Here is a 144,179-nt window from a genome sequence, read left to right as displayed (position 1 = left end):
TTTGGACTGAACAGGGCTGCAGCATCTATTTTTAAACTTTGATGACTCGAGAGTTTTAATGCAACCCCTTCTTCCAAATCTTCAGACTGTCTGGGGGCTTGTTCAAACTTGATGTTTTTACTGTGTAAGTATCTCTGTCCTTAAGTCAGCATCTAAACAATGAGCCAGTGCTGCCAGACACATTGGCAAAAGCCATCTGCTAGATCCACTGTGATAGTATTTGCCCATTGGTCATTATTAAATATTTGTAGACCTATCCTATATTATTGTGCATCCTCTAGTATTAGTCAGGAAGTCACAGAAGTATTAGTCAGGAAGTCACAGAACTAAACCCACAGAAAGATTTTGGAAATTTTAAGTGTCAAATGTGCATTTGTTCCATCTAAAAATGAAAAAGTGTTGTTTTTTTTCCACCTGTGGATGCCTTAAATCTATCCAACTACAATACTTTTACTTCACAGTACTGGGATTTTCATCGCCCATCTGCCTTTCAATGCCATCAGCACTAACATTCAGATGAAACCATTTGTTACTAAAAGCAGTAAGACCCACCCTATCCCTACCATGTTCTGATCATTTTCCTTCTTGGCTACTAAAACTATTGAGGGATGTGCCACGGCTCATTGGCAGATCACCTGCTGTGTACACAGAAGGTCCCAGATTCAATCTCTGGCATCTCTTGTTAAAATGAGCAGGTAGTGGGTAACATTTACGGTCTCTACCTGAGAGGCTGGGAGCTGTTGCCAGTCAGAGAAGACAATATTGACCTTGATGGACCTTGTTCTGACTCAGTATATAACAGCTTTATGCAATCACCTCCTCTGGTCTTCTGCTGCCTTCCATTGTCACACCTTTGCCCCTTCATCTCCATCCTGCACTCCAAAGCCTGTTTTGTCACTCTGGGCATATAATGTCCCTCCTTAAATCCCTATACAACATTCCTGACTATTGCCAAAAGGAGGGTGGGTAGGGTTGCCAGGTCCCTCTACTCAACCGGCGGGAGATTTTGGGGGCAAAGCCTGAAGAGGGCGGGGTTTGGGGAGGGGAGGGACTTCAATGCCATAGAGTTCAATTGCCAAAGCGGCCATTTTTCTCCAGGTGATCTGATCTCTGGAGATCAGCTGAATTAGCAGGAGATCTCCTGATACTACTTGGCCGTTGGCAACCCTAAGCGCGGGGAAAGAATCACATTGGGAAAAGGTCTGCAAATAGAAACTTTTCTGGTTTCAGTGCTGAGACACAATAGGGTCCAGGGGTCCGTGCTAGGAATATCCATAATGGTTCCCCTTTAACTCCTAATTACAAGATGACACTGTGCCAGAAATGGCTAAAACTGGTATTGGTAGGCAGGAAGGCCTGTAACCTTTGTGGATTTTATTTGTAAAACTGGGAAGTTATTGTGGACCCACGGGCAAGCGGCTCCAAGGGAAGGAGAAGTAACGTTAAGTAAACACACATACACATGCTCTTTGGGGTAAATGGCCACAGTTTTTATTAATCACAACAGAATGGAGAATTGGCGGAAAAAACATGGGGGCGGATCCAAGATATCGAGTCACCACCCTGTAACTCGATACACGTATCGAAAGCATCGATAAACAGCCCAACCACCAGTGGGCACAGCACCGGAGTAGCACTTATGAGGCCCCACCAGGACGGGCATCTCTGTGTGGAGCCAGTGCCACATGGGATTGGAGCACCCACTGCAGGCCCCTTAGCTGGGCATCGTTGTTGTACTCCATCCCAAGACCCCTTATGGGGGTCCCCATATACGGGAAGGAAAAGCACATCTTCCCTTCTTGGATCAGACCCCATGGAAAAACCCGCCCAAACAAACTGTGACAAAGAAAGCAAACAACATAACCAGAACACAGGGAGGGTGGGCGGGTAACCTCGCTGTCCCGCTGCAAAGAGGACGGCAGCTGGGCTGCGCCGGCTTAAGTAGGCACAGGGAGGGGTGACGTCAGGACACCCCACCCGCCTTGGGAAGGGAGGGGGAGAAACCGTGAGGCAAGCATGGCCTCGCGAGACGGCAGCAGCCCAACCTGAGGGACCATCTCCCCTTCCCCTGTATCCTGCCGTTAAGTCCACAAGGGTGGGACCTGTTTATTCAGGTCCCCCTTTTTTCTCGTGCAGAATGCTACGCAAATCAACACAAGTCAATAACAAACACCAACACACCCAAACAGGCAGGTTCTCTTTTAACTACAATGAGGACATGGTTAGCACACCCATTGTGCAGTCCTATGCAGAATTACTCCAGTCTAAGCTAATTGATTTCAAGAGGTGTAGAACAGAGTAGCTGTGTTGTTAACTTTAATGCAGGGGTGGGGAACATCAGGCCCGGGGGCCATTTAAGGCCCGCAAAGTCATTTGGTCTGGCCCTTCATGGGTCCTGGCAGATCTCTAGCTCAGAAGGATCTAAGACTGGTGATCCTCCCCCTCCCATGGACAGGAATAGCCTCTATTCAAGACAGGTGTGAGTTTGTTTTGCTGAGAAAAGGAACCTTTCCCCCCCCTTCCAGAAGAGTTGTTAGCTATGAAGCTGCTAGGACCGCCCAAGAAACTGGGTTAACCCTTTCCCACCAGGGCCATGGAGAAACGTATTCCCTCTGTACTACAAGAGGGCTGGGGGCGGAAGTGATGACAGTGGAGGGGTTAAAGGGGGCAGGGCCAGAATGCACGGGGAGGGGGGTGAGTTCTTAGCCAGTGTGTCCTCATTTCATCCCTGCAGGCGGAGGTAGCAGGAGCCGGCTGTAGAATCCGGTCCCAACCGTGTGGAGCAGGAGCAACTCTGGCATGTGGCTGGACGGCTATGCCCGGCTGGTGCAACACATCATCCTGTGCCACCAGGTGGGCGAGTGCGCCACCGATTGGATGCCTGCCTGCTTGCCCGTGTGCAGGGGGGGCAACTGGGGTAGCTGCCTGCTTGGGGCTTGGTCAGCTAATTTTTAAGTTGATAATTTTGTATGGCCCGCGAATGATGTTATAAATATTCAAATGGCCCTTGGTGGAAAAAAGGTTCCCCACCCCTACTTTAATGTATGGTAGCTATTTGTTTTGATTTGGATCCAATGCCTAACTACCATATGTTTTTCATATGGAACAGGGATACCTGCCTTCCCTTTTTGGTTGCCCCTGGAAAAGCTGCTTCCAAGGGTCCGGGGACCTCCAATATAATCAGCGGCACAAATGGCACTTGCCTTCTGCTCCCACAAATGCAGCTGTGGATCTAAGCTGTAATTTCCACTGCTAAGATAAAAGGAGCAACAGATTAGTCATTGACTTCGTCACTCTCTGTGACCAAAGCACTACAAGCTTCCTCCTAGAAAGCAGTCTTGTAAACCTGGAAGTGGTAAGAAATAGTGCTCTAAAATTAATTTTAAGAAATCAGATTGAAATATAGCCAGTCAATACAGTTCAGCGCCTTATAATTAAAAGAATAGCACAATAAAAATCAGCCATTTTTGCTAATGTACTGGTTGATGATTTACAAGCAAGCACGGAAGAAATGGAATCACTTAAAGTGTCAAAGGTGGTATTATATAAAATGCATTCACTCCAACAGTCTCTGTTTACCAAGGATGGTACCCATTTTCTTGTATCTGGCCCTGGGAAAACTGATGTGCCAATTTTGGCTTTGGGAATGGTTTAAGGAACTCTCTTAAAAACTGTGTTTGTATGTATATACACACTCTGGCATTATTATTCTTGCCTCTTGAACACAGTTTCCATATGTTGAACCTCTGGATGGGTTGAGAAAATATCTACATTCCTCCCATCCATCCAAGGCACTCAGAGCAGCATACATGGTGCTCCATTTCCCATTTTAACTTCAAAGCAACCGTGTGAAGTAAATTTGGCCGCGCACGCCCAGCCTCATTCACCTGTACTTTAGTGTGAAAGCATGTATGTACACAGTAAGGAATGGATGAGGGCAACAAACAAAAAGACTGAGGTGCTGCTGATCAGGGACTGTGGAGTCAGCCTGTACTGGAGGGGGTTGCACTCTCCCTGAAGGAGCAGATTCATAGGTTGGGGGTGCTACTGGATCCTGGCCTATGGCTGGAAGCTCCAGGCTCCCTGTGGTGCATAGTCCCTTTTAACAATTCCAGCTGGTTCACTAGCTACAGTCATTCCTCAAGTGCAATCTGGCCACAGTGAGCCATGCCCTTATTACATGCAAGTTGAATTACAGTAATGTGCTCTACACAGGGCTGACTTTAAAAACGGTTCCAAAACTTGGATCGCTCCAAAAAGCAGTCAGGCTATCGCCAGGGGTTAGTTACAGGGATTGTATCACACCTGTGCTAAAAGATCTGCACTGGCTACCCATCTGTTTCCAGGCACCGTTAAAAGGGTTGGCTCTTACGGCTTGGGGCCAGGGTAGCTGCAGGATTGTCTCCTCCCATACTATCCAGCTGTCGTGGTGCAGGCAAGGAGCGAGGGCTGGAAGCGTAGTCTGGGAACAGTCCAAGATCATTCACAGTTCAGGCAAAGTCCAAGATCTCAATACCGGCAAGGGAAGCCCGAGGCATTAGTCACAGCCAGTCCAAGAAGTCAGGATACCAGGAATCCAAAGGATAGCAGGGAAACAAGACCGGTACACAAGGAGGTTGGTGACAAGTTGCTTGCACAACAGCCAAGCCTAACTGATGGCTTAAATCCCTTCTCCTGCTGCTGTAGCAGAGCCAGCTGAGGCTGATGAGGCTGAGTTCACAGGTGGTGCGTCAGCCCTGCTCTTCCTCATCACTGCTACTGAGGAGGTTCCTCTGTAAAGCCTTCAGTCTAGTACTCTGCCGTCTCTGCTGCACTGCCAGATGGACCTGTCTTCTTCTCTGCTCCAGTGGCCTTGGCGAGGCCTCTGGAGACACTGCATGTTGCAAGGGGTCAGGTCCAACTGGAGTCCTTGAGCTGGCAGGCGGCAGGCATGGTGAGTCATCTCCTGACTTTGGCTGCTCCTCTATTCTGGCAGGCTGTAGGCCCTGTGGTTGTTCCTGTGGGACTTCTGCCTGAGGATGTCCCTCTGTTCTGGCTTCTGTTTCCACTTCGTCAGAGGAGGTCTCTGCAGGCTGACTCATGACACCAGCCTACCAGTTAGGATCTGCCCCTCAAGCCCTGCTCTTTGTGCCCTGCTTTCCGAGGTGAAGGGGGTGGTGAATAGAGAAAGGCCATTTTCTTTGGTGGCATCTTTGGAAAGCCCTCCCCTTTGAGGCTCGACTGGTGCCCCCTTTATTTTTCTTTTAGGTGCCCGGTCAAAACACATCTTTTTACCCAAGCTTTTTATTAGGGATTTTATTCAGCTTTTAAATGGACTGCTACTGTTTTATGGATTGTTTCAATGCTGCTCCTATCAAATGGCTTATTTTTATGGCTTGTTTTTGATATCACGGTGATTTGAATTGTAAGCCACCTCAAGCAGGACTCTGAAAATGTGGCACAGAAATACCCTAAATAAATAAGTAAACAAACATTGCACAAACTATTGCACATGATGCAGGCTGATAGGAATAATTTTTGAACCATTAAATATCAATACATTACAGCATTTTTTCCTAATTTTCCTTTAACTAAAAGGGCAAAGATTTTCTGTGTTGTTAAATCATATGTCCAGACCAAGGGTGTGGTTAGATCAATTCTTTTCCAGCTGTTTAAACACAAGACTGTTCACTGCTTGTCTCCACCCAATGGCTACCAAGCCAATAATGAATACTTCTGAAGTAGGGAAGTGCATAGACATTTTTCCCACCTTATTTTATTCACTCAACATTAAGAATATTAATATTGTTTTAGCATGCCTTTGGAGGCATTACTATGTTCAAGTAATGGGTTTCAACACCATCCCTCTTGAAACTTTTTAATCTCTTAACCAAATGCAATGAACTTTTCAGGGACTGTACCATCTCCCACCTAAGGGACCATCACACCCAACGTTTGGACAGCTCAAAGAAAGGCTTCCCATTCTAGTGCATTAAAATTCTCACTTGAAGATCTGGTTGGGAGAAAATGCTTCAAAACAGCAAAGTATTCAGCGAAGCGGGTAAAGCAGTCCAGAATGGGAAACAAAAGCTTCATAAACACACACACATACACCATGTCTTATCTTTGCTCCCATGCTTTCAGCATGTTTCTTTCAGCCCTGTGTAGATAATTTTAAATCAGCTTGGCTTGGAGACAAATATTGAAGTCACCAGAGTACAGCAAGAGATGGGGGAATGGTTTAACCCTTCTAGCCCACGAGCCGTTTTTGTTTAAAACTGACCCAATACCTGTGGCTTCTTTACACATGAAGTGGGTGGGTCTGGCTTCTTTCCCTACCAGGTCTAACAGCAGTTGCGGAGGGGAGGGTTTAATGTGGGAAGCCATCTTCTCATCAGAAATAATATGCTGGCCCATTTGAATGACAATTTGCAATCAAGAGAAGGGGTCACTTGGAGAGGACACTGAGGGGGGTTCAGAATATATGTAATCAGATGTACAACAATCCTCACAATGTGTTTGAGGAAACTGAATTCACCCTATGGTCCCCACTCATTTTCTTCTGAGCTAAGAACGCCATATACTTGTACTGATCATTTGTCTGCAATGTAAACTAGCAGTACTCCAAGCTTGTCTACACAGCTGGCAGCAGCGTTCACCATTATGTAGGTAGGCAACCATGCTCAAAATTTATCAGATTGCTGAGGCTGATGGATATAGAAGTTTCCTGGTCCTTCTGATTCAATCTGAGGGCTCTTGAAATCTACAGTTCTCATTAACCCCAGCAGGAAATCATCCAGGGGAAGAGTTATTTATTTACTGCATTTATACTCCACTTTTCTCCCCAGTGGGGACCCAAAAGCAGCTTACATTGTCTCCATTTAATCCTCATAACAACCCTATGAGATAGGACAGGCTGAGAGTGTGTGACTGGCCCAAGATCATCCAGCAGAATAGAGAATCAAACCTGGGCCTCTGAGATTCTAGTCAGTCACTCTAACCACTACTCATGCTGGCTGTTACATAAGCCCCAACTGAAACTGTCCGGTGTTTGAAAAGGCATCCCCTGCTACAGATTACTCCCTTGCCCATGGGAATACTATGGTTGGAGGGAGGGGCTGACAGAGACTGAAGTCATGTGTATGTGTGTGCACACATTTTCTGACTGGAAATTTTCAAGTGTTGGGACAAACATTTTTGAGCATTTGACAGGAGTGGTCATTTAAATGTGAACAGTTTGGAGTCAAGCACAGGATGGTTCTGTCATCATTAGATGTAACCCACATTTCTCTACCCTTAATTCATATTTCTTCCCCACCTACCCCTCCCAGTATAGAGTGAATGCATCTAAAAAGCTCACGATCCAGGATTTTTATTTAAAGCATGTATATGTGATTTTTCCACAGCTCAATACCACTTGCATAAAAACAACATACAGTTGGAAATTCAAACGAAACACAAGATCCTTGTCAGTCTTCTCAAGCAAAGGGGCTTTTGACCTCTTAAACAAGCAAGAAAGAAAACACAGCTCCATGTTTCCTAAGACATGTATTGAGGGCCATTGCAGTAAAACACCTGTTCCTACTGTCAATTGCAGCCTTGTTCTGATACAGCGATGTTAAATCCTATGTCTAGTATTCAGGGCAAACATTCATGTTCAGAAGAGTCAGTGACACAGTACACTGGAAAAAAGTCAGGTGCATAACTCATGCAATTGCAACTTTCTTCGCTGACAGTTCTTCAGACTGACAGTCTTATGAGTGATTGATCTGGATGTTCCTCTCCAATCATACTAGAATTTGCAGGCATCCATCGAAGTTAGGGAGAACAGATTGAGAGAACAGACGAAAGTATTTCTTCACATAGCATGGTGTAATGGTTAGAGTGCTGGTAGTCACTCAGGGGCGCAGGAGCAACATGTGGCTCTTTGGCCTGCCACTTGTGGCTCTTTTGAGTCAACTGTTCCCCAATGTGGAACCTTCCCCATGTTTTAGAAAAGAGGGCATGTGCCCAGCGGTGCTTGGGTTTGGCAGGTGGTTTCCACCTTGAAACAGTCACGGCCAAAGGAACACAGAAGTTGTCAGCCTCCCTGAGGTGGAGGCCTCATATCATATCTCTCTCTGTCTCTGTCTCTCTGTCTCTCTCTGTCTCTCTGTCTCTCTCGGACTAACCTACCTCACATGGTTGTAGTTGCTAAGAGGATAAAATGGAGGAGGGAAGAACAATGTAAGCTGCTTTAGGTCCCTACTGGGGAGATAAGTGAGGTATATATATATATATATATATATATATATATATATATATATATATATATATATATAGGTTTGAAAAGATTATTAGACATATTCATATGGGATAGGTCCATCAATGGCTATTAGCCAAGATGTATAAAGAGAACCTCCACATCCCAAGGAAGTAAACCTCTGAACACCAGTACAAGGAGGCAACATAAGGGGGTGGCCTTGGTCTCTGTTTGTTCTTGTTGGCTCTCCAAGGGAACTAGTTATATACTGTATGAAACGCTAAACTAGATGGAACACTGATCCAATCAAACAGGCACCCCTGATATTCTTATATATCTTAGAGTGGCCTAACTTGAGTGGGTTTGACTATCCATGCTTCCGGAGGAAACAGGAAGGACAGATTTGTGCTTCCTGTTCCTTGAGCTTAATTTAAAAAAAATGAGGGTTCAGATATCGTTATCTATAGGAAGATGAGGCTGCCCATAAGGCCCTATGGCAAGATGCCAAGAAAGAGGACCACCCAGAAGTAGCATTTTGAGAGGCACTTTGATCTACAGAGGGAAGAAGGTAAGAAAGCCACACTCTACTGGCAGAAATCCTTTCACCCATGGAAACACTGCACTGGATCCAAGCAAGAAAGAGCATCTTTCTCTCTCTGGCACTCGCCCAAAGTGAGAAAAATGATGTTTCATCCACAGAAGATTCCAAGGTCTAGCTGGGCATTTTATCATTGGCATCCATCTAATCTCTAACCCTATTCTTTTATAAACTTTGTCCATCAAAAAATAGCATTGTTTCCAGTCAGAGTTATTTAAAGTTATTCTTCTGCTGCAATATAGTTAGTTATAATAAAGGAAAGCGAGTCTGAATGGGTAGCAGAGCAATTGAAAGGGCACTGTATGAATGCTAGGACAATGTCTGATTATCTGCATTTCTGTGGCACCACCAGTTGAAGCAGCTCTGTCTATCAATAGAGAATGCATATCACATTACAAATGTACATTTTGTGAATCCAGCCATTCCAATTTTGAAAAACTTCCTAAAGTTTTCCATTCAAAAAGTTTAACAATAATTAAACTTTAAAGAATTAAAAGTTTGATATTCTGCCTAAGAATGTACCTTGAATAACTGGTAGAATTAATACAACAACTCTATTATCTGAACTTTTCAAAAACCCAAACATAATTATTGTTTCCAAGAACTGAGGTCTGAAATAAAAGACATTCTAGCAAGTCCGTCTGATGTTTTTGAGCAGTAACGTTTAAAGTTATTATTATCTCTTTAAAATGCAAAGGGTTTTGAAGTCTAACAGCCATTCCTGAGGGGGAGGCGAAACCTCTTAGGAGGCGGCCTGACCCCGTCGCCGGCGTAAATGCGTGTAATCACGAGATTACACGCACTTATGCCGGCAGGGAGGGTGGCTCCGCCGGCGCCCAAGTGCCGCGGAGCTGCGCCTCTCCCCTCCACTGGCTCGGCCTCTCCGTGGCACCGGCAATGGTGTAGAGAGGCAGCGCTGGTGCAGGGAGGCGGGCCGGGGGAGGAGCCGCCGGTTAGGCAGCTTCCTACTCCCTTTCGACCACTTGCGCTGGTGGCCGGAACGGCGTTGCTGTGCCTGCTATTTTGCAGGCGCAGCCTCGCTGTTTTCAATGGGGCAAAAAGCCCCAGTCAAACAAACAAAAAAACCCGTGGAATGGCTTTTTTTTGTTTAACGGCGTGAGCGATTTGGCTTAGGAAGAGGCGCTGCTGCACCTCTTCCCCGCCGATTCCGCACACCGTATTTTCAGGAATGGGCTGTTAGAAAGGTAAACTCTGCAGATTACATTGACTTCTCTGTGTATGGACATTTGTCTGTGGACTTAAACTCTAGGTCATTCCCAGCCTCTCTCTCATTTCAGTCATCTGTATTTTGCCTTTTCTTGCTTCATGCATGGGTTTCTTGGCTGTCAGACTTTATTCCTTTATCTGCATGTCACTCTTTGGACCACCTGATCATCTTCTCCCAGAAACCTGTACTTTGTCAGCGACCTTTTAAACAACCCTCAATATCACTTCTTTGCAAGCTCTCTTTTGCAACAGCTACACCCACTACCAGTCAACTGTGCTAATTCCAGACATTCCAGATGCCAGAAATGATTGTCCCTTACATTGTTTCCTCTTGGCCCATCTGCTAAAATCAAATTTGCTGGCTAAGGGGCTAAACAAATGGTTACTCAAATTCTTCCTGATCCCAGCCCTTGAAAAGAAAGAAAGGAAGCCCAGTAGGACTGGGGTCACTAAACACAACAGCACGCTGAACTCAGACCACTTGCTTCTTTCAGAAGGGATATGTTTTATGAACAACTTCACCCATCTCTTATTATATACAATTAAGGTGATGAAGAGTGTTTCTGTAAAACTACTCTGGAGCTATTTGAATGCCTTAAACATTCAAGAACAAACAAAGGTTTGGAGGTAGAGGCTATGAGAATTCTAGAAACAACCATACTACTTTTACTAGATATGTGAAAAAAACTGTCCTCACCGCTTGGCAGGATGATATATTTAAGATAAAGTTACTCCAATAGAAGGTTTTTTTCATTTTTAAGTATTTTAGATCAATTTCCCTCCAAATATGTTGCCTGCCTACCTTGGGTAATTTTTTAATTTCCTAAATAACATTTTGGGGGAATGTTTCTGTATGTGTGTCTGAGAGAGAGAGAGAAAGAGAAAGAGAGAGACATCCTCTATATCCCCCCTCAAAATACCCAGACCCAACCCAAACATTATATAAGACAAGTTGTTTGCTGTTAGCATTAACAAGCTAATAAATGGGCTATCAATATGCACCGCACATTTTTTTTAAAAAATGGAATATATATATATTCCACATCTCATATTTACACCCCACTCTTCCACCAAGGAGTTCCAGGCAAGGTATCTGATATCCTCATGACAAAAATAGTAAGGTTGATAGTGACTGGCCCAAAGTTACTCTTACACATCCCCTTGGTAAAGAGGCTGCCAAATATATAGCCCCACACGATCCTCATGCTGTCTCTGGGCTCTGGAATGTCATCCCTTTAGTCCTCCCCCTATGGACATGAGACACAGCCCTTTTTCATTTGGCACTCAAACTGCTCATAAGGGAATATTGTTCTGCTTATGATCTGCCTAATGCTCATGGTCGCCATTTTGTGTGAATAAGGTAATGTGTATTTTCCCGCTTTAGTACACATGACTGTAAACCCAGGTTTTTTGATAGGTGTACATATACTAAAGCTGGAAATACTGTAATTCACCACATAATGGTCACAGATTTTATGCCAATTTTTTTTTTGCAAAAAACTGTAGTGCGACCATTATGTGAAGCTTGTAAAAAATCATTGATTACTAAACTGTCCCAGCTCGTGTCGCTCCCCTTGCACCCCCCAGGGCAGGGGATGGCAAACTCATTAGTCAAAAGAGCCAAATATCAACAGTACAACGATTGAGATTTCTTTTGAGAACCAAATTTCTTAAACTTAAACTATATAGGTAGGTACACTGTTTATTAACTTAATAAACTTTAATTAAAGTTTTAAGTCTTAATTAAACTATAGGTACACTGAATAAAACTTGATATCATACTTAATAGTGATCTTATTTATTGATAAAAATTAAATTGTAAGTCCCTGCCATTTCCCCCTCCCCGTCTGGAGTCCTTGTCTGGAGGCCTGGTCTACCGCCATAAAAGCCTATTGGTAGACCTGGCCTCCGGCTGAGTCCCATTGGGAGGCCAGGTCTATCCATTGGCTTTCTTGGCAGTAGACCTGGCCTCCAGAGACCCATAGAAGCCAATTGGTAGACCTGGCCTCTGAAGGGGGACTTTTCCCCCTCCTCGGAGTCCAGGTCTACCGCCAAGAAAGCCCATGGGTAGACATGGCCTCCCAATGGGACTCAGCCAGAGGCCAGGTCTACCAAAGGAAGCCCACCCAGCCCAACAGCTGATAGGCGGGAAGGGGGCAGGAGCCTCCGAGCCGCCCGCCCAGCAACCGCGTGGCTAGAGGGGAGGGGAGGCTTTAGCCTCCCAACCATTGATGGCAAGGGAAAGGGGGACCTGCCATTCTCCACGGCAGGGGGTGGAGAGACAGCTCGCCTGCTCTCTCTCTCTCTCTCTCTCTCTCTCTCTCTCTCTCTCTCTCTCTCTCTCTCTCTCTCTCTCTCTCTCAGGCAGCCCGGCTCCGCAGCCCGGCTGCCGGTGCAAGCAGGCACTAGAGCAGGGGCTCCGAACCAAGTTCGGAGAGCCACACTCAACGGGCCAAAGAGCTGCATGCGGCTCGGGAGCCGCAGTTTGCAGACCCCTGCCCCAGGGCATGCCTCTCGGGAGCCCCAATGATCCACATCCTTCTCCAGCACTCTGCTGCCCAGCTGCCCTGTGCCCGGCGGCAAAGGCACGGTAAGACCTCGTGCTTCAGCGTTTGCAGCGTGGGCGGGGCTGGAGCAGCTGCGGACAATGGGGGCTCCAGGGAGAGTCCCGGGTTGCTGTGATGATTATGCGATGAAAGGTCAAAAACCAAATTTTGGAGTGAAAAAACAGGGTGCGACAATTATGCAGTGGTGTGCTGGCTAGCTGCCAACTCCTGGGTATCAGCTCACAGAGTCTCTGAATTACAGCTATAAGCAGCGGGGAGAGTTTAAAGCAGTGTCAGAAATCTGGTCTGTTCGTCAAAGCCACAAATCAGAGTCCAGTACTTGCCAAATCAGCGTCACACTTCGTTGTCCAGATGGTCGGTCCAAGGTCAAGGGTCACGGAGAGCACTGCATTGCTTCCTCGTCTCTGGGCTGTTCAGCTTCGGCTTTTCTGGCATATTGATACCACGTCAGTCCTCCTCCTGCAAGGACTCGCTGTTCTGCTGCTGTTCCAGCACACGCCGGTAGGCTTCCAGCCGGGCACTATGTCATTTAGCCACCAGTGCCTTTCTGTGCTGTTGCCTCCACCTGTCAGCCTTTGATGCTGCCTCAGTAGCTTGAGGGCTCACAGCTGGGCCACTGGGTCCAGGCTCTGAGCAGGACAGGGGTGGTTCTGCCATGACTTCTGACTGCAAGTCCTGTGCCTGCTCTGGAGAGCCACCAGCTTCAGGGCTGTCATTCTCCTCGCAAGGCTGTCCCGAGTCAGGCCCCACTTCAGGCTGCAAGGTCAGAGGCAGCTCCAGTGGGTCTGAATTCTCCCGGTAGAGTTCCTCCTCTGAAGAGGACCCATTCTCCAGGGACTGCCCCATGGCAGGTGGCGACAATTATGTGGTGAATTACAGTATGTGTGTTGCCCTGTTCACACAAAATAGCGACCATGAGCATTAGGAGGATCACAAGTAGAACAATATTCTCTTATGTGCAGTTTGGGTGGCAAAACTATAATAATTGAAAATGAGAGCGAGAGAGAGACAGAGAGAGAGACAGACAGAGAGAAATGGCCCAATAAATCCTACTGTATACACAGAGAAACACCACCATAAAGTGCAATCAGCAGTCATACATACATTAGTAATTCTTATAATATCCTTACAAAAGTCAGTAACTTTATCACTATAATTGCAGGAGGGGTATGAAAGAAAAGTGATTTGCCTAATGCCACCAAGTACATTTGTAGCTAAGGTGAGGTATCCAGCATCTTAGCTTTCATACTGGCAGGGAGGCTAAGGGAGGGGCTGTGGCTCAGTGGTAGAGCACCTGCTTGGCATGCAGAAGGTTCCAGGTTCAATCCTCTGCATCTCCAGTTTAAAGAATCTGGCAGTAGGTGATGGGAAAGACATCTGCCTAAGACCCTGGAGAACCATTGCCAGTCTGAGAAACAATACTGACCTTGATTGATCGATGGTCTGATTCTGTGTAAGGCAGCTTCATTTGTTCATGTGTTCACACTAATTTGTATACAATGAAGTCCCCAAGCAAGGAGTGTATCTTGAGTGATACCTTTCAATATGGAATTATTCTTATATTTATCAATGCAATGTTTTCTTGGATGTTTTAAACAGTTTTTAATATCATTTGTAAGCCGCTTTGAGCACTACGAGGCACAAATGATGACCTAGAAAAATGCAAAAATAAACAGTCACAGATACTTATCAAATGTGATTGCCTTTGAGGTTCTCATGTGCCACATTCTATTTGATACACAGACACTCTGCATACCATCTGCTGATGTTTATTTTCTTCCCCCAGCCTGTAAAAAGCCTTTGTTTAAGGCAAAATTCAAGTGACAGAATCAGAACAAAAGGGAAAAGGGCAGCAGAAGCCACATCTGAATAAATTCCAAATATGACTTCTAAAGGCAGACAATATAAAAGCTATAATCTTAGTTTAACCCCCATACTCCTTAAATACTGTAATTACTCGACATCTGCTGTTAACTCTGCTTTGCTATTGGATAACCTTAATTACCCTGTAATATTTCCTGACACTCCCCAAAATATGCCCCATAGATAATAATTCATTCACACTTCGGCCCGTTATTAGCTACTAATTCAAACAACGGAGACAAAGACAACGAACAGATGACCCTGAGCGATTACCCACTTGGTAAATGGGATTTATTCTGCGCCTTTCTAAAAGCACTACTGCTTTTCCTGGCTGCACAAAGGACACTCTGACATTAGTTAACAAGGAAGACAGACCAAAGAGACAATCGCAGGAGGATTGTTCTCCCTGTAACACTCATCTTGAATTACACTACTAAATATGTCATTTCCTTTTTTCTCTGTTTCTATGGTTACTAAAGCAAACAAACAATGTTTCCCCACCACCATTATTAACTGGGGGGAATACACCAAGGTGAAGAGTCTGGGGCCAAGTAATTTATCCTTAGCTATAGTGAAGTTGTGTGAGTTGGCTTCCATGGAAACGTGTCTTAGGCCCTGACTATTCTGGAGCATCCATGCTTCTACATGGACCTTAAGAGGGGAGGAGCTCCAAGCCACAATCTTTATCTGCTCTCCAGTACTTTGAAGCTGATGCACAAATGGTTGGAGTACAATGCTGATTTTCTTGTGGAAGAGAATATTGAGGAGAAGGAACATGGCCGGCTCCAAAAACATTACCACGGCCAGACAATCTTCCAAAATATGTAAAGTGGAGAGTCTTTCTTATATTGCCATAGAATTACTTCTGCCAGTTCAGACTTCCCATAGCACTTCTTCCTAGAAGACCCAAGATACATTTTACCTGGGGCAGTTTTGCATAAAGCAGGGAAAGTGGTATACCTTGATTTTGTTAGATCTCAGAAGCTAAGCAGGATCAGTACTTGGAAGGGAGACCATCAAGTAAGACTGAAGAGAAAGGCAATGGCAAATCACATCTGCTTCTCAGTCGCCTTGAAAGCCCCTTGCTGAGGTTGCCATAAGGCAGCTGCAAGTTGACGGGACTCATGTACATTTTAGGCATACAATGAGAAATAACAGTTACTATCAGTCCTTTGGTACAATATTAATCAAGTATTTTGTAAAATAAGCAGTATATAATACTGTTTAAATGGTCAACTAAAATATCATAAAATAATGACAAGGCTTTAAAGTTGTCCAGAACTTTGTATCAGGCTGGTTGACCAGGAAAACAGAGACAACAAAGAAAGAAAATTAGTTTAAGGATATAGTGCAGAGTTTTAAAATGGAACACAGGATGTCCTGCAGATTTGATGGATTGGTGGTAGCAGACAACAAAGTTGTTTCAATATGCAGCATTGCAATTGCTAGCTACCAGGCCCAAAACTGCATTTGAGAAGTAACAACATTGCTATTTGGAGGATAAAATTCACAATCTAATGTCAGTTTCTTTAGACTGGCCTTTCTTAATCCTATATCCCCCTATATCCCCCATGAGGATCAATAAACCCAGTGAATGGGGCCAGGTTCAGATGGGGGGGTATTCTTCTGCTTGTTTCCATAAATGGAAGAGAGTTAAATTCCCCCGAAATAGATTACTTACTGTGAGACAGGTAGGGTTCAGGAGGAGGAGGAGCCACTCCCACCATATGAGCCGGTCAGGTGAATGGGGAAGTGCTTCATGTGGACTGACTGGTTGGTGAGTGAGCGAGGGGAAGGCTGGAAACCTCTCCCCCCCCCAATAAATCTCTAAAGTCCCCTGTTTAGCATTAACATAGACAATGCCCTTTCCTCCATTTATGCAAAAGCAATGCAACACTACTCAAGCCACATATTGTAATACATTATATTTTTCTTAAGTGATTAATACAAAAATGGAAACACAGTTCATACAACAAACAGGCTTTTTTAGCATGCTGAAAGGCGCAGGGGGTAATATGATTTTAGGCTTCACTACAGTTTTGCATTAGTAATTCTCCTGTTACTGAATATTCAACATGTTTTGACCAAACTGTTAAGCGTACATGATGAACATTGAGTTCATTTTGTGAAGTATGTATTGAGAAAGTGAAAGTACAAATCTGTTTATTAATTAGAATCCAGACAGAGCAGCTACACATAAAAGGCACATTCGCCCTTTTCTGACATGAATTGTTAGAACTCCTACTGTAATAAGGCTTTCCTCATATCCTCAAACTTAAATGCCTGCTTTTTCAGTTTCTGTCCTCAGGAACCTAGCTTGGCAAAGTCTTAAAACAGAGCAGCCCAAGTATCTTTCCCTTATTTATGGGACCAAGAGCTGTAGGTTAGACCCCACAGAACATTTCCACTGAACAAGAGCTCTTGTGCAAACAGAGGTCATCACAAGTCACCTTGTGCTAAATCAACTTAACTATACCATCTTGTGTTTCTGCTTGTGCTACACATAGTGAACAGTATACTTCACACACACCAATAATGACCTTCTTTGATCAAACCTTAGTGCACCTCCTAATTGTACTGTAATGTCTACATCAAATAGCCTTTTGAATTGATGTAAGCTGGTTTGGGTCCCCATTGGGGAGAAAAGCAGGGTATAAATGAATTAAATAAATACTAATTAGAAATGAAAAAATCAGCACTTAATGTTATGGTAACTCTTGTCCAATGTCTTCCACTGGCATTACGCAGAACTTCTCTTCTGTTACTGTCTGGAAGGGTTCCAAATGATGCTGTGCCCAGCGCAGAATGAAAACATACCTCCATTCCTCCTTCTGTACTTAAGTTCATGTTCACTCTTGAAAACCTTTGTATATAGGCTGTAGGTGGGCAGTGCTGATACTACCAGACTCACAGGCAGCCCAGAGAATGGTTTAAGGGCATCTGACACAGTGCTGCTGAAGCCCAGCAGGTATTACTACCAGTACTAAAGTGTCTGAACGCAACCACCATATATAAATTGCTTTGTGCTAAATGGAGAAAATGACAAGAAGTGTGATGAGCAATAATGCTGCAATGTTACATTTTTCTGCAGTTTTAAAATCCAGCTCTCGTTTATTTTTTGGTACACATTATACAAAATTCTGGAGGGAAATTCCACTGAAATTAATGAGACTTCCTCTTAAGTTAACAACCTTAAGTCGGGGATATTAAGAATACTGGCTTGCTGGATCTTTAATTCTGTTCATAGAACTGCATGCAGAATCCAAGCAGTTACTACTTCTAACTTTAGTAATAGACAGACACTCTCAGGAGACCCAGAGAAAAAGGCGCCCAAGGACTTATGATAAACCAGAATCTAGTGGTGAGACTTGCAAGATTTTATTACAGCATAACCTTTTGTGGACCAGAGCTCACTTTGTCAGATGTAATGCAGTAGGTTGGTAAAAAGTGATCAACCCAAGATCACCCAGTGAGCATCATGGCTAAGTGGGGATTTGAACCTGTGTCTCTCCTTTACCCCGATATTCTCACAACTACACCATGCTCTTATATTTTACATTTAGAAATGCAAACAGAAAGATGTCAAATGCAGCATAATGCAATACCTGGGCTCCTGAATACTATGAGTTATTAATAAGAATTCCTAATGGCCTTCAGATTCAGGTGTCAAATGGTTCTCAAAGCTTCCACTAGAAAGGAAAACTCTCAGAGAAGACACCCAGCAGCCCAACATCCAGAAAGCGCTGAAGAAAAAGGTTTAGGTTTGCTCACACTCCCAAGTTACTCTCTGACTCTTTTATGTGAGACATACTTGATGCTAGCAAGAAAGGGCTTTTTTGGCAGCCAGTCAGTAGTGCTCAACTGTCTCACAAATGGATTGGATCTGACCTCTGTCTAAGCCATTTGAGTCTGGACTGTGTGATGTGGCTTGTCAGATCAAACTAGGTTAGCGTTTGAGGAAGCGTATAGAGAGAAGGGAAATGAAGAGGAGGTTAATCTAGCAGGAAGCATGGAAGCAGCAAGCAAAGAAGACTATCTTCTTCTGAGAAATAGTGATAGAAGGGGAGACAGCAGGTCTGTGGGGGGATCTCTTCCTTTCCCCCTTTCTGTGGAGTAGCTTGAATAAAGGAGACTAGAAATAAAGGTGTAGGGCTTGCTAGAGAGTACACGGGACAAGAAACATAGACTGGCACTGACAAATATAACGTCTCATGCAAGGAATTACTACTTAATGTATTACACAAATAAGATTCCAAAATAACTATCAAAGTCTCGCATAATTCTCACTCTCTCTTTTTATTTTAGCAATATCCTTGGGAAGATCGGTTGTGTTTTGTTTCCCCCCCCCCAAAAAAAAAAATTCTGGTTAGAATCAGAGATTGTGAAGTAATTCCTTGACCAAGGTCTTGCACAGCACTATGCTAAGCAGAGTTACACCCTTCTAAAACCAATGAAGTCAATGGGCTTGGAAGGGTTCAGTTCTGCTCAGGATAGCACTTCCAGTGTGAATGGGCTTCCTTTGTGCTGTGACTGAAATTCTCAAATTGCGTTAACATGCTACACAAGAGTTATATGCTAGCATGTAGTGAGAAATGAAATTAAAAACTTAAAGGACCCACCCATTTCTGTATAATTTAGCAGCCAATCAGGCTGCACTGGAAGTAAATAATTCTCCTCTTTCTATGCTCCAGGTGTACTTTGATAGTTCAGTTGGTCACTCCCACTGCAGAAAAACAGCCCTTTGTGTCTCCACATGACTTAGAAGGCATGCCAACACCTAGGGCACCAAAGCTAATTCAGAAACCTAGTGGCTGCATTAAGAAGCCATGATAAGTTGCAATCAGGCATGAACACAAATTATTACTCTGTGCATTTCCTTTTCTTCTCCCAACTCCCTGCTCCTCCAACATGCAGAGCTTGATACAAATCTTCCTGGCCTGAACAATCTCTCATTCACCATAATATCAGCATGCAGGCCTCTTGGTGAACTTTTGTTTACAACACACACACTGGGAATCCCAGTGTGTGTGGTATAACAAATTGCAATTCACCACACAGCCTGCCTTCAGACATCAAAGCAAACCGAGTACGGGGAACAAGCCTCCATTTTGGTTTTTTCTCTCTTTCCACCCTCCATTTTAATGCTGAGACCAGCTCTTCTCTTCTTGTCACATTAGGCCAAAAACTGGTTTTCAGCCCATTCCCACAACAAAAGGCAGACACTTTAGCCAATCGTGCTAATTGGAGCAGAATAAGGCTGTCTCAAGGAGAGAGTTCCCTTGCCCGGTCTCTGGCCATTAGATCATTCATATGCCATCTCAGTGTTTAATCAGCAACCTTTAGCCACAAAAGAAGCCTGCTTCATTCATCTCTGTCAAAGAAAGAATGTCCCTCACACCACCATTCCCCTCTGAAAGTTTCTTGCTTTGATCTAATTTGGGCTATTTGAAAAGGCCCACTAGAGCCACCATGCCACCAATCAGCTCAAGACTGTTAAACACGCACCACTCTCCATCTGGATACATAGGGTTGCCAGTTGCCCTTTGCCACCGGCAGGAGCTTTGGTGGAGGGCGGGGTGGGGTGGGGCGATTCACAAGCATGCAGTGTACTCATGCAATAATGTCTCTTCCGGGTTAAACCCGGAAGCCATGGAGATGCTCTAGCACATCCCTCAAAATATGCTCCCCGTCACTTCAGGGTTTACCCTGGAAGGGGCATTATTTTGCCATGCTGGCCAGCTGCCCCTGCCAGCCAGCTGAGAGGTGGAGGCAGGCCTGTTAATTAACAAGCATCTGGCAATCTTATGGATACGCCATCCCCTAATTTTTTCATTGGACCACTTCTTCCCCTCTGTCCAGTCATGTTGCATATTGGAAGTCTCACCTTGCTCCCCTCCCCGCTTGTCAAGCCTGAAAAAAAAAACCAGTTGTTTTTTTTTTAGGTTCTGCAGTGTTCTGCATATAACTGGAGTCACAATCTGACCCTAAGTGTGCACACTGATTGGCTCATGTTCATGTAGTTTGTGAGGCACCCATACAGGACACCCCTCACATGTCCTTGCTTCTCTTCCTTTGGTTTACGTTTGGATTATTAACTGCCTAGGCACCATCACCACCTGTGATGATCAGATATTAAAGCTAGCTCTTTCCCTTTTTACCTCTTATCTGTCCTATCTCTTCCCCTTTGAGTGGTGTAACTTTTTCAATTTTGGATGTCTGGGATGACTGACTCTTTCTGTGGGCTTCTAATATTGGGTATTATAATTGAATGGCATTGTTTGGGCTTCTTAAATTCGCTGATGTCCATGTCCAGTGGTGTCCAGGTCCAGTCATTAACTCAATAAACTTTAATTTCTATTGTCACTCTATCCAGATTCTCAATCTTGCTTTTAAGGTTGAGGAAGCACAAAGATTCCTTATAACCATTTGTAAGGAGCACTACCTAGTTTAGTCTGCTACTAAGCCAGTTTTAGAAACTAAGGTTGTTTATGCATGGGTTCTTTCACTCACGTTCGCCCTCGGTCTGTCTCAGTTGTTCCTTGGAATTATGCATGTGTTTTCTGTCCATTAGAGATGACCTCACTGCAAGCCCTCGCAATGTCTGGGTCTTCCCATTCCTTTGTGTCCCCAACCCACTTGAAGTGTCCCCAACCCACTTGCTATATTTCCCCTTTTTAGTGTAAATTAATTGGTGGTTGCCAGAAGTAGCAGCAGTTAGAAGTGAAGAGTTCTTCATCCTAATTGTTTGATCCAAATCAGCCGAATATCATGTAGTAAGAGTGATGATACCCCATCACACTAATGCAGCCAATCAGATATGTCTAAGTGATGACATCATGAAGCTTATTCAGAGGGAAGGAAATAATTTCTGACTTCACTCATGCAACCAATCAGATATGTCTAAATGATGATGTCATGAAGCTTATTCAGAGGGAAGGAAATAATTCCAGACCTCACTATGGATGTATAGGCATGCAGCCGGTCAGACTTGGCTATATAGTAACATCAAGAAGCCATTTCAGAACAAGGCCAAGGCTTTCTAACCAAGCAAAGCATTTTGGCCCTGTTTACAGGCCTCTCCCATGGGGGGAGGTTCTGTTCTCAAGCAACATTTGTGTGAAGAACATCCCCCACATCCCAGTTCATGAATAACCGATAGCATATGTTTTCTTTTCTTTTTTTAATTAATGTTTTTGGGTACAGAAATAAAAAAGGGAAGGGGAAAAAGGGGAAGGGTTGAGTTTCTGTGTCCAAGTTTTGTCAATACCCTAAAGACATAGCTCAGAAATCAGTTTAGCTTAAAATATACCCTATATTTTTTTTCTTTTTTTGTAGTAAAATATATAATATTTCATCTTTGTAATCATTTCATAAGCACATACTGATAATATCACTAATAATCATAGAATCATAGAGTTGGAAGGGACCACCAGGGTCATTAAGTCCACTCCCCTGCACAATGCAGGAAATTTACAACTACCTTCCCCCCACACCCCCAGTGACCAGAAGATGGCTAAGATGCCCTCCCTCTCATCATCTGCCTAAGGTCACAGAATCAGCATTGCTGACAGATGGCCATCTAACCTCTTCTTAAAAACCTCCAGGGAAGCTTACCACCTCCCGAGGAAGCCTGTTCCACTGAGGAACAGCTGTAACTGTTAGAAAATTCTTCCTAATGTCTAGACAGAAACTCTTTTGATTTAATTTCAGCCCATTGGTTCTGGTCCAACCTTCTTGGGCAACAGAAAACAACTCAGCACCATCCTGTATATGACAGCCCCTCAAGTACTTGAAGATGGTTATCATATCCCCTCTCAGTCTTCTCTTCAGACTAAACATACCCAGCTCCTTCAAGCTTTCCTCATAGGACTTGGTCACCAGACCCCTCACCATCTTTGTTGCCCTCCTCTGGACTCGTTCCAGCTTGTCTACATCTTTCTTAAATTGTGGTGCCCAAAATTGAACACAATACTCTAGGTGAGGTCTAACCAGAGCAGAGTAAAGCGATACCATCACTTCGTGTGATCTGGACACTATACTTCTGTTGATGCAGCCCAAGACTGCATTTGCCTTTTTAGCTACCGCATCACACTGCTGACTCATGTTCAGTGTTTGGTCTACTAAGACCCCAAGATCCTTTTCACACATACTACTGCTCAGACAATTCTCCCCCATCCTATAATTATGCATTTGACTTTTCCTGCCTAAATGCAGAACCTTACATTTGTCTTTGTTGAAATGCATTTTATTAGTTCCAGCCCAATTCTCCAGCCTGTCAAGATCATCCTGTATCTTGGCTCTGTCTTCTACTGTATTTGCTACCCCTCCCAGTTTAGTATCATCTACAAATTTAATAAGCATCCCCTCTATTCCTTCATCCAAATCATTTATAAAGATGTTGAACAACATAGGGCCCAGCACAGATCCCTGAGGAACTCCACTAATCACTTATCTCCAAGTGGATGAGGAACCATTAACTAGCACTCTTTGGGTACGATCTGTCAACCAGTTGCAGATCCACCTAACAATAATAGGATCACATTTAATAAACCACATTTTCCCAATTTGTCAACTAGAATACTATGTATTTTTTTTTTAAAATAGAATACTATGTGGAACCTTATCAAAAGCCTTACTGAAATCTAGATAAACTATGTCTACAGCATTCCCCTGATCCAGCAAGGTAGTAACTTTTTCAAAAAAGAGATAAGATTAGTCTGACATGACTTATTCTTGAGAAACCCATGCTGGCTCTGCCTGAGGCTGCTCTTCTCTTTCATAGCCTTCAGTTTCAAGGTCTTCCTCATCTGAGGAAGCCCCAGCAGGCTGACCTATAACAATTCTCTTTAGTAGGTTCCATGTCTTCATAAGGTGTTCTCTGATGTTAGTATCGAATATCTTTGACTCTGTACTCTTTAGCCCTTCTTTGTTCCATAATAAGAAATGGAAACCTCGGTCCAGACCAGCTTTTTCGAGCCTGACTTTCCTGTCTTCAGGATGTAGTATCCAATCCACCAAGGCAACTAAGGTGGCAGCTTGATGATAAAGCAATGCAAGACCACCTCTCTTTCTTTCATCTTGTAGAACTGTAAATTGTATTCTGGGTTTCTTCCCATTATATACGAATTTATTTGTTCTAAGTTGCCACTTTTTGATGATACCAGGTTTTAGATGTACTGATAGTGTCAGGAAAATAAAGTTTAATTTGGGCAATACATTCATCTTGATGACAGCAATCTGACCTAACAACAATAGCTGCAGTCTGTCCCATCTTTCCAAGTCTTTTTCTATTTTATTCCACAATACTTTATAGTTCAACTCGTATACCATTTCACCTTCCATTGGGATTTGGATCCGGAGGTATTTCACACTTGTTTTTGCCAAAGAACATTGTAGTATATCAGTCAGTTCTTGTTTATTTTCTTTTGAAACATTGTATAAGATCATCTTGGTTTTCTGTTTGTTGAGTTTATATTGGGAAAATAACTAAATTGATCGATTTGAAGTTTAACCGCTTGAATTGAATTTATCGTACCTTGGGAAATCAATGCCACATCATCAGCATAACTTCTGATCTTATATTCTTGATCTTCAAATTTTAGTCCTTTAATATTAGAATCCAACCTTATCTTATTTGCCAAGACTTCCATGGCTAAATTAAACAACAAGGGTGATAGAGGACATCCTTGTCTTGTCCCCTTTTCAATTTGGAATGTGTCTAAAAGAGCTCCATTCAGTAGACGTCTGGCTGATTGAGCTGAATATATTGTTTTGATAGCAGCTAAAAATTGTTGTCCAGGTCCCAAATGTGATAGTACTTGAGTTAGAAAATTCCAGAAGACATTGTCAAAAGCCTTCTCCATGTCCAGAAATAGCGCACATTTCTGCTTTGTAGACCTTATATAGTTATTATTATTATTATTATTTATTTACAGCTTTTGCCAGAACATAAAATACAACTACAATCTTAAAAGGAATTTTAAAAGGGTAGGTTTCAAATCGAAAGTATCTCCATAGCGTAACATAAATATATTAAAATGCTAAAATAGTTGCAATAAATACATTATACTAAAATTTACCTAAAAGTTAATTGTGACCAATATTAACATTACCATTAGTGGTCTCTCTCAAACGGACCTTAATAGCCACTGAGCAAAATTTAGCAACTTAGGAAAGATTAAAGGTGTCCCCTTCCCACAGCAGTAATTTCATTTCCTCTTCTTCTGACTCAAACTCCCTTATGTTCACCAGTGGATGAATCAACTTTTGTCTAATGTCCTTATAATAATTACATCTAAGAATAACACGGCTAGAGTCTTCAATTTCTCTGGCCCCACAAGGACATTCCCACTGAGCTCTTGGGAGTTTTCTAAATTTTCCCTCCAAAGCTGCTGTGGGAAGTAAGGAACCTCTACCGAGGGTTAGAGCTTGCCTTTGTTTGTTTACTTCTATAGTATGAATATACTGAGCAGGAGCCAGCTGGTATCTTACCTTGGAGGGAGCAAGGTAAGTTGGGGAGCACCTTAAGATCCGTTTGTCTTTCAGTATCGTATAATCTTTGCCTCACTATCAACTTTGCTTGTTTTTTTATTGAGTGTTATATAGTTAACAACTCCCAGAATCACTCTAACATTGTCCTTCAACTGCCTTTTGGGTATAAAACCTATTTGATCTGGATGAAGTGATCTACTGTACAGGGAAATGGATAGATGTTACGACCCAACAAGCATACAGATGCACATGAGCATTGGAACTACCCCTCGAACCCTAATGCCTAACCCATGTCCTATTGTACCCCAGGGCAAGGCTTTTGATAGGAAGTAAGCATAACCACCACTATTTGCCATGTGTAACTAGTTGCCTATGTCATAGGGTGAGGGGCTGTGATGGACAAGGGGTTAATCTACAGTAAGCTCACAGAAACCAAGAGTGAGAGGAGCCCAAAAGCTGACAATCTGAACTCTGAGGGAGAGAAAGGATTTGAAGCTTGGTAGCCAGCCTGAGAGAAGGCTGAGAGAAGAGTCTAAGATTTGTAACCAGCCTGAGAGGAGGCTGAGATAGATTCTGAGCATGGTAGAGAGACTGAGAAGAAGCGTGACTGTGAACCTAAGGGTTCTGTAAAACCTAAGATAGTAGAACACACAACCCGTGGAGTGACAGGAGTGAGTATTGGGTGAAATAGGGCCCATTTTCAGGTCACAAAGGGGAATTAGTCTCTGGGGCACAGCTGTTCCGGTTGCACGGGAAAAGATGAATCTACCGAGCAGCAAATTTGAGTGAAAACCCCCTATGCAGAAATATCATGTTTCCCAAGAAAATCACAGAAATTCAACAACAAAGACGGGTCACGAAACAGCAGAACGCTCCCGCCCTATAGGATGGGGTGGGGGGTCATGAAACCGCGAAAAAAAGCTGCCAGGATAGGAGAAGGAGTGTAGCATGAGAATATGCTGTGTTGCGGTGGCGAAATAGTGATATATCGATAAAGGGAAACACATAATAATAAAAATAGTGAGTTGTTTAACAGCACAATACATTGCACCAAGCATTCACGCCACACTCAGCACAAGTATCTAGAAAATGGTTTCCTTCCACGGTGGGTTCGGAAAGGTGGTGGGGTCGGGAAGATTGGGTAGGGCGGTACAAAGGTGGCAGGAAAACCTGAGTGGGCAGAGGAGAGGTGGGGACACGATAATTCGCAGCTGTTATTATTCACGCAACCTAGCGTAGCTTCTTCGCAGTGATTAAGCCTCGTCCTGGAGAGAACGTTTTTTTCTCTTTTGAGAGCCTTTACTAGTTAGTAGAATTGGTTTTTTTCTTGTTATGAATGGAGAGTGTTCCCTTTATCTTCTTGAAAATAAACCTTGTTTTACAAAACTAATGAGAGGAGCTGCGCGTGTTCTGAGTGCGACTTTCCCGGGGAAGAACCAAAGGCCGGTGAGATAAGGTTTTGGCAAAGAAAAGCTCTTAAAAATATTGTCGAAGGCTTTCACGGTCAGAGTTCATTGGTTCTTGTAGGTTATCCGGGCTGTGTAACCGTGGTCTTGGAATTTTCTTTCCTGACGTTTCGCCAGCAACTGTGGCAGGCATCTTCAGAGTAGTAACACTGAAGGACAGTGTCTCTCAGTGTCAAGGGTGTAGGAAGAGTAATATATAGTCAGAAAGGGTTGGGTTTGAGCTGAGTATTGTCCTGCAAAAGTATTGTCCTGTAAGTATCAAGATAATGTGCTAATGAGGGTATGGTATGTTAATATGGAACCATTGTATCCTGAAGTGATCTGTTAATGTGTGTAATCCAAAGCTAATCTGTATGGCTATTGTTGAATGTTGTCTTTGTCTGGAGGTTTTTCAGGGCAGGAAGCCAAGCCTTATTCATTCTTAAACTCTCCTCTTTTCTGTTAAAGTTGTGCTGATGTTTATGAATTTCAATGGCTTCTCTGTGCAATCTGACAAAATAGTTGGTAGAATTGTCCAGTCTTTCAGTGTCTTGGAATAAGACCCTGTGTCCTGTTTGTGTCAGTCCATGTTCAGCCACTGCTGATTTCTCAGGTTGGCCAAGTCTGCAGTATCTTTCATGTTCTTTTATCCTTGTTTGTATGCTGCGTTTTGTGGTCCCGATGTAAACTTCTCCACAGCTGCAAGGTATACGATATACTCCTGCAGAGGTGAGGGGGTCTCTTTTGTCTTTTGCTGATCGTAGCATTTGTTGTATTTTCTTGGTGGGTTTAAACACTGTTTGTAGGTTATGTTTTTTCAAAAGTTTCTCCATCCTATCAGTGACTCCTTTAATAAATGGCAAGAATACCTTTCCTATGGGAGACTGTTTTTCTTGAGTTTTCTGATTTTTGTTTGGTTTAATGGCCCTTCTGATTTCATTCTTGGAGTAGCCGTTTGCTAGCAGTGCGTGATTTAGATGATTAGTTTCTTCCTTGAGAAACTGTGGTTCACAGATCCGTCTTGCACGGTCCATTAATGTTTTGATTATTCCTCTTTTCTGTCGGGGGTGGTGGTTGGAGTTTTTGTGTAAGTAGCGATCTGTGTGAGTTGGTTTCCGGTAGACCTTGTGACCTAACTGAAGGTTTGATTTACGGATGACAAGGGTATCAAGAAATGGGAGTTTACCCTCAATTTCCTTTTCCATGGTAAACTGAATGTTTGGATGGATATTATTAAGATGGTTTAGAAAGTCCATTAATTTTTCTTCACCATGGCTCCAAATGGTAAATGTATCATCTACGAACCTGAACCAGACTGTAGGTTTGTAAGGTGCTGATTCTAATGCTGTCTTTTCAAAATATTCCATGTAAAAGTTTGCTATTACTGGACTGAGTGGACTTCCCATAGCTACTCCATCAATTTGTTCATAAAATTCTTGATCCCATAGGAAATAACTTGTTGTCAAACAATGGTGAAATAAGGCTGTTATATCTTCTGGAAAAATCTGGTTAATCAATGAGATTGTGTCTTTTACTGGAACCTTGGTAAAGAGGGATACAACATCAAAACTGATTAATATATCCTTTGGATTGAGTCTTAACGGACTGATTTTGTTGATGAAGTGAGTTGAATCTTTGATGTAAGAAGTGGTTTTTCCAATGTGGTCCTGTAGGAGGGTGGTCAAATATTTAGCTAATTCATATGTTGGGGAACCAATGGCACTCACGATGGGTCGGAGTGGAACAGAATCCTTATGAATTTTAGGTAGTCCATATAATCGTGGTGGTTGTGCTTCAGTCTTGCATAGTTTTCTGTGTGTGTCGGGATGAAGAGTGGAATTCTTGATCAGAATGCTAGTTTTCCTGGTAATTTTGCAAGTTGGATCTCGTTTTAGTTTTTTGTATGTGGCAGGGTCCAGAAGTTCCTCAATCTTCTTTTTGTATTCTTCTGTTTTCATGATCACTGTGGCATTGCCTTTGTCAGCTGGTAGAATAATGATTTCTGGATCTGCATTGAGGGTCTTGATGGCGTTTCTCTCCTTGCGTGTTATATTGCTAGAAGGGGGCTTTGCTTTTCGTAGAATTCTTGCTGTCTCTCCTCTTATTTCCTCAGCATCTTCTTCAGGTAGATTACGAATGGCAGATTCTACATTTGCAATGATGTCTTCCACTGGAATTTGGGTGGGAGTGACTGCAAAGTTTCCTCCCTTAGCTAAGATGGAAGTTTCTTCAGGTGAGAGTTGTCGGTCTGTCAGATTGAAGATAATCCGTTTGTTGTCAAGTTTTGGACTGTTCTGTCTTCTTTCCTGTAATTTGTTAAACTTTTGCTTCTGTCTGGAAGTATGGCTGGTTAACCCCTGTTCCATTTTTCTGTAGGTGAGATTATCAATCTTGTCCCAATCATGGCTTCTCATTTTGTGGCTAGTATTGATATGTAAGGAAAACAACTCCTTGTCTGTGGCAGCAAGTTCTCTGCGGGTAGTGTGAATTCTCTCTCGTAAGAGAGCCCGTTCTAGATGGTCATAAATGCGGTTAGCTCGTGAAGTTTTAAAGATTCTTTTACTTGTGAGAAAAGATGGAATGGTTCCAGTGTCTCTGCATCGCAGTAGAAAAGTTAAAGAACAAAGTAGATGTGCTTTCTTGTTCCGAAGTGTTTCCAATCTCCGGGTCTGTTGAAATATTTCCTCCCCGTAGAGGCGTTCAAAATATTGTCGAAGGCTTTCACGGTCAGAGTTCATTGGTTCTTGTAGGTTATCCGGGCTGTGTAACCGTGGTCTTGGAATTTTCTTTCCTGACGTTTCGCCAGCAACTGTGGCAGGCATCTTCAGAGTAGTAACACTGAAGGACAGTGTCTCTCAGTGTCAAGGGTGTAGGAAGAGTAATATATAGTCAGAAAGGGTTGGGTTTGAGCTGAGTATTGTCCTGCAAAAGTATTGTCCTGTAAGTATCAAGATAATGTGCTAATGAGGGTATGGTATGTTAATATGGAACCATTGTATCCTGAAGTGATCTGTTAATGTGTGTAATCCAAAGCTAATCTGTATGGCTATTGTTGAATGTTGTCTTTGTCTGGAGGTTTTTCAGGGCAGGAAGCCAAGCCTTATTCATTCTTAAACTCTCCTCTTTTCTGTTAAAGTTGTGCTGATGTTTATGAATTTCAATGGCTTCTCTGTGCAATCTGACAAAATAGTTGGTAGAATTGTCCAGTCTTTCAGTGTCTTGGAATAAGACCCTGTGTCCTGTTTGTGTCAGTCCATGTTCAGCCACTGCTGATTTCTCAGGTTGGCCAAGTCTGCAGTATCTTTCATGTTCTTTTATCCTTGTTTGTATGCTGCGTTTTGTGGTCCCGATGTAAACTTCTCCACAGCTGCAAGGTATACGATATACTCCTGCAGAGGTGAGGGGGTCTCTTTTGTCTTTTGCTGATCGTAGCATTTGTTGTATTTTCTTGGTGGGTTTAAACACTGTTTGTAGGTTATGTTTTTTCAAAAGTTTCTCCATCCTATCAGTGACTCCTTTAATAAATGGCAAGAATACCTTTCCTATGGGAGACTGTTTTTCTTGAGTTTTCTGATTTTTGTTTGGTTTAATGGCCCTTCTGATTTCATTCTTGGAGTAGCCGTTTGCTAGCAGTGCGTGATTTAGATGATTAGTTTCTTCCTTGAGAAACTGTGGTTCACAGATCCGTCTTGCACGGTCCATTAATGTTTTGATTATTCCTCTTTTCTGTCGGGGGTGGTGGTTGGAGTTTTTGTGTAAGTAGCGATCTGTGTGAGTTGGTTTCCGGTAGACCTTGTGACCTAACTGAAGGTTTGATTTACGGATGACAAGGGTATCAAGAAATGGGAGTTTACCCTCAATTTCCTTTTCCATGGTAAACTGAATGTTTGGATGGATATTATTAAGATGGTTTAGAAAGTCCATTAATTTTTCTTCACCATGGCTCCAAATGGTAAATGTATCATCTACGAACCTGAACCAGACTGTAGGTTTGTAAGGTGCTGATTCTAATGCTGTCTTTTCAAAATATTCCATGTAAAAGTTTGCTATTACTGGACTGAGTGGACTTCCCATAGCTACTCCATCAATTTGTTCATAAAATTCTTGATCCCATAGGAAATAACTTGTTGTCAAACAATGGTGAAATAAGGCTGTTATATCTTCTGGAAAAATCTGGTTAATCAATGAGATTGTGTCTTTTACTGGAACCTTGGTAAAGAGGGATACAACATCAAAACTGATTAATATATCCTTTGGATTGAGTCTTAACGGACTGATTTTGTTGATGAAGTGAGTTGAATCTTTGATGTAAGAAGTGGTTTTTCCAATGTGGTCCTGTAGGAGGGTGGTCAAATATTTAGCTAATTCATATGTTGGGGAACCAATGGCACTCACGATGGGTCGGAGTGGAACAGAATCCTTATGAATTTTAGGTAGTCCATATAATCGTGGTGGTTGTGCTTCAGTCTTGCATAGTTTTCTGTGTGTGTCGGGATGAAGAGTGGAATTCTTGATCAGAATGCTAGTTTTCCTGGTAATTTTGCAAGTTGGATCTCGTTTTAGTTTTTTGTATGTGGCAGGGTCCAGAAGTTCCTCAATCTTCTTTTTGTATTCTTCTGTTTTCATGATCACTGTGGCATTGCCTTTGTCAGCTGGTAGAATAATGATTTCTGGATCTGCATTGAGGGTCTTGATGGCGTTTCTCTCCTTGCGTGTTATATTGCTAGAAGGGGGCTTTGCTTTTCGTAGAATTCTTGCTGTCTCTCCTCTTATTTCCTCAGCATCTTCTTCAGGTAGATTACGAATGGCAGATTCTACATTTGCAATGATGTCTTCCACTGGAATTTGGGTGGGAGTGACTGCAAAGTTTCCTCCCTTAGCTAAGATGGAAGTTTCTTCAGGTGAGAGTTGTCGGTCTGTCAGATTGAAGATAATCCGTTTGTTGTCAAGTTTTGGACTGTTCTGTCTTCTTTCCTGTAATTTGTTAAACTTTTGCTTCTGTCTGGAAGTATGGCTGGTTAACCCCTGTTCCATTTTTCTGTAGGTGAGATTATCAATCTTGTCCCAATCATGGCTTCTCATTTTGTGGCTAGTATTGATATGTAAGGAAAACAACTCCTTGTCTGTGGCAGCAAGTTCTCTGCGGGTAGTGTGAATTCTCTCTCGTAAGAGAGCCCGTTCTAGATGGTCATAAATGCGGTTAGCTCGTGAAGTTTTAAAGATTCTTTTACTTGTGAGAAAAGATGGAATGGTTCCAGTGTCTCTGCATCGCAGTAGAAAAGTTAAAGAACAAAGTAGATGTGCTTTCTTGTTCCGAAGTGTTTCCAATCTCCGGGTCTGTTGAAATATTTCCTCCCCGTAGAGGCGTTCAAAATATTGTCGAAGGCTTTCACGGTCAGAGTTCATTGGTTCTTGTAGGTTATCCGGGCTGTGTAACCGTGGTCTTGGAATTTTCTTTCCTGACGTTTCGCCAGCAACTGTGGCAGGCATCTTCAGAGTAGTAACACTGAAGGACAGTGTCTCTCAGTGTCAAGGGTGTAGGAAGAGTAATATATAGTCAGAAAGGGTTGGGTTTGAGCTGAGTATTGTCCTGCAAAAGTATTGTCCTGTAAGTATCAAGATAATGTGCTAATGAGGGTATGGTATGTTAATATGGAACCATTGTATCCTGAAGTGATCTGTTAATGTGTGTAATCCAAAGCTAATCTGTATGGCTATTGTTGAATGTTGTCTTTGTCTGGAGGTTTTTCAGGGCAGGAAGCCAAGCCTTATTCATTCTTAAACTCTCCTCTTTTCTGTTAAAGTTGTGCTGATGTTTATGAATTTCAATGGCTTCTCTGTGCAATCTGACAAAATAGTTGGTAGAATTGTCCAGTCTTTCAGTGTCTTGGAATAAGACCCTGTGTCCTGTTTGTGTCAGTCCATGTTCAGCCACTGCTGATTTCTCAGGTTGGCCAAGTCTGCAGTATCTTTCATGTTCTTTTATCCTTGTTTGTATGCTGCGTTTTGTGGTCCCGATGTAAACTTCTCCACAGCTGCAAGGTATACGATATACTCCTGCAGAGGTGAGGGGGTCTCTTTTGTCTTTTGCTGATCGTAGCATTTGTTGTATTTTCTTGGTGGGTTTAAACACTGTTTGTAGGTTATGTTTTTTCAAAAGTTTCTCCATCCTATCAGTGACTCCTTTAATAAATGGCAAGAATACCTTTCCTATGGGAGACTGTTTTTCTTGAGTTTTCTGATTTTTGTTTGGTTTAATGGCCCTTCTGATTTCATTCTTGGAGTAGCCGTTTGCTAGCAGTGCGTGATTTAGATGATTAGTTTCTTCCTTGAGAAACTGTGGTTCACAGATCCGTCTTGCACGGTCCATTAATGTTTTGATTATTCCTCTTTTCTGTCGGGGGTGGTGGTTGGAGTTTTTGTGTAAGTAGCGATCTGTGTGAGTTGGTTTCCGGTAGACCTTGTGACCTAACTGAAGGTTTGATTTACGGATGACAAGGGTATCAAGAAATGGGAGTTTACCCTCAATTTCCTTTTCCATGGTAAACTGAATGTTTGGATGGATATTATTAAGATGGTTTAGAAAGTCCATTAATTTTTTAATCAGTTTTGATGTTGTATCCCTCTTTACCAAGGTTCCAGTAAAAGACACAATCTCATTGATTAACCAGATTTTTCCAGAAGATATAACAGCCTTATTTCACCATTGTTTGACAACAAGTTATTTCCTATGGGATCAAGAATTTTATGAACAAATTGATGGAGTAGCTATGGGAAGTCCACTCAGTCCAGTAATAGCAAACTTTTACATGGAATATTTTGAAAAGACAGCATTAGAATCAGCACCTTACAAACCTACAGTCTGGTTCAGGTTCGTAGATGATACATTTACCATTTGGAGCCATGGTGAAGAAAAATTAATGGACTTTCTAAACCATCTTAATAATATCCATCCAAACATTCAGTTTACCATGGAAAAGGAAATTGAGGGTAAACTCCCATTTCTTGATACCCTTGTCATCCGTAAATCAAACCTTCAGTTAGGTCACAAGGTCTACCGGAAACCAACTCACACAGATCGCTACTTACACAAAAACTCCAACCACCACCCCCGACAGAAAAGAGGAATAATCAAAACATTAATGGACCGTGCAAGACGGATCTGTGAACCACAGTTTCTCAAGGAAGAAACTAATCATCTAAATCACGCACTGCTAGCAAACGGCTACTCCAAGAATGAAATCAGAAGGGCCATTAAACCAAACAAAAATCAGAAAACTCAAGAAAAACAGTCTCCCATAGGAAAGGTATTCTTGCCATTTATTAAAGGAGTCACTGATAGGATGGAGAAACTTTTGAAAAAACATAACCTACAAACAGTGTTTAAACCCACCAAGAAAATACAACAAATGCTACGATCAGCAAAAGACAAAAGAGACCCCCTCACCTCTGCAGGAGTATATCGTATACCTTGCAGCTGTGGAGAAGTTTACATCGGGACCACAAAACGCAGCATACAAACAAGGATAAAAGAACATGAAAGATACTGCAGACTTGGCCAACCTGAGAAATCAGCAGTGGCTGAACATGGACTGACACAAACAGGACACAGGGTCTTATTCCAAGACACTGAAAGACTGGACAATTCTACCAACTATTTTGTCAGATTGCACAGAGAAGCCATTGAAATTCATAAACATCAGCACAACTTTAACAGAAAAGAGGAGAGTTTAAGAATGAATAAGGCTTGGCTTCCTGCCCTGAAAAACCTCCAGACAAAGACAACATTCAACAATAGCCATACAGATTAGCTTTGGATTACACACATTAACAGATCACTTCAGGATACAATGGTTCCATATTAACATACCATACCCTCATTAGCACATTATCTTGATACTTACAGGACAATACTTTTGCAGGACAATACTCAGCTCAAACCCAACCCTTTCTGACTATATATTACTCTTCCTACACCCTTGACACTGAGAGACACTGTCCTTCAGTGTTACTACTCTGAAGATGCCTGCCACAGTTGCTGGCGAAACGTCAGGAAAGAAAATTCCAAGACCACGGTTACACAGCCCGGATAACCTACAAGAACCAATGAACTCTGACCGTGAAAGCCTTCGACAATATTTTGAACGCCTCTACGGGGAGGAAATATTTCAACAGACCCGGAGATTGGAAACACTTCGGAACAAGAAAGCACATCTACTTTGTTCTTTAACTTTTCTACTGCGATGCAGAGACACTGGAACCATTCCATCTTTTCTCACAAGTAAAAGAATCTTTAAAACTTCACGAGCTAACCGCATTTATGACCATCTAGAACGGGCTCTCTTACGAGAGAGAATTCACACTACCCGCAGAGAACTTGCTGCCACAGACAAGGAGTTGTTTTCCTTACATATCAATACTAGCCACAAAATGAGAAGCCATGATTGGGACAAGATTGATAATCTCACCTACAGAAAAATGGAACAGGGGTTAACCAGCCATACTTCCAGACAGAAGCAAAAGTTTAACAAATTACAGGAAAGAAGACAGAACAGTCCAAAACTTGACAACAAACGGATTATCTTCAATCTGACAGACCGACAACTCTCACCTGAAGAAACTTCCATCTTAGCTAAGGGAGGAAACTTTGCAGTCACTCCCACCCAAATTCCAGTGGAAGACATCATTGCAAATGTAGAATCTGCCATTCGTAATCTACCTGAAGAAGATGCTGAGGAAATAAGAGGAGAGACAGCAAGAATTCTACGAAAAGCAAAGCCCCCTTCTAGCAATATAACACGCAAGGAGAGAAACGCCATCAAGACCCTCAATGCAGATCCAGAAATCATTATTCTACCAGCTGACAAAGGCAATGCCACAGTGATCATGAAAACAGAAGAATACAAAAAGAAGATTGAGGAACTTCTGGACCCTGCCACATACAAAAAACTAAAACGAGATCCAACTTGCAAAATTACCAGGAAAACTAGCATTCTGATCAAGAATTCCACTCTTCATCCCGACACACACAGAAAACTATGCAAGACTGAAGCACAACCACCACGATTATATGGACTACCTAAAATTCATAAGGATTCTGTTCCACTCCGACCCATCGTGAGTGCCATTGGTTCCCCAACATATGAATTAGCTAAATATTTGACCACCCTCCTACAGGACCACATTGGAAAAACCACTTCTTACATCAAAGATTCAACTCACTTCATCAACAAAATCAGTCCGTTAAGACTCAATCCAAAGGATATATTAATCAGTTTTGATGTTGTATCCCTCTTTACCAAGGTTCCAGTAAAAGACACAATCTCATTGATTAACCAGATTTTTCCAGAAGATATAACAGCCTTATTTCACCATTGTTTGACAACAAGTTATTTCCTATGGGATCAAGAATTTTATGAACAAATTGATGGAGTAGCTATGGGAAGTCCACTCAGTCCAGTAATAGCAAACTTTTACATGGAATATTTTGAAAAGACAGCATTAGAATCAGCACCTTACAAACCTACAGTCTGGTTCAGGTTCGTAGATGATACATTTACCATTTGGAGCCATGGTGAAGAAAAATTAATGGACTTTCTAAACCATCTTAATAATATCCATCCAAACATTCAGTTTACCATGGAAAAGGAAATTGAGGGTAAACTCCCATTTCTTGATACCCTTGTCATCCGTAAATCAAACCTTCAGTTAGGTCACAAGGTCTACCGGAAACCAACTCACACAGATCGCTACTTACACAAAAACTCCAACCACCACCCCCGACAGAAAAGAGGAATAATCAAAACATTAATGGACCGTGCAAGACGGATCTGTGAACCACAGTTTCTCAAGGAAGAAACTAATCATCTAAATCACGCACTGCTAGCAAACGGCTACTCCAAGAATGAAATCAGAAGGGCCATTAAACCAAACAAAAATCAGAAAACTCAAGAAAAACAGTCTCCCATAGGAAAGGTATTCTTGCCATTTATTAAAGGAGTCACTGATAGGATGGAGAAACTTTTGAAAAAACATAACCTACAAACAGTGTTTAAACCCACCAAGAAAATACAACAAATGCTACGATCAGCAAAAGACAAAAGAGACCCCCTCACCTCTGCAGGAGTATATCGTATACCTTGCAGCTGTGGAGAAGTTTACATCGGGACCACAAAACGCAGCATACAAACAAGGATAAAAGAACATGAAAGATACTGCAGACTTGGCCAACCTGAGAAATCAGCAGTGGCTGAACATGGACTGACACAAACAGGACACAGGGTCTTATTCCAAGACACTGAAAGACTGGACAATTCTACCAACTATTTTGTCAGATTGCACAGAGAAGCCATTGAAATTCATAAACATCAGCACAACTTTAACAGAAAAGAGGAGAGTTTAAGAATGAATAAGGCTTGGCTTCCTGCCCTGAAAAACCTCCAGACAAAGACAACATTCAACAATAGCCATACAGATTAGCTTTGGATTACACACATTAACAGATCACTTCAGGATACAATGGTTCCATATTAACATACCATACCCTCATTAGCACATTATCTTGATACTTACAGGACAATACTTTTGCAGGACAATACTCAGCTCAAACCCAACCCTTTCTGACTATATATTACTCTTCCTACACCCTTGACACTGAGAGACACTGTCCTTCAGTGTTACTACTCTGAAGATGCCTGCCACAGTTGCTGGCGAAACGTCAGGAAAGAAAATTCCAAGACCACGGTTACACAGCCCGGATAACCTACAAGAACCAATGAACTCTGACCGTGAAAGCCTTCGACAATATTTTGAACGCCTCTACGGGGAGGAAATATTTCAACAGACCCGGAGATTGGAAACACTTCGGAACAAGAAAGCACATCTACTTTGTTCTTTAACTTTTCTACTGCGATGCAGAGACACTGGAACCATTCCATCTTTTCTCACAAGTAAAAGAATCTTTAAAACTTCACGAGCTAACCGCATTTATGACCATCTAGAACGGGCTCTCTTACGAGAGAGAATTCACACTACCCGCAGAGAACTTGCTGCCACAGACAAGGAGTTGTTTTCCTTACATATCAATACTAGCCACAAAATGAGAAGCCATGATTGGGACAAGATTGATAATCTCACCTACAGAAAAATGGAACAGGGGTTAACCAGCCATACTTCCAGACAGAAGCAAAAGTTTAACAAATTACAGGAAAGAAGACAGAACAGTCCAAAACTTGACAACAAACGGATTATCTTCAATCTGACAGACCGACAACTCTCACCTGAAGAAACTTCCATCTTAGCTAAGGGAGGAAACTTTGCAGTCACTCCCACCCAAATTCCAGTGGAAGACATCATTGCAAATGTAGAATCTGCCATTCGTAATCTACCTGAAGAAGATGCTGAGGAAATAAGAGGAGAGACAGCAAGAATTCTACGAAAAGCAAAGCCCCCTTCTAGCAATATAACACGCAAGGAGAGAAACGCCATCAAGACCCTCAATGCAGATCCAGAAATCATTATTCTACCAGCTGACAAAGGCAATGCCACAGTGATCATGAAAACAGAAGAATACAAAAAGAAGATTGAGGAACTTCTGGACCCTGCCACATACAAAAAACTAAAACGAGATCCAACTTGCAAAATTACCAGGAAAACTAGCATTCTGATCAAGAATTCCACTCTTCATCCCGACACACACAGAAAACTATGCAAGACTGAAGCACAACCACCACGATTATATGGACTACCTAAAATTCATAAGGATTCTGTTCCACTCCGACCCATCGTGAGTGCCATTGGTTCCCCAACATATGAATTAGCTAAATATTTGACCACCCTCCTACAGGACCACATTGGAAAAACCACTTCTTACATCAAAGATTCAACTCACTTCATCAACAAAATCAGTCCGTTAAGACTCAATCCAAAGGATATATTAATCAGTTTTGATGTTGTATCCCTCTTTACCAAGGTTCCAGTAAAAGACACAATCTCATTGATTAACCAGATTTTTCCAGAAGATATAACAGCCTTATTTCACCATTGTTTGACAACAAGTTATTTCCTATGGGATCAAGAATTTTATGAACAAATTGATGGAGTAGCTATGGGAAGTCCACTCAGTCCAGTAATAGCAAACTTTTACATGGAATATTTTGAAAAGACAGCATTAGAATCAGCACCTTACAAACCTACAGTCTGGTTCAGGTTCGTAGATGATACATTTACCATTTGGAGCCATGGTGAAGAAAAATTAATGGACTTTCTAAACCATCTTAATAATATCCATCCAAACATTCAGTTTACCATGGAAAAGGAAATTGAGGGTAAACTCCCATTTCTTGATACCCTTGTCATCCGTAAATCAAACCTTCAGTTAGGTCACAAGGTCTACCGGAAACCAACTCACACAGATCGCTACTTACACAAAAACTCCAACCACCACCCCCGACAGAAAAGAGGAATAATCAAAACATTAATGGACCGTGCAAGACGGATCTGTGAACCACAGTTTCTCAAGGAAGAAACTAATCATCTAAATCACGCACTGCTAGCAAACGGCTACTCCAAGAATGAAATCAGAAGGGCCATTAAACCAAACAAAAATCAGAAAACTCAAGAAAAACAGTCTCCCATAGGAAAGGTATTCTTGCCATTTATTAAAGGAGTCACTGATAGGATGGAGAAACTTTTGAAAAAACATAACCTACAAACAGTGTTTAAACCCACCAAGAAAATACAACAAATGCTACGATCAGCAAAAGACAAAAGAGACCCCCTCACCTCTGCAGGAGTATATCGTATACCTTGCAGCTGTGGAGAAGTTTACATCGGGACCACAAAACGCAGCATACAAACAAGGATAAAAGAACATGAAAGATACTGCAGACTTGGCCAACCTGAGAAATCAGCAGTGGCTGAACATGGACTGACACAAACAGGACACAGGGTCTTATTCCAAGACACTGAAAGACTGGACAATTCTACCAACTATTTTGTCAGATTGCACAGAGAAGCCATTGAAATTCATAAACATCAGCACAACTTTAACAGAAAAGAGGAGAGTTTAAGAATGAATAAGGCTTGGCTTCCTGCCCTGAAAAACCTCCAGACAAAGACAACATTCAACAATAGCCATACAGATTAGCTTTGGATTACACACATTAACAGATCACTTCAGGATACAATGGTTCCATATTAACATACCATACCCTCATTAGCACATTATCTTGATACTTACAGGACAATACTTTTGCAGGACAATACTCAGCTCAAACCCAACCCTTTCTGACTATATATTACTCTTCCTACACCCTTGACACTGAGAGACACTGTCCTTCAGTGTTACTACTCTGAAGATGCCTGCCACAGTTGCTGGCGAAACGTCAGGAAAGAAAATTCCAAGACCACGGTTACACAGCCCGGATAACCTACAAGAACCAATGAACTCTGACCGTGAAAGCCTTCGACAATATTTTGAACGCCTCTACGGGGAGGAAATATTTCAACAGACCCGGAGATTGGAAACACTTCGGAACAAGAAAGCACATCTACTTTGTTCTTTAACTTTTCTACTGCGATGCAGAGACACTGGAACCATTCCATCTTTTCTCACAAGTAAAAGAATCTTTAAAACTTCACGAGCTAACCGCATTTATGACCATCTAGAACGGGCTCTCTTACGAGAGAGAATTCACACTACCCGCAGAGAACTTGCTGCCACAGACAAGGAGTTGTTTTCCTTACATATCAATACTAGCCACAAAATGAGAAGCCATGATTGGGACAAGATTGATAATCTCACCTACAGAAAAATGGAACAGGGGTTAACCAGCCATACTTCCAGACAGAAGCAAAAGTTTAACAAATTACAGGAAAGAAGACAGAACAGTCCAAAACTTGACAACAAACGGATTATCTTCAATCTGACAGACCGACAACTCTCACCTGAAGAAACTTCCATCTTAGCTAAGGGAGGAAACTTTGCAGTCACTCCCACCCAAATTCCAGTGGAAGACATCATTGCAAATGTAGAATCTGCCATTCGTAATCTACCTGAAGAAGATGCTGAGGAAATAAGAGGAGAGACAGCAAGAATTCTACGAAAAGCAAAGCCCCCTTCTAGCAATATAACACGCAAGGAGAGAAACGCCATCAAGACCCTCAATGCAGATCCAGAAATCATTATTCTACCAGCTGACAAAGGCAATGCCACAGTGATCATGAAAACAGAAGAATACAAAAAGAAGATTGAGGAACTTCTGGACCCTGCCACATACAAAAAACTAAAACGAGATCCAACTTGCAAAATTACCAGGAAAACTAGCATTCTGATCAAGAATTCCACTCTTCATCCCGACACACACAGAAAACTATGCAAGACTGAAGCACAACCACCACGATTATATGGACTACCTAAAATTCATAAGGATTCTGTTCCACTCCGACCCATCGTGAGTGCCATTGGTTCCCCAACATATGAATTAGCTAAATATTTGACCACCCTCCTACAGGACCACATTGGAAAAACCACTTCTTACATCAAAGATTCAACTCACTTCATCAACAAAATCAGTCCGTTAAGACTCAATCCAAAGGATATATTAATCAGTTTTGATGTTGTATCCCTCTTTACCAAGGTTCCAGTAAAAGACACAATCTCATTGATTAACCAGATTTTTCCAGAAGATATAACAGCCTTATTTCACCATTGTTTGACAACAAGTTATTTCCTATGGGATCAAGAATTTTATGAACAAATTGATGGAGTAGCTATGGGAAGTCCACTCAGTCCAGTAATAGCAAACTTTTACATGGAATATTTTGAAAAGACAGCATTAGAATCAGCACCTTACAAACCTACAGTCTGGTTCAGGTTCGTAGATGATACATTTACCATTTGGAGCCATGGTGAAGAAAAATTAATGGACTTTCTAAACCATCTTAATAATATCCATCCAAACATTCAGTTTACCATGGAAAAGGAAATTGAGGGTAAACTCCCATTTCTTGATACCCTTGTCATCCGTAAATCAAACCTTCAGTTAGGTCACAAGGTCTACCGGAAACCAACTCACACAGATCGCTACTTACACAAAAACTCCAACCACCACCCCCGACAGAAAAGAGGAATAATCAAAACATTAATGGACCGTGCAAGACGGATCTGTGAACCACAGTTTCTCAAGGAAGAAACTAATCATCTAAATCACGCACTGCTAGCAAACGGCTACTCCAAGAATGAAATCAGAAGGGCCATTAAACCAAACAAAAATCAGAAAACTCAAGAAAAACAGTCTCCCATAGGAAAGGTATTCTTGCCATTTATTAAAGGAGTCACTGATAGGATGGAGAAACTTTTGAAAAAACATAACCTACAAACAGTGTTTAAACCCACCAAGAAAATACAACAAATGCTACGATCAGCAAAAGACAAAAGAGACCCCCTCACCTCTGCAGGAGTATATCGTATACCTTGCAGCTGTGGAGAAGTTTACATCGGGACCACAAAACGCAGCATACAAACAAGGATAAAAGAACATGAAAGATACTGCAGACTTGGCCAACCTGAGAAATCAGCAGTGGCTGAACATGGACTGACACAAACAGGACACAGGGTCTTATTCCAAGACACTGAAAGACTGGACAATTCTACCAACTATTTTGTCAGATTGCACAGAGAAGCCATTGAAATTCATAAACATCAGCACAACTTTAACAGAAAAGAGGAGAGTTTAAGAATGAATAAGGCTTGGCTTCCTGCCCTGAAAAACCTCCAGACAAAGACAACATTCAACAATAGCCATACAGATTAGCTTTGGATTACACACATTAACAGATCACTTCAGGATACAATGGTTCCATATTAACATACCATACCCTCATTAGCACATTATCTTGATACTTACAGGACAATACTTTTGCAGGACAATACTCAGCTCAAACCCAACCCTTTCTGACTATATATTACTCTTCCTACACCCTTGACACTGAGAGACACTGTCCTTCAGTGTTACTACTCTGAAGATGCCTGCCACAGTTGCTGGCGAAACGTCAGGAAAGAAAATTCCAAGACCACGGTTACACAGCCCGGATAACCTACAAGAACCAAAAAAGCTCTTAACCTTATCGTCAAACGAACCATACCTTGCCTAGGGGGAGTCTGAAAGGGCCGTCATCAGCATTTCAAACCTGGACAAGAGGTTGCCGGTTCACACAAAGTGCTTTCCCAAAATGCGTGGTTTGTGCGCACTAGCTGCGCAGTGCCGTCTGATTCATCGATTCCCTGTGCAAAACTTAAAAAAAGCTGTGGGGCACTTCAGCCTGGAACACGCAGCAAATTACCATGCATAAATGGCCTTTGAGTTTTCCCTCCAATTCTGCCTTTTCCTTAAAATCCATCTTGTGAGTTCTGTTCAATAAACTTCCCTGTTCTGTTTGTTAAAGTTAAGAAGCTTCTTGTGTCAAATTTCTCTCTTGAGGTAAATACAGGTGTGGGACTAGAGGAGGAGAAAAATAATCTCACAATACACTCAGGCTAATGCTTTCCCTCAGCATATTCAGTCAGGCTGAGAGAGTGAGATATTAAAGAGGGTAGAAAGAGGGGTGCGTCATAGGGGCTTTCATGGAAATTGCCATAGCTACCACTCACTGTACATTCAATAATGGTGTACATGCTCCCTTTCTCAACCTGGCAACATTGGCACACATTTAGCTGGTCAAGTTATAGTTCAATTTTCAAGCATTATGATGGTTTCTCCCTCCATATGAAATAAAAGGAACCATTAATTCTTGGGGTTTTTTTAAACCCCTTCAGCTAGATACAAATTTTCTGAAATCCCTTTAATCTCCACTATTCATCTTTCTTGTGAGCTCTCAGAAATGTACATCTGTCTTAGAACAGTTTTAAATATAACATCTGTTAGATTACTGTTTCTTTAGGGCAGTTTTCATGGCATCCAAGAGTGGGCCAGTTTGTGCTGTAGCAAGATCTGTGAAGGTGAAAAATCTGATCAGTAGATTACTCCCTTTTTTGGCAGATAGACCACTGTTTTGCATTCTAAAGTCTCGAGCAGGTTTATTCTCCATACAATGTACAATACAAAGGGATCCAAGGGCAGAAAGCCTTATGAAGAATGCCACACATTCATCATTTTCTCATACGATTTTCTTACTCAGGGAATTCTAAAAGCTAAGTAAGTACAAGTGGCCACTAGATGATGACCTCCTAATATCAGTACAAAAAAGAGACTTCTGGCAGAAATTACCGATTTTTCTACCCCCAACCCCCAGCACTATTTCCAGAGTTACCCACTGAAACTCAATCATATCCAGCATCTAGGCCCAGGGGCAAAAGGTCTGCTGATTAAGCTCTGAATCTGGCCCCTGGCCATTCCAACAGATGGGCACAAAGAGGAAGTAGCCAAAAGATCATATATGTGCATTAAGTGTGAAAAATTAGGGCACAATTCCCAGCCTGTATTGCCATATGGCTTTATACCCTCAATTGCCATTGCCTGCAATTAAAGAGGCTCTACAGGACTGAAGTATTTTTGGACACAATTAGTGGATTTTAAATATGCCCAAATTAAATCATACAAAGTAGTAATAAGGTAAGTAACGGGAAACAGAATTAGGTAGGTACAGATGAGAAGAGAAAGCCATTATTAATCGCTACCCAGTTCTCTCCTCAGCTCTCCACTGGAATGTCTTGTTATTTAACTATTTTATGGATCCCAGGACCAGGATGTGGCTGGAAAGCAACTTCGACACAGCAACACTGCTAAAGCTAACAAGGTCTGGGACCAGTGAGTGGCTGGATGTGAGACCTTCTAGGAAACCCACCTTGAGATTCATGAAGGAAGAAAGGTAGGGTATAAATGTGGCCTGATGTGGACATCTGGTACAGTAAGCCAGGTTTGAGCTTAAACAAGCAAATTTTGTGTGACACTTGAATGTGGCCATTGTATAACAGCAGGGTTGCAGGGTGGGGAAAGCAGCAAAGGAAATGTAAGCCCAGAAAAGGATATAGGGCAGTGAAATCCAAAAATTGTCTACAGGTAGTCAAACTAGCACATTCAACTGTCTTTGGACAACAGAATAACTCAAGTGTAAGAGAAAGACTACAGAGAAATATGCAATTAAGCAGCAAACGATAAAAAGATGGCAGGTTCCCACTGCAATATCCTTTGTGCTCCCCCCAGGGAAGTGATGCCCTAACAGAAACAGAAAAAGATTCACCACTACAAATGGGTCATCATCACTCATTTCTCCCATTGATTACAATAGGAGTTATGCATAGTTCACTGTCATTGGATTGTGGCCTACGTTACAATGTGCTCTCAAGATACAGTGCACAATGTTGTGTGCAAAAGCCATGCAGAATAGACGTTCATACCCCATCTTGTGAACCTGGGATTTGCAATTCTTTTCAAGTGAGTTAGGGATCTCCAACATTTTCAGAGGCAAGGGTGGGTGAATACCAGATTAGGTCATCTTCTGCAGGGTTGCTCAGGCACTGGCATTCTCTCCCCATAGAGATTTACCTGGCACCAAATTTACAGTCTTTTAGGTGCTGGGCAAAACCTTTTATTTTCGTGATTTTTAAAGAATCTGCCTTGCAGATATAGCTGACATGTTTTTAGGCCACAAATGTGTGTGGTTGTTTTAAATCAATATCTTTTAAAAAGTAAATTGCTTTTAGGGTGCTTGAGGATGCTTTTAATCTGACGTTGTTTTAATTGATGTTATCTTTTATCCTGTGTTTGCTTCAGTTTTTATATATTTTAAAATGTTTTATTGCATCTGATATTTATTTTTTGGTGGTGGACAGTGCTGTCAAGCCATAGTCGACTTATGACGACCCCATAGGGTTTTCAAGGCAAGAGACAGAGGTGGTTTGTCATAAGAGCATAAGGAAAGCCATGCTGGATCAGACCAAGGCCCATCAAGTCCAGTAGTCTGTTCACACAGTGGCCAACCAGGTGCCTCTAGGAAGCCCACAAACAAGATGACTTCAGCAGCATCCTGCCTGTGTTCCACAGCACCTAATATAATAGGCATGTTCCTTTGATACTGGAGAGGATAGATTTGTATTATGACTAGTATTCATTTTGACTAGTAGCCATGGATAGCCCTACCCTCCATGAACATGTCCAATCACCTCTTAAAGCCTTCCAAGTTGGCAGCCATCACCACATCCTGGGGCAGGGAGTTCCACAATTTACTATGCATTGTGTGGAGAAATACTTCCTTTTATCTGTCATTGTCATTGCCTGTCTCTGCATTGCAACCCTGGGCTTCCTTGGTGGTCTCCCATCCAAATACTAACATCCAAATACTACTAACTGAGTAGCTTCCGAGATATGATGAGATCGGACTTGCCTGGGCCATTTAGGTGAGGGCATTTTTTAAAAAAATAATATTTATTCAATACAATGAAAAGAAATATATAATAAAAAGAATATACACAATAGGTACAAGGCCTAACTACCTTAACCAAATTATGAAGTCTGTTTTTCACACTTTGCTTTAAGTTTCATTGTGTTTGGTATTTGATGTTTAACATGCAAGCCCACTCATGGATGGAGAGATGGAGTAAAATATTTTTAATAATTTTCAGTGCCATTTCCAAACTATAATTCCCAGGATCCTTTGGTGAAAGCCACCGCAGTTAACCATATCAATTTAGAAGGTCAACCCAATATCTAGATTTGCAACATCCTACATACCTGGCAGAAATTATGTAAAAATGCTTATAGAACTGTTTCAAAAGAGACTCCACATTCTTAGAAAAAAGGAAAAGAGACAGATTCCTAAAGAGAAAAGAGACAGAGAAATTGGGTGAATAGGAATTAAAAGATTTCCCCCCCTTAGAAATCTTGTGCTTGCCTTTTAAAAACCAGTTTCCTCCTTCTTTGCTCTCATTGTCCTTGTCCTCAGTAGCCCGAACTGCTGTTCAGCCCTACTAGTGGCAGCAATGAAACGATTTTGTCAATGACACTGCAACACTGTCAATGCAATCCTAAGAAGAGTTACAGCCTTTTAAACCCATTGACTTAATGGATTTAGAAGGATGTAACTTTGCTCAGGGTTGCATTGTGCGTCTAATGGGATGACATCATAGCTACTTGTGGACAAAATCACGTGGCTTGCCACAGCCAATGGGATTCACTTCTGAGAAAGTGATGCTAAGGAGAGTAATGGTGAAGAAGAAGGAAAAACATGACACAGAGCGAAAGCAGTTGCGAGGAGAATAAGCAAGTAACAAAAGAACTTTGGAACTAAGAATGTTCAGCAAGGTTAATATTATTTTCTGGAAATTTGTTTGGCTTTGTCAACTGTATTACTTTTCAAGCAAACCTAGATATTGAGGAATAGTCAGCTAAGTTCTAACGTATCTTTGGAATATATGGGAAGCAACAGAGAGAAGGGTTCTGTGATGTACAGTGTAGAGTTCAGGCACTGTGCTTCCAGTTTCCTTTAGAGAAATTGCTGCTACTGTTTCTTTGGCGATGTCATCAAAATCAAAGAGTTGTACCCCTGGGTATACACATTTTGCTGGACTACAGTTCTAACAATCTGATCAGCACCCAACTGTTAGCAAACAGTTTGCAGCCAACCATGTTGCAAAAGCACTCAGAAGATGAGGCCAAATACCTTCTCACTGATGATAATGTTTTAATCAATTCTACGCGCCGCCTGGTTTGCTTTTTCTTCCAACCAAGACACAGTTTTGTTGTTGTTGCCTTAGTATTCTGAAAGCCTATTTTGAAAAGATGAGATGCTTCTTGTCTTTGAACACCATGTGCTGAAAGAGAGTTTTGATTTCTGCCTGCAATCTCTCACATGGAAAATATCTTTTTTAAAGAAACAACTAATTTTTTATGAATCTAACTCTAAGTGTTAGTCTGTATTTGCAACTTTGTCTCTTTTCTTACAGCTTTCATCTCTCTTGTGCTCAGAGATGAAGGAAAATATAATTGCCTCTTTCTTCAGGAATGAGATACAATCTTCAAATGTTCCCTCTTAAAGATGGATTTAATGAATGGATACTTGTTTTAATTCCTCTTACATTTCATTGAACTATGCTGCATTGTTAAACAATAATTTTTTAAAACCCCTACGGTAAAACAAGCAAGCCAGAAAAGGGGTTCATGGCTGTCTGTGTTCATTACGATTAATTTAGCCATTATTGTAGTAAAGGTCTATTTCGGTTTTTGTAACATCAATGTTTTATGGAGTTTTCAGTGTTCAAAGAGATGTAACATGAAACTCTGCAACCTGAAATAAACTGTAGGTTACAAAGATCAAGAGACAAGCTAGTAGCAGAGCTCCTCTGCTTGTTTAATTCAAGATATTTTTGCGTTTGTTGTATGTGAATCCTTGCGGGTGCATGTATTTATGCTCCCTCATTGTTATTTTACTATGCCAATAAAGGTGTCTGAATCTGAATCTGATATTTTTGAAAGCAGCATGGTGTCGTGGCTAAGGTTTTGGTTAAAATCCCCACTCGTGCCATGGAAGCTTGCTGGGTGACCTTGGGCCAGTCAAACACACTCAGCCCTGACCTTGGATAATATTTGGATGGGAGACCTCCAAGGAATATTAAGGTCATGATACAGAGGCAGGCAATGGCAAACCACCTCCGAATGTCTCTTGCCTTGAAAACCCTTAAAGGTTGCCATAAGTCAGGTATGACTTGAGAGCAAAAAATTTTTTTTTAATATTTTTACTTTGTACTCTTACTATAAGTTCCCAAGATGGCTTGAGAAAAAGTAATTTAAAAAAGAAAAGAAAAATGAAAACTCAGAAGAAATAAAAAGTCTTCAAAATCACTCATACTGCCCCAAAAATCTCCAGGTATTTCCCAACTCGGAGCTGGCAACCCTACTAACTTGTTGTTGTGACTATAAGATGGGGAACAAAAGAACCATCCCACAATCCTTGGAAGAAAGGAGAGTAAAAAATGTTATAATAAATTGCTGCATGTACAGAGGTTCACACATTTCATAAAAACAGCTAAGCTTCTACATTGGTTTTTCCTGGTGGGCTACGGTGAAAGAAGAAATCAGTCAAATCCTCCCCTACAGAGGCCTCTAAGTCTAGCCCCCACTCTCCCTCCCCTTCAGACTCTGTGGTAAGTTTGAGAGAGAGGCAGAGGAAATATAAACAAGAAAAGGTATCCAAAGGGGAGAAAGTGTAAAACCAGTGTGTAGTTTTCTATTGCAGAGTATATGGATTGTACAAACCATGATGCAGACACGTGCCATCACTACACTGATAACCACATGCAGGTTTTACCTTCTTTTTGCATTCAAAACTGCTTTCTGTTTTTATATGAACCTAAGTGACTTGGTTCTTCTGTTTGCATTACGTAGGAAGGCAAAAAGTTTATCATTTTGAAAATGTGTCGTCCAGGTTCCGTTGGAAATTACAAGGATCTATTTCAAACAGCCTCTGATGGCTGTCATTTTTAATTAAACGAATCTCCAAAACATTCTTAAAAGAGAGCCTCAGAAGCTTAAGTGCAGACTTGGCAACACACACACATAGATCCTGTGATTAATTGTATGGTATGAGTGGATGGTATCTGAAGCGGCACTGCAGAGATGAGAGACCCTAAGCCACAGCTTACAATTGGAAGTGTGTGATCTTAACCTTTTAAGTCTTGATTAAAGGGGGGAAATTAATTGCATAAATTGCATGTTTTCAGCTTGCTTTTGTTATCCCAAGCCCTGAAAAATTCTTAGTGCAGCTGAGAAGATTTACGACTAAGAGGTCCTCTATGTACGTTGGTGAGCAGAAGTAATTCAGCCTGCCAAGTTTGACAGCAATGGCTAGAGAGAGGTTTCCCTGTGGTACCTTTACAGCCACCACCCAAATGCACTCTAAGCAAAAACAAAGAAGTTAAAATAAATCCTTCTATCTAAAAATAAACCTAAAAATAAAACAGTATCTAAACACAAGTATAAATGTTTAACTTTATTCTTTTTTTAAAATCATACTATGTCAGGAAGAGCACAAAAAGTAGGATCTGATAGCTTGGAATCAGCAAAAGATCCACAGGCAGAAGAAAGTTTGTACAACTGATGTAGTGACAAATATTAGTCATGGTGTCCATCCACCCCCCATTGAACAGGCTAGGTGTACATTTTAATGCACAATCTTGTACAAGGCCATCAGTGGGTTAAACTAGACATGATGGCATTCTTGGGTCCAACCTGGGGATGCCACCACCATTTTAAAGCTACCGGCAATTTAGAAATGCCACCAGGGCCAATCCTGATTGGACCCACAAGGGTATCCAGCTCTCGGTTGAGAAATACCTGGAGATTTTGGGGGTGGAGTGTGAGGAAGGTGGGATTTGGAGAGGGTAGGGATTTTAATGCCACAGAGTCCAATCACCAAAGCAGACATTTTCTCCAGGGGAACTGATCTCTGTCTCCAGGAGATCAGTTGTATTAGCAGGAGATCTCCAGCCATCGTCTGGAGGTTGGCAAACCTAGGACCCACAATGCAGCAGGATGAGGCACCCATTCCCCACCCATGCCTTTTAAATGTTAAAACCCAGTATATATAAATAAATAACTGGTTTGCTCATTCTTTATTTAAAAATTGGCTGTGGAGCAGTGCACTGCAACCATAAGTCTGGTGGGGCAAAGTGGACTCCCATCAGGCTATATGTATGCATGAAATGCTGTTGATTGCGCTGTACTGTCCATGGAAAGTAACCCATTGGACAGGGTTGAACTGCTTACAAACAGCAGAGCTACCCAACAAAAAAGAACAGTTCCCTGCTTGTGACCAGTGAACAAATCAAGAGCCCAAGTAGCTCTGTTCTGAGCATATCTATTTCCATGTTATCAGCCATCACTGATGGCAAAAGGTGGTAATGGTTCTTCAGGATACCAGTCTTCATGGTAAGTAATGTGTAGTCCAGCCATTAGTGCATCTTGCAAAACAGTTTTCCTGATACGAGGTTTATTTCAAAGGGGTGTGTCTACAGATTTTCTCAGCTATATTGTGGCAGTCAGAAAAATGTTTAAAAACTCTTTTGGAACTTTTAATACATTATAACACCCACAAAATGGTCACTTACTCAATTACTAATTGACAGAAACTAGTAATCGAAACCAAAGTAAATGTTGGGAAAAGGCTGGAAAATATACTTGTATATACTGTTCCATTGTAGTAAGGTAAAAATAAATTCACCTACATAAATTAGGCCATGGAAAATGAAATTTGTTTTCTAAAAACTGATGACCTAAATGGTAAATTTTGACAGCAGCCAAGAAACAACATAACAAGAAAAGGCTTTGCAGAATATTGATTTAATGCATCGCTTAAGCAACAGAATATCTCAAACTAGCATTATACATGCTCTATTTCCTTGTAACTTGGGCAGTTTATCCATTCACTTCTTTCAAAGGAACACACACACATTTCTACATGAATTACTTCTATTTTGAGCATAACTCTTTTCCACCACAGATTCAAAATGAAGTTTCTGCACAACTCATCCTTTAAAATACACATGCAAATCCAAACATTCTAGATCATAATTCTACATTTAAAAATTGCCGGCATTAATGGCATTAAAATTTGGACTAATATACAACTAGACTGAACATTACCACGAACAGCATTACTGAAAGTAAATTGCTACCTTACAAAGTTGTAGAAGCTGGTATGGAATGTTAATCACATATTAACATAACCCATCATCATCACAAATATAACACTTTAAATCCTAGTGAACTCTGATTTTCTATGCTCAGGCCTTGGAACCCTCTTGAAGGACCAAATGGAATGGTGTAGGCTTTCCTCTGGCAGGCAATATAATGCTTATAGATTGCTAGGAGTGCCTTCTTTCAATTACATCTAATTTGCAAGCTGGCTATTTGTTTAGTCTCCGCTGACCTAGTTATGCTGATCCATGCAACCATGACCTCCAGATTAGACTACTGAAACATGTCCTATGCATGGCTGCCTTTAAAGGTATCTCAGAAGCTTCAGTTGATACAAAATTCCACAAAGAGGCTCCTGCCTCAAGCCAGCCTCTTCAAACGCACAACTCCAGGGCTGCATCTACTGTTCCAGTTACTTACGTTCTTTCCAGCCCAATTCAAAGTGCTGGTTATTACCTTTAAAGCCCTCCTGTCTATCAAACCACATTTCCCCGTGTACACGCCCAGGACAGTTACATTCTTCAGACATCCTTCTCCATACGGCGCCCACTCTCTGTATAGCAAGATTTAGGCCACAGACTTTGTCTGTGGTTGGTTCAGTCCTTGGGAATTGTCTCCCAGAGTGGGTGCAGAGTAGGTGCACTACTATGTTCAAGAAGGAATGGAAGACAATTTTAGTAATCTGTTGGAGGGTAAACTGTTTTAACAGATTTGGCTGTGTTCTCTTAAATTCTGTGCTTTAATCTGTAACCTGAGAGTTTTTAATCTTGTGAATTGCCTGTTATACTTTGTGTTCATGCAACTCGGTGTTGCATCATTACCTGCTTTGAGTCTGAGGAGATAAGGCAGGATAGAAATGTTTGAAATAAACATATAAATAAATGTTAGAGGCAGGCACACGTGCTTGGCTGGTGAACAGGACAGTGCCTTTTGCTTGCTAGATTTCATTTTATGGCATCTGAGATACAGAACACATGTCTAGATTTGGTGTGAGCCATTTGATATGTCACTGTTTGATGCAAGTTTGATCCCTCACTGGGCCTCTGATGGTTGTAAAATACCATCGAACATATATGAACACAAGTAGCTGCGTTATACTGAACCAGACCATTGGTCCATCAGTGTCAATATTGTCTACTCAGACTGGCAGTGGTTCTCCAGGGTCTCAGGTGGAGGCTTTTTGTATCACCTACTACCTGATCCTTTTAATTGAAGATTGCAGGGACTGAAACTGGGACCTTCTGTGATAGTAATTAGTGATAGTAAAGAAAACCTGACTGTATCTGAAATCATTTAATATTCGGTGATTGAGAAAGTATTTGCTTTCAGGTAGGTCCAGCTCATGAATTGATGGATTTCAGGCATGCCACATTTTTTTTTCATGGATTGGTCTGGTTTTGTTATGATCAAATGCTCTGCCTAAGCTCCTGGCCAACAATGGCCTGGAGAAAGTCCGGCCTCTTTTGTCTCACCTCTTCTATTCCAGTGCTAGCATGCAGTGGATTTCCTAAATTAAACAGATGATGAGGCGTAGACTTTGGGACAAGCTAAGAAATGCAAGACAACTTGGATACCACACAGAGTCTTCCCTCCTTCTAACTTACTCCCTCCCAAAATGGGACACCAGCACAGACTGGTGAAAGGGAAAGAAAGGGCAAAGCTACCTTTCTCAGTTGTCTTGTCCATTCTAGACAACAGTTTGCTTGGAAACCAAAACGCAAATTAAGAAATGGATGGTTATGTATACTATTCAGAACAGCACATTTACTATTTCTCCTCCATCACTTTTGTCCCACTAGCTTCAGTGTAAGAGAGGTAGAGAACTGACATATATGACTGACATATATGACTAACAAAGTGCTTAATTATCATTATGATGACTAGGGCATGTGAGGAGGGTTTTTTAAATTGCATGGATCTATGAGTGAAAAACTCTGAGTACCACAGACAAACTGCCCTGCCTTGAGGATCCCTAGCAGTAAGGGCCAGGCCATCCAGAGTCAGTGGACAATAGGATTTGCCCTCACTGCCCCCAAAACCTCAATTCTGCTCACAGACAACATTATATAGGAAAAAGTAAAATGGTAGAATTGGGGACACAAATGGGATGGAGGTAAATATACTCCTCTCCTAGTGACCCCAGCCATTAGGAATCATCTTGCTCCTATCTGCAGAACCTCATATTGAATTATAGCTGTTGGTCACTGCAGAATGTGACCAGAACCATGGGAACTGGCATATATTCCAATAATTTCTTTCCACAGAGGTAGCTTTGACCTGTGGTTAGGGTTGCCTGCTCTGGGTTGGGAAATACCTGGAGATTTTGGGGATGGAGTCTGAGAAGGGCAGGGTTTGAGGAGGGGAGGGACTTCAATGGTATATAATGCCATAGAGTCCATCTTCCAAAGTGGCCATTTTCTTCAGGTGAACTGATGTGTGTCGCCTAGAGATCAGTTGTAATAGCAGGAGATCTCCAGCCACCACAGGGAGGTTGACAACCCTACCTGTGGTGCCTTCATCAAGCCTGCTCTCCACCTGTGGTATGCAGCGGCATGAGAGCATGAAGAGTGTATAAAGGTATCTACACTTGACTCTGGAGTACCACCTGGTTCCTTCAGGCTTTATTCAAACTCTGCAGTGCTATGATTCTGTAACGTGTCAAGGACAGTCACATAAGGCAGAAATTAATCTACCATCTTATAAAATGAAGTATACTGAACAAGCAATTCTGAAAGCTTCTGAATTCCAAGATGCATTCACTAGACAGCTCTCTTAAATTATTAAACCTGTTGAATTTACATTTTTATAAGCTTTCAAAAGAATGCATTTATGTGGCTATGTATTGGGTTTGGTTTCTCACAATGAAAGCAAACGATGTGGGCAGAAATATATTTAAGGTATTAATATCCTCCCCCCTCCATTTAAAGCATAAAATAATTTCTCTGTAAACTAAGCTCTGGGGTGTTGAAGAAATGTGCAGGGCAGATGGGATTCAGATGGAAGTTTTAATGAACACCCTCTTGATTTGAGACCACCCAAAAAGTGGAACAAGAGCTGAAGGGGGGGCAACTACCTAAACTTATTAGCAAAACTAAGTTCTGAGAGATTAAAACTTGCAACTTTGAACATGAAAAGGTCTAAAATACAGTGACATCAATTACGTTATACTGAAATATGATATTATGAAGAAAAGAAGGCTGATCTACAGCACTGTAAAGTTTAAAGTAGCCTTTTAAAATAAGCAACGTCTGGCAATGCTGAAATGTCAAACAGAAACTGTGAAAACTTCAATTATCAAAGTAATTTGTAGTGACTTCTCTTGCTGTTCCCCACCAAGGAAAAGGGAGCCAGAGCATTTCTGTTCTTGAATGTCTGAGACTGGACATCCATCTAATAATTAGGAATGCATGCACCACTCTTGTCATTCAAGTTCGCTGGGCTTAACAAAATTATTTTAGATGTTTGCGAGATTTTTCTAGGCCAGGGCTGTATGAGACCTCTGAGGATTACAAGCACTCCCCTTTATGTCAGCTCAGGTAATGTACTCACCTCCTTATCGCCTTTTATTTAGAAAGCAAAGACGACATAAGGATAAGGCAGGCTCATTCTCCTGTAGGTAGGCTGGTGGGGTGTAAATTTTGTAAAATAACTACTACAACAACAACAATGGTGATACTACTAATAACAATGTTCAATTGAAGAATCTTTCAGGAAGTCCGTTGGCTCCATCAGCTAGGCCCAATCTGGTCACTGAGGTCTTGGAGGGAAAACATCAACTCAATTTGGAGAGTTTACAGAGCAGAGCGGACTGCTTGCTGGTGCTCCACTAGCCAACCTGAAAGCCGATTTCCCCCTCCATAGCCTTGTCTGTCTCTTATTTAGCCGAGAGGGCCGTGGGGGCACACCCCATCTAGCCACTGACTTCACCATGTCACTTCCAGCCTGTGCTTCCTTTTCATCAATCTTATATTGCTGTGGGGCCAATGGCTGGCCCTGTCAGAAGAAGTCCCTCACATCGTCCTTGAAAATCCTGATTCTGAATATGGAGGTTACCTTCAACCACCATGGCTAGTACCCATTGATAGACCTATCCTCCATGAATCTGTCCACTCCCCTTTGCAGAGCAAGCAATAGTATATTTTCTAATCTAGGTGCTTCCATTCACCACTCAATATTTACTTCTTCTGTTACATGCAGTAACAGTAAATAGAATGAAACAATACAACTGGCTTTTTTTCTTTTTAAAAAGTGAATACATTAAGGATGATTTTTATGAAGAGATAAGTTACAAAGCACTTTCTTTTAAAAATATACATTCATCTCAAGAACAAACTTATGGAAAGTACAAATTCATCTCTTCAGATTAAATCCTAGCCTATTTCAAAATAAACCATATTACTTTTGTATATAAATACGTCTTGGTGAATCCCTGTTACTTTGGGAAGGGAAAATCTCCTCCACAATGTTAGCTGGCATAGTAACTCACACCACATTGCTATTTTCAAATCCACAACAGCAAATGTGTCCTATTGTGTAATATTGCTGCATTCTGAAGGTCAGGGAAGAGGCAATTCGGGCTGGGATGGCTTGGGCCCTGGAAGAGCCAATGCTGTTTATAAGCTTCATACGGGAAAACAACAAATTCAGGATTCCCTCATTAACACATAAACAGAGATATGGGTCTTACTGTATCTTTGAGGGCTCCAAGGCACCTGCTTGGAATTAAGAAGCTCTGAGTTGAATACATTTTCCAACCAAATTTGAAGGAACAACGAAAATATGCAAGGGGACAATATCATGACTTGGGAAACAGTCTGCAGAAAGACCACACACACACACACACACACACACACACACACACATACACAAAGATGTCATGTGACCAAGAAGAACTACAAAGAATTAAAGTGTCTTTGAAACCAGGACTGGTTCAGAAATTGAAGCCAAACTGAAATGAAAGATTTAGTTTTTCTTTTTCTTTTCTTTTTCTTTTTTTCTTTTAAATATTTTTTATTTTTACATAAACAAAGAAAATAAAAGAAATCAATTTAAGATACAGAATAAAAAAAGTACAAAAAGTTGAATTATATTAATTCAATCAAATAAAAATAAATCCATATATAGTACCTATAGTACCCACCCCCCACCAATAGTGTACCCCCCCTATATCCACCCACCACCGTGTAGAACGTCCGGAGAAGTGTCTTAGCATGTTAATATTACAACAGTTTACCATACTACTAAACGTTTACCATACTACTAAACGTTTTTTATATATATCTATATCTATAGCCCGTTCACAAAATTAATAAGATTTGTCTTTGCCAGTTTATCCCAATATGCAAAGGCCTTTGACCAAGACATTTTAAATTCTTCTTTTTTTAATCAATGTTCTGGGATTTTGTAGGCCAGAGAGACATTAGAAAACACCATTTCTTCTGCCCTTTTAAAAATAGTAATAAACATAACTTAAAAGTCTGCAATAGGGTTGCTCTGTGGCATTGCCGATGACTAACTAAAGCTGAAATAGGATATGAGCAGTGCAGGAAAGCTTTAAAATAGCCAGTCTCAAGACTTATTTCCTATGACTGAACTTCCTCTTTGCAGGCTGCCACACTAACAGACTTTGCTGGGGAAAATGACCAGAACAGTAGGAGTTCCATACGGTATCAATGCTTACTGGAAAAGGAGAGAGGGATTTTCCCCCTAAAGGGGAAAAATGAAATATATATATATATATATATATATATATATATATATATATATATATATATATATATATATATATATATATATATATATATATTGTACTTAAAAAAGATACTTGGCATGCAAAGCACAAGCTCTGCCATGGATCTACAATTCCTCTGATTAGAACAGATATCCTGTTAGCGTCCCCCAGTGGTGCTTCACCAGGCTCTGGTGATTTTTTTGTATTCCTCCTCCTTTCCCCCAGTGGTCCTGACCAGATGTCAAACCTCCAGGGACAAAACCCAAGGGAAATCATCTATCAAAATGGGAGGTAGAACCTGAAATACTAACTGAACCAACATTTGGCCTGAAAATTGTCTTTGGCTCAGGCTGATGACGCAGCTGTGGAGCACTAAAAGTCCTGAGCCAACAAATGTATGAAACAAGTCAATTGAGAAAGCAGATGTAACTATTTCAGATGCAGACTCAGAAAGAGAAAAGCAAGGCAGAACAAATGAAACGGTCAGATATGCCAGTCAGACTTCTCATAAGGTTTTGGGTACAGATGCCTATGACTATAACTAATAAGCATATTGATAAAGAAGTACTTTAAAAACAGAGAATATTATTATTTAAAATGATGGAATATGTAATAATAGCAGGAACCAAAGTATACTGTGAACAGGTGTACATAGATGCCTCTGTATGCCTTTGGTGTCTATGTGCCCACAAACCTAGTTAATCATCCAATCAATTCTTGCAAGGACATCAGAAATAGATGCTGCTAACTGTATTTGGTATCGCTTTACTCTGCTCTGGTTAGACCTCACCTAGAGGACTGTGTTCAGTTTTGGGCACCACAATTTAAGAAAGATGTAGACAAGCTGGAAGGAGTCCAGAGGAGGGCAACAAAGATGGTGAGGGGTCTGGAGACCAAATCATATGAGGAAAGGTTGAAGGAGCTGGGTATGTTTAGCTTGAAGAGGAGAAGACTGAGATATGATAACCATCTTCAAGTACTTGAAGGGCTGTCACATAGAGGATGGTGCCGAGTTGTTTTCTGTTTCCCCAGAAGGTCGGACCAGAAACAACGGGTTGAAATTAAATTAAAAGAGTTTCCGTCTAGACATTAGGAAGAATTTTCTAACAGTTAGAGCGGTTCCTCAGTGGAACAGGCTTCCTCGGGAGGTGGTAAGCTCTCCTTCCCTGGAGGTTTTTAAGAAGAGGTTAGATGGCCATCTGTCAGCAATGCTGATTCTATAACCTTAAGCAGATGATGAGAGGGAACGCATCTTGGTCATCTTCTGGGCATGTAGTGGGGGGTCACTGGAGGTGTGGGGGGAGGGTAGTTGTAAATTTCCTGCATTTTGCAGGGGGTTGGACTAGATGACCCTAGTGGTCCCTTCCAACTCTGTGATTCTATGTACTGATACAAAAAGCAGGCAATATGTCCAGTGTTCGTCATTTATAGGATGTATCCAGCTGCAAAAAGCGTACAAAGTGCAAGCTACTCCTAGCTTGACAAGTAGGATACTTCAGTTACTCAGCCATCACTCCAGGAGATGCATGCATTTTTCCCAGTAAATGAGAAGATTTAGTCAAGTCTGTCACTTGTTACTTATGACCAAAGCATTGCCTGGCATGCTGCTCAAGGTGAATTTGAGCAAAGACCATCAAGGTGATCACCTTGATGGTCTTTGCTCAAACTCACCTTGTGTGTAAGCTGGAAAGGTGAATCATGGCAAGTGTACTTGGTGGTCATGTTTGGCTCAGACCTCTCAGCATGTTATTAACCTAGCACACTGTATACAAATTATGATTATTATTTATTATGATGATTATTCCTCTTAATGACAGGTGTTGTCCATGCATGGTTGGGGTACCTGAACACTTAATTCATATGTTACTGCACTGTAAATTTTACTTGAGGCCAAGGAATATTTATGTCAGACCTTTGTTGTCGAGCTCTCAGAGTTTCTCAGACCAGTAGGTGGTGGTGTATCTTTTATCAGACAGAAATTCTCAACAAGGAGCCAGATACCTGCTAGCTGTATCAAGGTATCTCTGACCTTGTGACCATAAATATTATGCCAATAAAGGTTATCTGATCTGATCCGTATCAAGGATATGCAAACTGCTTGTACGTGCTCCTAGATAATTTTACTAACAATGTTATTTTAATGCTTCTATAGACTATTTGGTTTTTTTAAAAAATCTTGTTTTATAACTATGGTGTGGTAAATGCCTAATAAAGGTGGTGGTGATGATGATGATGATGATTGATGATGATGATTTATGTCCTGAGATTCTTGGGAGAAAGGCAGATTCCAAAAGCGCTTTTCCCCTTCAAAGACATGTTTAAAACATAAACATAAGAATTACTGAAGCTTATTCAGTCAGACAATTCTTCCTACACAAATATATGGTCAGTGTTTATTCATATTTTTATGTACAATGAACCAAGCCCCCCAGCTGGGAACACTATATAGAATTCTGATGAGGTAGCAGCCTTAATCTTCCATGTTTCCCCTCCTGAGAGTCTGGCCACTTTGATCTGAATTATAGGGCTGCTTTAATTATTACAACCATATAGAGATCACCAAAAAATGTTTCCCCTTGGCAGCAACAGTGATGCCATTGGTGATGCCTAGCACCCTTGCTGGATATTCCTGTTTATTTGGCCATGTGCAGAAGACATATGCCAAATCCATAGCAGAAGAGATTCAGAGGAAAAGGCATATGTGCAGAACGATTTTCCCAAGCCAATTTAAATGCCTGTGGATCAACTGCCAAGAAAATCAGGAGTAAGTTGTGCATAGCCCAAAGTTTAACCCCCCATAAAACAGTCTGGGTTAGTCATTCCCTTGTCTGAATAAAGGGGACATTTGAATTGCTGCTGCTCCTCACCGCAGATTCCTCTCACCTGTTACATCCAGCATTGACATTTCTCTTTACACCAGCCTTGGAAGGAAGTGCCTATCATTAATGTAGTGCAACAGTATGTCATGTTATTTACAGTGCAATCCTATACAGAATTACTCCACTCTAAGTCCATTAAAGCAATGGTCTTCGGCTGGACTAACTCTGCATAAGATTGCTAAACAAACAAAGCTTCATACTCCACCTCTCCCTGTGCCTGAGGTGGCTTATAATCATAACTAAGAAGTGCTCAGCAAAGAAAACTGTTAAGAAGCCACAACCAGAATTCAAGCCCACCTAATAACAGTTCTTCTCATTGTCATCTGGCAAATGTTTTCTGGAAGAGACAGACTTTGAGCCTTACCGCACTCAGCCTTCTAGGGGATTTTTTAAAGTTGGACAATGTTATATAATAAACCATTTCCGATGTGTTCCCTACTGCACTCTTCTACTCCAGCACGGCTGGCTGGGATTGGGGGTGGGGGTGGCGGGAGGGCTTCTCGCCAGACTCCCGGGTCCTGCCGCCACGCCAAGAAGCGCCCCGGGTCATTACACGGGGCACATGAGAAAAGTGGGAGTAGACCCCATTATTAGTGACGTCACTTAAACAGAGAAAACCAATACACCGCTTGTAAAGGGTTTTTGGATACCACACCCAATAAACGGTTGGAAGACGTCTTCACAGCTGAAGGGGCCAAAGTAAGTGCGAACACCATTTTTTAAAACACTTTCAAACTCTTACTAAATCGGTGGGAAAACATTGAAAGTGTGAACAAATTGGTTTACAATTTCCAAACTCTTAATACATCGCTGGAAATACAAAGTGCGGTAAGCCTCTTTGTTGCCTTTCCTAAAAGCCATTGGAGAGGTCCTCTTGCGAAGCCAATCCGGAGGCAAGTGAGCTGAGCTCAGGCAAGGCAAGGGCTCTGTAAATACCTGGCCAGTGGACCCCAATCCAGTGGACCCCATTCTGCCAGCTGGGCCCCAATCCTACAGAGCCCAGGCACCACTGGCCTGTTAGAATCCAGGGGACGGGCCAGGAGGGCGAGCGACTGGGCAGGAAAGTTCCCACTGAGGAAGACGGCATGGCCTTGACGATTCTCCCCAGCTGCCGTTTCACAGCAGCCCTCGCCTGGCCCGGCCGAGCCCAAGTGGTCTCTGCAAGGCCCAGTATCAGCAGGGCAAGCCTCGCCTCGCTTGGTGTCCTCTCCAGCCAGCCACCCCGAGTGCAAGCCGGCAACCTGAGGGCTTGCAGGCAAGCTGCGAGATCGGGCTTCTCATTGACAGTGGGTAAATGCTTTCTGAAAGAGAGAGACTGTATTGCCTTTCCTAAAAGCCATTGGTGAGGTGCTCTGGCAGACCCACCCTGAGACCCCCCCCCATCAGAAAAGTCCTGCTTTTCAGAGTCTGATTTAGGTTCTGCTGTTCCTCTGAGCAATCTTTGCTCATAAATTCTAGAATCTGATGTTGCTCTATACCCCCCAAGACACACAGTTGGACAGACCAAGTTCTTTGTCATGTGACAATGAAGTGTAATTGTTTGAATACTGTTTGTTCAAGAGGTGAAAACGGCAAATCCTTCTTTAAAGAGGATTCTCATAAATATATAATATTTGTGAAATCATATGATCCAAATTATTTTCTAGCCCCTGCAATGTTAACGTTTACACTGGAGATGTAGAATGAGATCATACTTTTGAAAAAGAAACGAAAGTATTGACTACTCTCCAGAGTGAAGTTTCTTTTATTACCACTTCTTTCCACTTTAATTGAACGAAAGAGAAACCAAAAGAAATACGAAGACCACCAGCAATGACTAAAAGGGGGAAGGGAGGCACTTGGAACATGTAACTCTGCTACCTCAGTGCTCTGGTGCCCAGATGTGGAAGACCCATTAGAACAGGATATGCCAACAGGAAGGAGATAAAAGGTTTTCCTGCTACTGACCCAGGTTTACTCCATACCATTAAACACCCGCAATAACATCTAGCATAACTTGTCATGATGCCATAGCAAGTTGTCTAGGCTGAGGGAAACATAACAGATCTGGCAGCTTTAGAACAGACTGTGGCACAGATTTGGCTTTCAGGGATTTTAGGCTGCTTGCCTGATGTCTCTGCAGTTCTCTCATCAGCAGTCCAAGGGGTACATGTTGCAGTAGATCTGCCCCTAAGTTCTATGGCTCCTAGTCTGCACACCTCAGTACCTGACAAATTTAAGTAATATCTAGAGGATTCATCTAAGGGTAATCATCCATTAGCATCTCTTAGCAGTAACAGATTTGGGCGGGGGGGGGGGGTTATGCACATTTCTAAGTTGGCCAGTATTTAACTTGCAAAGAATCCTGAGGCAAACTTGAAGCTTCTTCTCAGGCAGTGAAGTTAAAAGAGTTTCAGTAAGATCAGCAACATTTCTTAAGGGTGTGCGAGAGAGGAGAGTCATGCACCTCTGTTAGTTAGCTACCATCTTTCACATTAGTATCAAGCACCATAAAATAAATTTCAAATTTCAGTTAGGTAAGTTTTAAGCACCTAGTGAAATTATTAAGTCCAGACTTGGGAATGAAGGTGCAGCAACCATCTTATCAGATATTCCATTCAAGGTATACAGTGCATGTTTACTCAGAAGCCTCACTGAGCACAAGGGGGTTTACTCCAAAGTAAGATTTCACCCTAGATGCACAAAAAGAGTACTATCCTCAATGTGCTTCAGAATGGGGCATGAGATAGAAGATCTTCTGCTACTTCCCTTTAATTAATTGACTGAAATGTGTTTATCCCACTTTTCCATCCTTGATCTCCACAGATGTGGAAAGTGTTGCAACAATTAGGAGCTGGTAAGATTTTCTTTTTTAAGGCAGCAGACAGCAGGAGAAGAGAGCCAGGGTGGTGTAGTGGTTAAAAGTGGTGGGACTCGACTCTGGAAAACCAGGTTTGATTCTCCACTCCTCCACATGAAGCCTGCTGGGTGACCTTGGGCCCACTGAGGCAGGCAATGTCAAACCACCTCTGAACATCTCTTGCCTTGAAAATCCTAAGAGGTCACCATAAGTCAGCTGTGACTTAACAGCGCGTGCGCACACACACACACAGCAGTAGAAATCTGCTTCCTCGCCCAGTTTTTTTAAAGAAACAGTAGCAATTGGCCATTGGGATTTTTTCACCTTTGTGATCCTATGCAGTTCCACAACCAATTAATAAAAGGCACAATTCATCAACTCATATTTCCTTCCCACCTTTCACTAAAACAAGTCATTCTACCAACTTCAGTATCTGTTCAGCTATCCTTCTTGCCATCACCATCTTTTTAATTGGTTAACATAGAAATGATTCATTCCCTGCCCCCAAATGCTCATCTTATCAAAATTATTAACAGTAGCAATTTCCTTCCTTTTCTCCGACTACATTTTTCAATCAGGTTGCAAATGAGAAGGGTCCTTTTTTGTGTGTGAGTGATGCAATTCACAGGCCCATCTTTCAAGTTTTTCCTTTCCCACCCACACCAATGGTTCAGGGAGACATATGGCGAGTTGATAGGGCTGCTCTAAGCTGTTTTTTCTGGCAAACTGAAGAAAAACAGTGGGAAGGCCAGGTTCATCTTCCATATGGAACTGTGAGCATGTCACTGAAGTTCCATGTAATGCAACCACCACAAATAGTGCACAGGAGAGAGGGAACTCTCCAGAGGCATGGGGGAGGAGATGCAAGTTTAAGGTTGGAAGCATGGTTTTCTAACTGCAAACTGAGAGATACGCACAGAGCAGCTTAAACTAAACATCATCTTAACATTAAGGATTCCTAGTGATTTTACAGACGTTTATTATTACTCCGTATGAAGTACAAAATTCTCCTGCTTATAATGTTCAACAGAAATGTGCATTGAATACCACTTTCCTGAAGACTTCTTCTCCATCTTGAAATGTTAACAAAACATTGGAGCATACATAGTCATCAAATCCACCCTTAGCCTGGCTTTGCTGGGGTAGGACAGGCTATAAGAATGATGTAATAATAATAATACCCTGACTTCCACCCCCCTAATGTGGCAAATAGATACATTGCCACATTATTATATGCAGATGATACTGTCATTCTTTCTACCTCTAAGGTAAGGTTAAAAAAGAGTACTTCGGGCACTCTCAGCTTATTGCAAGGAGGAGTATTTAACAACCTCTCAAAAACTAAAATTGCTGTTTTCTCAAAAAAAAAAAAAAAACAACCTCTAAGCATAGATGGCAGATTGATGGCCACAAGATAGAACAAGTCAAAATGTTTAAATACTTAGGAGTAGTGTTTCAATCATCTGGCACATTGTCGGCTCAGATATCGCATATATCTGAGGCAGCCCAAAGATCAGCCGCAGCAATTTTAAGATTCTTTTTTAGATTGAAAGTATTTAAGGGAAAGTCATCCCACAACTAATGTACGGTTCCCAGATATGTTTATATAAAGATCATCACAAACTTGAAGTAATGCAGTCCAAATTTCTTAGATCTTTATTTGGAGTACCTCATTGTGTTTCAAATCCCCTGCTCAGGATAGAAGCAGGTTTGGTACCTGTAGAAACACACGTTGGGTCCCAAGCCATAAGCCTCTGGCTTAAGCGAAACCTAGTGCCATCTGGACTAACTTCGTTAATATTTATTGATAATTTTTCCTCAAGGTGGATAAGAGCAATAGAGGCCCAGCTTCATCGCCTTGGATATAGCAGCGAAGCTCTATTACAGCTAGGTTACCAAAGCACCAAATCATTAATCAAGCAAAGGCTATGGGACACCGCTGTTCAAGTTGACAGATCACGGGCTCCCCTCTTACCAGCAGGGAAAGACTGTAATAAAAATTTTGCTCCTCCAAACTACCTTTATTCATTGGCAATCCCTAAGCTGAGAAGAGCTTTCACCTTAGCCCAATTTAATGCACTCCTATCTGCCCTTGTTGAAGGGAGATACACACGTATTCCATATGCCCAGCGATTCTGTCCCTGCCAGTCAGGCAAGATAGAAACTATTGAACCGGTCTTACTGGATTGTTGCTTTTATCAGGAGATTAGATCTAGGTTTATCAGCCCAATATTGGACAAATATCCAGGTGGACTAAATTCCTTTTATACTGACCTCCTCCTTGCAGACTGTTCCAATGAAACCACCCTTAAGGTGGCAAAATTTTGTGCACTGGCATGCTCAATAAGACAGAAGAAGGTAGCTTAAATTTTAAACACTTTTATTAATTATAGTTAATGTATAGAAATTTAGGTGTTTTAAATGTACTTTTTGCTAATGCTGTATATTAATAAATTATGTGCAGGTGTGTATTATGAGATGTCCTTGCCCATAAATTGGAGTAGAGTACAATAGTTATATATTTAGACTAGGGATTTATCACCTTGGATCAGAGATGTGCTATATTATTGTTATGGTGATATCCAATAATTTTAATATGGCTGGAACTAGGTCAACTGTTGCTGGTCTTTGACCGTAAATAAACTTAATTTTAACAACAACAACAACAACAACAGTCCCTGTAGCATATAATTTCTAGGATACCCCAATATAACTACCACATGCCCTGGAGTTACTGGCACGTTGCCCTTACAGCCTTTCATGTACCACAGAGGAATGGCCTCCTGAATGAAATTCTAGAGAAAAGGGTGGCAAGGGCTCAGCAGTGGAAAGCTTTGGACAGCTCAGAGAGGAATTCAGGGAAAGGCACTGGGCTCCCACTGATATTGGTGGAAATATAACAAAATTTAATAAGGGGCTTGGTAAAACTATTGTTTTTTACTCCTTTTGTAAAATAATACTCATTCCAAATCAAGTTGAGGAAAATTTGCCCATTACCAATAATTTCTCCTTTCGTTTTCCAGAATGGCATATTTTAGTTATGACTCTGGATTCTATGTTCAGTGAAGGCTCAATAGTTGTGCCATTCTTAGCACGTTGTCGTGTAAGAACTGTGGGCTGATCTGTAGTTTCCTGGGTCTGTTTCAAAAATCTGCATGGTGGGAAAGGGGACACCAGGATTGGTGATGATCTGATTCCAGTGCCCCCTTTCCTACCACATACATGTGTGATGTTGATGTTACAGCTGGAAACACAATTCATCTGATTCTGTCCCTTCAGAGATGGCTTACACAAATATTGGCTTCTGTATGAAATTCCCACATTATATTAGGCATAGGATAGAGGAGAGTGTCTGCCAACTCATCCACCACTGAAACTGTACCAGGTATGGCATGTGGAACCAGAGCCTAGAACCAATAATTTTTGAAATGGTAATATGTGATGATGACACATGATCACTTCACAGACAGAGCGCATGTTGTATGGTAACACTTTCCATGAATTTGTTCCTCCAGCACATGGCATGTTTCCATATTGTGCAATCAATGGTTGGTGGAATGCAGGCCCCATGGGGTAGTGTGTCTGATCTATATGTCATGCCTGTGCATACAAAAGGGTTTATATTTGTATTTATTTAGAAACTTTATATGCCACCCTGCCAGAGACCTGCTTGATATAGTTGGTTCTTTAAGTAAAAGCAAAATAAAATTGTAAAAATCATCACCATAAAAATAACAGTATTAAAACAAGCCATACGAAGGAAAAACAAAGCCAAGAGCCTTACTGGGGCAGAAAATCAACATTAAGCATTGCAAAAATGATAACTGGCTGCAGCCATATAGGAACTCTGGAACATGCTAGGGAATGTAGTCCTGCATGCTCCATAGGCCGAAGGGTTCCACTGGGGGCAGGGCAGCAACTGGTCAATATGAATATTTCTCCTGACCTCGAAACTCCTGACCTCGAAACTCTGAATTTACTTAAATGTTTTATTTGATCCCTCCCTCTAGTTCTGGGCCTTCAAAACAACGCTGAGATGAACATCAGCAAAACAGTCAACCACCCAACCATTGTATCTCCACTTTAGAGCCCAGCTCTAAAGTTCTGGGAATGGGAGAAAAAAGGAGTGTTGTGTTTTTTGTGTTCAAGGTGGAAGCACAGAACTAGAGAAGAGGCTCAGGAATGAGAATGGAGGATGAGTCCTGAGGAGAGTGGGGCAGGAAGTAGGCTGGGTAAGTGATCATGGAGGTTCATTCTGTTGTTGAATGATGAATTCTCTCCTCCCCTTAATATTAGACTCGCAACACTCTGAAAACACAACACGCTGAAAATATTTTAAATTAATGAAAACTACATTCACCTTCCAATCATCAAGTCTTTATTGTATTAGCAAAAAAAAAAAAAAAAAAGCCATAGCAATAATACAGAATAAGGTGGAAATTCTGCCCAAACACCTTCCAATGAAAAACTAGGTTAGCAAACATTAAGGTATTGACTTGGATCCACCAGAAATTTCTTATGGCAGAGATTTCCATCAGCAGAGCATGCCTTACTTACCCCTCCTCTCCTGCTGCAGCCCAACTTGATAAAGGAAATGTTGATCCTGAAGGACAGGAGCCCCAAGGAACAGCATTAGGGAGGACTCAGCCCTCTATGACAGGAGAGGGGAATCAGTGATTCCCTTCTTCTATCCATGAAAATACTTTTCTGTATCCCACTCATAGGCTATTAGATTAACCACTGGGGGAGCATTCAGTAAAGGCAGGAGGCTCCTCAAATGCCTAAAGGGAGATCTGTACCCTTGACAATTTCAGGCTTCTGACATTACCTCTTGTTAAATTCAAGTCATCCCATTCTTTGGTTCTAAGGTGGGGCACAGTTTAATGCTAAAGAACGCAACTGATGATGATGTGGAGCTAGACTCGGCTGCCAGAGGTGAACCAGATTCTGCTTGTTTGAAAAATATATTGAAAAATACAAGCAACAACCGAACTGCCCTGTGAAGTTGGTTCTTGTGGTTATCCCGGCCGTGTAACCGTGGTCTTGGTATTTTCTTTCCTGACGTTTCGCCAGCAGCTGTGGCAGGCATCTTCAGAGGAGTAACACTGAAGGACAGTGGCCTGCCACAGCTGCTGGCGAAACGTCAGGAAAGAAAATACCAAGACCACGGTTACACGGCCGGGATAACCCACAAGAACCAATGAACTCTGACCGTGAAAGCCTTCGACAATATTTTGCCCTGTGAAGGCTCAGATATATACTAAATCAAGTAGAAAGTATTATGGAGGTGACAAGACATCATTCTGCCAAAGACTCAGAATACTATTACTGAAGATGAGGAACCTTTTGGTCAGGTACTGCAGAGCTAAAAGGAGAGATCCTGAAGAAAGCCAAAAGAAATAGGACATGAACAAATGGTGCCTTGTGCCCAAGCCTATGATATCTGTCCAATGTTACTTTAACCAGTACATAACACCTACCTGGGTGTCACATGCAAGCTGGCAACTGCTGGTAATCAATCAGAAATCACATTATACATCCACTAGTAACTGAGGCATACTTCCAACAAACTCCTTGACACAAACAGGCATTCTAACAGGGGAAATGGATGAAAAATTCCAGGTAAAATGCAGGAACTGTTGACTCTGACTTGTGCTTTATTGCCCAGAGCTTTCAAGAGTGTTAGATGTCCATGGGAAACAGGTTCGTAGGAGGCTGATGGTTGCTCCCTCTGAACCTGCACAGAGGCACGCCAAGCTAAGCAATTAGGTACAGAGGCATCAGATCACAGGCTAAGAATGTAACAGCCCCACTACATGGCTCTTGTGCAATTATACCTGGAAAACGACGTTCTGCCAAAGCACTGACAAGAGTAAAGATGATAAAGTCTATAAATAGTTTAAGAGGTAAACTATAGTTTAAGAGAGGCCAAGACCTGACTTCCTTTCAAGACTTGGGAACTCCTCAAAAAGGTGGCCGTATATAAATAATTTAAAAAAAGTTTTCAAGCTGCTGACACAATAGCATATATCCCAACAAACTCAACAAAATTAATAGAAACTATAGTTCATCGTATTAGAAACATCAAACACAGGTCAAAACCAGCATCACTACTATGCTGGATTTTCTCAAGTGCAAAAGAATATTGGGGGAAAGTCTATCTTAATAGTATGTAGATATGCCATTAAGCAACACTAATCGCTTTTCTGTTAACCAATGTAAGAATTCAGGCTGAAGTTCTAATAGTTGAGACAGTTGTAATGCCAGCATTTGGTATGCAAAATATATGAAGCAAAGCTAAATTCTAAGAATGACAGTTTTGAATGCTATGGAGATGTGACAGTAATGAAGATAAAAAGCAAATTATTTCTTTTGTAAAAAAACAAACAAATAAAAACCAACTAGGTTTGCCTAAGAGTTACATTTGTATACGAAGCCGGAAACTGTTTCCCATTTATTTGGAACGGAATCATAATTTTGTGACAAACAAAAACGCAGCTATTTTAAAGATGTTTGACGAGTAATTTATGAAACTGTATGCCTTTTGTACAACAGGCTATCTAATCGACAAAAGATTTTCCCAGAGGAAAAAAAAAGCTGGATTCCTAAGATAAAATTATCCTCCTTGCAATATGGTGTTGATCAGAAAACCCCAAATCCTTAAGTGAACCCTGAACAGAAGGCTAGAATCTGTCTTTCTCCTTTGTTAATTTCCAAAGTCAGTTGGAAACATTCCCTAAATGCAAAGTACAGGGCAGAAAGCACACAAAGAGTGTAATTGGGTTTATCTATCTACGGGTATAGATTTCCTTTCCCCACACTCTATACGTACACACACAAACATATCTATAGATGTGTATATGCATGTGCTCATGGTGGGGGGGGGGGAGGCCAGCTCAGCTTTCAATCTCCACCCACCCGTGGCAGTCACAGGATGACTTCATGCTCAGAGCCCCTCGCTCTACCGATCCCGCCACGGTAAAAAAAAAACCCTCCATTCATTCTCCCGCACAGGGTCTCCCTAGGAGGAAGCAGGCTCTCTCCCTCCGCTTCAACTCTGATCTCATGGAGAAAAAGGCAAGGATGCCCAAGTTATGCTTCCCCGGCCAATGGAGGAGCCCGCTGAGCCTCACATGACTATGTCCCCCCCCCCACACACCCCCGTCTTTCACATGGGCAGTGTTTGAGTTCTTCAATCCAGAGCTGCAGCTGGAACAGCCTGCGACGGGGATGTCTGTGCGCAAGCGGCTGGCTGCCCAGGGACTTCGCGGAGGCTTTGCTCTCATTTCTCCAGGCGTCCCCCCCAAAAGCAATCATTGGAAAACCCCACTGGAATTCTGCATCTTTGGTATTCTCATGCCAGACGCGACCCAGCTGGAAAGGAGGACGACGCGACTTGCTCGGAAACAGCCGCAGGAGGCGAGTGAGTACTTTGGCTTTATTATTCGTCGCTGGGAAAGGCCGTTTTGCCTTCTCCGGGCGTCCAATGTTTCGGACCCTGGAAGGTTTTGCCTTGGAGTTGCCACTCTATAGACGCGCCTTTCCCCCGTCCCAATTCTCAACACTCTGCATGGGGGCTTATTGTTGAGTTTTGAGAATATGGATGGGGGGAAAGTGCATCTCAAGAGTGGCAACTCCAAGGCAAAACCTGCCATGAATAAATGGCCCCCGGGGGGATGCCCCTTCCCCCTTCCCCCCTCCTCCTGGGCAGGTTGGACATTCTTTCGGACGCCGCTCAAGCCTTGCCAGAATATTTCCTGTGCATTTCAATAAAACACCCAACTAAAAACCCAAGAGTTATCCCTTGGGGCGATGTCTGCAAAGCCACGCTGGCTGCTTTTTTTTTTTTTTAAATCATAGGCAGTGTCCTGCTTTGTTCATAAAGAAAAATGTGGGGGGGGGGAGAGAGAGACTCTCGGCATGCGTGTCATTTGTTTTTTTATATTTGTGTTCTGTGTCTGGTCAGGTCTGATCTTTAGCCTGGAAAGGGGGTGGGGGATAAAGACAAACTTTGCCAACTCAGCTGGTTAAGGGCATGCCACGCTTTACAGACATCTGACAGTCATTATAATTAGCTGTTGGGGGGCACTTTGGGGTAAGCACCGCACAGATCCAGAACAATGTGCTGAAGCAGGAGTCCGTTTCCCACTCCCTTTAGTATTCTTGTGACAAGGCATGGAGAATTTTATATAGATATTTCTTGGGCGTTACTGAATAAGCGCTTGAATAATATTTAAGCCTGGGATAATTCGACCTGGGGAGAGTGGTTATTTTCAACATCTGGGGATCCTGCCTTTGATTTTGAATTTGCTCAAATTCCCAGCGGCTTAAAGGGAGGGGTGTGGAACTCTTCATAGCATAAGATCAGAAGAAGAGAAGGGCAGGAATAATAAGACATTCATAAGGAGCCTTGCAGACTATTTCCATACCCAATCATGAGAGAGCTAAGTTGCTTTGCTGCGTAAGATTTATGAGTTCGCAAGCAGAAGCAACAGACAAAGCACAGGGTGAAGCACAGGGTGGGTCCCCCCCCCCTTCCTTCACCCCTTCTTGCCTAGAAAAGAAAATGAATGCAGGAGTCTTGAAACACAGTAACACACTTTGATTTACAGCTTATGTTCTCATAAAGAATCCTCACCAGGCATTAGAGTAGAAAAATGCAACCCTTTATGAGAAAGTTGCATTCTGAAACTCGCTTCACGGGGGAGCGGTTTGGGAGTGGAGGGAGGGAGGGTGAGGACAATAGAAACCTGATTCAGACTCAGCTAAGGAAGGGTCTGTAAGAAAGTGCAAGCCGAAGAACTGCTTCGCGCTTTTCCCTTAAAAAAGGAAGAAAGAAACTTGAACAAATATGATTTTTAATAAAAGAAAATGTGCGAGAGACTCCCAGACGGTCCTAATTACAGCTTGAAATAAATCTTTGTGGGCAGAGCTTCATGTGCTGTGGTTGTCGGGAACTGAACCCGAGGAATGCGTTTTTCAAAAGGTGGATTCGACATAAATTACCCCATAATCTTTTTTTTAAAAGGCAATAGTCTATTTTTCCTCTTCTTTGTCTGCTGTTCTGTTATCTACACCTCCCCCAACCACCGCCCACTGTGAGTTGAGACACCTGAAGGCCAGACATAATGATCAACAGAGCGCTTACTCCAGCCTGTCTGGAATCCAGCCAGGTCCCCCCCTCCATCCCTCCCCGCTTCTCCAATCAAGGAGCCTGCACGCAAGGCACGGCAAGCTGATTCTCCAACTGCATGCAGATGAAGGGTGGAAGCCTTCAGTATACTGTGGCAAGCCCCCGCCAAACAATATCCCCTTTCTCTGGCTAGGTTGCGAACTGTTTTAGCACGTGCATTTCTCCCTGATACATGAGCAAGGAGTTCTACTACCTGCATTTGCAGGCATGCACGCATTCATGACCTCTTCCTCGGAACATTTTTCTTGGCAAATAACTTGAAGATTTCATCTGCTGCTGCCTTTCCATACCCTGTGTCAGATTGATGACAATGTCCACCGAGAACATGCACCACACAGAAAGGCACTGTGCGCACACAAGTTTTGCACACAGGCATATACTGTTGCATAAAGGCTATATGCAGAGTAGAACAGAGGTGTTGGTGCACAGATTGGGGCAAACGCCACTTAGTGATACGCCAACATTTTTGTAAAGTTGGACTTCTAGGCAGAATGTTTCTTTCTTCTACCCACTGAGTTGCACACATTATTTTGATGTTGGTGGGCTTAAGGTAGACAACTACAGGAACAGAGTCTTTAGAATAACATCTTGCTGAAACCAAAATTCAAAGCAAATTTGGGAGGGTGAGCGATCTATAGCAGCGTTTCGCAGCTTGTGGCTCCTAACCCAAAAGTGGGTCACAAAGGCTGTGAAAGGAGGTTGCAGTTTTATTGATTTGTGCATGCTCTGTTGTTGTTTTAGTGGGTCACCATACCAAGTACATTTGGACTTGTGGGTCACCATATCAATAAAGGCAGGGAACCAATAGGCATTTGAATGGAAGTTAACAAACTTTTGATAAGAGTAGCAAAATTTCAGCAGCTTTTGCATGTCCCAAACATGCCAAATTTCCTGGCAAGTTAAAAAGAATTTTTGTGCGATTAGTATAATTTCTCATGGGTAATTCACACCTCTCTTGCTCTCTACATATCCTATACATCTACCAGTGCACAGTAGCTACTAGAGTTGTACAAAAATAGCCCTCTAAACATGATTCTCATAGCCCTCTAAACGTGAGTATCAGAATGTGTTTACAACAGTTATGGAGACAAAAACAAATGCTATGAAGAACGGCAGAAAATTATCCCAGCATTTTAAAATTGCAGAATGGTTATAATTATACCGTACTTGGTATTTTAAGTTGACATTGCTAATTAATGTTGCTTTTCCATTTAATGTTTCTCAATAGTGGGTTCAAACAGCATGCTTTTTAAAATTTGTTGTCTTCAGGTATTTAGATGGGAGTAAAAGTGAAATAGCATTCTCCAAAAATTGTTTCGGAAGATTTGTCTCCACATATATGGCAAAGGGCCATCTATTAGCATGTTTTTCAATATGGTGTGTGGTCTCTTTGATTGGTGTTAGAATGTTGTCCATCAGTATTGCAGTGTATAATGGGCACATGTCTGAAAATGCTCACTGTGCCAATGGAAGAGAAATCTCTTCACTCCCCCATGATATGAATGAAGTTTTCCTTGAAGCTAGTAGCATTAGTGAAAGTGATCAGTACACAAGCTTACATGGCTGTTCTAAAATATGCACACATGTTCCAGGAGCCCCCGCTGTTTTCATAATCGCTGTCATTGGTCCAGCTTAATTACTTCTTAACCTGCTTTAATTGCTTTTTATTCAAGCAAATAGGGAATTGCTAGCAACCACAGAAGTATTTATCCCTTACAATTACCAACTGGATGCATGGTTTCTCGCAGATGTGAATATGCATCTTTGAAACTGAATGACTTCACAATCACACATGGCTTAAAATTCTACCTTTAAAGGATGTTTATCAAAGTGTAAATTGCCTACCAACACCCCATAGAAGACTCCCATAAGACAAAATAACTGTGACCTAAGCAGTCTTGAAAATATGCCACCCATGATGGACACCAAAATACAAAACTGAAAGTGTCTAATCACTAGATTATAAGGAAGACATGCATCAGCTAGCTCTTGTATGAGCTAGCAGGGAGAGTGGCATGCAAAAGCTGCCTTGCACATGTGCAGTGCAACTAGTGTAGGCATGCGTTCACATCTGGCTGCCCATGTACAGTTGCACCACAGTGTCTATCCAAGCCCTACAGAATTAACTGGATGCTGCATTTGATGCAGATGAGGATAAGCATCCTTAACTAAAGCCAGCATTTGTTGCATGTGACTGGTTGAATACAGCCAGAACATATAATATGCAGACCTAGGACTCTCTTTTGCTAAGGGCTCTGATGGAGCAAGGCTCATTTTACCATAGCAAGCCCTAGCAGAAATGAACTGAAGGATTCAGCCCAATGGTTTTATTTTGAATAAAGTAATCCTGAAGTTTGCAATCCTAAGCATACTTACTTGGGAGAAAGTGCTGCTTCTTAATAAACAGGCATAACATTGGTCTTTTAATTCAGGAATACAAGAATATTAAGAATTTTTGAGGGCATGTGGAACATAGACCTATTCCTGAATCACTTTAGAAAAGATCATGCAACCCTACTTTATTTTGCACTCACCTTAAGTGGTAGGCACAACCAGTTCCTTCTGTTCTGTATCATCTTCTGAAAAAAATAGAGACATCTAATTAATAGCTTATTCTGGTGGTGGTGGTGAAAAGTGTCATCAATTAAATATCCTTATTTAATTTTTCACCCCAAAAGTGGTAAATATATCAGAGTCACTCAGAATTGCTCGTAAATTTATGGGACAACATTCTACAGCGGTTCATCTTCTGAAATTCTGCATCATCTGGTACTGAAATCCGACTCCTTGAAATGCTAGTATGATAAAAGCAAACTTTATAGCCCTCATTATTTCATAAATAAGTTTTATAAAGTACTTCCATCACCCGCAAAAGGATCCAGAATTCAGTATATAACATTTATACGGTGCTGTGTATCTGTGTGCATACAGTTACCCGCAATCACATTTCCCCTACATACTAGTATCCCTTACTATCTTCCTTTTAGACCAAGCAAGCTCATCTGTTGTCTGGACATGTGTTTACAGCAGCCATGCCATAAAAGTGGAAATGTACTTTTGAAAGTATCTGGGGACATGTAATGCAGCTGCATGCATCTTCCTTCTGTATGTCTCCATCATGTTTATTAAACATGCAATTCTTCTTTATACATTAAAATGTTGGCTGCTGCATACACCCATGTGTGTGTGGAACCCAAAGTCTGAATGCACCCTTAGTCATATTTCTCCTTCTCCAGTTATTCTCAGTGGAAATTGGGGGGCAACATTAGGAAGTCACCACTGATTCTTCACTTCTGCTATCAGAACTCCTTCGGTCCTTCCTCTACATCTACACACACACACACAGAGAGAGAGAGAGAGAAGGGGAAGTGTATCCATCACAAAACACCATCCAAGTTTATGCTTGAAGAAGACAGAGAACCCCCTCCCCCCAAAAAAAATAAGACGGGCACCATCCTAATCGCTCCCAAGATCATACAAATGGGTCAAGATTCACTATGTAGGAAGCCATGAATTTCTGATACCCTCCTGCTTCAACCATCTCTTGTTTCCAGTACTGCCACCACTATCAGCGATCTGAAACCATAAATTCACTCACCCCCTCCTTCCCCTCAGCCCAGGAGTTCAAGAGAGTCAGCAAGCATTGACTGGAAGAGTCAACTCTAAAGAAATGTAGTATTAACACCATCTTGGAGGAACTTGCTTTTTGCATCTAGCTAGAAGAGAAATGATAGGAAATACGTGAAAACATTAGGAGTGCTTAAAGATGCTGGGGACAGCAGCTACAAAACAGAAAGTGCAAATCATTAGAACAGGAATCCTTAAATATTGACGGCTTATTGCAAGGCTTTGGTACTATAGTGGCTGTTTGAGTGTTTTTGCAGCTGAATCACCTATGGTGAGCTTGTAATTCTGCCTGTTGCCTAGTGGAAGTCAGAATGGAGACGGCTTCCTCCCTCCTTGCAAACATGAGGCTCCTCACAGATTGCTGACAAATCTGTTGGCGTGGTAGAGCAGCAGTATCTGATGAGGCTTGAGTTGACCAGATACTTAATTATGTACTTAGTTCTTTTTTTACGTTCAGAGTTTTCAGACTCTGAGCTACAGTATTGTTTCCTGTACCCAATGCTGGTGGAAACATGACCGCAAGAATGTGTTATCCATAAACGTACTGCCCAAGCCCCCCGTGATATTCAGTTGCATATGATGCATCTGTGACACACCTTTTTCTTAAAAATGCAGCCAGGGAGGTTGCAATCTAAAGCAGAACACTGGTGCAAGAGGTGGAGGGACGGAAGGAGGGGTTTTTAACCCTTTCCTGTCCAGCAGTTTTTCTACCAAAAAATTGCCTCCACAGTTGGTTCACTATCATCACAGAGGAAAGGGCATGCGTCATTCATTTTTTCCCCATCTGTGGGGTAATCCTGCCCCAAAACAGCTGGGGAAGTTAATGGAGAAATGGCCAGAGGGGAAAGGGTTAAGAAACCTTTACCTCCTCTCCATTGCCACCTCCACTGCTGAGTTGTAAAATACAAGAAGGGGGCTTTGGATTGTATAACAGCATAAACAATATTCTAATAAATAAATAAGTGATTTTAAAATGCCAAAACCAAACTATACAACACAGATAGATGGATTCACACACTGAGGGTAAACCTAGACCAATATCATTATTTAATTTCAGTTCAGTTGTATCGATCACTATCCTTCATATATTTTCTGTACGTTTGAACTTCTTCCTCCTGGAACTGGGCTTTTCACCCTGTAAATAACTGCCAGATTTGTGCAACTGCAACCATGTACCAACACCAATGCCACCCAAGAAAGTCCGTAGAAACAAAGCGACATTCAGCATTGTAACATAGTTGGGCTCTACAGTCATGAAGTAGCTAGGGGGTTTGCTTCTGCTCAAAGCCATTAGCACATAGGCACACAGGTGAAAAGGAACAAATTTACTTCCAGTGCTTTGTGATGTTCCAGTAACTCAGAAGGAGAAGCAGGACAATAACTGGGAAGAGATACAGACTAATTGGAACAAACACCTCTCTTTTGATACCAGCTTTCTCCTGACAAAAATGAAAGTGGTATGGATTGGAGTGTGGGTGTCTGGCTAATTTCGGGAGCACCTACGTAGGGTAAATTGTGCCTGTGGTACAGTCACCTAGCTTCCAGGCTGTTTTGCACATGGACATCTTTGCTTAAGACACCCTTAGCAGGTGTGAGCAGAAATATCTCAGAGCCATTTTTAGATTGTTAAAAGGGTTGCTTGTATGGCCTTTACTAAGCCCGTGGTTGGCTCCTCCAAAAGAACAAAATCAAACACAGTAAGTAACATGGAGAAACAAACTCATGAATATATAGATAGGAAATGAGCTGCAAGATGCATTTTTCCAGATTAGAAAACAAACTTTTCAGGGGAACCTGACTGTAAATATATTCTCTTTGATTCTTTGGCAAACTGTGTAAAAAATAAATAAATACATATATATATGTATATATCAAGACTATGTCTGAAATTCAATGACTTTGTGTACGGTAGAATTGAACCAGATGGCCATGTGCTCTTTTCTTATTTAGATGAGAGTTTTCCTTTCAGTAACATCTTTCTTCCTGACCTGTTTAAAAATTCCAGTGAATGAAATCAGCACAGGATTTTCAATTCTAATTGACCATGTGCAGAGGAAAGGCCAGTGGAGAAATCAGTAGAGCCATTGTGAGACCCATGACATCAATCTCGCCTTTGTCTTACACCCTTGCTAGCCAGAGCTGAAATAATTGGGAATATTTGATTTATACGAGTTGGAATGGAATTGCTATGCTAACTGTTTTTAAGAGTGGGAGTGGGGGGAGAAGATGTAGGAGGAGTTCTCCTCCTTCCAGCAACTTCAAAGGATGTCATGTCATCCCTCGCACAGGAAAACAGGTTCTTATCGCCTGGTTTCTCCAGATATCAACAAGGAAGAGAATAAGTTATAACATGCTTGATTACTTGCCATTGTTAACTGAAGGGCGAGCGTGCCGGCGGGGAAGTGTCCGAGATAGGTCATTTGTAACTGTAAGAATATAGCAGCATGCAGCCGTAACACATCCAGCACTTTCTAGCTGCGCCTTGCAATAACCTACAGTCACATTCTAGGCACGACTAATACCTAAAATGCAGCTGGTATTTTGAAAGAGTTGCTGAGCAAAGGCTGCCGTCAAAAATGGACTTAAAGATGAGAGTTATTAAAATGTCAGTATTTAATAACTACTCTGTATTAAAACCGTGAGCACGTTCCAGCCAAATTTAAATATATTTAAATCCCATTGATTTCAGTGCTCAAGATTTAAATATGTGCTTAGCATTCCCTCTGAAACTCAATAGAACTTAATTTTTGGCTGACTTGTACCCCAAACGATATATTTCCTCCTCTTTAATTTAGAGGCAAACTGTCTTGACAGGATATTTGCTTCAGGATGAATTGCAATAGTTCTAAAACAGTTTAAAATGGTGTGTACACTGAGCTTCCATAAAGGAAAAGAAGATATTTAGACATGTTCTGATCACTATGTACAAATTTTAGTATTCATACCGTACAGTAGCCTTGTGTACATTAAACAAGTTCAGAAGTAACTGAATCAGAACATTCCTTTTGCTTCCTCTGCTCAGGTGCTCATCTACAGTAATCAAAGTGCACAAATTTCATGGCAAGTATCTGTTAGGAAGCCGTAATTAGTGATGGGTTTCTAGCACAAGGATAAGCAGTAAAATGTGCTCAAAGAATGAGGATTCTAACCATCTCTTCTCAGTGTTTTCAAACCATGTACCTAGTAAGCTTATTGGGGATTTCTCAGTGAGAAGATCAGTCATGGTGGATGGTTCTCTCTGGAAAAGTCAATAGCCACCACTATTAATCTGCACTATGCAACTGCTGGACTGCCTTGGGTTGTGCATGCAGGCTGTGCATGCACTATGCATGAAGTCATTGAGATTTGGACAATCACTACGTAAACCCAGTATGTACTCTAGAACATGGTGCAGAACAATCAGCCATGCATGGGTTCCTCAACAGATGAATCAATGTGGAAAGCATCTTATGTCTGAAAAATACTGACCTAACCCAGTGTCTCCTATAATAGCCAAGTCTAAGAGCTTCCTGAGATGAAACAGGTAGAGAAATGTGGTGGTTTGCCACGAGCAATGAAATTCATATTTTCATGAATTAATTCATGTTTTCTATGAACCTGTCTATTCTTTGGAGAACCTAGTCAAGTTCATAGAGAATACCATACCTGGTGGCAAGGAGTCACAAAGGTTGTTGTGTTCTGATTTTTTTTAAAGTCCATGTTCCCTTTAGGATTGCTATGCGAACCTCATTACTATTTCAGCACCATCCAGTAACCATTTGATTCAGTTTCTCGCCTCTCGTTGAAGCCTTCTGAATCTTTACCTTTTCAGACTTTCGATAAAAGAAACATGCATAATGGCCAATTCATTTCATCAGGGCTGACCCAAGCTATTCTATTGCTGTAAGTGGTTGCCCAATACAATCTGAAGGACATGATCTGGCATGCTCTGTGTCACTGAAAGGGGTCCTGTAGTGCACTTCATGGATTACACAGTGCTTCACTTGCACCCTTTAAACATATTATTGCATATGTATTTGGCAGTTTTTGCATTTTGTAGCCATGTATTACATGCTTGAAAGATGCATTACTCCTGCACGAGCAGAACGGACAGTTGTGTACTTCTTACATACTTGAAGGTTTGATAGAGGAATGTAAGCAGAGCAAGAAGAGGACTGACTATGTCTTTAAATGCTACAAATATGCTATTTAGGAGAAAATCAGCAGAGACATAAAAAGAACTAACGCATAAGATGAAACCCCAAGCTTCTGGCATGAAAGCTGTAATCACCTTGACAATTTTAGAAGCCACATTCTAATTCCTGCACATTAGAATGAAGGAATGGCGAAGTCACACATTCTAACACCAGCACATGGCTTGGATGCAGAACAGTGATACCCTAGGATTTTGAGAGGCATTTCGGGGTACTGGAGAGAAGGATCATGCTCTGTGAGCATAAATCCTTTCATCTGCAGAAACCACCAATCTGGATCGAAGCCACTGGTTCTATGTGAAGCTGGGTACATCATCCTCACCAAATGTCAGGAAGGTACATCTTCCAAATGTCATATATGATTCAGTGACTGTAGTAAACAATGTTGGAGGTATAATCATTTTACTTAAACACATCCATATCATACAAGTTTGTGTGAAAAGAACCACAGTTTGCAAAGAGTTTTGGTTAGTTTTGATTCCTTTTACTTGGCTTTTATACCTTTTGGTTTCATCTGTAAACAGGGGTGGGATATGCCACACTACTTTTTTTCCAAGCCCCAACTGTGGCCATGGTAAAGGAGAACATGTGATGCCTATTAAAGCAGAGCAGAAGTTGTAGATGAGGCACATGTGCCACACTCCCCAGACACACATTTATCTACAAAAGTGCAGCAGAATTAACCCTTGTAAACAAAGAGGGTGAGCAGAAGCCTTGGAAATATAACTGGCATTATAGTGAAGTGAGAATGTTAGTGAACATGCCTCTCTCACAGCCTTGGGTTTACTAGGCAGTTCCCCAAAGCTATCAGATTTAAAATAAGTTGGCACAAGATCTGCTTCACAGTTCATTCTTCATTGCATAGAAGAAAATGAGTTGGTTTTTATATGCTGATTTTCTCTACCCTTTAAGGAGAATCAAACCGGCCTACAATCTCGTTCCCTTCCCCACAGCAGACACCTGGTGAGGTGGGTGAGACTGCGACAGCACTAAGAGAACTGTGACTACTCCAAGGTCAACCAGCTGGCTTCGTGTGTAGGAGTAGCGAACCAAACCAGTTCACCAGATTAGAGTCGGCTGCTCACGTGGAGGAGTGGGGAATCAAACCCGGTTCTCCCGATTAGAGTCTGCTGCTGTTAACCACTACACCGCGCTGGCTCTGAAGGGAAAGCCCACTTTTCTTCCTAATGAAGAGCATGGCAGAACTTACAAAGACTCACCAGAAAACGAAGCAGGTTCCATAATAGATATCACTATAAAGTTTCTCATTTTTATCTGACTTTTTATTTATTTGAGTATTACTCAGACTAAGCTAATTAAAACTGAAGGAGAAATAAAGGAGGAAATGAAAAAGCCCACTGCTGTTTCTGCTGGCCTAAATCTGAAGAAAATACTGCTTACCGGTAGTTCAGCTATATCTTAAAGCACTTAGTGATCACCAAGTGTTCCTCACAGACTCTGGTTACTGAGAAGGGAAGGCAATGCTTCATCTGATTATGGGAAACTATTCCACTCTCTTCATTTTTGCTTTCAGTAGCCTCCCTATAATACCTGCATCAGCAAGGCAGTGCTCCAGTGTAAACCTTCCTTAAAACAACTCATATGAGAAACCGCATTGGCTACAGCCACACCAACTCCTCCATTTAGAAGTTCGGCACAATTACCCTATTCAGTGTTTCTACCTCTCCCAAAGGAACCCTAGAAATTCTTGTTGATACAGGATCTCATTTGTTTATCACTGTGATTAACTCAAAAGTTTCCCATTGTCCAGAGCTGAAATTTAGGGCAGATTAACCTCTTGCAAGGAAGCATACCCAGTGGAGCTGCAGCCTCTTGGCACAGACAGGTGAAAGAAACATACATTACAGTTTATGTCATGAAACAGTTAAGCTTGCCCCTATTATAAAAATGTAACGTACAACAGTATTCAGCAGGCAAGTGAAATGGGCAAGCAAGCTTAAACGGGCTGAGTGGAAACCTGCAAAAGGAAACAGGGTCATCATTACTATCAGTCATTACGAACGCGAGTGCCCCACATTCTGCCACAGTCGACTGTCAAAGAGAGGTGCAAGAGAACTTCACAGTACGTGCACGGTGTTCCCAGCCTGCAGGCACGATACCACTGCCACTCAAGTGCAACAACTCATCAGTCTTGCCCTTCCCCCGCTGATCCACTTCCCCCAAACTGACTTCTTTCTATCACCGTTACCAATCCGTCATCTTCTTGCAGGTTAAGCGAACAAAATATCCCAGAGAGAGGTTCTTGAGACGGGTGGAAGATGTGCTGCATCCATCTCGGGTGCCTGGCTGTGATGTACTGTCTTGGCTTAGAGCTGCAAGCCAGAGTAAGAAAAGCAGTTGGAGATAGCAAGCAACGAGGCGAGGGACACACTCTCAAGCACCCTTCCACCACAATATTTATTTATTTATTTATTTTATTATATTTCTACCCCGCTCTCCCCAACCCGAAGGTTGGGCTCAGAGCAGCTTACACAGTCTGAAACACAATAAAACAATAACCCATTTAAATAGTTTAAAATACAATTTAAAATAGCCCAGTAATGCCCCTCAATGGCACCAAAACTCCAGAGACAGAAATTTGCAGGTAGTAAAATTAATCTAACCACACCCTAAGGTGGTATAGAAGGGGTGGTGCTCAGCAGCGGGGAAAGGACTAGGGAAGCCAGTAATTATAATGAGAACCATCGCTGGCCTCAACCATAAGCCTGGTGGAATAGCTCCATCTTGCAGGCCCTGCAGAACTTCTGAAGGTCCCGCAGGGCCCTAATCTCACTAGGGGGGCTATTCCACCAGGCAAGGGCCAGGGCCGAAAAAGCCCTAGCCCTGGCCGAGGCCAGTTGAATGCTCCTTGGGCCAGGGATCACCAGCAAGTTGGTATTACATGAACATAAGCTTCTCTGGGGAACATACCAGGAGAGGCGGTCCCGTAGATACTCAATTTATTTACTTACATAATTTATAACCCACTTTGCTCCCTCAATGGGGACCCAAAGTGGTTTACAATATTCTCCTGTTCTCCATTTTATCCTTGCACCCGTCCTATTAGTAGGGTAGCCAGGTGGTGGTGGGCAAACCCCTGCCAATACACCTGGCTGCCCACCGACCAGCTGAGGGTTGGCAGGCGACACATGCATGCGTGCCTGCCCGAGGCGTCACGTCACTTCCAGGAAGCGCACATGATCACCCAGCAAGTCTCCATGGCAGAATATGTGGGTCTTCAAATGTGGGTCTCCCAGATCCTAGTCCAACACTGTAACTGCTAGAGTGGATCCCCCCTGTTTTATCTTCCCAATGATCCTGTGAAGCTGGCTATGCTGAGAAAATGTGACTGACCCAAGGTCACCCAGCGAGCTTCATGACAGAGCTGTGATTTGAACCCAGATCTCCCAGATAGCAGTCTGACACTCTAACCACCGTACCATACTGGCTGTCCAGGGGGACTTTTAACAGGAAATAAAACTTACCCTCCGAACACCAGAAAGTATGGTGACCTGGAAAAAAAATTGTTCCATCCCACTGACATTCTCAAATGCGTCCTTTTATTTCCTTCCATATATCTGACAGGCCACCATTTTTTCCTCCGTGGAAAAGAAAAGCCCAAGGATGCAGTGAGAACAAACCTTGCCCTCTACTCCTCGCGCTGGATTGCCACCCCCCCCCCCGGTCAGGGAGCCTGCAGGGGGTATAATGTGTCTGTGACTGCAGAATTTACGGAAATGCAGTGCATTCTCCAAGGTCCTTTAAAGAGAAAGGCCCTCTATATTCACATGTACATACCATTCATTGCAACTGCGGGAAAGTTAGCTATTTGAGATTCAGGCACACATGTGTAACCCTTCTGTGGCCTTTTAAGTTACCTTGGAAAATAATGGCTAAGCTAGGTCTAGCTGAAAAAGGAACTTGTTCTTTTCTCAATTTGTTTTTTTGTTTTGCCCAAGACAAATAAAAGAAACATCTAGATTCTCAACAGACATTTCGTGGCTGCGCAGAGTCTGAAGTCTAAATAGCATTTTTTGTTTCAGCCTGCCATTTTGTGGTGACAGAAAATTGCTTTCTGACTCACGTACGTGGGACTGAAGCGAGGGGGGAGGCTTTTTCCACTTCGGTGCTAACACAATGGGGTCCTGCATAGGACAAGAAAAGCTTTATTCTGTCCACAGAGTAGTTTTCATTAAGCAATACTTGCACACTGCTTAGGACCTCTTTGTGGGCTTTGGGTCATATAAAAATGCCTTGAGAGGATGGTACAGTCGCCATTGCCCTTTTGTTGCTCCTTCCATACTGGCATGTTTGGAGTGGGATAACCACACAATTGTAGTGGGGGGGATTTGTGGAACCTCAGATGCCAGCAATCCTCAAGAAAACAAGGAGTTGCTTACACAGTCGTGACGTGGCTCAATGTCCCAGTCTAATTTGAATGACAAGGCATCAGACTGCTTTAGCATCGGAAGTGATAAGGGGAGTGCATGGAAGGTTAAAACATTTGGCGACCATCTAGCAAGATGGCCCACATGGTATAAATGAAGCTCTACCACTGTTGGCGGGGTCAGGGGAAGTATCCCCATACCTTGTAGAGGTCTATCTGCCCTAGCCACTAGGCTCTGAATACAGCTATAGCTCCTAATCCGGAAGAAACTGTTTATCAAATCAGGCTGAAGGTTGTTTTATTGTTGTTTTGTTTTTTGCTGTTTTCTCTTCAGATTTTATTGACTATTAATAACTTTCCTTCATTGCATATTATGACACTTAGGGAAATTATTATTTATTGTTGCAGGTTGGGCTGCTGGTGGGGAGGTCCAGATGACCTGGGAGGTGTCTTTGGATCCTGGTTTTCATGTGCTGGTTGGGTCTGGGTTGTATGCAGGGGTGGGAAAAGAACTTTTGTCTTGAGGCCTGTGATGGTTATTGGCCGCCTAGGTACACTTGCCACCCAGGTGTTTAAGACATAAGAGCCCTTCCAGGCAAACAAGTTAGAAACTCCAAAAAAAATGGCTTTTCTCCCCTTGGAAAGTTAAATAATTTGCCCAAACAAGCAGAAAGAAGAGACTACACACTGGCTTTTGAATAAAACTATTCAGTTCACTGTGATTCCCCCCCCCCAAGGATTTCTCCCCTCCTCGACATGTTAATGTCTAAACTAAAATTTAGATCATAATCCGGGGTGTGTGTGTGTGTGTGTGTACAGATTGAAAATAAACATAGGAAGATAAAGCAATTCCTAAAGCTTTTGTTTGTTTGTTTTATTTGGCTAAATGTTCTGATATTTATAAAGTAAGCGAGGAGTCGAGAATAAAAATTTTTTTGAAGGAGAGTTAAAGTACTGGTGGTGACTTCGGTTGTGTTTATGGATTACGATGCTGTGAAAAGAAAAGACCCTCAGAGCTGTAAGTTGACACGGCAGGGGATGTCTGGACTTTTCACTGAAAGCAGTCTGCGCCGCCAAAGCCTTCGTGCCAAACACTGACCTTTCCCCTCTTCACTGTTTCCTACTCCAGGTGCAATATCCCTCCCACCCCAAAGGCACATACACACATACACCACTCCTACTAATTGGTTTGTGCAAGTTTGAAAAACAACACAGGCTCTGCCCCACAAACATGGCCTCAAAGCATACCTTTTTGGTGAATAAGTAAACTTGTTTGCTTAATAATTCCATTCGTTTTCATGCCCATCATCCTGCTAAATCAGCTTGGCCTCAGATATTCCCAGCTGTCTGACTCGGTTGCCCTTGGGTTGCATCACACCTAAGATACTGTTTGCTCACTCTGTTCCAGGCGAAACTGGAAGCCAGTTGAAAATCCGGGTAAATCTTTTCTCACGCTGGACCTCTTCAGGCTGCAGGTGAAGCAGCCATGGGGGCATGTTGGAATGTGCCCCTAAGTCACCCCCTCCCAAATCCTGCAAAGCCTTCTCCCCAAAATGCCTTCTACGTGTAGGGAACAGTTTGTGGGGGGGAATATGCAAACACAGAGCCCCGCTCCAGCAGCCTACAGTTCAGAAAAATCTCCAGTGCTCAGTTCAGAGAACTGTGAACGCTGACTTTGAGCGACGCCTGTTCCATACACTACGAACAACACGTAGCCAAAAATACGGCGGCAGTTGTCAAATTATAGCCTTTTCTGGCCATCACTTAAAGATGACAAGCTTGTGAAAACATAAGGAACATCTCTGTTTTTTTGCAAGAAAGCAAGCTTCTAGTCCTCTCGAGTGGAAAACAAAAAACTGCCAAATTGGAGAGAAAAAGAAAAGCATCTTTGTCATTTCTCTCAGCTTGCGTAAGTGTACCCCCCCCCGACTTCCCTTGGGGGGCCGATTTGGTGGCCTGGGCGGGGGGCAGGGCTGGCTATCCAGGTGGCTGGGCGCGGCGGCAGGAGCTTTCTGGGGCCGGCGGGCGGCTGGGAGATCGCCACGGCCCCCGTTCCTTCCCTGAGGCGCCGCTTAATGGCGGTGGACATGTGCGGGGACTGGGGCAGGGCTCCGCCACTCCTGCGCCGTCCTCCGCGCTGCCTTGGCCCCGCCCCAATTTTCAAATGGGCCAGTGGGGGCCCGGCTAGTCTGGGGGCTGCACGGCAGGTGAGTTGGACCTGGGGTGTTTTCCCTCAGGTCCGACCATCTGGTACTTAAGCAGGCCGGCCCCGGCCCCGATTGCATTTGGCTTCTGGTGTGAAGCTAGACAGTGAAGAAAGCTGATAGGGAGAAAATAGATTCCTTTGAAGTGTGGTGTTGGAGGAGAGTTACGGATACCGCGAACTGCCAAAAAAACAAATCAGTGGGTTATAGATCAAATCAAGCCTGAACTGACCCTAGAAGCTAAAATGACTAAACTGAGGCTATCGTATTTTGGTCACGTCATGAGACGTCAAGAGTCACTGGAAAAGACAGTCATGCTAGGAAAAGTTGAGGACAGCAGGAAAAGAGGAAAGCCCAACAAGAGATGGACTGACTCAATAAAGGAAGCCACAGCCCTCAATTTGCAAGATCTGAGCAAGGCTGTCAAAGATAGGACATTTTGGAGGACTTTCATTCATAGGGTTGCCATGAGTCGGAAGCGACTTGACGGCACTTAACACACACACAAAAGAAGGCTTGCTTACAGGCACACATATTTCTTGCTAGATTAAGGAACATCTTTAACTGAAGCTCATGAATAGCCAGGGTCCATTTAGGGAAATTCTTGTACTTTTAGGAGGAAATTATTTCTTGGAAATTAACTCTCCTCCTGGTGGCAACTGATTTCAGGAGGACTATTATTTCTACAGTAGTGTCTGGTTAAGTGGCAAGAGTAGTTTTTATTTGGTTACAATTGCCTTCAATCTGTTTGGATTTCTTTTATGTTTATGTTGGTAATGTTTTGTGGATGCAGCAATTCACTGATGTTTTCAAGGTTATTTGGATTTGCTTTGATGAAATATTTGATTCTTACAACAATTATGCTTTATACTGTGAGCATAAGACTCACATATCCTGGATGTTCTCATGTAATGCAGAATGCTGATGCTACCTGTTCAAGCCTCTCTGTCCTGTTTTGGATGTTCAGAGGTACTGGGTGGCCACTGTGTGAGACAGGATGCTGGAATAGCTGGACCAGTAGCCTGATCCAGCAGAGCTCTTATTATGATCATCATGGTTATCTCCTCTCTTCTCACAACTGTCCAGTGAAAAAGTACACACAGGTTGGGTCTGGGGTCTCTAGTCTGTCAGATGTAACATAACCATGAGTTGCAGTGTCTTCTCAAGCTTCTCCTACACATGTGGTGCCCTATTAGAATCAGGAGCATAGGGCATATGGAGGAAGGCCTTTGGCCGTCTTTCCTGTGCCATTTTCTCAACCTGAAACAGTTCCAGGGAGCAGTATTTGGGAAACTCACTTGTTCCCTGCGGAAACCCACATGTATCCTAACAAGCCCAAAAGCACCCCCAGGATTGTTTCAGGCTTGGAAAATGGTGTAGGAGTATGGCTGAAGCTCCTTTTTCCAGGTGCACCATGGTCCTGATTCTAACTGGGCACTACATTCACAGGAATTGATCAGAACCCACAACTTATATGTGACTGTGTTACATCTGAAACAAAGTGGGGACCTATTCAGTAATGTGTGAGAAATAATGTTTGGCATAATCTCCATTCAGATTAATCCGAGTAACAACTTAATCTGAATGGAGATTCAGATCCAGAGCTCCCTGGTTTCATATACTGTCTTAGAACTGAGTTCTACTGAGTGTCTAAACTATGTCCCAAGTGGATAAGGACAGAGACTATCAAATATGTGGTCAATATCTTATAACAGTTCGCAAAGGTTGATTGCATGGTCAAAACTGGTCCGACACTTGAATGAATATTACTTTCATTTAGGTTGATGTCTATGCTAGTTAGTCTTCATACCAGTGATACTTCTGGTTTTATGATACTGGGAAAGTCCCATTGTCAATTCACCTCAGTGATCCTCCTAAGAAGATATTTTTCAGTATTGGTGATATCAGCATTGGAATTCAATATCAGCATTGGAATTCACAGCACATTTCTCATAAATCCAAACCATGATGTTAAAGAATTATTACTTTAAAAAACAAACAAACTATAGGTCATGTAAGCAAGAAATGCCAATTCATTCAACTGGGAAATTAAAAGACACAAACACACCCGGTTGATTACTTGCTTATTAGCTAGTAACTCTGTTGCATCGACTTTGGTAACTAGAAGGCAGACTACAATCTTAAACACTTGTAATCATTGTTAGTGCAGTTCTCTGCAGAGGTATTACTGTGACCTTCTTCCCTTAATTGCTAACACATTAATTTTCAAACGATATGTTGGCATACATCAGTGTGCCATGAGAAAATATGGGCTCCTGTATGTTCAAAATGCTCCTTAATAGGAGGGTGGCGGCTGCAACTCTGCAACGATTCACTGTTGTAGACTTAACTCCTAATCAGCATCTAAAAAGGAGTAGCTGTTCTACCCCAACCCTGCACTGGATGAGATTGGATCACTGAATCACACACACTTGAGACTCATACGGGAGACTGGTTATTGCAACTCTGCGTGAGTCGCTTTTCAGAGCTTATGTCCTTCCAGTGAGGAGACATACCCCAGCTCAAATACAACAAGATTCCATTGGCACATTAAATAATAAAAATTTATTCCAGCATAAGCATTCATGAGTCAGAACTTAATTCATAGATGGCCTGCTGCTCAGGGAGAAACAACAGGGATGGACTTGGGGTGGGGGGCAACTCTTATTTTTACACATACTAACAGTAAATCATTTTGGGTGTAAGAGTGATGTCATAACTATTCTGATTCAGTTTTAAAGTTGAGGGTATCTTCTATGGTTTCTTGGATAAAATTGTGGTCGTCTTTTTTTTTAAACCAAAATATTGAAATATGTCAGTAAAAATGTTGTTAAATTCACACCTAGTTTTGCATATAAATAGAATTAAAATGGTGTCAAACTAAAGAAATCAGTAAGCTAGCAAAGATAACAGGCAGGATGAAAAAACTCAGAAGGAATGTGTATAAAAACGAAAAGAAACAAAAAGGACATGTTCATACACTCCTAATATGTACTTCCAAGTTTAATAAAGGTGGGGGATGTATGCTTAGGCTGTGAAAAGTTTGGAAAATAATGGGTCAAGTCTCCAATGTCTTCAGCTTACAAATGCTTTCATATGATCCTTAAAAAAGGCAAAAGCCTATTCTGACTTTGTTCCCAGCGCAGTAGATTATAAATTTCTTCAAAGCAGAATGGTATTTGTAATCCACACTCAGTTGTGATCCTGCTTCAGTTATCAAAAGTTCAGGAAATAAACCCATAGTGTGATTAAGAAAGTTCACCGTACATTCCTCTAATATCCTTGTCAATGAAGAACAAATGTGATTCTCAGAATGCCCACAGAATGGTGCAAATAAGGCAGCTAGCAATTGGGGGGGAGGTATGGGAGTAACCCTAAGGGAGTCTACTCAGAAATAAGTCACATGTTATTCAGTGGGGCTTATTCCCAGGAAAGCGTCCTTAGGACGGCAGCCTAAATATTGCAACTTTAAACAGCATGAAAACCAGGATTTAACAATGCTGCAAAAGGGCAGGCAGTTTTCTGAACTATTTAGCATAAAACAGCTCCCGAAACCTCAAAGGTTAAAGAGGAATAAAAGCTAGCCTATTCTGTAAGAAAATTTATATTTTATTTCATGCAACTTACTGCCTGAAGAATGTTATTCCACATTATGAAGACAATGGATCTCCCCTCCCAACCTGCCTTCTCAACTGAATTATGTTTCTTAGAGAAAGCCTCTGACTGTACCAGCTGTCCAAATACATTTTTCAATCATTCTGTTCTCAAACCAAAAGCTGTTGAATTGGAGCCTCAACTTTCAGGTCAAAAGTCAGCCTAACTGCAGGATCTACTCAATATAAAAAGGACACAGTTTTGCACTATTTCAGAAGACATTAAGTGCCCATTCTACCACTAAATTTATTTCAATTCTGACCTAAAGGAGCTAGGATCTGTCCGTACCTATTAACCTTTTAGATTTCAAAACGGCAACCTTTTTCTTATTACAATCACTAAATATTATGTAACATACATAGGCACAGAGAAGAAAGGGGGTGAGGCACTACTAAAAACGATGGAATAGCACTTGTATTTGTGTCTTGGCTGTACATTTATAGGCATCCCCCACCCCCAGTCCAAGAAGCCCAAAGTAAGAACATACTGTTCTCTGATAACTCACAGCTTTAGAATACTATCCAAAACTTCTGACAAGCTAAACTTAAGATGGTTCTGCAGTCCACAGTCCAATGGGAAGTGGATCTGTCACCAACTAGATAAATGTTTGGGTCATGAAACGCAAGTAATATGAAGAATCAGACCATCTTTATAGACCCCATTGTACAAACATCAGCTTTTGCTATGGCACGTTCTTCTTTCAGCCCAACCATAGCCACATTTCTACCAAAGTAAATCCTACAAAAATCAGTGGGAACTAAGCGCACACAGGACTGCAGCAATTCTACGCACTAAGGGCTATGCAACAGACTGGGACATCTGGTTAAACATTCCTGTGCTCACGTTGCTCCCAAGCAAATCCCATTGGATTTACCCATAGGGTTACTTTAGCATCAATATGTATTGGGTTGTGCTGTATAGGGTTGTGCTGAGTCTCACGTCTTTTCTCTTTGGCATATAACTTAATGAAAACATTTCTGGTACTGTATCTATTTTCATGCTGGTCTTTAACTGTAATCATCCATCCATCCATGCATCCATTCTCTTTGGCATTCTCTTTGGCATTCTCTTTGTCCAAGAAGTTCAGGGTAGTGTACACGGTTCTGCTCCCCTCCATTTCATTCTCACCACAACTCCATGAGGAAGGTTAGGCTAAGACACTGTGACTGATCCAAAGTCACCCAGTGAGCTTCATGGCTCACCTTTGAACTTGGGTCTCTCCATCACTAGTCCAGCACACTGTTCATTATACCACATAGCCTCTCGTCATATTGCAGCTGTGGTGCTTTCTTTTTTACATTTCTAGGCACTACAGGAATTGTTATTTACCCTTTAAATGAACAACACAACAGGCTACCATTTCTCATAAAAACACATTTTTCAGTAAAACGCAACATCACACAAGGAAGTACTCTTTATCTGGCACTAAATCTTTCCAACAACAAGGACCAACATATTCCCTCTGTTTTTTTTTCTTGTCTAGGCATTTTCCCTGTTATCTCAGCACAGTAATTTAACACAAATCAGGTGCTACTCAACCTTTTGTCCTGTGTAGTTTAAGGAGGAGGCCCATGTCATTGAGAAATCGGATGCACAATTTATCAAAGAACACTGCTCAGTGTTGTAAGTCTGAAACCAACCCATGTCCTCAGACTTGCAATATTATTTCTTTTCTCACTGGTAATACAATGCACTCAGCTCCTCACCTGTAGTTCAGCCATTTCCCACACTTAAAAGAGCTGAGGGTAGTAAAAAAGTAGGAAGAGACATCTTTAGTAATTCCACCAATGGATTCCACCAAATCTCACAACAAGCTGTTGTGTTGATTTTTTCCCCATTTGGCCACCAGCCACAAACATATCCACAGTGTTTCCTTTGTTTCTGCCTTCTCAAAGCCGGCCTGGTAGAACAATCACTTAGCCTCCAATTTGATTTATGTTTTATGTGCCCATGCAATTAGATCATAATGACCAGAGAGGGACAGTGAACTCTGAAGGATGCACTTATTGCAATTTTAGATGATGTGTTTATGATTTATGTTCACGTTGGAACGAGGGGCTGCAATTATATTGGGATAAACCGAATGAAGATAAGTGACAGTGGAATACATTACACACAAATTCATTACTCAAATTGGATAGCAACGAGATGTTTTCACAATTCTTTAGAAGTAAGTAAGACAATGAAAGCCAATTTTCCTGCCCCCTCATTTCTCTAAGCAGAACATCTGGATAAGACTGAATGAAATGCCTGAATAGCACATCTGTTTCCAGGAACATTAATATAAAATGTAGAGGGAAAAGTAGATACTGTAGAGTCATGGTAATATCATGCAGTCTTCACCATTAAGAAGCAAAATTATGGATATCTCAATGTGTGTTATACAGCAGCATTTTATGCCCTGAAATCTACTGAAATGCAAAAGAGAATCTGAACTTCTATTAAACACATACATAAGTACACACTTTTCAGTCTAATCATACTGGTACAGTATTTTTACAAATGTGTTGACTGTCTCCAGAATACTGAACACTGCATTTCCAAACTATGATGCTAAAAACACTCATAAATAGAGCTAGTAAAAAAATTGCTACTCCACAAAATTCAAAGACGGCTAAAAGACAGTAGTCTTGCTTCATGGGCACTTTCAGACTGTGCATCTGTTGTTTCTTCCAGCTGGTCATACTAGGTTGCACAAATGGTTTTATTTTAGGGGTTTGGAGAGGGGTTGGTTGATCATCTGCCGATTTTGTAAGCCGACTTGGGTTCCCATCTAGAGAATGAAAACGTTTTAATGCATAAAAATGTAATACCTCAGATTTAAATATGTCCTTATGTATTTACAAAAACTCTTAAATGTCTGTTGCATGGAATTAAACGAAACGTTTCTTCCAACCCCTTCTTATACTATTAATGTAGATGCATTATAGAATTATTCCAACTTATCAATAACTGGAATAATTCCACAGAACATTTAAAATTATCACATATTTACAGTAAAATAATTTTTTAATAAATGGACTCCTTGGTAAAAAAAATTCCACTTCCCCCAGGAAAAAAAGTAGCGAATCTTTGCCAGTGGAAGAGCTCAAATGGAGACCAAGGCTGGCTCTACATTAACTGCTTAGTATGGAATTATCTATTTAAAATTTTTCTATGCAGCCTCTCCAAGTAATCTACAAAGGGTCGCTTAGAATTATTATTTTGTTGTTAATTAATTAAGTTGTTAATTAAAATCCAGTATTAAAAACCAAGCCGGAGCATAAATCACAGAGCAGCTTACAATGAATTGCCATGCTTCATTCATTCCCTATTTTGGACAATCCTGATGATACTGTGGTAAACTAATTGCTTTCCACTATTTTCTGTGGATTTCAGACCTGGTTTGCCATCATTTTTTACAGACAGTTGCAGCATCTGACTGTCCAAATGTGCTACTGAGCAAAAATGATACTGAGGTGACCCTAAGTTACTGTCTCAGCCCCACCCGCACCCCAAGACTTGGTAAATAACTGCCTTGAATCTGAAGAGGTAAGGACGGAAATATTTTAAATAAATAGATAAAACAAGTTATTTGTGAACATTATTAGAGAACAAGTGTACTGGGAGCAAATGGGAATAATTACTTAACTTAAAACAAATAAATGAATTAATCCCCTTTGTTGAAGGGGATTTACTTCCCAGTAGAAACAAAAAAAGGTTCATCATGTGGACTAAGAGGACTTTTGCACCTAAACTCTGCCATCATAAATTCATGTCTCACCTCTGTCCTAGAAGAAGCTGTAGTTGGAATGCAGTCAGACACAAACATGGCTTGTTGCATGCTCTTGTTGCTTCTCCGACTTTCCTCATGCTCCCAGCATCAGATTGATTCTTCACAAATTATGGGATGTTGCTATGAAGACTAAGGAAATGTATTACACAGGAGGCCAAGAAGATGTTGCTATGCAAAATAAATATGTCCAGAAATACGCTACTTATGTAATGTTTATAAATTATAAAGATAACATTTGACTATACATACTTTTAACCCTAATCTGATGTGCACATTTTTGTCCAAATGTTCTTCTGATACTTGCTCTTTCTATTGAGATACAGTTATTTATTTATTTATTTATTTATTTTTGCAAGAACTTTTGTATGTTAATTCATTTCAGCCCTGACCTGGATGATCCAGGTTAGCTTGATCTCGTCAAATCTCATCAGATCTCGCGGAAGCTAAACAGGGTCGTTCCTGCTTAGCATTTGGATAGGAGACCGCCAAGGAAGTCAAGAGTTGATATGCAGAGGCAGGCAATAGCAAACCACCTCTGGATGTCCCTTGCCACGAAAACCCTATGGGACCCCCATAAATTGGCTGCAACTTGACAGCACCACTACTAAACTAAAATTATTGCCCTGATCTGGATAGACCAAGCTAGCACAATATCATTAGATCTCAGAAGCTAAGCAGGGTCGGCCCTGGTTAGTATTTGGATGGGAGACCACCAAGGAATATAAGGCAGGTAATGGCAGATCATCTCTGAATGTCTCTTGCCTTGAAAACCCTATGGGGTTGCCATAAATTGGCTACAATTTGACAGCAAAGAATTAATAATTTCAAGCTGGAGGGATAAATAAAATCCTGTGACTTCCTAGCATCAAAGCATTGCTGAGGAGCTGCAGTGTCAGAAGCCATTTCACATAACATTATTTGACTGCACAGTTTACCTTTGTCCTCACTGTACTGGTCAACTCTGAAAGACAGTCAGTTTATGCTCATTCCAAAGTTGTAAAAACACATCTAAGAACTCTATAAACAATAAAGGTCATTTTAAAGTGTTCCTTTATTACAGTATAAATGTGATTATCCATTAAGCCAATTTAACACAAATGCAACTTACCTTAATTACAGAATCTTTGCAAAGATAATTGAAATTTTATGGAGTTGAACAGCATACAATTTCTCTTTACTATACATTCTCTCTTTCTCTCACACACACACATATTATTTTGCATTGCAAAATAAATGATCAGAGATGAAAATCATAGCTTGAGATGAAAACAGAGATGAAAATCATAGAGATGAAAATCATATAATTTGTTGAACTGTGTCGCCCATTATCTTGCCTGGATAGCCGTCTAGTAAGGATGTCCTCCCTGCTGTGAGGAGAGAGAGAAGCAAGAAGCAGACAAACTGGCATTTATTCTAGGCAGGCTAAAAACGTCAACATTAACAAGATCGCCAGATGAACTCACCTTCCTTGAACTCCATCAATTACATGTTAGGCAAGCTCCTGATCAGATCACCTTGATGATCTCTGAAGTTCGTCTCACCGAAGCTAAACACTTTTGCTTCTGTACAGAAGCAAATTAACCCTTGTGCTACTAGGTTAATTTGATGGGTATAAATGGCTTGCTTTTTAAAAATTTGTATTGTATTTTTGTGAAACAGATTTTAATCTTTAATGATGTAAGCTATTTTTAGTCCCACCTATTGGGTGAAAAGCAGGATATAAATATTTCAATTAAATAAATAAAAGATAGGCTATTGCAGCTCTCAGCTTCTAAGGACTAAAAAAAACCCAGTATATATCCAGTATATTTACAGTAGAAGAAGCAGGCTATGGTTGGTGTGTTACATTAACTGACTTTTATTGTAAAGCAAAGGGTTGCTTGCAATGTGCCTCTTATCTGCATCTGTGCAGACAGGTGTACTATTTAAATAACCAAAACCAGATAGATTGCATTGCCTGCTTTTTGTATCGCTATTGAGTAGACAGCAGCTTCTATGAAAGAAATGATTCCAAGAGTTGATTGCATGGCCAGACTCAATAGGTGCAAAGAAACACCCATATAACAAGTTCAATACAAACATTTAACTGATTTGTGTCTTTTGGTTCCATTCAAACGTTCTAATTCCTTGGGATGAAAGTACAGCTGTCTTTTCCCAACCCATATTAACAAAAATTGTACAAATGCTTAATCATTATAATGTACTGAAAGAGCAGTATTTGCTTTTTCTTCATACAAACCCTGGGTAAGTAGATAGCTTTCCTGCAATGCCTCTCTAAAGAGCAGGTGAGACATGGTGAGCTTTCTTCTACTGAACCACTACCAAAACTTGTCACCCAGCAAAAGGTACATGTGCTTGGTGGTTTTCTTTCTCTTCTCTCTTCATTTCTGATGAGTGGAGGAAGAAGAGATGCATTGGACTATTCCAACAACCCATCCCCGTATGAGGTAATCATTAAGAAAAATTAGACACAAGTCAGAGGTAAAGAAAGAAAATTAATCTGGATCTAGCTTTCATTTGTGTCTGAGCAGCTATTTAATCCTTAGGCAACTAATACAGAACAACTGCAGTATTGGCCATTGGCCATAAAAAGAATGGAGTGGATGTATCACTTCTTGACATTCCTAAAAGCAAAGTCAAAACATTTATACAATGCAAAACAAGATACAAGTATACACTTCAGAAATTAAACAGCTGTAAGAAAATACAAAGTATCTTAACTAAAAACCAGGATCTGGTCACTCCAGAACTCTAGGGTCAAGAAATTTTTTAATGTGACACGACGGACCAAACTTGCAATCTTTTTGATTAACTGTGCATCTTTGTCACTTAACAAGAGCGCAGTGGTGCCTCCCACAATAACAGCTCTCATATCTGCTGTAATAATTTTTCCAGCCATTTTCTATATGGTTGCAGTTTTCCATTATAATTTATTTCATACCATTCAACATCACATTACCAGCCCATTCCTGAAGGGGAGGGTAGTTAGACAGTACCCAGAGGCAGCACAGTCGCACAACAAGCCATTAAATGAATTAAAAATAATTTCCCAGCAAAAAAACCCCTGTGGAACTCGCCCCCAAGCAGCTGTGCCACAATTTTGCAGGCATATCTTGCCACCTGCAAAATGGCGCATTTGGGGGCTGAAAGGGGTTAGGAAGCTACCTACAGGCAGCTCTTCCACCAGAAATGCCCCGAGAACACCTCCCAGGATGCCAGTGCGATATGCTGCCGGGGAGGTAGTGCGGGCACAGGAGGCTCATGCTGCTGCACAGCAACCCTGGACTGGCGTAAGTCACCCTGTGCCAGCGTCCCTGCCAGTTTGCATGGCGCAAGTGGCGCAGATGTCAGTTTAGCAGTCATGCCGGTTCCTATGCGGCTCCAGCTCCCCCCTTCAGGAATGGGCTTTACATAACAATGTCTGAAGTGGAAGGCTTATTTTTGAGCAGTCCACAAACTTTGGCAAGCAGCTATCATAAGCATTTAATTAAGTCTTGAGATGGGAAACTATACTGGTGTTTTGGGAAGGACAACATACTCCCCTTTGTAGAAAACCAATTCTAAAATAAGCTTCCAATTTGAAATGTTCAAATAATATTTCACATACACCATTCTGCAAGCATCAAACTATACACCTATATCTTGGCTGCTTGCTTCATTACTTTGTGAATGTCTACTACAGCTTAGGGTATCTTGAACTGGCCTTCTGTCCGTATCAATTATCCATCCGTCCGTCCATCCGTCTGTCTGTCTCCGATTCAGAATAGCTTTGCTTTTAACTTCCTGATCTATTTCTTAAGAGACAAATGCCAATTTAATCCATGGCTTCATTTGGGGGGGACTGGAGGACAAAATTCGGTGGGAGGAATCAGCTGGATATAGAGTTACCATCCCTGAACCATAAGAAAAGAGTACACAAGTACACTCTGCAAAAGAAGATGATGATCCAGGGGCCGGAGGGAGGGGGTAAAATGTAGTAGGTATTCAATAAAATTCAAAAAATTCTGGAACATAATGTTTATTGATATAAATATAAAATTTTAATTCGAATGACCCGAACTTTCAATTAGTATAATTATAAAATCATATTAAATTACAAATTAAAGTAGGTAACCATGTACATTGCAATTACTTTTGCAATAAACATACATGGGAGAGATAATTGGAGCTTTCACAAAACCTAGAATGTAAAAATAAAAATAATTGAATTAATGTTTTGCCTTGCTTCAAACTTCAGCTAACAATTTTTTGTTCCCTGTACAATTGTAAAATTGTAAGCAATCAAATTATTTGAAGATATATTTAATCATTAACAAATTATCAGTTCCCTCAGTCAAGCTCAGAGCCTTCCTTCTCCTGCTGCATGCCAGATTGACGCCTGGGGGAGCCACTGGCGGGAGGTTTTTGGGGTGGAGCCTGAGGAGGGCAAGGTTTGGGGAGGGACTTCAATGCCATAGAGTCCAATTGCCAGAGCGGCCATTTTCTCCAGGTGAACTGATCTTTATCGGCTGGAGATCATGTGTATTAGCGGGAGATCTCCAGCCACCACCTGGAGGTTGGCTACCCTAGGACCCACAGTGCAGCAGGATGAGGCACCCCTGTTCCCCCACCCATGCCTTTTAAATACTAAAACAGAGGCCATTTCGGCACTTGAAAAGGAAGGGGGGAAAGAGTGCTTCATACTACTGCACTGGGGGTGCTGTCCCTGGCTATATCTTTAACCCCAACTCTACTAACAGTTTAATAAACCCTTTCTTCATAACTCTGAAAGGGAAATTCTAGCATGCAATTTTTCCCTGGTTGGGGCCATCACATACCTGCAAAGAAATTAGCAGTTTCCTCCATCAAGCTCTGGGCCTTTTCTTTCCTGCTGCCGGCCAGATTGACCAAGGGGGCTGGCTCTTGCAGTTGCTAATATGTGAACAGCTTTACTAACTGCCCTTGCTCTGTGACCTTTTTGCTCCCTGGGCCCTAAATTCTAAACCTTTTCATAGAAATAAAGCGTAAAAGTAAAAATGACATGGGTTACAAACGCATCAGTTGTGAACGGTGAGGACACATCAGATTTGGTACACAGAGGTTATATGTTGGGATTCAGCTTTCTAATTCCAGGCACAGGTCTCACTGGCACCAGCAGAACCCGTTATCGTTACCGACAACTTAGCCAAGTTTTCTAGGAGGCTGTGGGAAACCCTTTGCTGATCAGATCCTGGTAAACCCATCAGCCAAGCCAGCACTGGAGCAAGGCAAGGCCAACCAGGACAAGTTGACGTCCTTGCCAGGATGCAGCCTCCCAGCAAGGTCATTATCTCCACCAGTCTATGGTTAGTTTTTTCCCTTTAGTTCAACCCAGCTGCTACACAGCCAGATCTTGAAAAGGGGCAGCCCTGGAAGTGTGTGGTAGCAAAGTAAAAAAAACAAACAAAAAGCCTTTCGTTGTCTTTTCCTACATTTCTCTCTTTCCCACACTTTTCTCCTCCATTTTGCTCGCTTCCTTTCATGATCTGCTGTTTGTCTATCCCCATTTCTAATTTCTTTCTCTCCCCAAAAGCGGCTCACATCATTCTCCTCCATGTTATTCTCACAACAACCCTGTGGGGTTAGGTTAGGCTGAGAGCATATGAAGGGCCCAAGGTCATCCTGCAAGCTTCCATGGCAGAGTGGGAATTCCTAGATCCTAGTCCGACACTAACCACTACATAAGTTTTGCTTCCATTGCAAATAGCATGTGTGTGTGTGGGGTGGGGGAGGGAGAGAACCTCGGCCGAGATATTCCAGTTCCTTTCAGTTTTGGCCCTGGAACTCCCGAGATCACCCTGAAGATGGTGGCCAATTTTGAGATTCCTAGTTATAATTTCTGGTGAGTTACTGCCTACCACAAATGGACATGTGGCAGGCTGGGAGCCTGCCCGGCCATACCCCTACCTGGCCACCTCACATAGGATCCGGGCCCGCCCCTCTGGCTCCCAGCAGGCCGGCCCACCCACGCCTGGCCCGGCTGGCTGCTGCCCAGCCGCTCAGGAATGGCGCCGCCACCTGCCTCGGCCGCGGCCCAGGTAAGAGCAACCTGCTCCCTGTCCCTCTGCTCCTCTCCTCCCCCAGCAGGTCCGCAAACCCGGATCCCCCCGAGCGGGATCCGTTGCTTTTCAGTGGCTTGCCTTTGCGTGCTTGACTCCAATTTCCTTAAATGCCAACGTTTCAGAAACCGGGGTACATAAGGGAGGGAAATTGCTTGACGCTGGATCTGATCTTAGTTATTCCAGAGGAAAGCCAGGGCAATTCTATTAGAGTTACTACAGCAACAAAATCTCAAACTTTGTTCCTAAATATTTATCCTTGCGTCAATCAGATCAGAAGAATGTTGTTCAACTCCCTCCCTCCCAAGCTGCAGTGTGAACACAGTAATTTCTGAACAGGCAGTGACTTATGAAATTCTGGGGGAAGGAATAGCCAGGTCACTACTAACAAGCAGTTTATACAAGTAGCAAATCACATCATAAATCTGGACTGTAACATTTCCAATCAGTCAGGGGGATCACATGTTTGAATTCTCCTCCAATTAATTAAAAAAGAGATTTCCTCCAGAGAAAACTAGTACAACAGAGACTAGTCTCTTATCTAGTATAAGGATTTTTTAAATGGAATATTTGACTCCCCCCCACACACACACACACACACCGCTGGTGCATGTAGAATCCATGAACAGTTTTCCATATTGTTTGCTGTTTTTTGATACATGGGTGATAACATTGCTACACAGTTCATGAAAGCTGACTGAAAACATCCCTCAGTGCATCATTGAATGACCAGCAAATTAATTGCATGAGAGAAAATAAAAGATTGTGATTTTAAAAAGCCATTGCTATTTGCAGAACCCATTAATCCTATGCACCAAAACCCCCTAATTTTCTGGATACATAGAAAAATATAGTTTGATTTTATTGACCATATTTTGCTGGGGGCAGGGGGGTATTCCATGTCAAACTCTAAAAGGAGGTATCTTCCTACATATGCATTTTCATTGCAGGAAATGGCTAAAATGCCTCCTGGAGGCTTTCATACAAACGTAAAAGTCTCCTTTGCAAATTCAGAGCATTCCAAATAATTGCAAAGAGGTTCGTGTGGTTGTACTGTAGCAACGAGCAGTTTTTAAAAGGTCAAGAAGGTCTCATGCCGTAATTAGAATAGAATTATCCTTAGCTCTACAAAAGTGATCCAAAACAGAATTACACCCTTCCAAATCCATTGAAGCCAATGAAATTGGAAGGGTGTAACTGCATTGGATAGCACTGCAAGTCTTCCGCTATTATGTAGCTGCGTTAGGTATGGGGCAGACTTTTAATATGTCTGCTAAATAATCTGTTCCCACGCACTTAACACCAACAGACCTAAACTACATTGCTCAACTAGGATCTAGCCTTCCTCAGAGCGCATTACTCTTGTCATTTCATTTGTCAGTAAAACCTTGTTTACTTGCTTCCTGTTATTAATTATGGGAAACGGGATCCTTTCAGACTAGAGAAAGAGGCTCTTTTAACTCCTGTCTAGACTTTTGAAGAAAGTATTGATGAGCTCTTTCATGTCAAAGCAGAGAATGAGATAACAGGGTTTTTTTACACAAACAATGTAAAGACTTGTTACCAAATAATACCACTGCAACTCCTTACCCCCCTTATAATAGCCTCTGAAGTAATAATTCCTTACCTAGTCGAATACATTCTTCATTTGGCGGACTATTTAATTACTAGCGCACAGCATGAGTTCAGATCTCAACCGTCTACAGAAACTGTAAAAGATTTATATTACTGGCCAATAAAAAATCAGAAAAGGGGTGGGCAGGAGAGAATTCCTATGCCAAACCTTATGTCTGATTTTTTGGGAGTTTCATTAAATGTTTTTGTCGTTTGTTTTTCTGAAGATGTGTAGACTATAAATGGGCGCCTTAAGGATAAGCAAAAAAAACCCCTGCAGCTTACACTTTGTATATGTCTCAAAAGCAGGGATCTCTTTGTTAAGAAGATATAAGAAGATAAGAATGTAACCAATACTTGGAAAATGTATTTTAAAAAAAAAAGTTTGATGACCTTAAAGCATTTGTTACAAAAAAGGGGAGTGAGGAAAAAGTGAGCACGACAACTACCCATCAAAATCTGTGGGGATAGCATACATTTGTAAGGAATTGTTTAAAGTCTTACTCTGTAACTCTCTGTTCACAAACAGGGTAATCATATTACACCCTTCAAAGGACACTGAAGTCTTAGAAGGATGCAACTCTGCATAGGATTGCACTGCTAGGGGATATTCTTTTCAAACCAAGCCCTATTCCCTCCCTCCTTGAACTGTTACTGTCTAGCTGCTGTTTTAAGAGCTTTTGATTCTCTTTAGCTATAAGAGCTCCCCTTTTCTAAGCCCCTTGAATAGTGCTGAGTGGACAAAAAATTACAGATGCTGGGGGGGGGGGGTGAGCTGATAAATGACTGTGCAGCCCCTCCTCCTCCTTGCCTTCCCAGTGCCTAGACAGTCAGAGCTCCTGCCAAAACATGCTTGAAAGCTACCAAAGGAGACAAAGACACAAAGGTTCCCATTTGCTCGAGGAAAATCGACTTCATGTGTAAAACACCAAGGAGAAGAATTGAAGCTGGCAAGACGTACCTAGCTTCAGAAGCAAAATGAAGGAGAGAATATTCTTAGGAAGATGGGAACTGTATATGCCAAGTTCAACAAAACAGCTGCTAAGAGACAGTTTAGTGGCACTAGAGCGTATACAAAAGATGTCTGAATGGAAAGTCTTGGGTTCTGTGGAAAACAAGCTAATCCTTCTCCAGGCTATATGTGCTCTCCCCCACCCCATCCCCAAATCAAGTACTGTAACAAGGAAACTGAAAATTAATTAGCATACATTTACTGAATGCAAATAATTTATTCTCTAACCAATATTTTCTTAGAATTGGGAATGTTTTTCACAGGCCAGAGAAATGGGCGGAACACTGAAATGAGGCAAAAGGGATATGAGAAAGGGAGATTAAGCGTTAGCACCATGAGTCACAATTAATCTGATAACTCAAAGCTCTCATAACTGAGCATCAGAGCACATGGTTTGAGCATTCCTAGGAAGATTGACCCCTCTCACTTATACATTTCATACAATGCCCAACACTCAAGATGAGCCTTCAGATGAGAAGGGCATAGAATCTGATCTTGCCAAGAACTCAGCAGGACTTGCTTTGCCCACAGTATATCCTTGCTAGATGTAAGAGATGCATGGTACAAACCGGAATTCATAGAAGATAAACAGCTTTCTTCCATTGCCAATAAATTAAGACAATGGGCAGACACTCATCTATATCTGTTTTCTGAAATTAGGATTCTAGAACAAGGCCCTTTATTGTAGGGGTACACCAATTGTGGAACTCCTTCCCCTTTCAGATTTTCCTGTGCCTACATCTTTTATCTGGGAGTTTTACTATCTTTTAGTTGTAAGGTGAGTTCTGTCCTGTTTCGATAGGCTGAGAATGTTGGCATGAACACAACCACTAGGTGAACTTCTCTTTCTTAAACTCCATTGATTACACATGGCAACCTCCTCACTTGATCACTTTGATGCTTTCTTGCAACATCTGGTTTGGGCACACTACCACGATGAACAGCTTTGTGACAGTAGCTGCTTGTACTACAGGGTTGGGCCACGGCAGCATGCAACTGCTTTTGCCCAGTCCAGGAATTAAATCATATTTTACCACAAGAGTCCGTATCCCCCAGTGTTATGCTTGGGTTAAGACTCAGGTGGGCAACATGAACTGTAAATCACAGCATCATTTGGAATTTTCCTCACTTCTATAGGACTGAAACTGGATAGATTTGGACTGCATTTTGCACCTGCACAGTCACTGGCATGTATCCAAGAAACTGCTAGACATTATTGAAAGATTATCTAGATTCATGAGCAGACGCTGAAGACATTCAGTGACACATAAGTAGTAAGTCATAACTCAAAAATCTCAAATGGGTTTTTAATATCTTTTTAATTTGTTTTCCTTTAAAAATTGGAGACAGCAGCACATGGGTGCGAGTGTGGCCATGTCAAGAAATCATGTGATAAAGCAGTATAATAGAGCAAATCAGAAGCATCCAAATTCATTCGGATACATCCAAACAACTTGCCCAACAATCAGCTCCTTGCTTACAACTGGCAAGCAAAATAAAGACAGAATAGTTGAGCAGATTTAGTGCTGTTCACCCATGCTCAATTTTCCAAAATGTATTTATTATGCTGATTTTATCACTTATTTGTATTATTATTTATCGTTTAAAAATTTTAATGGTTAGCTGCACTGAGTGCTTTAAATAGAAAAAAAGAGACAGAATTCTCTTATAAGCAAAAAATGACAGCCATTTCCCAAGGGATAGTTTACCATAATGTGCATGAAACCACGTGCATTACTGGTCATCTGTATCATCCTGCCAAGTGGTAAAGAAAATTATAAAACACATCAACTCCCAATTGGAATGTATATCTTCACAAACACTTCTGAGCAAATGTTGGCCTTTCATTTCTGGCCATAAAGAAGATTGGATCATAGTTGTGTGGTCATACAAGTTGGAGGACAGATCAAACAGATGCTACATTTTTATCAGAGAAGGAGAATGTGATACTTCATTTTATTGTGATATCCTCTGAAAAATGGAAACTGCAACTCCAGATTTTAGGCTGCTTTAGCAAACACTTTTAATAACATGGTACAACTGAACGGAGACAGCAACACACTCTATAGCTCTTTTCAGACTTGATTTTGGCATACTGAACACACACTACCCACCAGCTTCCTGGTGTGGGCCATCACCATTTTGTATGAAAATAAGGCAATGCTAATATTTTTTCAATACACATAAATGCAGGCCCTCAGAAATCAAGTGCTCCATTTGCCTATACTGAAGCTGAGAAATATGCACCTTGCCTTATTCACAGAAAATGGTGACCATGCACATTGAACATGAGCTGCCAGTTCAAGCAGTTGGTGTGACAAAACTGAACATCTGAAAAAGGGTTATATGCTGCAGAAGAAATTACTATACATAAACATGCTGTTCCCCCAAAAGTCACTTCCATTTGCTCTCTTCTCAACCTCACTGGTCTTGAGTTTGTCAGCTTACTTTCCTCTGATATAGGAGTGGCAAATATATGGCCCACAGGTCAGATCTGGCCCTCGAGCCAGCTGAGGCAGCTACCTTCTGCCCAGTCCCAATCTGGGCTGGAGAGGCATGGCCCGGCCCGACCAAGTGACATGAGCTTGACACCACTGCTGTAACTGATATATCTATCAATGCAGTGTGATTTGTGGAAGACTTCAGAAAGAATTCCAAAGGACAAAATCCACCGTATTTGCTGGCAGAGAGAAGGCAACATGAATGATCACTTCAGATGGATATGGGAAAATTTGCTGTAAATATATAGGTTCAAAAACTGACTCAGATTGTTCAATTTCCATGACTACTGGTGTCTACCTTTTAGATTGTTTCTCCCCAGCTCCTGCAGCTCTACAAAACTTAAGATTCATTTTTATGTTAGTTTTTGCACTGATATTTTTCTCATGTGCATGCTGGAGCAGGCAACATGTGCAAGTTTGTGAATACACATGATATTCTTCCACCTGTGCATACTTGCTGGAAAATTATCTTTGAGATCGCTGTATGCCAGTGATGTCCATCCCAGAGTTTGGTTTGCCAGATCTCAGATTGTTTCAAGATTTTTCCTTTATCTACCCGAGTTAGAAAGCACCGAGTACCAAGGCCAGACTACCATTTGGTGGGGCAAGAGGGCTGCCCCTGGCTGAGGCAGCATTACAGGAAAGAAAACTATCCGTTGTTTATTATTAAATGTTTACCACTACGAAAGGAGAACCAATTTCTTGTCTCAGGCAGAAAATGTCCTGGGCTATCTCTGCCAAGTGAATATGAAATAAAAAAACACAGAAGTCACACACCCTTTAATAATGCTCAATAGCCACACAGTCTATAATAGCTTCTGTATTTTGATGGGAGTGAAAGTTCCAGTGTGTATAATGTATCTGCAGAGGAGTGTAGGGGTAAGCCTTGTATTCATATGCTCTCCCCTCTGCTACACAGAACCTTTAGAATGAACGAGGCTCTATACATGAAAATGCCTATCAAAATAGGTACTATTTTAATAATCAGTCTAACTCTTTTTGGCAGAAGATGTATCCCATGAGCTGGGCCAATGGAAAGAGGAATACAGGAGAAAGATAGAAGAGTCACAGACTCATTCTTACACCCCATGGCATACTGAGGGCATGTGTGAAGAAAGACATATAAAATAAATGCTGGATCAGAAAATAATAAGGATTTCACATATTACGTGGTATATTGGTTATCTAGGCAATCCCATTTAAAGAAAAACTGACATTACTACCCACCTCAACAAAAGATCCTCCAACCAGCCTTTGCACAGTCTCTTTTATCATGATGCCAACTTTATGTGGTTCCTAAGCAACAGCCCTTTAGTTTAAATGTACTCAAATGTTCCCTTTCGGGAGTTAAGCAAAACTGCCAAAACAGCAACATGGTTGATCTATATGGTGCCTCTGGAAACCTTACATTGTTTTCAAATGTGGTCATATTGAATTAACCCTGTCACTAATGAGCCAAACTACACAACATAACTGATCTGCAAAAAAAGTATTCAGCAGGGATGGGGATGGTTAACTGTTCTTCCCTGTTCATAGTTAAATTGTGGAACGCCCTGCCCCAGGATTTGGTGATGGCTGCCAACTTAGAAGGCTTTGAGAGGAGAGTGGACATGTTCATGGAGGATAGGGCTATCCATGGCTACTAGTCAAAATGAGTACTAGTCATGATGCATACCTATGCTCTCTAGTATCAGAGGCACGCCTATTATATTAGGTGTTGTGAAACACAGGCAGGATGCTGCTGCAGTCATCTTTTATGTGTTTCCTAGAGGGACCTGGTTGGCCACTGTGTGAACAAACTGCTGGACTTGATGGGCCTTGGTCTGATCCAGCATGCCTTTTCTTATGTTCTTATGCTTTTTCCCATGCCATTTCCCCAGTCATGAATGTCCCCCTTGGACTGCTTTAAATCCCAGTGTTGGGGAGGACAGAGACACGTTTGTCTGTTTTTTTCTATGGGGCTTAAATCAAGGGAGGGACCATAGCTCAGTGGCATAATGTTTGCCTTGCATGCAGAAGGCTCCAGGATTGGACCCTAGAATCTCCAGATAAAAAGGATCAGTAGGAGATGATGTGAAAGACCTCACTCTGAGACCCTGGACAGCCACATCTAGTCAGAAAAGACCTGATCTCAACCTATCAATGGTCTGTATAAGGCAGTTTCATGCATTCATAATAGCATGGTATAGTGGTCAGAATGTTGGATTAAGCATCCATGTACAAATCCCCGCTCAACACAAAATTCACAATTTGACCTGGGGGTATTCATTTGTCAATCTAATCTCTCAGAGTTGTTGTGAAGATAAAATGGAGGAGAGGAGAACTATATACATCTCCTTGAGCTAGTCAAAGAAAGGGTAGGAGAAAAATGTGTTGAATAAATAAATAAAGCAGCCGTGGTAGCTTTAGTCAGTCAGGGAAATGGCATGGGCAGGGGGAGAGTTAATTTTTTGTCATTAAATTAAATGCTGGGGTTCCCAAACATCATGTTATTTATTTTATTTATGTTATTTGTTTTATTTAGGTACAAAATTTGTACCCCACTTTTCTGCTCTCATCAGGGCCACCAAGGCAGATTAAAAACATGCATAATAAAAACACATCTTAAAAAGCAAGAAATGAAAACCAAGTTACAATATACATACAGTACACATCCATAAAAACAACAATTAGAAGCAGGATAGAAAGGAAGAATCACTGAGGGAACACAAGGCAACTATGAAAAACAACACTGAAAAATGCATATATTCCCCCACCAGGAGAATATAACACAAGATATACAAGCACAATACAGACTGCTAGGGTGACCAACCTCCAGGTGGGTCCTAGCAATCTCCCCGAATTACAACTGACCTCTATGCTACAGAGATCAGTTCCCTTGAAGAAAATGGCTGCTTTTGAGGGTAGACTCGGTGGCTTTATAGTTTAGTGAGGTCCCTCCCCTTCCCAAACTCTGCCCTCTCCAGGCTCCACTCCCAAATCTCCATGAATTCCCCCAAGAGTTGACAACCCGACACACTGCAAATACATTTACAGTGCAATCCTAAAGAGTTGCACGAATCTAATCCAGTTGATTTTAGTGGGATTTAGAAAAGTGTAAATTGGTTTAGGACTGCCCTTGTAATTAATCTCACTGAAAAATTTCTTGTGTTGCTTTGACATTCTTACAGACATGTTGAATGAATGGACTTCTGCATCTATTTAGTGGCGACATCTAGACATGCAGCCCCCCTCTCCCAAAATGTTGCCAGTCGTAGCAGATTGCAGGGTGGAAGCAGATGGTACAAGACTGTATTGTTGCTACCAAAACGAACAGCCTCTTGGCATCTCTTCCTCTCTCCCCTTGCAACAGAAAGTACATAGTTTGTGAGGAAAACTCACAGTGCGGTGACTGCATCACTCTTTTGTATTAATGGACATTATTAGAAATGAAAGAAGGATTTTTTTCCTACCAGCTATTAATCTCCTGTAGGGCCTTGGAAGATGACTGCAATGGTTAGGAAGGTGCCTAAAGGAGTAGTCAGTCCTTTAGTTATGGTGATCACAAGCCATGTCAGGCTTTAAAGGTCAACCCCGAACACTGAATTGTGCCCAGAAACAAATTGGGAGTCAGTGTAGATGGCCAAGATTGGAGAGATATGGTCCCTGCAACCCACTCTAGTCAACATCCTGGCTGCAGCCCTTTGCACCAACTAAAGTTTTCAAACATTTCTCAAGGGCAGCTTCATGTAGATAATCAAATCTAGATGTAACTAAGGCATGCAGTGCAGTGGCCAGACCATTTCTGCCCAGGAGAGGTTGCAGCTGGCTAACCAGTCCAAGCTGGTAAAAGGTGTTCCTGGCCACAGCTGTTGTTATGTATGCATGTGGGTGTGGGTGATTGAATCAAGGATGTTATGTATGCATGTGGGTGTGGGTGATTGAATCAAGGGAAAGAGCTCCTTGTAATTGCATTAGGGGGAACCCTGGGCAACTTGGAGTTCCCCAAGGCTCTGGTATGTTCCAACTGGCTACTGGGGTTCCCCCCCCATCAAGGTTGTGGGGGGAGTGGCCACAGGCAGCCAAGTGGGCATATAAGCAGGGGTCTGGTCACTGTAGTTAGTTCTGTTCTTGTTCATACAATAAAGCGGTTGCTGTTGGAACTCCGTCTCCGTCCTCGTGTGTCCCCCCCCCACGTGGAATTAACAGCTGTCACATCCATCCGTAGGCCTGGGTCCAAGAGGACGCCCAAACTGTTCCTTCAAGGGGAGTGCAGCCCCACTTGCTTACTTAAAACAAAGGAAGCACAACTTAACCTGCACATGTTGGAACATTTGTCTCTTGTATTTCCCTTAGTATCTGCACAAATTGTTCCAGCAAAAAAACAGCTATACTGGATAGGTATCAGATGCATGAGTGTAACTAGAAACCTATATGTGAGAGCATGCATCATACAGATAAAAAGTGACAAGTTAGGCAAAGCTTTTGTACGAATTTCAAAGAAGCTGATATGAAACTAGATGTTACAGGAGATGAATGGCTGGTAGAAAAACATCAATTTCTTCTCTCACCTCCAGTAATATCCTTTAATACAGAAGATGTAATGCAGCCACTGCACTGTGAGTTTTCCTCTCCCTAGCAAACAGCAGTGGTGGGAAGTTTGGGCAACTCGCTGCAGGGGGGCGTCCCCTCACAAACTGTTTTTGTCCATAGTTGTTGTGTGTCAGAGTTCCAAATGGACGTTTCAAGCCAGTTCTATTCAGAAGACAGTAAACATGACAGTCAGAAAACTGATCTTAATATATTTAAGTTGGGATTTCAACAGAGATCACATGTTTTGTAACTATGTTTGAAAAGCCAGTGGCAGATGGGATTTTAGCACAGAGTCTTGACCCAAGGCAACACTTTTGGTGTACTTTCAGGCAGCTAAAAAAATCAGTCTTATCCTTGGAATGAGGTTTTATTAACCTTCTGTGCCATTCATCAGCTACTACTGCACCTCACACAAAATATTTAGCTAGTAATACTCTAATGTCAACTAACCATAGAAGCCTGTAAAGGATGAGACTTCTTGAAGTTATCGAGAAAACTGACATACCATTTTATCTATTTCAGTTAGGGATGTGTACTGCTCCGATTCTACTTAAGTTAGCCATGCCTAACATACTAAATCTGGGAAATTTACCAAGTCCTGGGAGGGCTGCAACTTGCGGACTTGCCTTTGGTTTGGTTTGTAGGTCGCTTCAACTGAGAAATAATTGGACAGAATTCCGCAAATGCATGTGAAAAATAGAATCTAATCCTAACCATTCATGCTTGTGTAACTGCTTGCCTAGCATCCCTGTACTGCTGCTACTATCCGGTTATGGAGAAGTACACTGAGCAGCTCACAGCAGTACTATACGGAACAGTTGTAAATTCAGCAGTTTCTGGGGCTGAGGTGTTAATGTGATAGGAGTACAGAGGATAATTAAAATTCAGAGAAATGCTCATCTTTGATGACAGGCCCAGAGTGGGGTGATGAAATTACATGTATTGCAAGGAACAATGGAAGTTTTCAATTATTTGAGATTTTTATGTACCTCTTTTCTGTCATGCCCTCAAAGTGGCTTCCAGATATACAGATAATTCCATAAACATTAAAACCAACAATAGCAATACATTTAAATGTATTGTCAATTTCCAAACAGTTCTTTAAAATGATTCAGCCATAAACATCTTTGGAAAGGTGGCCAGAGATTCTACTTCCTGCATGTCTGTGGGGAGCCTATTCCATGGGACTGGGCCTGCCACTGGAAAAGCCCAAGTACCAGCTGAAACCGTCCTAACCTCCGACACTAAGACTGGAAACAGCCCCAGTTGTGACAAGTGTAGTACTCTTGAGGGTTCCTACCAGGAGAGGCCGTCTGGCAGGTATACAGGTTTCAGGTTGTTAAGATCTTTGAAGCTTAAAACCAGCCCTTGGAGTCCATGGACACTTTAGCACACACCCAAGTAGTCATATAATTTACTCTACCATGGTCCTGGTTAATACAGTGACAAATCTAAGAGCAGGCAAGTGGTGATGGTATCAGTCCACTGAGGTATAAAGTGAAAGTAACACCACATGACAGTAATACCACCTGCTGCACAAATAGTCAACCCAATTTCTCAACATGTCGTTCTAAGAAATGTGGGTTGGTTCTGTGAAAAGTGTGCTTCTGAGGTCACCAACCCATCTTTAAGACAACACCTGTGTCATTCAATCTGGACTTATCGCATAAATTCAACTGGGCTATTTGTGAATAAAGTATTGCCAGCAATTAGAGCCAGGTGGCTATCACATTTGAATACATACATCAGCACTTCTGAAAATAAAACTGTTCTCATTTCAGAGACTGAATATGTGCATTGAAATTAAATTTGTGTTCCTGAATTTAGAAAGAAAACCCCCGGAATGTCATAAGACAAAACAAAATGGAAGAATATTCCCACATTTGAAATTTTAAAATTGAATACATGTTATCTAGTGACCCAGAATAGTTTTTCAGTTAATAACATGTGATTTCAATGAGTTACTTCCTAGCATGCATGCTTCAGATTGCTAGGTCAGATGATGAACTTTCTGGCCTTTTTGCTTGCATGGACTTTTAAAAATCTTTAATTGCTTAGAGCAAGTTGTCAAAGCATTGCTTAGAGCAAGTTTCAAAATATGCGTTATTTATTTTATTTTATTTTATTTATACCCTGCCCTCTCCAAAACAATTTTTTTTAAAAACCAAAATTTCATGTTGGGCAAGTAAAAATCAGTGAGTTTAAATTTTTAAGAAGGTTTTCAAAACAGTGGGACTACTGAACAATCCTCTACATTTCAAAAGATTTCCATTGCTTCACTAGAAAGCATCTGAAATATATATTAGAGGGTTTCTGCTAAACCCAGCAGACATTTCCCTGAACAGCCAGGAAAAATAACTCTCTCCCACCCAAAAACAAATTCCCTGATAAAGAAAACCTGAATGTCATATTGGAACTACTATCAACTCTCCTTAGATGGGTAATCTAGAAATCTTCACAAATAGTGACAATGGAAGAAAAGCAGTACCAAATGCAACCACCGTCCTTTTGTTTGCAAATACTGGGATTTTCCAAAATCCCCATTCACATTGGTGCACTCAAAGCAAGGGGCTCTGGGGGTCTCGGGGTCTTTTCATAACAGCAAGCTAGTGGCTTTGATTACAGTCCAATCACCTTTACATAAGCAGTGTCTGTCACATAATTAAACTAATGTGGGAGGGGGGATGAAATGTAAGCAGTCTTCCAACTCACAAGAGCAATGCTTGCAAGAAAAGCTCCCCTCAAATCAAGGACATGAGATCACAGTACATACACAGTCACGGAACTGTTAAACTCTTTTTATGCTTGAAACGTTAAGTTTGATTTGGAAGCACTTATTTAAAAAAACTTTGCTTGCAGTCAGATCGTGTATATTGCATAAAGAAAGAAAGACACAGGTTGATATGGTGACGGATGACCACAGATTCTTTACTGCTGTTTTATTAATCAATGTTAGCCGATCTGTTTAGTGTGGTATTTAGGTTATTGTTTTCAACGAGCAAAATGCCCATCGTTGTGACTGGAGAGGTAGAGGCCTTGCGTCATAAGGAACCCCACTGGGAGGTAAAGCACATCTCACCATGGGAGATCCCTGAGGGCCAGGATACATGGTATTAGAATCAGAGGACAGATTTTGTTTCTGCCACAGTGGTGTCCCTAAGTGCTTTTACTTTTTTCTGTAAATGAGAATAGCACTCATTCACAGATAAAGTGAAAGGATACCTTTGGAAACCCTGTAGGATATACTTTTATCCCGCGTGATCTTTGCCTTTGAGAAGCAAGCCTGTGCGTATTTGCCCAGCCCCAGCTTGGGTTCTGTCAAACTGGATGCGAAGGAATGTTGGAACGGACTGAGGTGCAGAATTTGCTATTTGTGACTGTTGGAAGCTACAGGAGGAGCCTGCAGAAATCTCTCATCTCGTGTGTTGGGGGGTGGGAGAGACTGTTCTCTCTCATGGCCTCCACAGCTACATATTTATGTAGTTCTACTACTCCCTCCACACTGTTGCTGTTTTCATCTAACAATTCAAACATACTGTTTCTATTAAGTCTCCTTTCCTTTTTTATTTTTCCCAGATGAATTGGACAAGATAGGCACGCAACAAAGGGAGCTCAAGGCACTTGTCTGGCATCTTCTGCGTCAACTCAAGAGGAGCACATGAAGAAGGTTATCAGGTCTCAAAGGTACAGTACAGAGACTGGCCTGTTCCACTATAATGCTAGTAAACCACTGAAATAAACCATTCCTGTGAACCATATCAAAATGCCAGAGAGATGGAGAAAAAAATGTATAGTTCATCTCCCTCAGGGACCGGGTCTGTTGTTTTACACACAAAGCCAGGACTAGTTGACATTAAAGCTTCTATACCTATTTACGCTGAACGTTTTTATTTGGCACAATAGCAGGATTCCTAAGATTTGATTTTGAGATTTGTTTTTTGTTTTCAAATTTCCAGTCTTCACAATTGTGGAGATCAATTTGGAGTTGTTTGACATTGCAGGTGTGAGCTATAAAATGCTTTCATCTTGAGGGTAGGAAGAACTGCTATGACTTACAAAGCAGCATCCCTCTCATGGCTTTGAATTATGTTCCTGCTAAATAACAAATAACTAGTGTTCTCCCATCCTGACTTCTAAGAGGCACTAGATGGGTTCCATGTTTGGACAAGGACAATTTTTTTTTTAAATCAGAGAAGGAAACCAAAATAATTTCCCATATACAGTCCAGAAATGGAAAGGAAAGCAGATAGTGGGGCCAGAGCTGCATGGTAGGAACAAAATTGATTCCTATGTGCTGCACATGGAAGTGCCTTGCTGTACAGAAAAAGCCTGCTGTCAGGAAGGGGAACTTGTATACGGACAGGAAAGGGCCAGAACCAGTCACAATGGGGAAGGATGGAACAAGATAGCCCGTACAGCTACCTGAGCCCAAGAAGGGCCTTGCGTTCCATTGAGTGGCTGAAAGATAAGGTTTCCAGTTCAGCTCCCAGAAGATTTGCAGCTAGAATCAATCTGTGACTAATGAACATGACAGATCTTGGCCTCAACATTTGACACTTTTAAAGAGACAATAAATTTAAGAATGCACATTGACCAAGATGTGGAAAAGCGTGCATAGATTTGGAATCTGAAACATGCACATGTTTAAGACTTTAGCCACCTTTATGAATATCTATATTCTGCAATATCTACATTTATATAACATTGACCTGTGCCTGTCCCAGCTCAACTGCTGCACTCTACCACTACCCTTGGCTCTAATTTAGAAGCCACAATATGGACCCATCTTCAGAACCCCCGAGAAAGGGACCGGGCTGGGATGCAGCAGCTGCAGGCTGTCCAGTGCTGGGGAAGATAGTTATTTATGCATTTTGCCTCCTTCAGGTGTCACTCCGAGCCTCCCCCCATGCACTTGCCCCGCAGCTTCAAAAACCTCTTTTATCACAAATTTAAATTTTGCCTTGACCCCAAAGCGAAGCTAATTGAGGCAATTCCTGTGCATAGTGTTAACTTTGGGTTTCTTTTCTCACGCCCATTCCTTCTTGTCCCTCCCCCTTCAAACCCCCTCCCCTTTGAAGCCATTTTCAGGAAGTGTGTTTTAAGATCTTGGGAACGGAGCTGGGTGTTTCTCCCCTCCCGCCTTACAGGCTACCTTTCTGGTCAGTTTCAGCAGCCAGAGTTCTTTCAAATTTGCCAACATTGAACCCCTGCTTTGAGATAGCCAGAAACAAATTGATGGGTAGGGGGTTCTTTCTCTGCTTTGTCTGTAACATGGTGCTCCATGACCCCCCATTCCCCATCCGCCCACCCCCACTGGTTGTTGTTGTCGTTTTTGTTAGCAATCACTCGCAAATGGAAAAAAGGGTTTTATGCCTTTTTATGTGTGTGTGTGGACTCTTCCCAGCTGTGTTCCCTCCCGATCTCAGGTATTTGTTTCTTAAAATGCTGTGGTGGCTCAGTTAAAAACTAAGCAGAGAATCACGCCCAGGACACAAGCCTGTTAATTTTTTTGTCTAGCATATTCATTTTACCGATAAAATGAGGAATCTATAAATAGAAATGAAGACAAGCACATCCAAGGGAAAAACCCAGCGATCCCTCCCCCCCATTTGGGTGTCGTGGTGCTTAATTGCCTGATTGGGGGTGGGGGAATGCTGTGTCTTTCCCTGGGCTGGTCTTGTCTTCATTTCTATTTATAGATTCATAATTTTATCGGTAGAATGAATATGCTAGACAAAAAAAATTAACCAGCTTGTGTCCTGAGTGTGATTCTCTGTTTTGTTTCTTAAAATGCTGTGGTGGCTCAGCTAAAAACAAATACCTGAGATCAGGAGGGAACACAGCATGGCAGATTCCACACACACACACACACACACACACACACACACACACGTCCTCTTAAAGGCATGAAACCCTTTTTTCCCCATTTGCGAGTGATTCCCGATGCATTGAGCTAGCCTGAAACAAATTGGTTGGGGGTGTTTTTCTGGACCCACCTCTGCTTTGGCCGTAAAATGACCACACGGTTAATTACAAATGCAAGAATCCCTCTGCAGAGCTGGTGATGTATTTCAAAGAACACACTACAGCCCATTACAAAGCAGCATTGTCAGGGGGGAGGGACTCAGAAGCTCCATATTTTGCTGGGGATGAATGGGATGAATAATTGAGGACAAGATGCGATAGGAAGATCTTCGGGGCAAAAAGACCCTTTGGATAACAGTTTTTAAAATTCGAATCAGAAAGCTAAGGGGCAAATCAGTGCAAATTTCCCCTGAATAAATGGCCTGTGGCATTGTACCCCACTGAGATCCCTATCCTCCCCAGCCTCCATCCCCAAATTTCCAGCAGTTTCCCAACTTTGAGGTGACAACCTTACCCCCTATCCCTTGCTGGTGGCCAGGGGTGACCTGGCAACCCTGATTTCTATAATTAGTGTGAAACAATTTATTTCCAAAAAAACGTACTTGGAAAATCCAGGGTATAATTTAGAATTTACAAAGAAATAACCAAACATCTATTTAAAACATTCTTGTTGGGCCTAGTTCACTCTTCAAGTTCTTGTGATGATGCAGCAACTGACTGCTGCTTGAAAAGAAGCTTGGCTCTTGCTGAAACTCAGTGATGCTAATACGTTGTAGAATTACCATAGCGCACACTACTGGAAAATCGAAGACAGACACAGATGCCTTTGTTTGTACCTTTGTTGATGCCTTAAGAGAAAAGATGCTTTGGAAAAAGATGTTCCCTCAGATACGCTAGATCCAGGCTATTTAGAGTTTTTTGTATGCTCAACAATTGTCAATGCTGTTGTCTCTTTCTGTACACACAAAGTATATTAAAGATATTTTAGACACTGTCTCACTATCCCAGTCCTTTCCAAAGTGGTGGGGGAGTAGAGAGCCACTAATTTAATAAAAACCCTCACTGAGTGGTCAGACAGACAGACAGACTGGAACTTGAGAATTATAGGTGAAAGCAACAAAATGAAGGCTTGAAAGCTATAATTTCTCTTTTTGTGGTAGAATCAGAAGCAGCTGTTAGATGCAGGCAAATTAAAGATTTAGGCTTCCTTAGACAGCCTAGGACCAGAAAACTACCAAGAAAAACAAATAATTTGTACCCATTTTTAAGAATGTCTAAACATTAGTCCCTGCTATTTTCTTCTTGCAGCTATTTCTACAGCTACTCTTTGCCCCATGTATGCCCACAGACTGCAACCTTAAACTATTTTTTCTCTGGGATTTCTGACACATTCTTAGTTCTTTGAGAAGGAGAAGGTTTTGTATGGGCATTTTCCATCTTGACAGCCTGCTGAACTATTTTTGAATGGTAAAAAGCCAAATATTTACAACAACCATATAGGTATGCATGGAGGAAATAAAATGCATAGAATATTACTAAGATTTGATATCTATGTTTGAACATTTCAGCGGTTCAAAGCGCTTGACATATGTCAAGGCAACAGACCTCAGGCAAGATGTTACACTTGCACCTTGGTGGCCTATTGCTTTGTACAGCTTACCAGGCAGATCAGAGTCATGTTCTTACAAGCTTCCACATCACTGGTAGACACCAGCAAGGGCAGAAATATGAGCAGGTGATGGGTATGATTCATGCAATATGCTAAGACCAGGCTGAGAAGGTCTGTGTGTGAAAGAAACCCCCTAGGGATGCTTTCCTATAACATTTATGCCAGCTCTTAGGAAACCTCATAACAACTTAATATTTATTTCATTTATTTACTTCATTTTATACCCCCACCTTGCTGCATTTTATACCCCCACCTTGCTGCACAATGGGGACGCAATGGCTTACATTTAACCTCCATTTAACCTCAGAACAACCCTGTGAGGTAGGCTAGGCGGAGAGTGCGTGTCTGGCCCAAGGACGCCCAGCAAGCTTTCATGGCAGAGTAGTGATTCAACCCTGGGCCTCCCAGATACTAATTGAACATTCTTGCTGCTACACTACACTGGCCAAGGTTAAGACATGATCTGAGAATTACCAGAGTGAAGGGTCACATTAGTCGATACAACAGCTTCTCCAAAAGATGTGGAATTCATTCTGGCCATGACACATCCAAAATCATCCAACCATGTCCAAGTTACAAGGAAAATGAAAGGAAGAAAAAAAAACATACATGGCTGGAGGTAGGGGAAGTTGGTCATTTGTTTGTCCTGCTTCTGAATGATGGCTGTTTCAACCCTGATGGATAAATACTGGCTTCTATGATGAACACAGCATATCTCATTTGCTGACAAGCAATTCCTTTCTCTTTGTTTAGTCAACCAAGCTTGCAGATTAAAGAAGTATAGAAAGAAGGGGAAGGGGTGTCTCTCCCCTGTAGTGAGGCAAACTGCCACTGTATTGGTGCATCCACCTTTGCTTCAAGAGTGACTGAGCTAAATATTCTTAGTACATTCTTATGCTGTCAGTGCTCTTCTTTTTGGTCATCTCCGAGGGAAAAAGAGCTAATGTTAGCTCTCTTTAGTAGCATCAGAGATATTATTCAGGGATGAATTCATTAAAGGTGGTATGTTACTTCTTTACAAGAGAGAGCCACTGAAAAAAGTTGACATTTTTGCTCAGACCCTCTCAGCACAGTACCCTCTATAAATTCCTTCAAACTAAAAGAGAATCCCCCCCCCCATCCTGATTAGGTTAGCTTTAAAGCCCCTTGACACGGCTTGGATTTAAACTCTGGCCCAGTTTTTGTATCTATAGATATAGATATATAGATATATACACACACGCACACACACACACACACACACTATGGACTAGACTCTATGGGCATGCATCATGAATGCGCATCATACCATCTGTCTGTTCCATTTGTCTGTGCAGTTCTGCAGTCAAAACAAATCCGTCATCCCAGATTTGCTGGTGGTGGGTTGCCTAGGAGCCAGGATTACAGCATGGCTCTTGAATTTTTGTAAAAAAAAAAATCGGTAGTGCTGTCGTTCATGATACTGCTTGCCTCTTCAATTATGTTTTTATCCATGAATCTCACAAGTTTTTTTGAAATTTTTTAATGCAACATGCCCAGTTCCCTTAAGGAGCCGGGGGGGGGGGGTTCAGCATTATCCTCATTTTAGAAGAGAACTGAAGAATAGTGATTTATGCAATTCATTCCATGTCGTGAACAAAAATGCCAAAGCACAACCAGACAGTTGTTTTGAGTGGGCCTGGGAAAACTTGTTTCCAGTATAACCTGGCAACTTCACATGGCACAGGCTCTGCCTCAGAAAGACTTTAAAAAATACAGGAAAATTTGTTTTGGAAAAGAACCTACTTCTATATACTTCACACACAAGCTGAAGACAGATGATAAGGAGTTCCCCCTCCCCCATAATTGAAAGTAGTGCCATTATTGCCTGTGGTGGGCACATTCATCCCTCATTCACCTCCATCTGCAGTTTTTTTGATTAACTTCAAAACCTTCCTAAATCTTTTTGGCTACAGATGACAGTGGGACAAAAGAAATTAGTGTGTAAACCATGAGAAATGACACCTTTATTATGTCACCTTTAACTCTCTGAAACACCCGGGCTGCCTCCCAGCATACACATGCACTTGCTTTTTCAAATTTTCTTGATTGTCCTCTCATCTTAACTAGCAAATAGTTAACAGTATCATTTAGTACCTTTTTTCAAAAAATCAGATTATTTATGCAATACTCAGTAAAATAAGCTGACCACAAGTAAGAAACGTTAAGGGAGATATGGTTTATCTTAAGGACTGTAACTCCCTATGCATTAACTCAGTGTACCATATTCTACTATTTAATGTAATCATCATCTGTATATCTAATAATGACCTGTGACGCTCATCTGTGAATACCTAAATCCCTGAATTGGGACCACACTGACGCTAAAGAGATTCTTCTGCAAACTTGGGGTACTCCCCATGTAAAATAAAAATAAATGGGGTTTTAAATTCCCTCAATTTGTTTTGAAAGAAAAAAAATCGTCTGCGCATATGCAGACAATGCACTTAGTTTTTGAACTGGCGCTGGCTCTGCCTGGATTCGCTCTGAGCCCAGTAGGGTTGCCAGCTCCAGGTTGGGAAATAACTGGAGATTTTTGTAGCAGAGCCTGAGGAGGGCAGGATTTGGAGAGGGGAGGGACTTCAATGCCATAGTGTCCAATTGCCAAAGTGGCCAATTTCTCCAGGTGAACTGATCTCTATCAGCTGGAGATCAGTTGCAATAGCAGGAGATCTCAAGCTAGTACCTGGAGGTTGACAACCCTAGGGCCCAGCCAGGGTGGCAGTGGACACCTGGAGCAGCTCTGGGCCTGCTCATGGTGGCAGAGGATGCCAAGACCTGCTCTGAGCTCAGAGCAGCTCCCAGGCAGCTTTGCTGGACTTAAGGTAAGTGGTGGGGGGCTGCGTAGAGGGAGTTGGGATTTCCCCCCCCCCCCCCGCCGCCATACACACGAGACTTGCAGGCTTCCCACGTGTCTATGTACTGATAGCAACATCAGCCAAATTTGGGGTTACTTAAATCTGGTGATTGGAGCTGTGAACGAAAAAGAGAGATCTTTCTACAAAACTGAAAAGAGCCCCAGATTTGCAGAAAAATGAGAAATCTTAAAACCAAAACAAAACATGGGGGGTTTAAGAAATCAAAAAATTATAAAACGAGAGCCCGCAGGTTTAAGCAACAGATTCCCTCAGTGGCCATTGCTAGGCAGCCACAGCATTCTAGGCTTGGTTCTGACAATAAAAGGCAGTGGGAGGGATCAGGGCCCATTCCAGGGCTGTTTTGGCCTTTGAGGGAAGACTCATTGGGACCAGGCCTAGAGTTGCCAGTTCCAGGTTGGGATATTCCTGGAGAATTTCCGTGCCTGTGCCACCCAGGGATGCTGGGTGGGCTTTCTGCTGGTGTCCCACTGACGCAAAGCCCTGCACCGGTGACCCAGGGAATGTTCCTGGGTGTGCCGGGGGTGGAGCTGCCAGTAGGCAGCTTCCTGTCCCCTTTTGGCCCGGCACGCCAGCGGGGAGAACAGTGTTGCTGCGCCTGGTTTTTTGCTGGCGCAGCCTCGCTGTTCTCAATGGGGCAAAATGCCCCATTAAAAAAATTAAAAGCTGACAAAAGGCTTTTTAAAGCCTTTCGGTGGCCAGGAAACAGCTTCGGAGGTATGGCGCCGGCGCCTTGGCCACATCATCCCCAGCCGCTGAAAGCTCAGGAATGGGCTGTTAGTCCCCTCTAATGCTTTTAATCTCCCATTCATCAAATGTCAGTTTTAAAGGATGGTTTCCTGACTATTTCAAAATGGCTCCATAAACACGCCATGTCTCCCATGACAAAGGGAACAAAGTGAGCTTTGACTCTCAAAAGCTTATACCCCAAAATCTTGTTGGTCTCTAAGATGCTACTGGACTCAAATCTAGTTGTTCTGCTGCAGATCAACATGGCTACCCTCTGAAACATGCAAAGAGGCAAACATGCAACATATGAGATCATACCTAAGTTTCTACCATAATTCCAGTTTACACTACCAGAAGAAATGCATCAAAGCAGGGTTATTACATGTCACGTGACTGCCTCTCTGCATGGTAGAAAGCGCCACACAGCAAAAGAGCAAAAACCTTGAGAATACTGGTTGGTGTAGGGCTTCTCAAGCCCAGGCAACATGCTTGGGACAGCACTGGTACTTCAAAACATTATATGTCCAAATATAACATATAAATCAGATGCACGGCCTTCCGAAGGAGACATGGTAACAAAGCAGGGAATGCAAAAAAGACAGATAAACGATGGCTCCAACATCAACCGTGAGTGAGAGACTAACACCTTCTTTCTGCTGTTTGAGAATGTGGAGAAAAGGCAATTACATCGTGGACATGGTTACAGTTAAATTAAGAATATTTAGAAGGGCAGTCCGTCCACTGACACTGGGATAACAAAGGCACGCCTCCACAGTTTTGTGATGCATGAACTATACAGAGCCTGCCAACCAAGTATCATGGAGTACTTCATGCTTTTCTCTGTCTCTCTCTGTCTCTCTGTCTCTGTCTCTGTCTCTGTCTCTCTGTCTCTCTGTCTCTCTCTCTCTCTCTCTCTCTCTCTCTCTCTCTCTCTCTCTCTCACACACACACACACACACACACACACACATACACACACCGTGGGCCTGATTTGAGGAACTTTTCCATATATTGAAGATCAGGCTTCTAATAATCAAAGTGTGCTATGCGTCTGAGATACGAGGCTATAAATTTAGCTTTTTATAATGAGCAATGTCAGTAAGAAGCAGACGACGAAGAGTTGGTTTTTATATGCCGACTTTCTGTACCACTTAAGGCAGACTCAAACCGGCTTACAAGCCCCTTCCCCACCCCACAACAGACACCCTGTGAGGTGGGGGAGGCTGAGAGAGCATGACTTGCCCAAGGTCACCCAGCTGGTTTCGTGTGTAGGAATCGGGAAACAAATCCAGTTTACCAGATTAGCCTCCGCCACTCATGTGGAGGAGTGGGGAATCAAACCCAGTTCTCCAGATCAGACTCCACCACTCTAAACCACTGCTCTTAACCGCTACTCCACACAAACATCCTCCTTATATTTAAAGTCAAAGTTAGATTAATTGGAAAACGCTCTTTACAAATAACTAGGGTAATCAGCCTCCAGGTGGGGCCTGGTACTCTCTCAGGATTACAACTGATCTCCAGACTGCAAAGATCACTTACACTGGAGAAAATGGCAGCTTTGAAGGGTGGACTCACATCCCCAAACTTCACCCTCCCCAGGCTTCACCCCCCCAACAATCTCCAGGAATTTCCCAACCCGGAGGTGACAACCCTAAAAAATTCCCATGGGTGCACTTTTTAATTGTGAATTGTGTGGCCTAATTCTGGCTACACTGACTGGAAATAAACCCCAGTGAAGTCAAGGAAGCCTGCTCTCAAGTAAACTGGGATGGGACCACAGCCTTGGCATCTGTTGTTTCCCAATATCTTGTGCCGATACATTCCATAGAATAAAATTGTGTTGTGTGAAGAGGTGTCTTATATTAGTTTTTAAGGTTTAAGAACATGCCTGCAGGGCTCACTATGTGTTTCAGTTTCTGTTTTGTAAAAAGGAAAACATTTTTCCTTATTCAAACAGGTACGCTTCTATGATACTTCACTCCTTAATATTCCAGCGAGGGCTACATTACATAGCCCACCACCAATCCCATTCTGTTTTCTCATGGCGACTTTCCCCCTCACCCATCACATAGTAATATTTAGTGCTGGTTCCTATGGCCATTTTTCCAGCTAAGTGAAGTGTTCTGAGTTCTCTCAGCGGTTTTGACTATGGCTCTCATGATTTGTCACCCTCTTGACCTTCCCTTCTTCCCTTCCTAGCAAGTGAATGAAACCGTGGTTTGTGCTTCTATGTGAGGTATTCCAATTCACTTAAGGTTTTGGGTATCCCTCCCCAGTAGTTCTGTAACTTCCCGTCTGCTTAGACCTAATTCACTAGATTGTAGCATGTGAGTGTGTACGAGTGAACCTTCCTTTAACCCCCAGCCCTAGCTATCCCTCTAGCATGGCTAGGTAGTGTGATTGAGTGATCAGGCATATAGGTGAAGAACCCTCAACAGCCTGTTCAGAAGGATGGATTTTGAAGGTCACCAGGAATCCTCCCAATGTGCATGGTTGCATACATTACCCTATTCACAGTAAATGGTATTTTCCAGCTTCTCTATGTACAAACTAAACACAGGATTTTTCAAGATATGCACATACATGAAAAAATATACACATTGCCCTGTCCACACAAAATGGCGACCACACATATTGGGAGGATCACAGGTTGCGTGCGTGGTTGGAGCACCAAAACTGAACATTTTGGAAAGTGCTAGCATGTTAGGGAGCAGTTGCCCATTAATGAAGGCAAAACACTGTAACAGGAAGTAGAGGAAAAGCCACCACACCAATAAGGTAGCATGCAGACAAGTGGTCAGTCATCTTCCTAAGCTAAATTCAATAACTATGAAACAACTAATACCTCACTGTACAACACACAGATGGTCTCTAATGCTTTTTCTTTATAAGCAATTCATTTTTATGTAAGAATGCTTTTAGTACCTTAGAATGTAATGAATCATAATAGAATGTGACTGTCACCAATCCGTTAATATTATTAATTATGGCAACAGGAGAGCCTTTTTGTCCTGCTTCTTTCTGTAAAGGATCAAAGGTTTTCAGATATAAATAAACAGGAGGTTTACATTTTAAAGACAGCAGTGACTTTATGTACCAAAATCAATCAACTACTTAAGCAAGACGTCAGTCAGATTTACTGTATAATCCTTTTTTTAAAAAAAATAATACTTTTTATTGCTTTTTCCATAAATATAATACACTTCTTATTTGGTATTCCATATAGCTTATCTTTCCATATATTTATGAATAATATTGCATAGCTTAATGCATACCTTCTTAATCAAATACATATAATAATTTGAACGTCCCCCCAACTTCCTCCAACCCATTCTTAATCAAGATTTACTGTGTAATCCTAAACAGGACTATACCCTTCTAAATCTACTGAATTCAACTGATTTAGAAGGATGCTACTCTATTTAGGATTGTGTGGTTAAAAACAAATCAGTTATTAAATGCCTGGGTCATGATGTAGTCAAAGTTAAGCATTTTAATACATTGATTTCAAGGGAAGAAATGTAAGCATGTGCCTCCCACTGAAATCAGGAGGCCTAAGAGTTCTGAACTTTATGCCTATGTTTAATATATGCGTGCAAGACTGTATAAAATTAACAGATTTAACCAGGGTTTAACCAGCCATACAAAGACTACTATAGGTATTATGTGTATTGTATTGGTAGTATTTTAAAAAGTTAAATTTACATCAAACCTTCCAATGCTAGAATTGATTCCAAGGCTTAATTAAGACATAACATAAATACAAAATCATGGTTTAATTAAACTACCATGGTTAGCATGATTATCTAAAAGTGAGCTACTCCATGAACCATAGCTAGTTAAGAACCATCAGATGAGGTTCTGGAAGAACCCTGATTTGAAGTCAGTTTATTAAACATGGTTATTCTTAACTACTGTTCGGCATGGCATATGAACACCCAGCTTAATCCTTCCCACGCTTCTTAGCTACAGAGATGCCTAGCCAGAGTGAAGGCAGCAAAAGGACCATTTGTCAAGGCAAACCTGGATTTGCATAATTTACTGCACACTGGGCCTTGGTTTCATAAACTAATGATAGTTAAAATAAAACCATAACTTTGCATTACACCATGCCCAAACCCTAACAGCTTAAAACTGTAACATATGCCTTCATTCATTCTAACTTCGCTGTTGGGATAAAAACAGCCATATTTTGGAATTCGGGCTGTCTCTGTACCCATTATCTTTAGGAGCAACAACATAAATTATGGGAATGAAATCCCTGGTTCTTCCAGTGGAACTCAGTCCTTACTGTACACATGTCAGTGTAAAAGAAGAAGCAGTAACACAACATTGCATATCGAAAGGATTTACTACTTGCTCCATAATGCCCACTTCAGAGCACAGTGAACAATGATTTCAGTTTCATGATACTTGAAAATCTTACGTATGATATCTTAAACCGAGTAATTCAGTAGATTTGATTCCTCCCCCCATACGGTATTTTCAACGGTTTTTTTGCTTTTATGTCATTTTCAATAAATTTCTTCAGTTTTGTAACTTATATGAAATATAGGTAGATTATCTTTTTCACTGAAAAGAGGTATGGAATACATGGAGGCCGTTGAAACAAATGGATAAAGTAGTGTTTGCAGGAGGAGGGGACTGCAGGCAGATTGTGTTTGGATGGAAGATGTGAAGAGATTAAAAAATGGATTTTTCAGCCACTGGTCTTCTTGAAAAAGTGGAAAGAATGATACTCAGCCTTTGCCATTACAATGCCATTCCACTTATATAAATAGCTGCGTACTGGTTGTACAGCTTTCCTACAATCAAACTCACAGGATCTGTGGCCAAGGAGGCAAAATGAAGGCAGATGGAGGGAAGAGAAATCTGCTGCAGCTTTCAAAAGGGTTTATTTAAAGGTATTCATGAAGCACAGTGAGGAAACATAGCTTAACATCGCTTCTGTTAACAGCATAGAACTCTGTTGAAGGTATACATTTTTAAAAAGAAAAAAGTTTTTAGCCCTTGTGCTTTTTTTTTTAAAAAAAGAGTAACAGTAAAGGCTTGTGTTACAGCAAACGCTAAAGATAGCCCAAAACATTTTAACACCTGAAGCACAAAACTGAAATGGAGGATCTAGAGAAGCACTTGGAACATGTGAAGGTATTGTAGTTAGACCACTGGCCCATTTTGATTACCCCAACTGTAAACACTTCTCCCAGCTCTATCACCTGGAACCTTAAAAAATACAAAATTAGATATACCAAGGATTGAAACTGGGACCATATGTACTTGGTTAACTACCAAACTACGGTCCTTTTCCCCCTGCACTTGAAGTATAAAATAGTCTATCCATTTCTTGATAGACTATATAATATACTACACTGGGTAACAAATTGAAATATACAACTTCAACATAAGAGAACTGTGAAATATATCTCAGACATTCTAGTAGTTCTTGACAGCAACAGAGAGTGTTGTTAAGAATATTGTCGAAGGCTTTCACGGTCAGAGTTCATTGGTTCTTGTAGGTTATCCGGGCTGTGTAACCGTGGTCTTGGTATTTTCTTTCCTGACGTTTCGCCAGCAGCTGTGGCAGGCATCTTCAGAGGAGTAACACTGAAGTGTTGTTAAGACTTTGGGGGAAAACAGTTATGAAGTGTGTGTTAAGTGCCGTGAAGTTGCTTCCGACTTATGGTGACCCAATGAATTAATGACTTCCAAAATGTCCTATCATGAACAGCCTTACTCATGTCTTGCAAACTGAGGGCTGTGATTTCCTTGATTGAGTCAATCCATCTCATGTTGGATCTTCCTCTTTCCCTGCTGCCTTTAACTTTTCCTAGCATTATTGTCTTTTCCAGTGACTCTTGTCTTCTCATAATGTCACCAAAGAATGATAGCCTCAGTTTGGTCATTTCAGCTTCTAGGGAGAGTTCAAGCTTGATTTGACCTAGAACCCACTTATTTGTCTTTTTGGCGGTCAGTAGTTATGACAACTCAGGATAATGTTCCATATCAATATATGTTATGGGTTTCTCTTTGGATCCCAAGGCTGGGTTTCCCAAGTACAACTGTTGAGGAATTTATAACAGAACTCCCTAAGTCTCTGAGGATATACCCAGACGTCTTATAATGTGAAAGGAGCTCTAAATTGAACACATAAAGCTGCCTTATACTGAATCAGACCATTGGTCCACCAAGGTCAGTACTGTCTTTTCAGACTGGCAGTGGCCCTCCAGGGCTTCAGGCAGAGGTCTTTCACATCATGTCCTACATGATCTTTTTTACCTGGAGATGCGGGGAATTGAACCTGGGACTGCTGCATGCCAAGCAGATGCTCTGCTACTGGGCCACCACCCCTCCCATACCAGATAATTGGTCTGGTATTCCAATGAAATGATCACCACCACAAAACATAGAGGTATTTAAAAAAAAACCTCTATCCATACTAGAATGAACAAAATCATTCAAGGTTCCCCCAAAACCATATCACTCAAAACTGAAACCCACAGATATGAATTAATCTGTCAAAAAATTATGCACATCAAAATTTACCAAAAACTACTGCCACATTAATTAAAAGAAGCATTCGAAAGCCCTTGTAATGGAATCATTATTGCAAGTGATATATTTAGATAACATACTGACTGAGATGGTAAGCTTTTGCTGAGTTCATGTGTTCAGGCCACATCATGATTGCTGTTTGAAATGCAGCTACACAAGAACAAACACATGTGGTAAGCACATTATATGGTCATCCTCCTATGTCGGTTATGGCAAATTCAAACCCATCATCATTATTTTTTTTTCTTTTTGTATCGTTGAAATTGTCACAAGCTTGTGGGGAGTCGCTTCATACAAACAGCTCCCCATTTCACGACATTTCAAGAGACAACTCTAATGCAGATCAAATATATCAATTAGACCCAATTGCCAAGGCTAAAAGGGATCTGAATCTTTTATCCTCTACAGAATGGAAGTGCATTGAAATTTTGCAATCATTGACATTGTAGGGTTTAACATAATAAGTGTGGAATGATGAGATCCAAAGACAGTTCAGGTTCTCGAAAACACTTTTAGCAGTGTTTCCATTGCTGTTTTAGAGCACTGAATTAAAAAAAAAGTACACTCTGCATTTACCGCCATGATCACTAGGAGGATTCAGATGCATTAGACATTTAGGAAGAAATCCTTGTTAAATAGTGGAGATATGTATGTGAGGAATTTGAGCAGGAGTTAATCAAATCATTCAACCGTGACCTATTTCTCTACTAAAATAATACCAAGTCTGACAACAGAAAAGACGTCCAGCACTACACCTGCCATTACAATCTCCATTCACTCCGTTGAGTTTCAGCGTTGCTGAAATCTCTGCCCATTGCATAAGCTTTCCTATATGCTCCAGTACTCTGCAGCGATTAAATAAGGCTCAGAAAGGCAGTTTTTGACCTCATTTTGTTGGTTTTCATCAACTTAAAAAGTTTGACCTTAAAGCATTTTCTCGGTGTTGTGGGGAGCGGGGACCTATCTGAGCAACATACCATACACCACTGCTTATGGAAACAGCTGCAATGTAACAGATTAAGTACACATATTTTAAGATATGGAATGGTGACCCCAAAATAAGTGGGGGGGGGGAATCAATGACTATGAAACAAGAAGAAACCTTCACTGTCTGAAGGCTGTTTTTTTCACATCAAAGACAGTTGAGACACCCTCCATTCATCCCTTGAGAATGTAACAGAGGCAAGCGGGTTGAACTGGAAACTTGGGAGGAGGGTGCTTGATGCCATGGTCACTGATTGTTCCTAGAAAACACTTGATCAAAGTCCCCAACCATTTTGAGGAACCCCAAAAAGGCTGCTGCTGGAAGCAGAGCCAACACACAAACAGAGCCCAAGTCCAGAAGAGAACAGGGTACTTTTAAAAAATATCCAGGGAAAGAGGAGTGAGAGAGAAAAACAAACGCTGTGTTGGCAGCTGCCCTCAAAGTAAAGCTATAATCAGATTCCAATGACCTATAACAAACCCTGCTGGCCTCACCCACTTTCTAAAATCACTTGGTGGGCACCAGGAAATATGTTGGCACATTGGGGACCCCTGCACTAGATGGACCATTGGCCCAATCCAGCATGGCTACTATTGTGGTCTTGAATTCTTAATGTCCAGCATAGGCTGCTGACCGTAGAAGCTCTGTTTTTCTCTCCATAATTTTGATGCCGATACACTCATGTTGCGATATCATCGCCTTGGGCATTTTTCCTGCATCCTCTCCACACCACTGGATGCCGCTAGCCAGGACAAAGAGATGACATCAGGAAATCTGTCTAGAAAGATTTGAAAAAACTCAACTCCAGTTGACTTTTTGGTAGCAGCTCAGCATTAAAGCTAGTTTCACCCTTACAGTGAGACTCCAGTGCATAGTGATATCATTCCTTCTGTATTATTCTTCAGCATGGGGGTGAGTAGAGACAGTGCATCAAGGCAAGCCTTGACTTACTATGTAAGGGATTATGTATAGACATGCCATGCAGTCTACTTCCACATCAGTACAGTGAAATGCTGCATGTTTGACAACAGCCTCTGATAGCATAATTGTATCCTTCCTTCCTGAAATTACACCACTTTTCCACGTAACAGACAGACATCTGGAAAACCTACAGTGTAAGTAGCAGCTGTGGTTCCTGTGCTAAATCAGGAAGTCAACTGGGTTTTCCTTTGGTTTTTGTTAAAAAGCATTTGTGTAATTTTAGAGGCATAAGCACTTGCTATTCTGATCTATGAAAAAGAATTATTTGGAGAGAGTCACAACCTGATGTTTCCTTACACTTCAGCAGATTTTGGGACACTGTCTTTTTTTTAAAAAAAAAATTGTATCTGCAGAGTAGCAGATATAGTGTTGCCATTCAAAGCCAAGAAATCTTTTCTTAAAGATTTTGTTTAGGCAGCTGAAATACTATGCAGTATGGGGACACGATGGGAATTGTTCTCATATGTCCCATGCTACAGATTACCTTTTTTGCATCATTGTGGTCACAGTATGACACAGGAGTGAAAATCCACCTCATTTTCCAAGAAACAATGGACCAGGGTCTTTAAAGCACAATCTAGCACCCTTGCTGATAGGATCTGCACTATGTTACTGAAGTTAAACTGTGGGAATCATTCTGTGGCTGGCACCGCCTCCTGTGGCAGCCATTTTATGGTGACCATTTTGTTGCTGCGTCCACCATGGTGTGTCAGAATTCCAAATGTGCCTGCAGGCTCAAAAAGGTTGGGGACCCACCCACCCTGTGCTATCATATCATGAACATATATGTGCTTGTCTGCATTCTGTGTGGCTCAGATTTATTAACTGCTCCTTGTAGTAGCAGTTGTCATACAACCGTTTTTTGTAGTTGATTGTGGTGCCAATTCAGGAGAATTTCTGTCCATGCCACTTAAACCTCCTTAAGGAAATTTAAGGCATTTTGTATGTGGTGGCAGTTTTGCAAGCATCAGCCTTTAGCAGTTTCAGACACATAGATGTCTTAAGTTCACATAGCTGTGATCTGCTAGCTGAGTTGGCCTTGCCATACTGAGCCAATATGATGAAAGAAGCAAATGTGGCACAGTGGTTAGCAGGTTGGATGGGACTGGAGAGACCTGGGTCCAAACCTTCACACTGCTATAAAGATCACTAGGTTACCTTAGACCAATCACCATCTCTCAGTCTGGCATGCTTCACAAGGTTGTTGTGAGATGAGGGGGAGGGCACGTACACTTCCCTAGTTTCCAAAGGAGGGCAAGGAAAAAAAGAAAGTAAATCATTATTGCATAACTGCACATGATACTGCAGCACATATGAGCAAATAACTATGGACGATAGTGGGTACTTCGTATATGCAGTGTAACGTCAGAAAAGATTTCAACAGCTAATGTCACAGAAAAGGGTTTTCAGCATACAAAATTCACAGAAATAATCACTGAAATTTTATAGGTCTCCTCTGATGTTACACTGCTTGTATGGGTAGGCAACTTCTAAAGAAAAATTATAACCAAAAGCAGGATGCAGATGTATTTCATGCAATATAGAAGTGGCTTAGAATGGCAAGTTCTTTACATATATAGAAAAGAATCAATTATATTCTGTTTGATGTGGTTACATAACTGCACATATTATGTATTATTAGTTGTCAACCAATTAAAACTGCTTAATCATCTGCATATAACCACTAGATTAAATTTAAATAAATCTGCATGTCATCAAAACCTCAATATTCATTTCTTGGGAAATACTGAGACAAGTGAGAGGTAATTAATGTGTACTGTATTTAAGTCAACTCTCATTACTGAAAGGAAAGGTCATGTTTAACATGGTTTCGTCTCTAGTAACAGCACTATACCAGAATGAAAATATAATCAAAAATTAAAACTGTGCCACAGAAATATTTCCACTAGCTAAAACTGACCCACATGGATTAATACAGCTTTATTTGATTAATCATCTGATTAAAGGTTGCAGCCTAATATATGAGACCCAAACAAGTCAAATTAACCTTGACTATTCCTCATTGAAAGCATGGGGTTATAATACAGTCATCAGGTCTGCTTTTCTCATTGTTTTAATAGGACAGGATCAGAGAAATCATATATGATCAAAAATTATGACCCCTGACCTAGATGGCCTAGGCTAGCCTGATCCCATCAGATTGCAGAAGCTAAGCAGGGTCAGCCCTGGTTAGTATTTGGATGGGAGACAACCAAGGAATACCAGGGTTGCTATGCAGAGGAAGGAAATGGCAAACCACCTCCTAACGTCTCTTGCCTTGAAAGCCCCATAAGTGGTCGCATAAGTCGGTTGCGACTTGACGGCACTTTACACACACACAAAGCCACCATATTCACTTTTTCTTTCATAGGCATATTTTTCCTTTCTTTCTCTTTTTTGGGGGGGCGGGGGTAGAACTCGTACAGGAAAGTTTAAATCAAAAGCAGCAATAAAATATTAAAAATATACACATGCAGACAAGGGGAAGGAATAGCAGTGGCAAGAATTGATCTTGCATGGCAATGACTTATTACATACAACGAGCTTGTGTACAACGCATGAGAAATAGCCCATTCACAATGGCCTCATTTTTTTGTTTGGATATACAGAGTACAAAGAAATAATGTCTCCATTATAATAATCTCCCAGACATTATAATAATCTCCCAGAATTCTTTAGTGCATTTAGTAAGTATAATATTTCTTTTTCCTGGATAGAAAAAAAATATAAACTGTTTTTCAAAATTCACATTGAACTATGTTATATAACAGCTGAATAGTCTTTCAGTAGATAAGGTTGCTTTTGGAGGAGCTGGATCTGAATGTTCAGACATTTGCAAGCATGAATTTTCAAAGCACTTTTCATTTGCCATTCAGTAGGGTTGGGGAAACTTCTAACCTAAAGCAAAGTACAGTCAGAAAAATACAAATCAATTCGAATTCTAACAGCACAGAAATCTATGACCAGAGTAAAGGCGAGGAAGGGATAACAGGAAGCATCTCAGGGGTTTCCTGTCCAACACTATTGTGATGCTTCCACTGGCCAGCCCTGAAGCCTGTCCTTTTGCTGTCATGTGGGCACTGGCTCCTGAGTTTCCCCAGGCCTCAGAATGAGGTAGGGTTGCCAACCTCCAGGTACTAGCTGGAGATCTCCTACTATTACAACTGATTTCCAGCAGATAGAGATCAGTTCACCTGGAGAAAGTGGCCGCTTTGGCAATTGGACTCTATGGCATTGAAGTCCCTCCCCTCCCCAAACCCTGCCCTCCCCAGACTCTGCCCCAGAAACCTCCTGCCAGTGGTGAAGAGGGACCAGGCAACCCTAGAATGGGGAGAGGAGGGCTTGTATCACCTGGTTCCTCTCTCTCTCCCCCCTTGATACCTGCTCTTACAGGCCTGGAGCAGGATCAGTTGTTTCCTCCCTATTCTCTCCATGATAGGTCCCTCCTGGTCTGTCTGGCAGCCCCTGATTTGCTGACCCAGGAGGTGTGCCAGAGAGAAAATTCCTGCTAGCTGGCTGGGCTGGCTTCTTGTGCGCGTACCCAGTTCCAGAGACAGCCCATGCAGCTTGTTCTCTGTCCTCCCTCTGGCCAGCCATTTCTTTTGGTAATGCATTGCTGCTTCTGTTGGTCTCTTTCCCTTTGGGCGTGGCTCCTGAGGCTACAGGATGGCCTGCAGTGATTCTATGGATGGGCCCATCCCCAGACAACCATCCTATAATAGTTTATGTGAGTAGGTCCCACTCATACATTATATCCACTGCAACCTTCAGATTTGTTCCTTTCACTTTTAATCTTAGTTTGTCTCTCCATGACTCATCCATATCTTCACTGTCTACTTCATGCATTGTGTTGTCTTTCAAATGCCACAAAACCCTTGGTTATCTTTATGCTATGCTCCAATAAGCCATAACAAATTAGGGTAGCTGAGCAACATCTGCTAAGATTCTTCTCAACTGAATAATTGAAAGGAAGGCACAATGTCTTGTCACTGGAGGCCACTCAACTGCATTTTGCTTTTCCCCATTTGCCTGACAAGAAGGTCAGCTTTGTTACCCCTTCAAGGAATGGTGCCAATCCAAGCAGGGAACTACAAAATGGACTTGATGCTAAATAAAAGGTTTGATGGTATCTGGGCTCAAATAGGCTAACATGCTTAAAGCATCACCAGTGTTGACTTGAAAAATGTATGTATCTGTGCCAAGATTAATAATAACTCCCTCACACTCCCAAAACTTACACAATTGGGCACACAACTGCCAGAATTGAGGTTGTGGCCTTGCATCTCTCAAACAGCCTATTATTCCACTTTGCAAAATTTTGAAAGGACCTGGTATGAGGCCCTTCAGTTCAAAGAAAAACTCTCAGATCCTTAGTGGTGGAAAGTGCCGCCAAATCACAGCCAACCCTGTAGTTTTTTCAAGGAAAGAGATGAACAGAGGTGGTTCACCATTGCCTGCCTCTGTGTAGCCACCCTGGACTTCCTTGGTGGTTTCCCATCCAAGAACTAACCAGGGCTGATTCTGCTTAACTCCTGAGATCTGACAAGATTAGGCTAGCCTGGGCTATCCAGGTCAAGTAGGGTTGCCAGATCGAAGTTGGGAATTACCTGGAGATTTGGGGGGTGGAGCCTGAGGAGGGCAGGGTTTGGAGAGGGGAGGGACTTCAATGCCATAGAGTCCAATGGCCAAAGTGGCCATTTTCTCCAGGAGAACTGATCTCTATCGCCTGGAGATCAGTTGTGATAGCGGGAGATCTCCAGCCACCACCCAGAGGCTGGAAACCCTAAGATCAAGGTAAGTGACACAAAAGTGTTTTATATGTCCATGATGCAATACTCTGTATAAAGCAAACTGCCCCATCACAAAAAGACTATCATTGAGCTAGAAGTGGTAATAACCAAAATAATCAAAGGGGGTGGAGGGCTTTTCATAAGAAAAGCTGATGAATTTATAGATTTTTAGTTAGGAAAAAATATGACTGACAGTGCGACCCTATGCAAGTTTATTTAGCAGTAAGTCCCACTGTATTCAATTGGTAAATTGTGCATAGGATTGCACTTGAAAGCAGGAACAGTGTGGTTAAGAGAAAATTTTCTCTCTCTCTCATAACAACAGATCTTGGAGTCACCCAATTAAGGCATCAGCAGCAGGTTCAAGGCCTAAAAAGAAATTATTTCTTCACTCAGTTCACTACTGAAAGAGATTATGAAGGCCAAGTATTTTATATGATGGTCTTTTGTTTTTAAATAAAAAACACTTTAGACAAATTAATGGATGGTAAGTCTACCATGTTCAACAGTTATTAGCAATTTTAGTCAAAAGAAATTACAGTGTACTGAGACAGTAGAATTCTGTATACCAGATGCTAAGGAGTACCCAGAGACCTCTTGCCAGCTGCTGTTAGAATCAGATTTCTGGGAATAGGATGGTCCTTTGATTTGGTCTAGGCAGGCATTTTTTATGTATTTATGAGGATTCCTCAAGGGGCAAAGACTTTAGCAGCAGCTCTTGAGGAACATATTTGTCATGACCAAAGTAAACTCCCACAACTGATTTCACATCTGCATAACAACTCCAAGATGCCACAGATATGTGGGTCAGATTACAGTTGCCTATGGGCTTTCCTAATAAATGCCCGGCATTAGAGCCACCACCATGGACTGCATCAATAAAGGAGAAGTAAACTTAATTTCTCCTTTCCCTAACCAAATCCATTCCACCTCATATTTTTGATGAGCATCTTCCTCAAAGCCTGTCCTTTTCTATTTGCATGGGTAATTACAGGTCCTTTGTGCTTATCCTCCAGTCATTTAGAACATGTGGAGAGTCCCATCAAAGCAAAAAAGGCTATCGAAGCATGCTTTCAGAACCATGGCTTTTGTGGGAGATTGCTTGATCTCATTATCGAAAATCAAGAGCAGAATGTTCACGGAGATCAGTGTCAAAAGCACAAATGATGGCAAGCATTTGATTTATATACAATTTCAATCCCACAAACTGTATGTGTAACCTCTTTTATTTATATACACTGCTTTGCTATTAAAGCAACCAGCTATTATTTCCATATGCCCTTGAAGAGACATTTTACAAATGAAAATAATCTGAGCATGGTTCAGCTGTTTTTCCATGACTAACCATGATGATGCTACAGAAGATGGCTTTAAATGCCTTCTTTGTTCTGTTCCCCCCACCCCAATCCCCTTACAATTTTTAAATACTTACATTGCTACGTGGACCTGACTTGAAAACTAATCTTCGGAGTCTCATGCAGGCCAGACTTTTTCCTTTGGTTTTTTTTATGGGCCTAATGGGATTAAATCCGAGTATTCCCTAGCTACCATGAAAAAACTCAACCTATATTTTACTAAAATCTTGACATTTGTTTTGAGTCATTAAAAAAATTACATCAAATGTAACACTACTCAAGCCTCCCCCCCCCCCCCCAAGGATCTGGGCACTGCTATAAACATTGCCTCTGTCATTTCTGAATATACTACCATTCTGCAGGACTGACTGTAAAATCAGGATTCCTAAAAATCTTTTCCTTTTAAAAGCAAGTTTCTAGACCTTTAATGTTAAACGTTATGATAATACCCAGAAGAGCTGGGTATCAGCATAATTACACAAGTCTAAAAGTAGGGCTTATTTCCTCTTCACAGAATCCTGTCCTTCATTATCAGGCAGGTGCAGAATAAGTTATGCAAAACAATGAAAACTGTATCCTGTACCACTACCAAACGGATAACAGCCTAGTCCACTACCAGACGGATAACAGCCTAACTTTACTTCAAAAGAAAATCAACATAAAATTAACAAGAACATTATTTTGTGCCATTTTGCAGCTGTATATATATAAAAAATTTTGGGATGAGATGTTATGTACATGGTGAAGCATATAACCATGATACTTCTATGTTAACATTATGCAAACAATAATGTGTCTACAATATATGTCTCATATTGAATAATTATCATTGTAAATATATTAATCACTATATGTTTTGTCAGTGGTTTACATTTTTATAATAAGCCTACAACTGTAACTTTGATTACAACCTCCAGGGAGTAGATCTCCTGCTATTACAACTGATCTCCAGCCGATAGAGATCAGTTCACCTGGAAAAAAATGGCTGCTTTGGCAACTGGACTCTTTGGCATTGAAGCCCCTCCCCAAACCCCACCCTCCTCAGGCTCTGCCCCAAAAACCTCCCGCCGATGGTGAAGAGGGGCCTGGCAACCCTAAAGAAGATGCAGATTTAAATCCCACTTCAGCCTTGAACATCACTGGGAAGCCTTGAGCCAGTCATTAATTCTCAGTCTAACCTACCTCCCACAATTGCTATGAGGAAAAAATGGGGGTGGGGAGCCATGTATGCTCATGCTGCTCTGATCTTGGAGAAGGCATAAGTACGGTAGAAAGTTCTGTCAGAACTGAGAAAGACAACTGCAGGGCCACTGTGATGTTGAGTGATAGTGAGTACCCTCTAAAAATGACCTCATAAATCTTCTAACGGCCTATATATAATTAATATCTGTTTATGCAGCCTAATCAATTGACAGCCTTTGTAAAAGAAAAAAGGGCAATTCCCTGACCCAAAGGAGCTTACAGTACAGAACTGAATGCGGCCCTGTTCACAATTCAGAAAGTTCAAATATTTATCATAGAAATTGTGGAACCTTGTATTCTACAGATCTTACACAGACGTCATCAGTGTTTATGCAGACCTGTGAGAAGTTTAAAAAAATATTTAGGGTGCCTCACACATGCAGTGTAATAACTGGTAGTAGCTAGGGTTTTGTAGAATAGGGCCCCAAAGAAAACAGATGAATTACCCCAGAGAGTGAGGTTAAGGTTCTAAAGATACTGAATCTCAAAATGCTATTTTCATTACAATATTTATGCTGGAAAGTGCAACTAATGGGACCAATATGCTTGGGATTAAGCATTTTACGCAACAGAGGACAGAGTTTTCCGTACCCGTGAGAATCTGTTGGAAGATTTATGAATGCCGCTGCTAGAAAAGCTGTATGGATATTTTATAACATTTTGGTTTATGGACTTTCATTTTGGCTTATGTGACTTTCATGTGTGACACAGGATTAATATATTCACCATTTAAAAAGTAAAGGTAAAGTTCCCCTGTGCAAGCACCGGGTCATTCCTGACCCATGGGGTGACGTCACATCCCGATGTTTCCTAGGCAGACTTTGTTTACGGGGTGGGTTGCCAGTGCCTTCCCCAGTCATCTTCACTTTACCCCCAGCAAGCTGGGTACTTATTTTACTGACCTCAGAAGGATGGAAGGCTGAGTCAACCTTGAGCCGGCTACCTGAAACCAACCTCCGTTGGGCTCGAACTCAGGTCATGAGCAGAGCTTGGACTGCAATACTCCAGCTTACCACTCTGCTTCATGGGGCTCCTTATTCACCATTTATCAAGTAGTAATTTATTACAATGTGTAGAAAGCTACTTGGTATCATCCAAATCTTTGCCTACTGCCAGCTGGTGGTACCCTACGCCATAGTCCTATTTCCCCAGACATCTCATCTGGCAGAAAACTGTGGTGAAATTTGCCTCCCCATTTTGGCAAGGCATTACAGAAAACTAAACAACTACACTGCAGTAGATTACTTGGGAACTGGTGTTTTATGTATGCCAATACCCCCTTCTACACACTGTGTTGTGTTCTTTTAGTGCTCACTTTGTATACATAATCCGAAAATAAATGTATACACTAAATATTTGCTTACCATTATCAGTCAAAGCATGTTTCAGAGAAAAGTAAATATAAGTGAACACATCAATTATTTCACCTACTTATTAATTCAAGCGAGCTATACCTTATAACCAGGATTAGCTGTAGGTTTGAGGGGCCCTGTATAAGATGTGGCTTTGAGTTCATTCTTGCCAGAGATCTGCCAGATTCCTTTCCTCATATTGTTATATCTACCACTCCTACGTCAATGTTGTTATTTCCACAGTTATTTTTCTTATAACCCAATTTCCTTTTCACAAAATCAGAAAAACGTATATGGGGCTCGCAAAAGGTACCTTCCAGGGACACGTCCCCTTCACATTACCAGCTCTATAGTATTAGGTTATTCTTGGCTATACCATGGGGCAAGAGCATTCCAAGCCTAATCTAGGCATCTATTTTGCTAACAGTTAGATTAGCCCTTCTCCCCTGCTCCTTGTCATCTCAGGCAATGGATTGCATGTCTAGTTGCCAGATTTTCTGCAGAAATTCACTGCCTGTGGCCAACAGTGACAGTCGCTTGACAGAATTCTTTCACACAGGTCTCACCCATCTCCAGTTTTACTGTGTTGACAATGATCTCAAAACACAATGCAGGTGCACCAACATCAGACAATGTTCTTGAGTAGAGAGCTGTTCACAAAGAGCCCTGAAGTTACAAGCTGCAGCCAAGGGTTTTTACTTGTCCAGGCCTGTGCCTCTGCTCTTATTTCTCTGGATGACTAAAGACAATATGTATTCCTGAGGACCAGTTGTTCCAATTTGGCTCTTGTCCACATCCCCTGGGAGATGCCACTTCAAACTGAAGAAAAGATAAAGGTGCCCTATGAGCAAACAAAATGAGAATGTTCCTAACTACTGCACTTCTATGACAGCTTTTCTCCTCTCTGCCAGAATCTGCGATGATTATTTACACAATGAGGCAACTTTTTCTGCACACTGAACAGCAGCCTGCTTTTGTATTCACCATGACAAGGCAAAGAGTGCCCCTGGACATACACTCAGGGGCCAGACACTACAGCTGGGGTAAACATGCTCTGACTCCAGCAGATTCCAATAGAATGACACCAGTTTACTAAACTCAGACCTTTCTTGCATCACATTTTTAGAATCTGGCACGTGAGGGAAGGACAATGAATAGAATATCTATAAAAACAATCCTTGTCCCTACATACAATTTAAAAACATCCATACATGTCCGGGTTATCCTCTTTAGACTCTCATCATACAAAGTTGCTTCCAACATGATGCAATGTTTACAAACAGACAGTACATCATCAGGAGAAGTGTTCAACCACATGTGATTTGTAGCCATATGTGTATTTTACCGTACATGCAGTGAAATTCTCTTGCATACACATCACATGATAATACATCCTCTGTACGCTGTTGTCAACACCACAGTTTTCAAACTTTTAACCTCCCACATCAATTTGCCTGACAAAGAATCTCTGCACTTTAATGCTAGTGCGCTAGGGAAAACACTTGCTTGTGTGAGGTTTTGCCAGCTGGACAGGCTTGTTAGGGCTTTCACCATCATCCTGTATGAACTGAGACACATTCAACATAAGCCTATAGCTGCACGTTGCAGAGTACAAGTGGTGAATCAGGTTTCTATTCAATGACACCTGATCAGCCATTATTTATCCTGTCACTGAGGAATCCCCCAAGCCCAGTCAGACTTATTCTTTATCTCCTAAGGAAGAAAATACACTACTTAAAGCAACCCCATTAGAATTTACATTGCATTCTAATTTCAAGTTATTTCTTGCTTGATGAACTCAACATAAGCTTTGGTTCATGGTCACTACAAAGCTACAGCTTGAAGAGTGGGAGATTTCAGCGAAACATTGAGAGATATGGTGAAAACAGTTTGATAATGGAACCAATTATCTGGGGTGGGACTTGTCTTCACTGAAGGTCTTCAAGTAGAGTCTGGATAGCTACCTGTCAGGGATGTTTTAACTTTGAATTTCCTTCACTGACCAAAGAATTGGTTCAGATGGCCCATCTCAACCCTAGGATCCTGTTACTTGGCACTAGGTTATGCTTTACATCTCTGCTACATGTGAGCAAAGTCAAGTTGGCCTTACTCATAGGGCCTACCCACAGTTAAATGGAGAAAAAATGGAAAACATTAATTGATGGTTCAAGGATGCCACTATAAACACAATAAGTATTGCTAATTTATTATTTATAATTTCATATTCATGTAGCTTTCCATATAACTACAGTTTCAAGGATGGTCAATATTGTTTGCATGTACTCTGTTAATTAGCTGAGTATCATGATGGCCAGGAAGATGTACAGGTAACAGTTTGTATGTCTGTGTGTTCGTCCACACACACACACACACACACACATTCCATTACAACTTTCGTACAATCCCAGCAACATATGCACCCCAATGTATCTTTGATGAGTGGAGTTTTGGGCACTGTCATGTCAACTAAGTAGGATCTGACAGCAAGAAGTCCTAGAAACTTTGAAGCAATGCTAATCTATCCAGTTTCCTATTGGCTTTAATTTCTTGTGTGAAAACATTCCAATAACGCATTTAGCCAAGTGATTAACATCCATTATGTAGCCTCTCATAGCCCTTTTGGTGTTTTTGAAAGCAAGCACTTTTTCCTGTATCAGGATTCCCCCCTCTCTTTTCTCAGTATTCATATTTTATTGTGACTTGTGCATATTCAGAAATAATGTTCTACTATTAAAAGCTTTAGTGAAAACAGTTTCAGCTTTTGGGTGCAAGCATTTTGTTTTTTGCACACCATCATAATACAACAGTACACATTGACTGGCAGCATTCACAATATTCATACAATTTCTATTTTTAAGATACAAAATGAAAAAGAAGTGATTGAATTTCATGACACCGCTTTTTAAAAAAGCAAAAAATTCGAGAATGGCCTCCTTACATGATCACTCTGACTCTTCACTGGTATATTTGTCTCTTTCTCAAACAATGTCTTCAGAAATGTTCATTTCCCCATTAAAAGAGAGAAATTTGTGCTCACTCCTTTCTTAGTTCTTATTGCATGTAAGATAACTCTTGAGGAAGAATAGATAATGTTTAAATTTCTATTATATAACCCAAATGCCCATCCAATATCTTCTAGCTATATATAAGTAAAAGAATAAAAGATGCACTAGCAAGCTATTTTGATCCTATGTTGAAAGAATTGTCTTCACAGCAAAACTAAACATTTGAGGTCTCTTCTTCAGGTAACTCATATGACAACTTTTGAGAGAAACCAAAACATTTCCAAAAAGACTAACAAAATTCCTTAGTGTGTGCATGTGGGGGGGTCTTCAGTTCCACATAGTTATTTATTGCCAGTTTTTACCTAAAAAGAAACTTTTTAAAAAATATTTTATTTTATTCCATCCTAAGACCTCTGTACCGGTGGTGAACAGGAATATGACTTAACAGCTATGAAACTTTATTACTTTATACAATATTCTATTTGTGAATGGTTAAAGCAATCCTTAGCTGACGTCTCAGTTGAACCTAAAAAGAAACTTGAAGTAAATTTTGAGGCTTGTCCTCAGGTGAAAAACTGAAGAATTTCACTAGAAGTCTTAGGGCCCATTCCTGGAAAAGGGGCCCAAAGCCCTTAGGAGGCCGACTACGGCCTCTGCCGGCGCAGGGGCCCACACCGCCAGCACCAGGAAGGCGCACACCGGCGTGAGTGGCCCCAGCTCTGGCGTTTTCAATACAGATTTCTGTATTGTCAAGATTATTTCTGTTTAATGATTGAAGGCCTGCATTTTCCACTGAACAGTGGGGATTTTATAGAAAATCTAACGTGGCAAGCCCAAAAGCCCAAAAGAGCATTTAAAAATAGATTTGAATCCATGTAGCACCTTAGAGGTCAACAAGGTTTTGGGGGTATGAGCTTCAAGAGTAAAAGCTCCCTTCGCCAGATATGAGTTGAAATGGAGATCTTATATTCCAGTCAGAAGGTGGGAAGAGTGTTGCAAAGAAGGAACTCAGGATGCAGAGGTACAATGCACATTGCAATCAGATTGAATAGAGCAGAGGGGAAATGACTGGGGGCAGAAAATCAACATTTGCAGTGATACTGCAGACTACTGCAGCTACCCTCTGAAACTATCTTTAAAAAAAAAAAAAAAGTGTATTCTTGTCCAGATTCACTCCTTTCTTTCCTAAGGAGCAAGGGAAAAAATTACAAGTTTGTCTTAGACCTACGAAATTTTCTCCACTCTCCTTCCTCTTTCTCACTAGCTGTCACATTCAGATATTCCCCTCATCATGCTGCCTACAAACACAGGCATGGTCTCTTGGCTGCCTACTCTTGTAACCATCTGTTACAATGGCAATGGGCCCAGTTCAAAGGAGTTTGCTTTATTTCTCAAAGACAGAGGTGTTAAGAAAGGTTTGGATGGACAGGTGACAGACAGTTTTGACATCTTTTCTCCAACAGGTTTTTCTCCTTGGGGCATTTCCTCCCCCCCCCCCCCACTTTGGTCTAGTTTGACCAGAATACATCTGTTGGCAATCAAGGTTCACAATTTCCTTCAACAACGTGTTACAGTACAGTAGAAGATCTCCAATATTTTCTTCTGCCAAAAAATAAGATTATTTCATAGCCAGAACTCTGCCAAAGAACATATCCGAATAACATAGCTTCCATACACACTGTTCTAATAATCTCACAGAACCATGAAGGATTCAGTCCGGTGCTAGCAAAACACAAGAAGTCCAATGACATCACCGACTACACATGGCCAGTCAGGCTTCAGTGTTATACCCCCAGCTAATTGCTCCAAATATATTCATGCTAACCTGCACAACTAGGGTTGCTAACCTCCATGTACTAGCTGGAGATCTCCTGCTATTACAACTGATCTCCAGTCGATAGAGATCAGTTCACCTGGAGAAAATGGCCGCTTTGGCCATTGAACTCTTTGGCATTGAAGTCCTTCCCCTCCCCAAACCCTGACTGCCTCAGGCTCTACCCCAAAAACCTCCCACCAGTGGCGAAGAGGGTCCTGGCAATCCTATGCACAACAGCAGCATCATGAGCTAGCAAGAATATAAATTTTGAAAGAGATAGTTGTAGCAAGTAAAGAGACAGCGATGGCTACAAAATTCAATAGGTGTGTGTGTGAAATGTAAATATGAATATTTCATTCTCCCTCCATGAGAAAGCATTCCCAGAACTCTCTGAAGTTTGGGCCTGGTTCAACATAGGCTCTGGCTATGGCTATGGCTACAACTTTTCATGACCCACATTTACCTGGGTAAAGGAACCAGTTATGTTTGGGTCTTCCATTAGATCCCAATGTTGCCGGTGACCTCCAGGAACCATGGAGATATAGTTATAAGAAGCACTGCAAACAACATTGTGCATGACTACTGGCAAAGAAATGGTGCTCTCTCTTTTCAAGTGTTTGTAAGGCAGGATTGAAAGGGATTGCACACACACACAATAAATATTTTCAGGCTAGCATGATCTCTAGTGTCAGATTCTACTCGGTCCAAAAGAGAATGGCAACCTCTTCCTAGAGCCAGTATGTTCTGGCAGCAAAGGAACTCTCATCCACTTCAGTGCTGCTGCCACTCCTAGGAAAAGCTATTCTGTAGCTCCAATGAGCTGCTGCACTGGTGCCATTTTTTTCTTTTCAACTTGCTATCTTCCCTTCTTGCAAACAGCAAAGCTGTCATGTAGCCAAAAAGATCTGACTACACGCCATTGGCACTGAGGACAAAAAGATACAATGAAAAGGACAGTTCCCTTACTCTGCATAACTTTTATATGTCCACAGTGACATCACTACATAGCCAAATGTCACTGGTTATGTGACTTTCTTATTTTTTTTGCAGGAAAAGAATGAGACAAATCTGATTGGGACTCTGAACATCAGCAAACTGGTACAAAAGACATAAGCTCTAGCGAAAGCTTAAAAGAGGATATTTTCACCTCCCATCAAAGACATTCACCACTGAACATTTGGCTCAGTTCTAGAGTCAACTCATACTGTCAGTTCTTTGCATTCATGAAATGTCTCTCTCCACTTTCATCAATTGTCTTCACTGTCTCTCTCTTTACTCTTTCTCTTACCACATTCAGAGGGAGGATGGAAGAGAGAAAGCCAGAGATAAATATTTAGATCAGGGAAAGTACATAGAAGATCAGCAACACCAGGACCACTGTCCTCTAGTGCAAGATGGATTATATTAATCAATCCCTATATCTAACATCTTAGGGGCTACCCAAATGTTAACAGCAACATCTGCACATGTACAGACATCACAAAAAAACCCGAGTTCAGGTAACATTTACAATTGCTATAGCAACACATAATGGCACCCACTGTGGCAACGATAGCAGCCACCACTGGGAGAAAGTAGGGGG

The sequence above is a fragment of the Euleptes europaea genome, chromosome 2 (assembly GCF_029931775.1).
Source record: "Euleptes europaea isolate rEulEur1 chromosome 2, rEulEur1.hap1, whole genome shotgun sequence".
In the NCBI taxonomy this organism is placed as follows: Eukaryota; Metazoa; Chordata; class Lepidosauria; order Squamata; family Sphaerodactylidae; genus Euleptes; species Euleptes europaea.
The sequence above is the reverse complement of the archived record's forward strand: the minus strand, read 5'-3'. Positions refer to the sequence as shown.